Source organism: Lotus japonicus, chromosome 3 (genome assembly GCF_012489685.1).
Source record: "Lotus japonicus ecotype B-129 chromosome 3, LjGifu_v1.2".
In the NCBI taxonomy this organism is placed as follows: Eukaryota; Viridiplantae; Streptophyta; class Magnoliopsida; order Fabales; family Fabaceae; genus Lotus; species Lotus japonicus.
In genome coordinates, this window is record NC_080043.1 from 11,724,341 (window position 1) to 11,840,839 (window position 116,499).

The window sequence follows — 116,499 nt, forward strand, 5'->3', positions numbered from 1 at the left end:
ATGACGGCGTAGGTCGAAACACCTGTGAAGGTTGGTTTCCTTGTTGTAACACCGGCGGAGGTTGAGAACTTTCATTGGTGGGAAGTGTTTGATCGTCCAACAAATCATAGTATTGTTGATAATGTTGGTGATCCATTTTGAATTGATGTGTAAAATGATGAAGTGCACACTATATATAATGTATAAAAGCTGAAAATGGGAGAGAAACGGTCTGATAACCGGCCAAACCAGTCAGACAACCTAAAACGGTTAAAAAACCGGCTCCAGCCGGTCAAAACCGGTCTGAAACCGGTCCACAACGGGAGGGTGATCTGCTGGGCAGGTCACCCTATATATAAACCCATCAAGAGCCCCATTTGTGAACCCTAGCCGCCTCTCCCCCTCCCCCCCCCTCGAAACCCTCTTCTCCTCCCCTTTTCTCTTCTTCTTCTTCTCCTCCCCTCTTCTCTTCTCTTCTTCTTCTTCTCCCCTCTGAAACCCAACCCACCTCTGCAACCCCACCACCACCACTGAAACCCAACCCACCGAAAGCCTCTTCTTCTTCTTCTCCTCCCCTCTTCTCTTCTTCTCCCCTGCCTCCTCGAAACCCCCTTCCCTTCTTCTCCCCTCTTCTCTTCTTCTTCTTCTCCCCTCTGAAACCCAACCCACCTCTGCAACCCCACCACCACCACTGAAACCCAACCCACCGAAACCCAACCTCACCACTGAAACCCAAAACCCACCTCACCACCACTGAAACCCAAAACCCACCTCACCCCCACCGAAACCCAACCCACATCACCGCCTCAAACACCCACCACCACAGCCAAAATCCACCTCACCGCCCCCAAATCGACTTACCACCACCCAAATCGGAGCCACCAGATCAGATCAGGGGAAAGGAAGCCCCTTTTCGCACATTCAAGTCTCCCTTTCAACAAGATCGGACATGCAAGGCTCAGAATTTTTTTTTTTTCCTATGTAAATATCAGTTGCAGTGTAAAAGTTTGATTTTGGTTGTAAAGTTTGGATTTTTTTTTAAAAAAATTGATTTTGGTTTTGTTCTTGTGTTAGTTTATTTCAAATCTGTTCTTCTTCTTCTTCCCTTCTACCGTTTCTTCCCTCTGAAAGTAGTTGATGAGGAGCATGTGAGAGAAAATAATCGTTTTTTAATATAAGAGCTCATTAAGCAGGAGCTCTTGCAGAAGAGCCTATGGACTGTAGCTAAGAGCTTTAAGGCTCTCTCCAATGCAGGGAAAAAATAAGAGCCGGCTCTTAGCAACTCCAGCTGGCCTAAGAGCCCAGCGTTGGAGTTGCTCTAAGGACAACTGGACAAGAGATGAAGATTAGGTGAATGAGAGAGAGTAAAAGCAAAATTGTTATAGAGTTCCCCACCCCTTCCCTCTTTCAAATCTCTTATGTTTTACATCTGTTTCACAAACTTTTTGTTTTTCACAACTTGTTGATGGTCAAAGTTAATAATGAGCTCTCATATTTCTTATCAAAACACTATTGTAGTGTTGTTATTACTAAGAACTACACCGACTTTGGTGTTTTGAAGTTTGGGTTCATAATTATCACCCACCAATCCCTAAATTAGGGTGCGAGGATCTCTAAAAGATATATATGGGTTTGTTTAATTATTGTTTTGGTTCCTTTCAAAAAAAATGTAGTGTTTTGGTTTTGTGTATTAAAAAGTTATTTTTCAGAAATTTTTAAATTTTTTTTTCTCAAACAAAATTTGTTTGAAAAAAATATTTTATACTATAAAAAATTGTAATTTAGAAATAAAATAAAAATAGAAAATATCTTTAAGATGTTTTTGTATTATAGTTTTAAAAACTAAAAATAACGATTTTGAATAGATTATACCAAGATTTTTTTTAATTTTTTAAGTATATTTTATAAAAAAATTATAAAATATAAAACAATTTTTTCAAAAACCGTAAACAAACCGGCTCTAAGTGGGAAAAAGAGTGGAGCTAATATATTTTGGAAAAAATATAAATATTTTATTGGGTTTATTTGATAATTCTTTACTATTTAATTTTTGAACTACTAAATATTCTATAGTTCTTATTCATGGATAAAAAACTAACTAGAATTAGGTTTGTAATTAACGTGCAGACAAATCACTTGCACCGTAGAATATGTCACTTGCTCTTCCTGTAACTCCCAGACTTATTACACTTCCCAACTGCCACGCCAACCGAGAATTTCACTAAACCAAATAAGTTGTTTAAATCGTCCAAAATAAATATTATGTAAAATCATTATAGTCTTATATGCAATAATAATATTTTGAGATGGGTAAATAAAATTGTTGTTCATGACCATGCTTGAAGAACTGAGAGATGGATGAAAATGGTACTGAAATAGAAGTTGATTTTGCTGTATGTGACATACAATATAATTTAATATTTTTCAGAATAATTTCTCTCCTCACAAAAAATTATATCACTTCTTTCCGAAACATAAAAAACTACTTAGATTTCTTAACACATACTTAGATTCAACTCTTTAAGCAATTTGCTGAAAGTGTGCTTGAAAAGGCTGTCCCATGGATAAGCATTGCTTCCCCTTATAAGTGAAAAAAGTACTTGAGATTTAAGTACTCGAGTAAAAGCTACAGACATGGTAAAGGGACATTTCAGGCATATATCATATATGTTGTGGTTTATATTAATCATAGATAAGTTGAAGTTATTGTTTATATTAATCAGAAGGTCTGATTGTCAGGCATTGTTAATAGTTTGCATTAGGCTGATATTCAATATTCAATATTTCGATGAACATATTGCATAAGTTTGTGGTGTGCTACGTACCTTTTAAATGTACGTAAACATGTTTTTACAGAATATATTGTGCTCTGTTTCAAGGTGAAAAAAAAAAAAATTACAGCTGGGAACGAAGTTTATACTCTTCATTAAGAGGAGGGCTCCGTTTAAAAAAATTACAGAATATATTGTTTATTTATTTTGCATCCCAAGTTATTTTCATTGTTTAGACTATGAAGTCATTGGATTTAAAAGTGTATTTTGGTAATTAAATTGTGAATAAAATATTTAATTGTATCTCTATTTTAATTTTTTTAATTATAAATTGTTTCATGAGCTTAACTTTGAAAGCTGATAAATGAGCTTAACCTTATGTAGATTATCTTTCAAAAAAAAATCTTATGTAGATTAGAGTTTAATGGATCGGACATGCACTCTTGGTGTCAAATAGTTTTACACTGACGACCAATCACAACATGTCACGTAGGAGCAATAATAATTTTCATTTCAAATTATAATTAAAACAAAGATCTATTTTATGATATGATAGAATTCAATTAGATGACTGTGTAAAATTTATTTTCACTGACCGTACATATCCCTTTAATTCTTTGCTAATTATCTAGCAAAAGAATGTTGTGATAGGATTGGTCCTGTTTGAGTTTTTCTAAGACTCGGTGTAATTATTCCTTTTATGAAAGGGTTGTCCTCATATCTTTAATTTTCATGAAATAAAATTTCGTTTAAAAAAGTTATAATGCAACTCATCTATATATAATCATAACGAAATAGGAAAAAATTAGGGGGCCAAAATGTTAATTTGACATGAGTAAATAATTGAGGTGAGAGGATTATATTTTGGGTGCTTCATATTTATAGGGACTAATCTAGGGACAACCACCTAAAATAATGGTTCACTCATTAATCACTTGGTCAAAATTTTCAAAGATAAAATTATCTCCAATGGGTAAATAATTGAGGTGAGGGGATTATATTTTGGGTGCTTCATATTTATAGGGCCTAATCTAGGGACAACCACCTAAAATAATGGTTCACTCATTAATCACTTGTTCAAAATTTTCAAAGATAAAATTATCTCCAATAGATAAGATTATTTTTAAAGTTATCCTTAATCTCATTTTCTTTTCCCTCTGGGTTCCCAATTACGGTTAATTGCAAAGTCCAACCTTGTGGAGTATAAATAGCTTATTATTTAGTCTACACTATGTCGTTCTCAAGGTTAAAACAATATTAGTACCCACTACAACAACTTTTGTAATGGTTTTTAAGCGTTGACGCATGTAATGATTTTTTTTATATTTTGTGACAATTTAGAACAGCCACAAGTGAGTGTTGCAACTCCACGCATGGTTAGTAAATAATATTTTTTTTTACAAAGAATGTTAGAAGAGAGAAATAGAGTCAATAAATTTAACTTGCATTTCTAATATCTTACTTGCAATATTTTAAATAATTTAAATTTTACTCGTACAGCCAGTTATAAGACAATGTAATTTGTAATTTTCCTACATAGTGCAGCTTCATTTACTCATTTAACAGAGTTACAGTACAAATTGTCGAAATTTATTGTCATGTTCTGAAATCCAATATCCTAGACCCAAAGATTCCATTTTTCTATTTTTTCAAACACCTATGTTTTAACTTTTAACTAATGGTTCTCCATGTTTTCAACATCCTATGGATTTGAGTCCCTTTTGTCTCACTTTCTTCTGATGGGGTCACGGGCACCACCATCCTATGGGAATTGCCAAACTCATTCTGTGTTCTTCAGCAACAGTATGCTCTCTATGGTGACACCTGTTCTTCAGAATTTTCAGGTTGTTTTGAATTTTCAATTTTGTTCCTGTTGATGACAATTTTCAGGTTGTGAAACTTGTTTTCCTGGAAAGTGGAAGAAAAAGGGGTTGCTTTACATGTTCTTAGCTTTCACTTAGGATCAAAAAGGAAGGTGAATATTGCAAAGGAAACAAGAGGAGCCTTTTGAGAATGAGCATTAATTGCAATGGAGTTAAATTGATGAGCTCACAAGTTTGGGAGTGAAAAGGCCAAGAAAGAAAAAGGAGAAACATTCAGGGTAATATCAATGCCAACAGTGTGGTTCAATCTGAAGAGGTCTTTACATTGCAAATCAGAACCCTCTGAAGTTCATGACCCAAAATCAAGGAAGCAATTGAGCACAATCTTGACCAAAAAACCAGGAAGATCAGGGTGTTCAAGGTCCATAGCTAATCTCAAAGATGTCATCCATGGAAGCAAGAGGCATCTTGAAGACAAGCCACCAACTTGCAGCCCAAGATCCATAGGAAGCAGTGAGTTTCTCAACCCAATAACTCATGAAGTGATTTTGAGTAACTCAAGGTGTGAGCTCAAAATCACTGGATATGGAGGATTCCAAGAAGGGGTTGTTGGCAATAACAACAATGCTGGTGGCGGCGGCGGTGGTGGTGGTTCAACTTTTGTTGGAACTTTGAGGCCTGGGACTCCTGGCCCTGGAGGGAACCCTACAATGCATTACTTTAACCCTTCTTTTAGGACTTCATCCACTCCTCCAAGGAAATCTCCTTTCAGTTCATCAGACAAAGAAGGGTCTGGTCTTCATTCAAGCAATAGGTTTCACCCTGAGACAACAACAGACTCTAATGGCTCTTCTTCTGTGACTTGCCACAAATGTGGAGAGCAATTTAACAAATGGGAAGCTGCTGAAGCTCATCATCTGTCCAAACATGCAGGTAACACTTTTTCTTCTTAATCAATTCTGACACTACCACTCAGAAGCTACTTATGAAAGTTTCTTCAAAGAATTGATGTTGGGTTTAGAATCAATTCTAGAAACAGATACACATGGTTGGCTTCTATCTTCATAGCCTAGTTCTATAGGCTTTGCAACCTTCAGTTTAGCCTTGGCTGTTTGTTTTTCTTCCATTTGTTACCTAAACCTCATAGTAGGTTATTCAAACATCCTTAAAAGTTCTGACCACAAACTTTCTGGCCACAGTCTATATCAGATATACATAGATTTCTTTGTTGTGGTGAGGAATCTTATAAATTTACAAACTTTTTCAGTTTTGGATAGCCAAGCTGATTTTCCTTTTCACATTACCTTTTTAATTTAGGACCATGCTTAGGATTCTCCAACAACTTTCTATTCAAAAGTAGTATCTAGGAAAAACAGTAGCTTTCTATCTTTCTCCAACCTAAATTACCCTGAATTACTAAAAGTGATCAAATTTCAAATTGGAATGAACTTAAGGTTTAGTGACTCTTAGCATGTTTGGATCAACTTATTTTCCCTCAGAATTAATTCTGATACCCAGAGCTACTAAGAAAAGCTTCTCTTCACAAATGATTTTGGCTACAGAATAAAAAAACTAAAGGATTTCCAAACATGCTTTTCAACTTCATTGCTATTTTTATATGACATAGTTTCTTATATTTCAAATTTATGAGTAAGTTTCCCCTTGACAGTTACTGAGCTTGTGGAAGGAGATTCATCAAGGAAAATAGTGGAGATCATATGCAGGACAAGTTGGTTAAAGTCTGAAAACAACTGCGGTCGAATCGAGAGAGTTTTGAAAGTCCACAACATGCAAAGGACTTTGGCTAGATTTGAAGAGTACAGGGAGATGGTGAAAACCAAAGCCAGCAAACTCCAGAAGAAGCATCCTAGGTGTTTGGCTGATGGAAATGAGCTTTTGAGGTTCTATGGAACCACTCTTGCATGCTCTCTTGGTCTCAATGGTTGTTCTAGTCTCTGCCTATCAGATAAATGCTGTGTTTGCAGAATTATCAGGAATGGCTTTTCTGCAAAGAAGGAGCTCAAGGGTGGGGTTGGTGTTTTTACAACCTCCACAAGTGGAAGAGCTTTTGAAACCATTGAGAGTTTTGGTAATGAACCACCATCATTGAGAAAAGCCCTTATTGTGTGCAGAGTGATTGCTGGCAGGGTTCATAGGCCACTTGAGAACATTCAGGAGATTGCATCCCAGACAGGGTTTGACTCATTGGCTGGGAAAGTGGGCCTTTATTCAAATATTGAGGAGCTTTATTTGCTCAATCCTAGAGCTCTTCTTCCTTGCTTTGTGGTGATTTGTAAACCATGAACCAAAAGGATCAAATTCAAACAAATGCCTTACATGTTGTGTGGCTTTTTGGATTCCTTATCTTGGTCATTCTATGGAGATTCTTTGCCCTACTACATCTTTTGAAGAATTTCCATTCTTTTTCTGAAGTACCACTTGTGCTTCTTCATGATTATTGTATGAACCTCTTATTCATACATTTGTAATTTTATTTTTTAATAGGCACTGACATTTTTACATCTGCTCAAGGCAATATGAAGTGTCACAACCAGAAATAAATAATGAAGACAATGCATATTGTGTGTTATGATACTATTTGAGTCAGGGACGAGACCAGAAAAGGGTTAAAGGGGCGGGGCGAAAACAACATTTGAAGGCTATTCTATCTAGAAAATTTTATCTCTTGGAGGAAACTGCCCCATTTCTACCCTTCCGGTTTCTTCCGTGAGTTAAGTGTAACATGAATCTACTTTCATCTCATTTCATAGAAATAGTTCCAATCACCTTTTGTCTCTAAGTAAGCGCTAGTGTCAGTTTGCACTTATGCTCAGGACTCAGGAGTATTCAAACATAGCTTTGTCATATTTAATCATTGTTCCTCAATCATTTCTTCAAAAATGCTGCATTGCTTGCAAGTTATACACTTTGAAATGGGTAATAACATGCTAACCTGGTTAAATATCTCCTTGTCAAGTTGAAAGAAGGAAGAATCTTAATTAGCTGTCTGTTTTGATTAATTTAGTGTTAGAGACCAGGAAAGAGTGCTAGAGTTATGTGGTTTAATTTAATGCAATCCAAGATTAGATTCAGATCCATAAGTGCTTATTAAATGACTAAAGTCTAAATTGACTCAATACAAGTGGTCCATTTGTGATAATTGGTGGGCTATAATATAATCAGTTACTTAATTGGGTAGATTTAGTTGACTTCCTCAGCCTTATAAGCTAAATGTTAACCGGATATGTACCATTCTTCAAACTGTGACAACTCCTAACTAGGACATATTTAGCAAGATGTCACTCACATTTTGTATTTAATTTAATGTTGCAACCAAAACAGCTGCCATGTGACCCTTCTTTGATGGTTATGGTCCAAGCTGGTACAGCGGTGGTTTCAAACATGAGGAGGAATTGGGATTTACAAGTGAGATATTCACAGTTGAGGAGTATATATGCCTTGTTGACCCTTCTGTTATTCATAATTTTCAAATTCGGATTTGCTGCAGCAAGACATACATTCACTAAAAACTAAAGGCCGAGAACCGTGTGATCTTAATCGGACGACTCTGATTTGAAGAGGTTGATGGACACTTAAATCAACCACTTGTAACCAGAGGTGTCCGATTAAGATAAGTTCAGGGATCCAGGATCCATAATATCTCATTCAGTCGTGCATGCATAAATGAAATGAGTGTGAAAATGGTAAATTTTTTGGTCACTTTTGAGGGCCATAATAATAACTCCTAAGAGCGTGTACCTGTGTGGGGGGTTGGTAATGTCATTACTCTAACATATATCTGTACACTTATCAATTTCTCACGCCACATGTACTGCCTCATAAATGTGCACTATAACTGTCATTACACTTCACTGGGAATGGTCCTCACTGAATGAATGAAACTAACTCCATTGGATATTTCAAAAAAAAAATCAGTATACTTCAACCCTGCCAACATATGGTAGTTGGACATTTCAAAATTCTAAGGTCAAAAGTACTAGCTTATTAATTGGCACAAATTGAACTTGTATAAAGAGCTTGGTGCTACTGGCAAAGCTTTTAAGGCTAATCTTCTGAGTTTTAATAGGTTTATAGAAGATTTGGGGACTTCTCTCTTTAAAGTTTGATGCTGACTTCACTGGTTGCTGATAGCTATGCAATAAAGACAACGGAAAACACAGTAAAAGGTTAAGATGTTTAAGATACCAAGTAGCTAAACCTCCCCATATATGGCTTACAATTTAAACTTACTACCTTTTCCTTTCTCCATGTTTATACCCTTGCCTATAGCTAGTTCGTAACAAAACTTTCTCAGTTCTATCTTTAGGATCATATGTACATATGTACATAGCAAATTTTGTAATCATTACTAACTTCTCAGTCATCTCATAATTTTGACCGAGAAGTTTGCAATCATGACTCTAAATCCACTTCAATTATATGTCCTCCAAGTTGCAAATTCATGATGGTTTATCTTATTAGATTAATTCATGTATTTGAGTATTTCACCTAATAACTTAATTTTAAGGTAGTTGATTGATTTATGACATAGAGCACATTTGCTTTCATGTCTACTGTGCTTAGAATATCATAAATTTTAGAGGAGCAATTTCTAAGCCAAATGTGAAATTTTCAAACATACTAATAGGTTATAGGTTAGAGTCAAGTGAAGTGTGTGTTGGATACACGAGGGAAAATCACAGTGAACCAAAATAGCGGTGAACAGAAGCAACTTCTCTTAGCTTTTGGTTCGGGGCTGTCCATCATGATTGGAAATAATTTTCTGCTGCATAAAATATGGTTCCATTATAAAAATATACAGGGAGTTAGTTGATTAACTATGCATCATCAAAATAGGCTTAGATAAATTTTGAATTGATTTTTACATTTAGTTCTTGCATGACTTTAATTCCCCATTCTGAATTTGGATTTCCTACAATGCACTGCAGTCAGAACTCATAACTCAGATTAAGATCAAACAACTTAAATTTAATATGATTATACACCGAAAATCATATTTTTAAATTTGAACCGCTCGATTATGATTGGACGATTATGTAACCCTCCAGATAATTTAAAAAAATCCGACCGGAGTGAAGCTAGACCCCAATTATAGACTAAAAAGGTCTACTAGTGAAAGTACAATTAGATTACATTTACTCAGTAGGTTTGCTATTATTAGTCACTTGGTTAGTCTTCATTTTTTCTACACAAACTCAAAATAACAACAAACCAACAATGAAGTTTGTTGACTCAGATTAGACACAACTACAAATTCTTGAAGTTTTTCAACTTCTCAACACCTTATTGCAATAGCCATATATCACCCTTGAAATTCTTGGCATCAGAACTTTATTTCTATTGGAATTTAGTGCTGGCTATTAATTTTAGTAATCAAAGTACTAAGAGAAAACGACATGTACCAAAAATCTACAAGGTAGTTTGAAAGTTGAACCCATTTATTTGTTTGAAAATAAATAAATAAAAAAACACAAAAGCTCAACTACTCAGAATCATGTACAGTGATATTAAAAGAGTGCTAGCTAAACAGGAGGTAAGTAACCATAGTCTAGGCATGATAAAATTGTTTGATGAATTATATCATCAAGGCCATGCTTGTAGCTAAAACCCAAATCTTTCAGCTTCTTTGAGGAAACCTCGCAAGGAACATTATCTTTCTCACAATGCTTCTCAGACTTCCTGCAGATTTTTGCACAAATAACATAAGGAAAATGTACCTAAAAAATTTCACATGGAAATGAGTGTAAAAATCCATATGAAGAATATTAACCTTTGCTTATTTGAAGAAGAATACTCTTTGGAGAGAAGAGTTGCCAAGTTAGATAATGTGCAGCTTTGGCTGTTGCATATGTACCTTCCTTCTGCTTTAGCATGCTCCATTAGGAATATGTGGGCACTGCATATATCTTCAATGTGAACTAAAGAAATTGACCCCATTCTTGCATTTACAGCAGATAATATCTTGAAGTACTCAGTTTCACCTACATATATGATCAATTTTGTCATAAGTAGTAACTCAAATTCATTAATCAAGTTAAAATGCTGCATGATATGTACTTTAGGAAATCCTGTAGTGAATCCTGTTAAAAACTGCTCCACCCTTGAACCATGTTTATACTACTAATATTTAGCACATGTTATTAGCAATATGCTCTTTATGCTCTAAAATTATTTGCAGGAAAGCCGTTTTAACTTGCCAGCCAGATTTTTCTTGATACAAGGTAGACAAAGTCATATACTTTATATATGATGCACATTGAAGCATAGGGGTTGAGTTTTTTGAGAATTTAATGCTAGAAATTTGAGCATGTGTGATATATGTGTTTTGGTAAATAACCTAGTTCAAAAGTGGGATATAAGCACCAATTCATAAGTTTATCTAAGCAGCTTATGAAAAAAGGTTCAAAATAGATTATAGGTGGATCATAATTTTCATAAGCTAATTTAAACAGCTTATGAAAATAAGTTCAAAACAGCTTATAATTAGATCATAATTTTTATAAGCTCACTCAAACACTTGTATAAGGGCTTATGTCATAAGATAAATTCAAATAAACTCTTCCAAACGTAATAGCATGTAGATTAATAATAAAATCACCTGTTAATGGTGACAGTAGAACTTTAACACTTGATGGTATGTTAGCAGTGAAGAATGGGCCTGCAACAGTGCTTGTTATGACTGACACAAGATCAATGTTATTCTCTTTTGCAAATTTAAATGCTGCTTCTTCTGAGAGAAGCTTTGAAAGTGCATAAACCTACAATAATGAAACAAAAAATCCCTCAAGGAACAAAAATTTGTATATAGTACTAATGAGCTGGGAAAAGTATTAATTAATTAGTTACCCATCCACTTGCTTTTGTATTCCACACATTGTCTGTTTGGATTTGACAACATTCATCAACAAAAGGTTTCCACTTCCCATTGCTTTCTTTTGCAGTAATTGTACTTATGGAAGATGTGAAAATAACCCTTTTCACAGAATTGGATTTCAAACAGGACTTGAGTAGGTTTATGGTTCCTTTGATTGCAGGGTCAATTATATTTGTTTGAACAAATGCCTCTGCAATTTCAATACAGGCTCAGTTACCATTCCAAAATATCTAAAAATGCTTGTACTGTATAATCAGGTCTATAAAATTACCAGTGTTTTCTTTCTCGGTGACATTAAATTCCATCGAAGCCGCGGCGCAGAACACGCCGACACATCCTTTTACTGCCTCATCAAAGCTTCCCACTTCTTGCAAATCTGTTTGGAAGAGTCTCAATTGCTCACCTCCCTTCCACAATGAGAGGAGGTGCAGTGACTTTGCTGTTCCATTAGAACAAAAGAAAATGAAACAATTAGCACTATTATTAGTACATATTTCCATTAGACAAACTCAAGCATGTACCATATTGGCATATTCAATTTCAAATGAGAAACTAATTTGATTATTATGAATCCATCAGATATTCTAAGAGAATTATTGATTGTGAATGATTGATTCAGTTCCTGTTATTTCTATTGATGATATTATAATAACTCTTCAATGATGGAGTCATTTTGGTTGTGTTATTTTCCGGTAAAACCATGAAATTTATTGTCATATTATAACATCATGAGTACTCAGATGAAAACACATGATTTTGATATTTTCTTTTTGCCAAGGAAAATTACATCAAGGGTTAGCTATTAAATTAGATTAATTAACTAGCCCAAACATGTTGCTTCAATTCTACTTGATTAAATTAGGGCCTTAGCCCCAAACTCTGGCCCAAATAATTCCCTTAACTCTGGCCCAAATAAATTTTATCTTCTATTATTTTTGTTTTGGTTACAAGGTGAGGGAAGGGTGTAAAAGGTTCATAAGAGCAAAACATGTTTCTAGGAGACAGCATTTAAAAGATGTTTTTCGTTTAAGTTTTTATCTTTTAGATTATAATTTTTTTAATGATGGAAAACATCTAATTCAAACAATTTTTTTCCTTAACAAATTGCTTTGAAAAATAGTTTTTCAAAACTGCAATCAAACACGGCCATAAAAAAAACTAAGCTAACTTTATGTATAAAAACTTTATAAACAAACATTTCCTTTCGTTGTCGTTGCTTGATTGAGTTTATACCATCAATGAACAGTTGGAATTTTACTCACAGAAAAGCTTCTTTTTTTTTTTTTCCAACTCACAAAAAAAAATTGGAATTATTTTTCCAGAATCTCCAGTAGAGTGAATATGATAAGATTGGGGCATATCTTGTGGGTCATGCAGTTGATACGCTGTCAGATAATAAACCAGAAAGATGGAAAAGTGAGCTCAAATATACCATACTCTAGAAACTGGGACTTGTTTCGTTTATATAATATGAAAATTCTTTTCAAAAGTATTTTTTTTAAACCCTTTTCAAAAGTTAAAATTAAAATTGCGACTTTCTTAATCAAATCTAAAAAAGGCATAACAATTTTTTTTGTTTCCGACAAAAATATTTGAAACAGCCTACAAAAATTAATAAAACATGTCACCGTCTTATAGCATGTATTATTATATTTAATTTGGATCAATTTATTTTTCACTCATCAGAATCAATTCTCAGACACAAAAACTAGTAATCAGAAATGATTATATAAGACTTTAGATGTAAATACAAAACATATATATTTTCAAACATGTTATTCATTTGGACAATTGGTTCAAATTAATTACGGAAGAACTAGGCTGGGGTGTGGTAACAATCATATCTCATAAATTTCAATTTTAATTGATAATTTCTGTGATGTCCCTTTGGACTAATCTAAACAACAAAATTGCAAAAACGAGTGGAAGAGATAAATTAAAGGGTGTAGTACTAACCAGGATCTCTGACAGTGGCATGAACGCTGTAACCTCTCTGAAGAAGAGCCTCTACCAGCCAAGAACCAATATATCCAGTGGCTCCTGTAACACAGTATTTGACAGAAGGAGCAACTTGTCCTCTGTTTTTCTTCTTCACTGCTTCCTCCATTTCCTCCATCAATTTGCAACAAAATCCAGCAAATTAAATTAAACCAGCTTCATTGAATCCCCTTATATGAAGAGCCTAACCTTAGCCAAGTGTACATGTTGGAAACTGTTGATTATCTTCTGAATATAATATGATGTTTATATTATTATTATAGTGATAGGCAAGAATCAAGGATGCACGTAGCTTTGTGCTGTTAAAATATATACAGACTGGAATGACTATAAGATTTCGATTGAGTGCAATCACAAATGCGGTCTGTTTGATTAAGATCAGACGGCCTCACATGTATTTATATCTTATTGAATAGGTTAAATGTTAATATTTAATATTTATCAGATTTTAATCTAACGACTCATATTGGGTGACTGCATTGAATATGTTAAAAGATTACTGTAGTAAATCGGAATCCATAAATTACTGGACAAATTTGTTTTGCTGTTCCATGCATGGCTGCCAAATGTTGGAAATGATATGTATTACCTTCTCTCTAAGATTTTCTCACATCTTTATAATTTAATTGGTTGACAGTGTAAAAAAACTTTATACCGTCGTTGCATCATCATTTTTCTCTTTTAGAAAACTTTCTTTCTCTATAATAATAATAAATTACATAAATTATAATTTTCTTATAACAAATTACATAAATAATAATAATAATATGATTTCAAAAAAAAAAGAATAATAATAATAAAATAAAGTATACCAAAAAAAAGTAGCTAAGTAAAGATAGAGTCTTTAATTTGTACTAATGGGCTACCAAAAAGTTATACTGCAATATTTCCACATAATTTTATAACCTTAGTCACTCCATTTTTCTAAAAATATTGCGTAAAATATTTTAATTTATAACTTTTTTCGGTTTTTCTTATTTAATTAATTCACATTTCATGAATATATTAATCATAGTAAATATTTTCATTATTACTTAATTTTAATATATATTTTAGAAATAAATTTATTTTTATCTTAAAATTAATTGTAAAATTTTTAAGACTAATATTCACTACTGCAATATTAATTTCTATTAACCTGCGCCATAAGTTTTAATTGAGGCTAAGTTTGAATTGTTTCTATACGGCGGTTTTAACCACTGCTAAAATATAGCGGCAATTCTTCCCACAATTGCTAAAGAACGACGGTTGGTTGACTCATCGCCGCCGCTATTTTGAACTACTTTACTCTAGTAAATATATTCTATAGTATACTGTAGAAAAACAAAAAGTTTCATAAGATTTATGGTATAGCAGTAATATATTATTAAAGATTCTACCTCATTTGACATTTTACTTCATGCAACAGAGCCTTGTATGTTTTTTTATTTATAGACAAATGTTAATTGTTATTAAATTAGTTCATTATCAGAGTTTGAACACTAAACCATTCACCCTTCATCTCACCCAAACTTTATGTCCTCTAACTACTCTTACCACTTGAGTTATTGTACGTGACAGGTTGTGAGTTTAAAACTTGTTAGTTTCCTTGGGCAAGGTATATGTAAGTTTCTTGTTAGTATTCTTTGTGCCCATCAGCTTTCCCTACATTAGTCTGGAATAGGGGTGCGTGGTAAAATAACCTATTAGTCTATACTCATCTAATCCATCAATTACTAAATCCATCCATATTAAAAAATAAAACAAATGGATGGATTTTCCAGTTTTGAACCAATTTTAGCCTTTTTGGGATGATTTTAGAGGTTGTGGTCAATTTAGGGTTTAGGGACGGATTTTATTCGATTATTATGTTCTCTTTCATTTGATTTGATTTTATTCTTTTCTCCTCACCGATGTGATGAGAGTTATTACTTTTACTAATTAAATTAAATACTCCAACATAAAAGGACAACTAGCTTGCACAATGAAAGGAAAATTGAGATCGATTCGGTATCTCAAAATGTCAATTTCGGATGATGATATAAACTATTTTGTAACATTGGCAAGGTCAAGCCTGTTTGTATCTACCGGATTGTTGGTGGCCAGGAAACAGGGAAACAAAATTGAATTTTCTTAATTAATTTTGGTGTGACTGAATAGTCGAGACTAGACTAATTAGATATATATATATATATATATATATATTTAATTAACTTATATACTCAATAATTCAAACATGTATGGCAACTTTCAATTTGGGTTTGAAGAAACAGAGAATAATTTGTATTCTAGATGGAAAGCATTAAGATATAGCATAAGCATATCTACCTGGCGCACGCGCAGGATTTTTATAATTGATGTTGATAAGTTCATATTCATATATATATATAGAAAATAATGTAATACATACTGTAGAACATGGAGCTATGGAAGACATTAAGATATAGGATAAGCTTTAATTTATCTAGAGCATGCGTAGGATTTTTTAATACACAGTTGTTAAACGTTGATCAGTTCCTGGCAAATAATGAGTTCCCATATAGGAATATTTTATGATATTTATGATGTTAAAAAAGAGGGAATATTAATTTTACCAACTAATGGTTCATCATCCTTTTCTTTCATCTGAAAACTGGAACAGAAAATGTCCAAATCCATTGGCGACTCCTTATGATGCATAAGACCAAACACAATAATTTCATTAGCTTGAATATTGTAGCTGAATCAACTATTATGTAAAAATAAATTAAGTGAATGGCATTCCTAATAATTAGAATCTAGTTAAAATAATCAAGGGATTAGTTTAAAAAAAATCAAGGGGTTAACGTAATAGTTGAACACTTTTTTTTTATGTAAGTGGTTGCGATATATAATGGAATGTCAAGAAAAAAAATAGAATACATATATAATTTAATGGAGACAAGAACAAGTTTAGAAGAAAGGCAATTATTGCAGAAAGTCTAACAGCCACTAGTACAGATTAAATACTAACTAACATAGTGTAATAGTATTGGGTGGGAGTGGAAATATGCTAGCTAGGTTATGCTATTTGTATAAATAGTTTTGATCTAGTACTTAAAACAAGGATAATTTTGTCTTATCAATAAACAAGTAGAACTGACCACCACGGTTCACTTTTGAACTATTCATTGTGGACACAACCTTATAGGAGAGGAACATGTGAAATAACTCATCGTTGTCTAAAAAAAGATAAACCTTAGTAATATCTAGAGAAATCGCATATAAAAATGCAATATATCTTTCTTCCTATGAACTAAAATACTTAATACTAATAATTGGATACGGTTAGCACTATCTACGGTTTGGATGTAAGCTATTGAGCATTTTTTTTTAGCTTATTTAGTATTTTAGTTCATTTTTTACTGGATAGGTTAATTAATAAGCTTTAATTAATAAGCCCATATCCAAACAGACTCTAGACTCTGTCTCTTGGGCTTACTAGGGGCACAATTGATGTATTATATTTGTAGGGAAGAGTTCCAACTTCATTGAGTTTCTTGTTAAGTTTCCTTCAAGGTGAGAGTTCAAGATTTCCTCCTAACCAACTTTTCTTTCGGTATTCATTGCTGCCTAATCATCCATCAATAACATTCTTTAGACTAGAAAATGAAATGGTCTAATAGAATTTAGCCATCAACTATTTTAATTTTGACATGTTTTCTGTGTGAAACCAAAATATGAGAATTTCACTAGATAGTCATAAAATAGCTAACAGGTCTTTTTTTCCTCTTAAAATTAACTTGTTTTGATATGTGTTATATTTCCATCATCTGGAGTACCATTCTCTCTGTATTCTCCAATTTGGTCTTAAGATTTTCAAACTCTTGTCTTCGTACCAACTGAGATGATGAAGAACTTGAGCCAGAATAATTTCTATTCACAATAGTTGACTCCAATCCTATACCATATACTCTATTGAGAATTGAGAGAATTGATGAATTGTTATTCAGTAAAGTGAAAAATGAAATTGGTTATTTACATCAATTGCAATCTTGCTTTAAATACACACTCTATTAGTGTTAAAACTACTGCTAACAAACTAATAACTAACTGAACTACCTCTAACAAACTAGTAACAAACTAGTAACTAATCTAACTGCCTAACAAACTATTGTTAGTCTGTATTACCCCCCCACAAGCTGGAGCATGGAGATTATACAAGCCCAGCTTGGTTACAAAAGTGGGAAACAAAGATGGGGGCAAAGGTTTGGTAAAAATGTCAGCTAGCTGATGGTGAGTGGAAATAGGCAGGAGATGGATCAAGCCAGCTTGCAACTTGGCACGGACAACATGACAATCCAGTTCTATGTGTTTGGTCCTTTCGTGAAATGTCGGATTGTGAGCAATGTGAAGCGCAGACTGATTGTCACAAAAGAGAGGAACCGGTAATGGAACATTGAGCTTGAGGAACTGGAACAAATAGGAGAGCCACTGGACTTCACACACAGTAGCAGCAAGGGCCCTATACTCTGCCTCAGAGGATGAACGAGAAACAGTGGTTTGTTTCTTCGTGCGCCATGAAATTAGAGAGGTGCCAAGAAATATGGAATATCCAGTGACAGAACGTCGAGTATCGGGGCAACCAGCCCAGTCAGAATCACTATAGGCTTGGAGCTTCAGTGGAGAATCAGCTGAGAAAAAAAGACCTTGACCAGGTGCTCCTTTGACATAACGAAGAACACGAGTTGCAGCTTGCTGATGAACATCAGTTGGAGAAGCAAGAAATTGACTTAATTGCTGAACAGCATAGTTTAAGTCAGGTCTAGTCGTGGTGAGGTAAAGCAACCTTCCAACCAAACGACGATAGCTAGTGGGATCATCAAGAGGAGTACCACTATGCTGAGAAAGATGCAAGGTAGAATCCATTGGAGTGCGAACTGACTTGCAGCCAAGGAGACCTGCATCAGTGAGAAGTTCAAGAGCATACTTGCGTTGAGTAAGACAAATGCCTTTGGTAGATCTAGCCACCTCTAAGCCAAGGAAATATTTGAGGTTGCCTAGATCCTTGATTCGAAATTTACTGTGAAGAAAGGCTTTGACAAGCTGAATTTCTTCATAACAATTGCCAGTAAGTAAGACATCATCCACATATAAGAGCAAGGCAGTAACTGAAGTAGACGTGCGCTTAAGTAGCAAAGTGTGGTCATGTGGACACTGTTCATAGCCCAGAGATGTTAGAGTAGTCACCAATGTTTGGTACCATTGTCTGCTTGCCTGCTTCAACCCGTAAAGGGACTTCTGCAGAAGACAGACCTGATTGGGCTGAGGAGTATTAACACCAGGAGGGAGACGCATGTAGATCTCCTCATCTAAGGAGCCATGAAGAAATGCGTTGTCGACATCAAGCTGATGGAGAAACCAATTTTGAGATGCTGCAAGAGCTAGCAGTAGTCGAAGAGTAGTCATCTTCGCAACCGGTGAAAAAATATCCAGATAATCAAGGCCTGCAACTTGAGTATAGCCTTTGGCTACAAGACGCGCTTTGTAGCGATCAATAGACCCATCTGGCTTGTGTTTGACACGATAAACCCACTTGCAACCAATTGGTTTCTTGGTGGGAGGCAAATCAACAATTATCCAAGTGTTGTTGCGAGCCAAAGCTTCTAACTCCTTATCCATGGCATCACGCCATTCCTTGCACTGTGCAGCTTGTGTATAAGTCTTAGGCTCAACAACTGTAGAAATGTTAGTGGTAAAAGCATAATGGGTGGGAGACAAAGTGTGATAAGACACAACAGAGGATAATGGATGTTTGATACCTGAATAAACCTTTGAGGAAGAATGTGCAGCAGCTATAGAGGGAGGCACGGTTAACTGATAATCATGAAGGTGAGAAGGGACACGACGGGAACGAGTGGAATGTCGTGTAACAGGCTGGGGAGTAGGCAAAACTTCAGGGGTGGGGTGTACTGGATCAATGTTTGGTCCTGTGGGTAAAGAAGTGTAATCAAGGGCCTCAGCCCCTAGAAAACTAGGCAAGGAAGGACTAGTATGGGCACAAGCATCAAGATTATGATCCAAAGTTTGGAAAGGGAAGTCTGTTTCATGAAATATCACATGTCTAGAGAGTAAGACTTCTCGTGATTTCATGTCAAAAAGCAAATAACCTTTTGTACCTTGTCTATAGCCTATGAACACACACCTACGAGCTCTAGGATCTAACTTTGTCCTATTTCTGGAAAGTGTAGATGCATAGCACAATGAACCAAAAGTTTTGAGAAAGCTAAAATCAGGAAGTTTGTGATACAAAAGTTCATAAGGTGTTTTGTTACCTAATGAAGGAACAGGTAACCTATTAATGAGGAAAGTAGCATGAGCTACTGCATGAGACCAAAAAACTTTGGGTAAATTGGCTTGGAAAAGCAAGGATCGAGTAACATTCAATAAGTGTTGGTGCTTTCTCTCAACAACTGAGTTTTGTTGAGTTTCTACACACACCCGTTGATGTATAATTCCTTTTGAGGAGTAAAATTGTGTTAAGAAAAATTCAGGTCCATTGTCTGATCTAACTACCTTAACTTGACCCTGAAACTGAGTTTCAACCATGGCACAAAAGGAAGGAATTAATTCCTTGACCTCTGACTTAGCTTGTAACAGAAACAGCCAAGTAAATTTTGAATAATCATCAACAATAGTTAAGAAAAAACGATGACCATGCATTGAAGAAACAGAACAAGGACCCCAAATGTCAATATGAATCAAATCAAAAGCTTTATTAGATCTGCTTTCACTATCAGGAAAGGACAATTTCCTCTGTTTGGCTATATGACAAGTCTCACAAACAAGATCTTTATTGCAAACAATATATGGAAAATCTTTACCTAAGAGTCTAAGCCTATCTAGAGAAGGATGGCCTAGACGAAAATGCCACAAACTTGAGGATTGTACTGTTGTGGCAGCAGAAAAACAAGTTGACAATCGAGGTGATGAAGTCAAATGAGGCGTAGCCAGTGTTGGAGTAGCAAGATAGTAGAGTCCTTCAACCTCTTTAGCTGCACCAATCATCCTCCAGGCTTTGGTATCCTGTATCAAACACAATTTAGGAAGGAAAATTAGTCTGCAAGCTAGTGTGTTAACAAGCTTGGTCACTGAGATCAAATTGAAATGGAATTCTGGAAGATAAAGAACATCAACCAGGTAAAAACTATCTGTGAACATAACAGTGCCAGAAAAATGTGCAGTAAGTGATGAACCATTAGGAAGATTCACAAGAATAGGCTTTATGCGTTTATATGACACAAAAACTGATAAAGTGCAAGAAATGTGGTCTGTGGCTCCTGTATCAATGATCCATTGGAGAGGTTTGAGTTTACCATTCTTGGTAGGGACAGTCACAGTATTGTGTTGAGCAACAACAGAAGTCTTGGTAGTTGGAGCAAAATTGACTTTGGCAGTGCGTTGATGCTCCTGATCTTGTGAAGGTAAGAGAGAAATCAAACTGTTGTATTGAGCTTCAGTAAGGCTAAACCTGGTGTGATCTCCATGAGTGGAACCAGCATCATCATCCTCTGTGCTTGCTCCTGAATCAGCACCCATAGCCAGATTTGCATGCTTCTGATGCCCCTGAGAATTAGCAGTCTTGGATTTGAAGCTTTGGGGATAACCGTGCTTCTTGTAGCACACATCAACAGTGTGTCCAGTTTTGCCACAATAAGAACAAATCCTACGAGCTTGATTATGGTATCCATTGTTGGAGTTTCCATGAGAACCGCGATTGCCACCAGCACCAGAAGTGCTTCCAGAATGATAAGCACCAGAAGTGCTTCCAGAGTGAAAATTTGAGGATTTACCTCCACTGTGATGCGAGCGCTGAGAATCTGATGCTCCACTCGCATTCGCCATTAAAGCCTTTGGAACATGCTCAACTGCAAATTGCCGTTCTTGCTGAGCAGCCAATTGAAAAACACGATTTATGCTAGGAAGAGGATCCATAAGCATAATCTGTGACCTAACGCCTGAGAATTGCTCACTGAGACCTCGAAGAAAACGAATCACATGATCTGAATTTCGTTCTTCCTTGATCTTGACCAGAGCTTCACAGGTACAAGAAGGTAGTGGTTTGAGTACCTCCAATTCATCAATCAGGATCTTCATCGCCGTGAAATACTTTGTTACGGAAAGATCGCCTTGCTTCAAGCTGTAAATCTCTTCTTGAAGCTCAGAAATTCGGAAAAGATCCGCTTGTGAGAAGCGTTCCTTCAACTCTTTCCAAACATCGATCGCCTTTTCACGCCACAGGATCGATTGCGCGATTTCAACGTTCATGGAACGGATCATCCAGCCAAGAACCATCGTATTGCATCGTTGCCAGAAAGGATGAATCGCATGATCCTCTGCAGGTTCAGGCAGCGATCCATCCACCAAACCGAGTTTGTTCTTCGTCAACAAACTCATCCTCATCGATCTGGACCAACTGTGATAATTGCTCTCAGATAACGGAGGTGAAACGAGAATCATCGATGGATTCTCGTTGGGATGCACGTAGAGTGGACAAGAAGTGACCAAGACATCTTCAACTGTGTAAGGATAAGGAGTTGCCATGGCTGCCATAGCCAGATCTGGTTGCGAGAACGAAGAAGCTTCAAGAAACGCTCAGGGGAATCTCGAGGTTGAAGAAGCTTCGCGAACCAGAATAGGAAAAGGAAAAATCAGAGTGCACAACAGAGCTCTCTCTAAGAGAGCTCTGATACCATATTGAGAATTGAGAGAATTGATGAATTGTTATTCAGTAAAGTGAAAAATGAAATTGGTTATTTACATCAATTGCAATCTTGCTTTAAATACACACTCTATTAGTGTTAAAACTACTGCTAACAAACTAATAACTAACTGAACTACCTCTAACAAACTAGTAACAAACTAGTAACTAATCTAACTGCCTAACAAACTATTGTTAGTCTGTATTATACTCTACCCTTTTTCATGCCGAGTTGTTCCAACTAGGTTACTCTTATTAAACCCACCAAGCTTGAAGGACATGCCATTCCGATTCGAAAATTTTTGTTTCCATTGGTCTCCCATTATTAATAAAACAACGGTGGGATAGTATCTTATGTTTTCTTAAATTGTTTATCTTGTAATTAATGAAAATTGAAAACCACATGATGAGTATAATGGTTGAGTGTAAGTGTGTAACTTTAATCAATGTTATCAAATGTCAAACTCGTAGACTAGTACAAGTTTGCGGGTTAAGGTCTTAAAATCAAGCTAATTTAGTTGCAGAATCTTTTTTGCTCAATCACGAGCCTATCGACAAGTTTGCCACTTTGAGGGCAAATTAACTTTTCCCTAATTCCCAAATTAAACAGGTATTTTGGGCTATTTTCACACAATGTGTCTCATATTGTGTGAGTACCTGACCTATGTATAAAGGAGGAGAGAACCCTCCAACCCGAGCACGAGAAAGGGTACTACATCGCTTCCACAAAAGTGATAGAGGAAGGGAATTTATCAATAAAGATTTTGAGAACTTCTGTGACTACACCAAAGACCCCTAACTAAAATGGAGTTGTGGAGAGGAAGAACATGCCACTACAAGAAATAACAAGGATGATGCTAAACGAGACCTAGCTTCATTCTAAAATACTTATGGGCATAAGCTGTTTACACAGCTTGTTATATTCAAAATAGAATATTAATAAAACTCATTGTAAAGAAATCTCCCTATGAATTGCGGAAGGGAAGAAACCCCAACATATCTTACTTTCATCCCTTTAGATGCCCGTGCTCCAAATTCAACACAAAAGACAACTTGGGTAAGTTTAACTCAAAGTCGGACAAAAATATATTTCTAGGGTACTTCCGTTACTCAAAGAGTATTTGGAGTTTATAATTCTATAACTTTAGTCATAGAAGAATATGTTCATGTTAAATTGATGAATGAACTACTAACCATGAATTAGCACATCTAGAAGAGGATTTTACAGATATTGATATGAATAAACTAAATGAAGATGCAGTGTCTAACAAACACCCATCGTCCGATGCAACGTATGATGAACACTCTCCATCCGCTAAATCGTGACTCATCTGCTAACCAGCTGTCGTCCAACAGAGCATCGTCTGATCACATTATAAAATATTTTTTCTAAAAGATTGAGGATACAAGTATGATCGTCCACCTTAGCAAATAATTGGGAGTGTTACAAAACGTGTGAGGACAAGAACATCCTCTAAAGAATACAACAACTATGCGTTCATATATGAGATTGAGCACAAAGACATATCTCAAGCCTTGCAACATGAATGATGGATTTTAATTATGCAAGAGGTGCTTAATAAATTTGAAAAAAGTTAAGTTTTGACACTTGTACCCAGACCAAACGATAAGTCTATCATCGGTAGCAAGTAGGTTCAGAAACAAAGTAGATAAGAATGTAAAAGTAATGATAAACAGGTTAGTTTCATAAGACTATAATCAACAAGAGGGTATAGATTATACTGAAACTTTTTCTCCTGTAGCTAAAATTGAAGCAATAAGAATCATGCTTGCCTTTGCATATCAACATTCTAGTAAGCTATATCAAATGAATTTTAAAAAAATGAATTTTAAAAGTGATTTCCTAAATGTCTTTGTTTAAGAAGAATTTTATGTCAAACAACCATATGGTTTTGAAGACCCAAACCTGCCAACACATGTTTTCAAATTATGAAAATCTTTATATGGTTTAAAGAATAGTCCAAGAGCTTGGTATGACAGATTGAGTACCTTTCTTATGAATTTTTTTTTTTAGGGATCAAGTAGACCAATACTCTGTTTATATGATAATCTAACAATTACCATATATTAGTTCAATTATATGTTGATGACATTAAATTTGGTGCTACTAATAAAAAACTGTGGAATGAATTTTCTGATTTTATACAAAGTGATTTAAAATGAGTATGATAGAGGAGTTAAAATTATTTATTAGACTCCAAATTTGTCAAGAGAAGGGTAGAACATACAACAACCAAACCAAGTATATATATATATATAGGGGATGTATCTTATGAGAAAGGTAATCTTATGTGAGAAAATGAGAATAAATCACGACCGTTAGATCTAACAATCAACGGTTAAGATTAAAAGAATTTAATGGTCATGTGATTGTCACATGATCACTTAAAAAAGTCATATGACTTAATGTTTTAATCTTGACCGTTGATGGTTAGATCTAACGGTCGTGATTTATTCTCATTTTCTCACATAAGATTACCTTTCTCATAAGATACATCCTCATATATATATATATATGTATATATGAGGAATGCTAACTTACTCCCACTTGATTTTATGAAGGAGTAAGTTAGCAAGCAACACCTTTTTATTTGGACAAAAAACTCCAACCCACTCTTCTTTAAACCAAATTCAAATGAAGGTTAAATTTGTAATTTAATATTAAATATTTTAAATTAAAATCTTATTTCCTCTCTCATTATTTAATTTTGTCAATCCCTTTTCTTCTCCATCTAATTTTTCTCTGATTCCCAATTCATAATTTCTCCATGCTTTCCCATACGCATCTGAAGAAACAAAAATGGTGCATCAAATTAACCCCATCAAATCCATGTTATAGTTCTCCATGTTATATATTTGAACACAGCTTCTTTATGTAAATTTGAAAATCGCATCTTTAACCCAACATATTGATGGTTGGGGCGCTTTTTGTTTAAAACTGAGTGGTACAAGAAACACGACTTCTGGTGAAGGTCTTCTTCAATTCGAACAAACAAGACGCTTGAGGTGATTTCAATCCAACGAGAGGCTTAATGGAGAAGCTTTGAGAGGTAGAGGAGAAGATATTACCAGGAAGATGAAGAAGAAAGAGAAACAGAAAGAAGTGGTAAATGAGGAGAGAGAAAAATAGAATTTTTGAATTGAATGAAATAGAAAACTACATAAATACCCCTGATTAAAACTACTTTTAAGAGGAGAATGTTGGGGGTTTTTTATCCAAAAGAAAAGGTGTTGGTTGCTAACTTACTCCTTCTAAAAAACAAGTGGGAGTAAGTTAGCATTCCCATATATATATATATATATATATATATATATATATATATTACCTTCTCAAGAAATACAAAATGGATGAATGCAAGAACATGAGCACATCGATGCTCCTAGCTGAATCTTGTTGGACAAGAGCGATGGTAGTTCACCTATAGACTCAACAAGATATAGGTATTGTTAAGTTCAAATGCTAAATATATCGTTTATCATATTTCGAATAATAACAATTTTTAAGAGTATAAGTGAAGTGATTTAATATATCTTGTGAATTGTAATTCAGGAAATCACACTTATGCCCCTCATACGTCACCGTCTTATATTCAAAGCATAAGATCATGCAAGAAGACGATCAACTTAAGAGGAGAAAAGAATGATCAAGACACAAGATAGTCCACACAAGTCAAAGCATCATGGAAAGACGATACAAGCAAAGAAAGTCAAATGTGCTACATCGCCTGAGCTAGTGAAGAGAAGAATGATCAAGACACAAGACAGTCTACACATTTAGAGTCAAAGCATCAAGACCGTCTTAAGCAGAAGAAGTTAAAGCTTCAAGTAAATTCATGCAAGATCAATTAAAGCTATCAGATTGTCTGAGAAGACTGCACTCAACGTCTATATACATTGTTTATCTCAAGGACGAAACAAATGAAGCAATGTAAGAGAATGAGCACCAAGGAAATTTGAAATACATCTCTGACAAGCTAGATGAGAAGATCAAGCGCAAGGAATCGAGTGGTACATTATAAAGCACGTTGATTAAGGAAACAAGCACAACGACAACATATCAAGTTTTCCTCTTTCTCTCTCATACAAGAAATGGAGAAATGGAATTTAGATTATTGTCTTTGCCTATTATCATCTACTCATCTAGGAAACACAATTCAATACAATCCATCTACATAAAAGGAGCTTCAAGTGATAGGTCAAATCTTATCTCAAAACTCCTAGTGACCAACGTGAAAAATGAATGAAGCAAGAAAGATAGTCTAAAGAATAGAAGAACGATGAAGAAAGATCGTCTGAAGACAGGAAAAAAGATAGAATCATATAAAGCAGCAGATCGTCTGAGTGGAACAAGGTTTAACAAATGATAAAAACTGCAAAGTCTATAGAATGATCGTTGAAGACAAAAGAGCTCAGAATAACTTCAAGGAGAAGTTTTGCAAAGTCAAGATCACATGTTCTGACAAAAGACAATGCAAAGCAAGAAGTACAAATGTGTCACTATCACATTTTCATATTTATACATCAACGGATAGAAGCTCAGACCTATGCTACATTCAAGCTGATAGAATACATCTTTTCGGCAAAATGTCTCAAACAAACAGTACTATGTCAGCAACGCATTTGAACCAAGTACACAATGTACCGTTTGATCCAAAGGCTAGAAGCTCTGTGAAGAACACACTCCAACGACTATCGTTCTCTCACAGTAAATTCAAGAGTATAAAGTAAAGAACATAGACTTTCTGATTTAGCGCTTATGCTCACCTTGATTGAGCTTCTATGCTCAACACGATTAAGCGAAAAAAGAAATCTTAGAGATCATCACTCAGAAACGATCATAAACATCATTTGGTTTAACATGAAGATGAGTTTTACTTAAGAGTAAAATCTATAACTTACTCTTTCATGTAATAGAACATAAAGTATAGTCTTAGAGTCAAACCTCATTCAAAAATACTTTATGATTCATGAACTCAAATGTATCAACCATCACTCTTTCTATAAGAGACATTTGTAGATGAAATGATCTTGAAAAATATTGTTTGAGGAGAAGTATATATTTGTTGTAAAGGAGGAGTCCTGATAATACTTAGTGAGGATAAGTCCTACGAATACTTGTTTTTCCTGGAGAGGCAGTGGCCAAAGAATATTTGGGTTTGCCTGAAGGCAGTGTTCAAATAATACTTGTTTTTTCTGAAGAGACAGGGGACAAAGAATACTTGTATGGAGAAGTCCTTGATACTTGAGCTTAGTGAATTCTTGGTACAATCAAGGACTGAATGTAGCACTATCGTTCAGGGGATGAACCAGAATAAAATGATGACGTTCATTGACTCCTTCCCTACTTTCACAATTTCGATGCACCAAACGATCACAATGAAGATGATAATTATTTCAATCGTTTGGAAATCCAAATTTTTAGATATCACAATTCAAACTCCCCTTCATCTCACATCAAGTAGACCTGATGTCATGTTCAACGTTTGTTTATTTGCAAGGTTTCAAGTAAATCCACAAGAATCTCACCTCAAAGCTATACATAAAATTCTTAGATATCTTGGTGATACTAGTGACCTTGGTCTTATGTATGAGAAATGTGAAAACTCCAGGTTGAGAGGATACTAGGATGCTGACTATGTTGTTGATAGAGTTAGAGGAAAAGTATTAGTGAAGGGTGTCACTTTCTTGGAAAATGCTTAATATCTTGGTCAAGCAAGAGACAAAGCTCCATTTCTCTTTCCACTGATGAAGTAGAATATCTTGTTATTGACTCATGTTGTACTCAACTTTTGTGGTAAAATATCATCTAGCGGATTATAATATATTTGAGACCTCTACTTTGTGATAAGATGCCCACTAGGGTGCACAACTTATATTTTGGTCCACCGGTGGATCAGAGGGCAATTTTGACTTTCCCCTTCCCTTTACCCTCTTCCTCTTCCCTTTACCTTTCTCTTCTCCTTTTCCTCCCATCTCTTCCCAACCAGCCACCTCTTCCTCCCACTTCCTTCTGTAATCAGTTTATTTTAACTGCATGAAGGATGGATCTGAAATTATTTGAGAATAATAATGGGGTATTGGAGATCGCACAACATCAGAAAGAACCTATGATATTTGGTTTGTGTTGTAAACGTTGTTGGTAATCAAACAATGATGTCGGGTTCTACTGTAACAACTAGATGCTTTTCAACACTTTCAAAGAAACAACTTCGTCTTCTTCACTTGCTCTATGCACAGATTGATAAGATGTTCAAGGCTAGATATCTTTCAGCCACAAGTCAAATGCTACAAATTCTAATGATAAGAACATTATTTCCCCAAATGTGTATAATCTGATATTAGTGAATGCAAGTGAAAAGAATGACATTGACCTTTAAAAAAAAAAGAGAACGGGGATTTAAGGGGGCTTGGTTATGGAGGAGATCCTAAGCGAAAAGTGTAAGACCCTAACCTTAATTATGTATTGCTTAAGTGATTTATTGAATAAAAGTGAAGTTTTTGTGAAGTTTGATTTATTTGCTATTCTGTCCGTGCTCTTGTGTGAATTTTTCAGAGGTCTTAAAGACCTTATCTGGAAAAGCTTCCTTCATGAGAATTGTAGCTCTCTGAGTTAGCTAAATTATCTCGTTGGTTTCAGGTCATTCCGACCTTTGTAGCTCGAGATATTCATGTTTTAGTGGCGAAAGGTCTGGCTGTACAGTTCTTACGATTTTTACTAAAACTAAGGAATTGTATTTTGTTTTGATTCTTTTAATTAGCGATTAATTATTTAATTAATTACTGAACTAAAGTCAGAAGTGATGGGCTTCAGAAAGTATGAGGAAAACCTAATCGGGCTAGGATTTTATATGGGCTTGGGAGAAGGATGGAAATTAGGGTTTTGGAACCCTAATGATCCATGTGGCCGCCGGCCACTTAGCTTGATTGGGGGAGAAGTTGCTGACTTTTAATTTTATTAATGAGTAATTAAGGGTTTTAATTACTTGGTCTTGGGCTTGGGCTAGAATTAGGAGAGAAAAAAAGAGAACCCTAGCCCATTCCCTTGCTTGGCCGCCGGTTTCACTAGGGGTAAAGGGGGGGGGGGGGGGAAAACCTTATTTTCTTTTGGCAATCAGAATTAGAAGTGTCCCCATACTGTATTCACGTGAAACACAGCAAGAACAGAGAAGAGAAAAGAGAGAACCCTAGACTTGAACATACGTAAAGAAATTTTGAACAATCAGGTTGAATCAAAGTAGGAACCCTAGACTTGAACATACGTAAAGAAATTTTGAGGCCGAAGGGACGCTGCCAGTTTTCTGTGCTGGACAGCGAACTTCGAGGTCCAATACCACTCAGTTCTGGCGTTCAAATGAAAATTCAGTGCACTAATAAGTTGTAGCATTTTTAATCAGCTTTCCAGGCGTATAAAGAACGTAATTTTTGGTTTAGTAATGAGTCATGGAGAACGTTTTTAGTAACTCATGTACCTGCTGTTTTTCTTGCGCTGGACAGCAAACTTCGTGGTCCAATATCACCTAGTTTTGATTTTCAAACGAAAAAGTGGTAAACTAGAAAGTTGTAGAATTTTAAATTCGCTTTCCAGATATGAGTAGAATGTAACTATTGGTTGTGTAATGAGTTCTGTAGAACATTTTTAGTGACTGTGGCTTCTGCTGTTTTTTTTAGAAAACGACCGTGATATTTAATTTCAGAAAAACTTGTGTTCATCTGCTATGTAGTTAGTTGTCCTTTGAAATTCTGAACATTTTGCTCAATGGAACTGTTTAACGTAAGTGCCTGACTGAGATTTATTTAAGAAGGTCGTTCATCCAGCTGTAATCCTTTCTGTTGTTGATTATATTTCTTGTTGGTTATGTTTTATCCGACGTTGAATAGCTAAGACTCTAGGATTAACTTTAGAGCCTTAAACAAGAGAAATGTTATTAATCGCTTGCAAGTTAACGATAAATAATTGAACATAGGCCTAGGTGATACTATGTACCATGAGAACGGTGGTGCCGTTAGAGACAAACGGTAGCTTGCACGCAAGGGAGATTTTGTGGATCATAGCGGCTCCACGTGATTTGGTTGACTGCGGTCACCGTGAGACTTGTGTGTGTGGATCATTGCGAATCCACGTGATTGTACATCTGCGGATGTACGTGATTGGCCAAGGAGTTTTGGTGGGTTGTGTGATGTGAGGATGCGCTAGTCTAACTGACTAACTATCATAAAACTTAATTCCATAAGCGAATGATTAATGTGCTTCATGATATGGTTTATGATTTTATTGTTTGCGACCTGACCCTTGCGCTACTTGTTTATTTGTTATTTGTGGGGGGTAAATGGTCGTGAAGATAACGGCGACGACCCATTCTTGGGAGCTGATACTCCGTGACGAGCCACTACCAGATGACGACTACACTTCTGATGAAGAGGAAGAGGTAAAGAGGAAGAGGTCAAGGAATAGGGTTGGGTTGAGAGACATCCATTTTCTCTTTGGGTTGAGAGTGCTGAGTTCGGGAAGCATTGAACAATTATTTTGTTTTCATTTGGATAAATAAAGTTGATGTAATTTACTTCGGTTTTAGACGTATGTGTCATGCCTATTTTATTTAATTCAAAAGTTTTGGGATGATGTTTACTTCCGCGAGATTTATAAAGGTTAATCTTTCAAGAGTTTCGCTATTAATGAACCTTTGTGGTTAATTAAAGATTAATAATTGAATCGACGAAAATTCTTTACAAAAATTGGATTAATTGGTTACTGTGTGACACTCGAGAAATCGGGGCGTTACAAAAAGAATGGGTTTCGCTGGGAAGGGAGATGGAGGGAGAGATGGGTTCGACACTTTACAATTTTACCCTTTTAGTTTTAAGTAAATCCTAGTCATTGATTCAAAGAATATTCTAAGATTCCCTAATCTAATGGTGTTTAGAGATGGTACACCAGTGGACCAAAATATAAATGATCCACTCTAGTAGGCACCTTATGATAATACTAGTGTTGCAAATATTTTAAAATCCTATTCAACATTCAAGAACTAAGCATATTGAAATCTAGCATCATTTTGTTAGAGATAATGTTTTTAAGAGATAAATTGATATGTCACATGTAAAATATGAATTTCTAATTGAAATCAGATTTAGTTTGCTTAGAGAAAACATTTTGGCATGCATGTTGCACCATAAAATTGTAGCTTGCATCGTACACACTTACCTAACCCAGGAATGCCTAGCTCATCATATGAAATCATAAAACCATCTTCAATGCTAGTTTTTAGTGGTGAGTTCTTAAACTAAGAACTAAGAAGCAAGTTCTTAAGCATTGGAGATTGTTGACGTGAAGTTCTTAATTCTTAAAAACAAGAACTAAGAATTAGTTCTTATATAAAGAACTTTGTTTTATGAGTTATTAGCATATTAAAATATTTTTTTCTCTCATCCAAATTGCTTTATTACTTTATGAGTTTTATTTTATTGTTTTATGAAAATAAAAAGTATAAATAATATGGTGTGGTAGGACCAAATAAATAATGTTAAGAACTCAAAGTTAAGAACATGTGGTAAGAGCGAAATATGCAAAAGTTTCTTTACAGTTACTTAAGCATATATGACAGTATGGGTCCACATGTGTTCCGTACTAAAGTCTACTTAGGGAATAAGAGAGTGTTCTTAGTAAAACCTAGCAGAGCATAAATAGAAAGATGATGTAAAATAAGGAAATATTCTCATTAATGATAAGAAAATGTGCCTAATACAAGGTGAGGACTCCATTTTATAGTGGGTGTGGTCCTTATCTAGAATATTCTTACATTTGGGCCTCACAAACGAGGCTCAAATCTCTATGCAAATAAGACAAAAGGGAAAGAATCTAACAACTGACCTAAGACCACGTATCAGACGAATATCTCTACATTGCCCTGATGGCCGCCAGGTATTTAGGCGCGATCAATCCTGCCGTGTTATTTGAGTGTTCTGGGCGTGCATTTAGTTGAAGCAGACCCGCCCAGTCCACAAGCCCACAAGACACGAAACTCAATGCCAATGAGTTGAAGTGTCTTTCAATGTCTTCAAATTTCTTCGAAGTAGGATGTAAGTGGCGCTCGCCAGCCACAAGCCCACAAGACACGAAACTCGATGCCAATGAGTTGAAGTGTCTTTCAATATCTTCAAGTTCTTCGTGGTAGGATGTAAGTGGCGCTCGCCAGCCCAATAAATTATAAATATTTATAAAAGTTAAAACTATAAAATTTGAGTTAGTATATCTCATGAGTTACATTAATAGAGATGCTAGCTAACCACAAGGGGTGACACAAGTGATGAATGTGCATTTTCTTAAGGGATTTCACATAGGCTTCTGGCCCTGCTTCGATCCCCTCCGAGGTCAAAAATAAAAACTTTTGTGACCAGAGACATCACACCGTATCCCGAGCCAGATTAGTCACGTGGAACCCCTTTCCCCCGTGGAGACGGGTGGCCAAAGGAGGGAAAAAAAAGGAATAGAGATGCTAGCTATTGATTAAAAATCAGGTGGCTTATATTAGTTTAAAGTTAAAAAACTAAGAATACAAGTTCAAATTTTGTGCTATAGAATAGAGAAAGTCAGCAAACCCGAGTAAGTACAAAATTGTTGAACAAAGGCCAAATATGAACGTGTGGTTTGGTCGGCGTTTTTTCAATAGAACCATTCTTCCGTCAAACTTAGAATCCCTTTTTCTGTATTGTATAGATACTTTGAGTCACCTTTTTGAATTCTCACTTTGCGGTTTTTCAAACAACCATTTCCCACGTTCGATAGCTTCATTTTCATAGCAAAACAACCCCACAATATCTAACATCAATGAAAAGGAAACTAAGCATGTTCTAGTTCTTCACCACGGTTCCTGCTATAACCAGAGAATCAAAGTCTTTTTCAACCGGTCAGTGTTGAATTCGGTTCATTTCTGAGGTGATTCTAAAACCCATTTCTCCTATTACTTTCCTAGTCATGTTACTTTAATGAAATATGGATACCCATGACATGTGTTCTGCTCTGTCTATTTTATCTCTTCTCTGTTTTTCTATCCCCTGTTTTCTTTTTCATTTATGTAGAATTAATTGCCAATCTTTTTAGCTTTTGGATCAATATTTATGGTTTTCCTTGACTAATTAGTTAAGGCTCTTGCTGTATAAATGAAGAAATAAACTTTGGTATGTTACAGTAATTTTTTTATTGATTAATGTTAAGTAACATTATATTCTGCTTCTCTAATTTGCAAAATCAGGGTTAGAACTTAGAATTAGTTTTTTTTGTTCAATGTATATTTTTTACTTGATAACTGGTTCGGGTAGGGTTGATTAATGAACTTTGAATAAGGAGTTACAAAGGAGATTCATGGGTTTTGAGCAAAATTTCTGCTTTGGTTGATGGGAAATAGTCTGCATGCTGTTTCCACCATGAGGTAACAGAGTGGGGTTTACTGCAAAATAATATCAACAAGGGAAACATAAATGTGATAGGTATATACTTTTTGGGATTTGGTTCATTCATTTCAAAATAAAGATTTGAGCCTGCAATGAGGACGAATAACTTACTTGGTATTATGGTTGTTGTTGTTGTTGTTGTTATTTGCTTCCTCCCTTTTCCTACTTGCAAATATGTGATGTATGTAGGGTCTGTTTTTCTCCTATTGCATATTACTATATGCATGTTTGAAAATCTTTCTATAGTTGATTTTAAAGTTAATTTTGGAGAGAAGCTTCTGTATGTTTGGGTGCCAGAATTGATTATGAAGAAAGAAAAAAATGATCCAAACATGCTATATATCAGTTTTGTTAGGCAAGGAAACTCATGTCTTGTTTTTTAGGATACTATTACATGAGAAGATTCTCTCTGTGAGGGAAAGTAATGATAAAATGTTTTTCAAACTGCAAGCACGGGCTGTTTGGAATTGCTTCCCTTTGAATAAATTCTAATGGTGTTCAATTTCCATCACTTTCTGTGCTCTCTATGTTTTTGCTTGTCTGATTGACTCTAGATACGCATGTGCCTGTGTTATCTTTTATTGCTGATAATCTGAATGGTGAGGGTGCACGCACTATTACTCTCTATCACAATAATCATTCTAACCATTTTCAAAAATGGTTTTCAAAAAATTGGTGATCAAAAGACCAAATTCACCCAATTTCATCTATTTCTTGTGTTATGTCCCTCAATTATGTTTGTGTGTGTTCTGGTTCTTCCATATTTAAATGTTTCTCTGCTGTCCAGGCTAGATCATAGTTGTTTGTGAGGATGTAATTGTGGTGACATGAAAATATTCACAAAGTGCTTCTTTGTTTTTCAAAGGTTTATCTTCTGTTATTGGAAGTGTTGGGTTAAAAGTTCCTAGCAGAAGAATATTCAGCAGAAGATATCCAAGGAGGCTGCTTTTACCTGATGCCATCATCATAGTATGGACTCAAAGCAGTTTCTTAATTTCGATGTGACTAGCTCAGGAGGAATACCTCGTACATCATCTTATCCTACTGTTTCACCAATACCAAACCGGCTACTTGGATCCTTGAAAATCGACACAGGAAACTCGCCTATATCATCCCTTTCTACTCAATTTGATTCTGATACTCTTTCTGCATTAAGTGACAGCCAGGAAACCCTTTCCGGTGCCAGCCCTTCTTGTGATTCCTTGCAAGAAAGTAATCATCATTTCCATAGGAGCTTCCTTCCACAGAATGCATGTTGGGACCAGGAAACCAGACATAGGCTGTTGGAACTAGAAACTCGTTTGATGGAACATGATGGTGATGATGAAGTTACCACATCAAAGACTCCTTTTGGTGAAAGCAGTAGACCAACAACATCTGGCCAAAGAAATAGGCCCTGGAGCCAAGAGGGTCAGGGATCAGAATATACCCAAAGTGAAGTTAAACGAGTCGAGAAACGTCACAAGTCAATGGAGGTGGAAACATCAGCACAAGGCTTCCCAACAAGCAATTTGAAACAATTGCTGATTGTATCTGCCAAAGCCCTTTCAGAAAACAAAATGAAAGATTTTGATCATCTGATAGGAAAGGCCAGAAGTTGTGTATCCATAAGCGGGGAGCCGATACAGCGGCTTGGTGCTTATTTGGTTGAAGGGCTTGTTGCAAGGAAAGAAGCATCAGGGAATAACATCTACCATGCCCTCAGGTGCAGAGAGCCTGAGGGCAAAGACTTACTCTCTTACATGCAGTTACTCTATGATATGTGCCCATACTTAAAATTTGGTTACATGGCTGCAAATGGGGCTATTGCTGAAGCTTGCAGAAATGAGGACCAAATCCACATCATAGACTTTCAGATTTGTCAGGGAACTCAATGGACGACTCTCCTTCAAGCTCTTGGAGCCAGACCAGGCGGGGCACCGCACGTGCGGATCACGGGGATTGATGATCCTGTTTCGAGATATGCTCGAGGCGATGGACTAGAGGTGGTTGCGAAAAGGCTAGCCTTAATCTCAGAGAAATTCAGTATCCCAGTTGAGTTCCATGGTGTGCCTGTTTTCAGTCCGGATGTGACGAGAGACATGCTAGATGTTAGGCCTGGAGAGGCTTTGGCTGTGAACTTTCCTCTTCAACTGCATCACACTGCTGATGAGAGTGTTGATGTGAGTAATCCAAGGGATGGACTTTTGAGAATGGTGAAATCACTTTCTCCCAAGGTAGTCACATTGGTAGAGCAGGAATCAAACACCAACACCACTCCTTTCTTCAACAGGTTTGTGGAAACCTTGGATTACTACTTGGCAATGTTTGAGTCCCTTGATGTGTCTCTCCCAAGAAACAGCAAGGAGAGGATCAATGTGGAGCAGCATTGTCTTGCGCGCGACATTGTCAACATCGTCGCTTGTGAAGGGAAGGAGAGGGTGGAGCGGCACGAACTCTTCGGCAAGTGGAAGTCTAGGTTCACAATGGCTGGCTTCCATCAATACCCTTTGAGTTCTTATGTGAATTCCGTTATAAGAAGCCTGCTTAGGTGCTATTCAGAACACTATAGTCTTGTGGAGAAGGATGGGGCCATGTTGCTGGGATGGAAAAACAGAAATTTGATTTCAGCTTCAGCCTGGCATTGATAATGTTGTACTTGTATTGTACGTGAGCGCATATTGTGGCCAGCCGTTTACCGCTTAGTGCGAGCACCCACGGCGAGGGGATTAGTCATTGCTGTCAGCGGTGATACCCTAACATGCCCAAAAAAGATTAGTGTCGGATGTAATAGCTAATAAGTATAAGTATATGATACAGAACCAAAGAATATAGGATGTGATATATTGAAATTTAGGATTATACACATGCATAGAATAAAATTCATCAAACATGACAAAATATGTAATTGAGATTTAAAAGAATTTGTACTTAGAGTATAGTTGTCAGACTTTATAAAACAAGTAACTGGTTCCAGTTCGATGACTTTGAAACGAGCACTAATTTTTTTCATCATATTGAATTTTTTTTTTTCTTGTTTGTATTTGTCTAACAGAACATTTTGTCTAAATTGATATTGTCTTCAAAATAAATTAGCAAGAGAATAAGTGTTCCTTATTTCCTCTGTTGATCTGTTGCTTTCTTAGTTGTACTTCAAAGAAGAAACCCTCCACTGCCTGATATCAATTCCAGTAGGCTTCAGTTGCCTCTTTCTTTTTAAAGAAGCAAGCCTCCTGTCTTCCACAAGTTGTTTTGAAAATATATTTGAGGAATTTTATTTTATTATACTATATATTGTCATCAACTTTTGCCAAAAGGTGTCTATATCGCATTCGTAGTATTAACTAATCAAAGACTCTTTGAAAAATTAATATGACTTTTCAAAACAAAGGCAAACAAGTCTCTCATACTGGTCATGGACTCAAGAAAAGAGCTTCAATGTCCTTCTTTGTTGATTTTCCAGAGGGAAGCCATCTCCATTTTCATAAAGAAGATCAATTACTAGAGAGACAGGTTGAGAGGTATCACAAGGAGAGGATTTGGCACCTCGGTTATAAGTTCAAGAAGTTCCTGATTGATATCTTCCAAGCATTTGCCACTTGCCTTACAAATTCATTAATGGCTTCTTGTTTTGTGACACCGTGTTGCTTCATGTAGCAATCAAGAGAAATGCAACATGTCCTCTCTAGCTCTCAAACTGATCAAAACAAATGTGAATAAATCACTTTGATTATGAATTATATCTCTTATAAAATATTCTTTCCACATCTCTTACATACACCTACACCTAGAGACGAATACAAGTGTTGAGGTATGAGGGTAAGTGCCCTCACTTGATTTGGGAAAAAATTATTAGACAAAAATTAAGTAGTAAAAGTATGTAGCTTTTTATGGCCCATTTGGTAAAAAATGTCTTCACTTGTGTCTCACATTGCTATATGCCCTCACTTAACTAGTAAAAGTTTGGCTTATAAAAAAAAAGTAGTAAAATTATGTGATTTTTTATGGACTATTTGTTAAAAGTCCTCTCACTTGTGTCCCTTTGGTAAAAAATATCATCACTTCTAATAGTATTTGTTAATTTTTTTATTACAAATTTATATGTATATATTGCCCTCACGATATTAAATTTCTGGATCCGTCCTTGCCTACACCTACACCCAAGCATACACCCACACCCAAACATGCGTACCCACACCCACATGCATCCATACACCTATACCCATGCCTACACCAAGACTCACATGCATATATATAAGAAACCTTAAGGTTTTCATGATATGATGAATAGTTGATGCACCACAAGTACTCACGTTGTTGCTCATAGTAAGAAATAGAAATTTGTGAAGGTTCCTTGGCTGCAAATTTCAAACGGCCATAAAACGGCCATAACTTTTGCTCTGAAACTCAGAATTTGACATATTTTATATGCTTTTAGTAGAAAAAGCTACTTTATTCACTAAAAGAAGCAGAAGCTAGTTAGAGCGATCATACAGAATATCTTACCCAGCTAACCGGCGACATCATGATGGGCTTCCAATGACAAAGCGTAGTATATGACGTGTTCAAATCGAAAGATGAAATTTCACAAAGAAACACTTCATAACCAAACAGGTGCAACGATAGCAGAGATGATGGCACTGCGTTGGGCAATGGACACAGACTTACAACTCAAAATCAACAGCTTTGGTTTTGGAGATAGATGTAAATAGAGGGGGTAATAATGTTGCACATGTTTTATGCTCTTTAGCATATGATTTTCCTGATACCTGCTGCTGGAATAATTTCCTTACATAGGTTAACTCTGCTCTATTAGTGAATGTATTTGCGGTTTCAATTAATTGAAAGTCGTATTTCCCTTTTAAAAAATAAAGCTCTTTATTTTCTTACATTTTGATGAATATTTACTTAGATTATAATAAGTTTTTGTAAATAAAAAAGATTACAATAACATACAAAATATTATATATAACTATTTGGTTTACTATTTTCGGATTTTATCTGTAAGATTTGTCCCCTTTCTAACATACCTCCTCCCAGTTTGGTTATGAAGTGTTTCTTTGTAAAATTTCATCTTTTGATTTGAACGCGTCATATACTACACTTTCTCATTAGAAACCCACCGTGCTGTCGCCGGTAATCTAGGTAAGATATACCGTCAACGACCATTTTTCTATTCTCCATTATCGGAGGGTGAAGGGCATCAATATCATCCCTCTAGCTAGCTTCTACTCCTTTAGTGAAAAAAATATAGATTTTTTTTTGTTGGTTCAGCCTGGGCAAAAAACATTGATTTTTGTTTTTTAATTCAGCCTGGCCCATCCATCCCTTGAACCAAAAACAAAAAAAAACTTGGCCCATCCTCTCTTCTCTCTCACGATTCCATTCTCATTCTCATATTCTCATATTCTCATATTCTGAACCAAAAAAACACATTCAGGTATTCATTCATTCTAGGGCGGCGCTTATCATCTCATCTGAAGTCAGTCAGTCAGTCAGTCAGTCAGTCCTACTCGATGGTGAGGCTCACTGCAGACTTGATCTGGAAAAGCCCTCATTTCTTCAATGCCATTAAAGAGCGCGAGTTGGATCTTCGTGGCAACAAGATTGCTGTAATTGAAAACTTAGGCGCCACAGAGGTATAATCTACTCCTTTTTCATATCGTTCTTGGTTACTTATTACACTTTGCTTCAATTGAAAAAACTTCGTTATGGCTTTCTTGCAGGACCAATTTGATACCCTAGATTTGTCTGATAATGAGATTGTCAAACTGGAAAACATACCATATCTTAATCGATTGGGTACACTACTCATAAATAACAATAGAGTTACCAGAATTAATCCCAACATTGGAGAGTTTTTACCGAATTTACACACGCTTGTTCTCACAAACAACAGAATTGTAAACCTAGTTGAAATAGATCCTTTAGCTTCCCTTCCAAAGCTTCAGTTTCTTAGTCTGCTAGACAACAATATTACAAAGAAACCTAATTACAGGCTTTATGTTATTAGCAAGCTCGACTCGCTCCGTGTTTTGGATTTCAAGAAAGTCAAAAATAAGGTAATCAATCTTTTATTTCTCACTACTTTACTAGAGACGACGATTCGATCGATTTCTTATTACGAATTACACATACGTCGCAACTAATGTGCTTCTTCTGATGGTTATTTAAATTTAATAGGAACGGTTGGAGGCCAAAAACTTGTTTGGTTCAGAGGAAGCTATAGAAAATGCTCAAAAGACACCAGTGAAAACGATTTCACCTGCTGAAACTCCTGATGTTTCAGAAGCTACGGAGGAACAACAGACACCCAAAGTGGTTGCTCCCACACCGGAGCAAATTATTGCTATTAAGGTATTTGATATGTGAAGTTATCGATTAATGTAAGGTTGTCATTATAGGGGTGGGTGACCATGTGACTTGCACATTGTTCATCTCGGATATTTAATTAATGCATTTGATGCATGTATCTGGCTAAAGTAGAGGGTTATACCCAGTGATAAAAATTTAGTAATTCATTAAACATTAAAGGAACAACATTGATCCAGTCAGTCCTGCTGTGCTGAGTTTCTTGCATATTAAGCTACGTGTATCCATGAAAGGTTTCTGTTAAACTAAATTAACCGTCTCAACTCTAAAATGCATAGCAGGTGTTTTGTGATTATCTGCTTTTGAGATTGCCTTATTTCAGGTGACTCAATCCTGTAAGTTAGAATTATGCTGTAAGATGAATATGCTTGTTGTTCCTTCAGCGCATGTGGTAGTTCTTTATTGGATAACCATTTTCAAATAAATTACCTTGCATGCGTGTGTGACCGTCATCTTCTGCTAAGAAATCGTCTCTATTTGGGGTTATAGGGAAGGACCATCTTCATATATTAGAGAATGGTGCATCAAGCAGCTAATTGTGATTACTATGGTTTCATATTTTTACTCAATGCAGGCTGCTATCGTGAATTCACAGACCCTTGAAGAGGTTGCTAGACTTGAAAAGGTGATTGCTTTTTAGTTTAGATAATTACTTTTTGGATTTTAAATTGTGGTATTGTCATATACATTCATAACATAATATTGAAATTAGTTGACTTAGGACATTTTATTTATAACTAATAACCTGCTTTTAGAGAGGGAATCTGATGTTTCAAGTGGAGGCTCTCCCATGAAATGTCTTGTTTGTTATTGGAGCTCATAAACATTCTCAGTTTTTGTGTCAGCATTTGCTGACTCAGAGTATGCAAATTGAATTCTTTGCCATGTGAGGAGGGTGGGATTTGGTTTGTCATTAGTCGCGGAGCTCATCTTGTTTACCTCCGGTGGTTTGGGAGCTTTGTTATAATATTTTCTCTTGCTATATCCTTTTTATCATGAAACCATATTACCTGCTTAAAGCGCTCATCTCTTTCTACATTAATTTTTTTTTGTCTATTTTGAAAAGGCTGATGACTGTAATCTAATCGGGTATATGATCACAGGCACTGAAGTCTGGTCTACTCCCTGAAGATTTAAAAAGCTTGAATGGCAATGTAACGTTGGATAATGTTAATGAAAAAGGTGAAGATGTGGTTCATGATGAATCTAATGATACACGAGAGCAGAAAAATACTGATTCTGCTGCAATGGAACAGGTATCAATTTCCTGTTATGTGTATGTCAAACTTTTCTTCTGAATCTCTGGCACCTCAACATTCTTCTGAATCTTTGTTTTTTTTGTCCCCTCTCTAACACCTCTCCTAAAAAAAATCCCTTTTATGATATTTTACACTTCCATGTGTTTTTCCATTTTAACATTCCGCTTCCCACTATGCTAGCTCTGTTCTCACTTTCCTTCCACGGCCCAATGGCTGTTTTGCTCTTTCACCTATTCCTTTTTTTTGTTTCCTTTTGTTTTTGTCTTGCTTTCTATCTTTTATTGTTTCTTGAACTTGATGGTGTTACTTTCTATTGAACTGAAGCTATGAAACTTATGGTGCTCTATTTATGATACCTGTTCAGATTATTGTTTTGACATAGATTGCCAGTTTTTCCCTATTTTATTATCTGGCGCAGTTTTTTGAGTGTATATATATTTATTTATATGGCCACACGTTTGCCGTAATCTATAACGCCTTCCACTATATTTCTCTATTGGATTTTTTGCTTCCCACCATAAACCCCAAGGGGCTATTTCATGGCATACCCCTATTTGAGTTCCCTTTTCTCACTGTCTCTGCCTGGACTTGCGGTGGCGGGAAAAATAACACCATTGAACTAACAATGCAGAAAGATGAGTGTACCAGCGGAAGATGAAAACATACTGAATAACAGGAGAAAAAATAGGAAGAACACAAGAAGTAGATGCTAAATGCTATCTTCGTTCCTGAAGTCCATGGCTTATCCCCATTATTCTAGATTTCTAACTATCCTTCAAGGTCATGCGCCTTCCCTATTTGAAAGCACCTCAATTCTCTACATTGCTCTTGGGCCCCATTAAATTTACACTTAGCTTTACTGCTTCTCTCCCTAATGCTTCTCCACGTGTCCCTTTTTCCCACTTCTGCAATATACCATATCTTGGGGCCATGGCTCTACTGCACAGCCACTACTGGGCCCTCAGTTCACTGTGTTGGGCTCAAGGGTCTCAACAGCATGTCTTGTTTTGCATTCTATTTTGCTGCTATTTGTTGCTTTTGATTAAATGTGGCTTTTCTATGTGAAGATTTAATCACAACATCATGTTTTCTGTTTCTTTTTTTTGTTGAGAATTTGAGGAAGAATTTGAGATTTTTATTCAATTCCATCCCATTCTGCTCCGTTCCATTACATTCTGTTTTGTTCCATTATCTTTTCCCTATGGAGGACTTAAACCTATGGCTTAATTGGACTTTTTGTCCTTGGTCTATCGTGATTGTGCGATTTGGGTCCTCAATTCTCAAAACGATCGATTTGGGTCCCACATGCAATTTTGGTCATGCCGTCAGTGTTCTGTCCAAATGCTAATGGAAGCGGGTGATGTGGACCTCATTTAATGATCTGACACCCAACAAAGCATCCACATAGATAATTAATTTACAAATAATAAAATATATGTACCTGTTGAAATATTCAATATTCAAACTGTAAGAGGAAGGAAATGTTAATTTTGTACACCATATCTTTTCATGTTTTCCCATGCTAGTAATATTGTATGTAATGCTTCAATTTTCATTACATTTTTTTGCAGGATTAAGTGAAGATATTGGCTGTCCCGGCACTCTTCACTCCACTTCAATGTTGATTTCTGGAGTCAAAATCTTTGTAACTTTCCATGAAATGTACTGGAGGTTTCAATTTCCCTCATGGTGATTGCCTGCTTTAGCGCTTAATGTGTTGAATTTGATTGCCTTTACATTTCATGTATCATTGGGGCATTTTTGCCCCTAGCCATGTGAATTTCTGGTTTAAGACAAGTAATTTTTTTTGTAATCTTTTGAGTAGATGACGATGTGAGCTGAAAGCCTGAAACATCATTTTAATTAGATTTAAATCATGTACCATATTGTTATTTATTTGGGGGGACAGTTCCTTGCAAAAAGGAGAAAGATAACAACGGCATAGTTGTCACCAGTAACCTATTGAAGGAGCTAAGTAGCTTAAGTTCAAAATGGTCTCCCTAGTTATGATGAAATCAACTGGGATGATTTTTATCAACACAAGACCCTTAACAAAAAAACCATACACGTCCATATGGATAAACAGTGCTATTGCTGGCTTTATTCCGTGGTGGTTGCTTATGTTCATTGGCGTTCAGGGTTTACATAGGGTTTGGCCTCTATGCAGGTTATAAGATGTTCACGCAGTGCCCTGGAATCTAGAGGGTAGCTGCATGGGTCCGCATGCTGGTGTTGTTGCAATTGTTCCTCAATTTGCTAAATAGTGAACTTTGGTATTTGATACTTCTGAAACATCCAAGTAGAGGGTGGGGGTCCTTTGTCATATATTGAAGGGTGGAATCTTAGGAGGTTGCCTCTGTTTCTAGATAAAGTAGTAGTTTGGAGGACCTTGTTATTTATCAATTCGTGTCTTTTGCTTGTGGCTGCGTTTGAGACTTGGCCTTGTAATAGGCCCTTTTTCTTGTCTTAGAATGTCTATTACCTTAAACTTTATTTTGCACTTGGGTTTAAAGCATGTTTTGCTTCAATTCAATTTGGCTTACCAAAAATAAAACAGAGTCAAACCCAATTGACATTTGCATCAAGAGTACACTCAATTAATATCCTCCTAAAGCAGTGACCCCTCTGATATAGCCTTCATACACATCCATCTTATAATTAGGGATAGGAGAAGTAATTAATATTCTCTAGTCTCTGCTAACCATGGCATTATTGTGAGGGGCTAAATTTAACACAAGCAGAAGCTATGATCATTGGCCGATTACAAAGTTCGAAAATAAGTACTGAAAAGGAAACTTAAATCATCTGTGAACTTATTTGCATGAAGGCAATACACATGTATCACGATTTAACACCAAAACAGGACCCAATTAGGGTGTTTACCCATATCTATTGAGATTGACGAGAAATGGGAATTAAGTAGAGATCTTCTAATTTTCTTAGAGCAAGTCCAAATAACTCAGTCATGTCAAGTTCTTCACTTTTCATTCCATTGGGAAGCTCCCAATCAAAGTGGTAAAGTAACTGGGCAAGTATCAACTCAACGTTGCATAAGCCAAATGCACTACCCGGGCACATCCTCCTCCCCGCACCAAATGGAAGATAGTCAAAGTTTGTTCCAGTAAAATTAATTTGGCTATTAAGAAATCTATCCGGATTAAAAGTCTCAGCTTCATCCCAATACTTGAGATCTCTTCCAATTGCCCAAATATTGATAATAATTTTGCTCTTAGCTGGTATTTCATATCCATTGATTTGGCATTTCTCCGTACTTTGTCTTGGTATCAAAGGTATAGATGGATGCAACCTTAGAACTTCTTTAATGACAGACTTCAAGTATACCAACTGGTGCAAGTCTTCCTCATCCACATTCCCCTTGTTATCAAACACCCTTCTTACCTCTGCTTGTGCTTTTTTCATCACCTTTGGGTTCTTTACCATTTCTGACATCCCCCACAACACAACCCCCGAAACTGTTTCTCCACCAGCGACGAACAAGTCCTGTAATATAGTAATACTCTCCATTATCTAAACCGTAGTCATGCATTTTTCTTTCATATGACAACCAATTTTGATGTATGTTCACTCTAAAAAGATAGCTAGCTAGAAACTTAACACTTTGTTTCCAGTATTGTATAGCAATACATCTCTTATTTCTATCGATTATTATTAGTAGAGTCACCATTGATGATTGATGAACAATTATACACTAGTTTTGATGGACAAATCTAACACTTGTAATTTATAGCGATTTTTTATCAACACAAATCTTGGAGTTTTAAAAAATAAGAATAAATCATGTTTAATATTTTTTTTAATTTTTAATATTTTTTATAGGCAAATGTTAGTTGTTAAAAATGTTAGTAAATTAATCCTTTTTCCGGGTTCGAACCCGGGACCCTTCACCCTTCATCCCACCCAACCCTTATGTCCCTAGCTCTTACCACTTGAGCTATCCTTCCGGGATAATTGCCATCATAAACACCCACAAATTGCAGGTGTCACTTGGTGTGTGCAAAAGTGGTGTCGTTATATATGATTTTCGTTGAAAAATACTTGTGCAAGTAGGTTATGATGATCATCTGTATGAGCATGTGGGCATATGAAAATTTATAGATTAGCCAAAACTGTGAAAGTAGCTGCAAGTTAACATGAATTTATTTTGTTATATACTAACCAGGATAACAGCTTTAATGTTGTCATCAGTCAAGGCATATTGTGAGTTCTTTTCCTGTTCTTGTTGAAGCTTGAGAAGAACATCAACTATATCTTCACTCCCAGAAGTTTCCTGGTTCCTGGTTTTTTCATTTTTGTGAAAGTCCATGATATCTTGCACTATCTTATCAGACTCTCTGTGCAGTTTTTCCATTTTGGACTTATTCATCCATTGAAGCACTCCAATAGAAGGAAATAGATCAGCAACACAAAACCCTCCTAACATCTTCAATGCTTCCTCCATATTTGATTTGAACTCCTGTTGGTGTCTGTTTTTCTTCCCGAAAGCTGCACGTGCTGTTATCCCATATATCAGTGAGGAAATCTTGTGAGTGAGATTAACAAACGATCCTTCACTGGCAGCTATGACTTTAACAGTCTCTGACACCTCCTCTTCTCTTCTGTGAAATTCTGGTTCTCGCACAGGACAGATGTCGAACGCGATGTTGGGACAATCGGTTCGATAATTGCACAACTGTACAGAAATTAAGCCACAACGTTTAATACAGTAGAAACAACACAGTAGCAACAATAAATCACTAAAAACAATAAAGAACACATAGAATTGTTAACCCAGTTCGGTGCAACATCACCTACATCTGAAGGATACCAATCCAGGAGTCAATTCACTATCAAATAATAGCTCTCAGGTCACATGAAAGTCCCTCATATACCTAAGTACTCCCCCTTAGTATAGAGCCTCTTTTATGTCTACCACTATTACATAAGTGAATCTAGCTTAGCCCTTCTCCTCTAAGCTATGAGAACTTTCTCTAACTCCTAATGATCACTGCCACAGTGACTGATCCCTTACAACTCACAACAAGAGCAAAGATGATCTCAAGATCAAACACATATTTGAAGAGATTACAACTCAACTAAACAAACCAACTCTAAGCCATATGATTATCAATGGAGGCAGTAGAGAGGTGTACAAAATAACAGAAACAAGGACTCACAAAACAAAACCCTAAAAACTCAATCCTTGGGTGCCCAACGCACACTTTGCAACTAGGGTTGAGCCTCCTTAAATAGTCATTCTTCAGGTCTTGATCTTCAATGGGATTGCACGAAAATAGAGTCCACAAAACAGATCTGGAACAAATATTTTAAACCAGTAACAAATCTTATCAAATAAGATTTGAACAAAAGATAACAACTTTCACAATTTAAACCAAATCAAATCCTCTTCAAAAGATTTGATTCCACTATATTATATTCCAGATAGCACAGAGAAGCTTCTTCAATAACCCTAACTTGATTATCACGAAATCCATCCAAAGCTTCTAGAAAAATCAGCCAAACACACAGCAGATCCGCAGGGACAAATGTCATAGCACGATGTTACAACATCTGCTTCGACATCAGGTTGTTTTTGAAAAAAATGCAAACAACCAAAAGTAACAACAATCTCCCCCTTTGTCAAATTTTGTCTAAAACAACTTGAGATTCAGAGAAGATAAACATAACTCCCCCTCAGCAGCGGAACTCCCCCTCAAACGGTGCACATCATTGGGTTGCATATCAGAGACACAACATAAACAGCAGCAGATACATGAGATCACAAGATCATATCTATTTATTGATCCCTCTTCCTTGGCGTTGCCTATGAAACCAGAATATATTCCCTGGAGCTCACCCAAAAAGAATAGGGTGCCTGCTCTGATACCAATTGAAATTCTGGTTCTCGCACAGGACAGGTATCGAACGCGATGTTGGGACAATCGGTTCGACAATTGCACAACAGTACAGAAATTAAGCCACAACGTTTAATACAGTAGAAACAGCACAGTAGCAACAATAAATCACTAAAAACAATAAAGAACACATAGAATTGTTAACCCAGTTCGGTGCAACATCACCTACATCTGAAGGATACCAATCCAGGAGTCAATTCACTATCAAATAATAGCTCTCAGGTCACATGAAAGTCCCTCCTATACCTAAGTACTCCCCCTTAGTATAGAGCCTCTTTAATGTCTACCACTATTACATAAGTGAATCTAGCTTAGCCCTTCTCCTCTAAGCTATGAGAAAACTTTCTCTAACTCATAATGATCACTGTCACAGTGACCGATCCCTTACAACTCACAACAAGAGCAAAGATGATCTCAAGATCAAACACATATTTGAAGAGATTACAACTCAACTAAACAAACCAACTCTAAGCCATATGATTATTGTTCTGTACTAGGGAGATCTGACGTAGAAGACTGACAGAAAGTAAACCCTAGCAGAGTACTAAAAATATCATAAAAGGAATATTCTCATTAAATGTTCAAAAGGTACTTTTTACAAGGTGTTGACCTCTCCTTTTATAGAGGGGATGGTCATGATGTGGACTTTTGTTGTACTTGGGCCTGACAACCGGGGCCCAAGCCTTTATACATATAAGACAAATCTAAAGGAATCTTCCAGCTGGCGTGTGGGCCTATCTAACGGGCGGGCGGGATTCAGTGTTGTTCTGTGAATCCCGCCAAGACTGACTTTCGTTCCTGGTTGCTCATTTTGGGCGGGCATAAGCATGACTGACTTATGTCCCGCCCAGTCCACATGCCCCCAAGACATGAGGCTCAAGTTCCTTGAATTGAAATGTCTTTAATGTGTCTGCTTTATAACCCTTTGATGTGCATACCGTCGTTCGGCGTGTTGCCGTATTCATGCTTGTGCCTTCATCGCCATTTTGTTGTTTCATCAATATGGCGCCATTCTCGATGTTCTGTGGTATTTCGCCAAATTATTTTTGTTTATACATCGCCTTCATCATAACCGTAATGTCCACGTCTTTTCAACTGACGCACGTATCCTTATTTTCCGAGATTTTGTTATCATTTGCCATAAATGCAGTTGTGCGTCTCGAGGAGTTATGTCTTTTCGTTTCCTACCTTTTCAAATTTCAAATCCCACGATCCCACGACCTTTCCCACTCGTTCTCTCTCTTCCTTTTTCTTCTATAAATACCCTTTTTACCTTTCACTTTTCACTTTTCTGGAAACTTTTGTTCTGAAAACTTTTCATCGCAGCTTTCACTCTCTTCTTTGTTCTCCGGTGATCCTTTCTTACTCCGGCCTGTAAGATCAAGTGTTAATCTAGTAGTACAACTCTATGTTTTGATGATTAGGGTTGAGCGTTGCATGGAAAATGCTACCGTTGGAGGGCAGTTCTGGAAAATCCAGCTTCTGCTGTGTCTGAGACTGTTAGGTAGGTCGTCAGGAAGGTACAGTTGCTTTTGTACTTGGATAGCGACTTGACCTTTAAACCTAGGAGACTTCTGATCAGGGGAATGCTTCATATTGGAACTTGTGAAGCCGGTTGATCAGAGTCAGAGGGAAAGCCCAGATCCTCTGACCATTGTTTCTTCTGATTCTGAACTCAGAGGGAAGAACATGGTCTTCAGAGTATCTTGCTTCTGGACATCAGAGTTTCACTAATCAGCTTCTGGATCTTCAGAGTCTTCTACACCATCAGAATATCTGAGCCTTCAGTGTTTCTTGGTTATCAGACTTTCTGGATCTTCAGAGCTTCTAGTGACTGAGTCCACATCAGAGTTTGTATAACTTCAGAACTTCTGAAGCTTTTCCACTGTTCATACTGAACATGGTGAATGCGAAAGCGTTGCTTGGGTCGCTCTTTATACACAGTGCTTCTGATTTGTGTGAGATTGAGTTGAGGTCAGAGCCTGTAAATAGCACACTCAGAAAAACACGTTAGAGTACCACAATTGTTCATATCAAAAGGTTAACTTGTAATCATCAAAACATAGAGTTGTACTACTAGATCAACACTTGATCTTACAATCTCCCCCTTTTTGATGATGACAAAACTAAGATTTTTGATGAACAATTCTTAAACATTAAACTGAATTCACTCAGAGTTTAGAGATATAGAATAAGACTTATCCTGATGTGAATGGTTTATCTTGCTCATTCTGAATTCAAGTCACTGCTTGATTCTGAGCTTAGCTCCCCCTGAATCTAATACTTGATGAAAACGTTAGTAAAGTCTAGATTCTGAGCTAAATGATATAAGAGTTCAGACTGAAAAACTTATGACATAGATGAAAATCGAGTAATCAGAGCGCATAAGTAATCAGAGTCACGGACAAGGTATCAGAGTCTTGGGTATCAGAGTCAACTTGGAATCACTTCAGAAGAAGTGAAATGTATTCCTTGTATTTTCCCAGTGACACATCTATGGTCATGAAGGTGGAACTCTTAAATTCTCCAAAAGAGAAAAAATAAATCACACTAACACATCTTACACATCAAAAACTGGGTTTACTCCCCCTTTTTGTCATAAGCAAAAAGCTTGGGGTGTGAAAAACTTAGCTTGAAGTACAAGGTACTCCCCCTTAGAGAAGGTCTAAGTTTAAAGAAAAATGAAAACGATGCAAGAATCAGAGTTAGGCGAAATGAATAGAAGAGTTAATGCAAGAGAAGAACGTTTACCACCGGTCAAGGGAGTAAAGAGAAGGGTCAGTTACCAAGAATTTAATCTCGAGAAACTGTAGGAGCATTAACTTTCAGAGAGAAAGTGAAGCCTATATAAAGAGTGGGAGAGAGAGGTAAGCTTCACAACTCGAACAATTTTCAGTAAGGAGAAAAATGGCATCATACATCGTAGCACTAGAAGAGCTGAGGAAGAAGGCCTTCGAGGAGGACTTGGTCCTGAACATCAGGCATCCAGAGGGTACAACGACCATCTCGGAGCTGACACGGACACTGCTGGAGGAGGACCTGCGTCCAGAGTTGAAGAGAGACTTGAGGGAATTTCTTGCCTTCGTGGAGGAGGTGCAAGAACTCAGCCGGCTTGAACTCAAGCTGCTGGAAGAAAAAGAGATCTTGGAAGAGAAGCTCAAGACTGCAGAAGAGATTCTGGAGAGGGATGAGCTAAAAGACAGGCTCAACAACATCCAGCATGTACTGGAGCGTCTGGAGAAGGATAGGTCAGAGCAGCGCCAGGAGTGCAGAAGAATGAGGAGGGATCCTCCATTCTAGACTTAGGGAAAGAATGTATGACGTAAACATAAAGAGATTATGAATAAAAGGATTTTTGCAAACATATGTGACAAAAAATATGTATAGATATGCATAGATAATCACAAACGAACAAAGTAGAATAATTAAATAAAAAGAAACAGAAGTTAACAAAAATAAAACAACGTTAAAGAAAAAGAAAAGCGAAGAGATCCTAAAACTAGGGTTTATCAGTTCGACGCAGAAGTTCCATCATCATGTGCTTCATTTCAATTAGCATGGATTCATGAGTGTCAAGACGCTGTTCCATGATGTCGAGTCTGGACGAGCTTGACTGAGTAGAACCGGAAGGAACATTCTGAGCAGATTGAGGAGCTGGAATGGAAGCAGAAGCAGCAGAAGTAAACACTACTGGTGCAAGTGCTTGGCATCTAAGGGCTTCAGCCTCAGCTTCAAGTCGTTCTGCCTCTAATCTGGCTTGTTCAGCTTGAGCTGCTGCTTGACGTGCAGCTTCTTCTGCTTGAGCTTTCTTTCTCTTAGCTTCTTCAATAGCTTCAAGAAGCTTATGTCTCTGTTCTTGTTCATGAAGAGCCACCCTTCGAGCAAACCTTTGCTTTGCAGCCTCGATCCTCTGACTTCCTTCTGCATGCAGGAGCTGCATCATAATTGGAACTTGAGCCACTAGCCAAGTGCCCAGATTGTTCCACTCATCAGCCACATGTTCAGCATTCTCACTTAGGTCAGTCTGACCGTGCAGATTGCGTAGCATCAAAGAGGCTTCATGATAGAAAATATTGATGCACTCAGAGAGAGATGTGGGTCGGAGGTGAGTGTAAGGAATTATGGAGAGGTTGGTTTCAGGAGAGGCTGGGTGATTGCTGCTGTGAGCTTCAGAGGCACCTTGTGGAGAGCCAATGTTAAACATTTGAGCATTGGGTTCAGAGGTTCCAAGGTGAGGTTCTGAAGTTTCAACCAGAGGATGGGGTGATCTAACCGAGGATTGGTTAGACACAGATTGTTCTGGTTCAGGTTCTGGTTGAATAGGCTCTTGTTGGTCTGGGGCAGGGTGAGCTTGTTGAGCCAAAGGGTCTGCCTCATGTAAAGGATTGGCCAAGATAGGTTCATCTGGGTCAACTAGACGTTCAGGTCTAGGGCCAGGATATCTCCTAGGGCTTGGACAAGTGAGATAATACTCTTCTAAGGTAGACACTTTTTCTTTTCTGACCTTCATGAATTTTCTAATGGATTCAGAGTTATTGGAGGGAGAAGAGTCAGCAACATTGGTTGGGAAGGATACAGGTGTAAAGGCTGTGGAAGAGTCTGTATCCGTGGGTCTGAGAGCCAGTCGTTCTGATGCTCTTGGGACAGAGTGATCAGAGGTTCTGGGTCCAGGTTCTGTTTGGGTAGGCTCTGGTTGTTCATGAATGATGGGTTCAGATGTTAATGGGTTGTACGGGATGGTAATGGGAGAGGTTGGTTCTTCTGACCTAGAGGGTTGGTTCTGGAGCAAATTCCAGAGAGGTGCTTCAGTAGGGGAAGGTTGAAAGAACGAAGACCTTGGGGAATGTGGTGGAGAGGTGGTTTGTGCAGCTGGTTGGGATTCAGGAATAGGAGTGAGGGGATTTGAAGAGTGTTTGAGCATGGCAGATATGGGGAGTGCATCAAATAAATTCAAATCATCATCAGAAGCAATTGCAGACTTACTTGAATGTGCTGATGATCTTGTCACTCTGGCAGGAGTTTCAATCCTTCTGACCACTTCAGCAGCTGGTTCCACCCGAGTGGGCTTCACCACGATTCTGACCTGCTTCTTCTTCTTCTTGGGAGGACCATCCTCATTATCACCATCATCACCATCATCACCATCATCGGGCTTGCTGGTTTCATCTTGCTTTCTCTTGGATTGACCAGCCTTCTTCTTTTTGATCAGAGGGACATCTGATTCCTCAGAAGATTCTTCTAGGATCATCTTCCTCTGAACTTTCTTCTTGGGAGGAGAAGGAAACTCTGGAGCTGGCGGCAGTCTGCTGAAGAAATCATCGAGATCAATTTCGAATCCTTGAGCCCTTAGGTCTTCAACATAGCACCTAATGGCGTCAGGATTGTCTGCCTGTGTCCACAGAGGGTAGTCATTCAGAGGCATCCTTCTACTTCTGATCTCAGAAGATGTGTCTTCATGGGAAGGAGCAATCTTCTTCTTGATTAGGCCCATCTTCTTTAGAGAATTAGCCGTGAAGACATCACTGACAATGGTGGTCAGATCCTCTGTGCATCCAGCATTTATCAGATCTTGAATGAGGCCACTCTCAATGAAGAGATCAGACAAAAGTCTCCCGAAGGGAATATACTTGATCGCTGACTTGATGGAGGCAGTGGTACGAGACTTCCGGATACATTCCTTCAAGTAGGAGAACAGGAAGTAGGGAAGGCAGATCTTCTTCTGGTCTTGGATGAAGAACAACATCACCTTCTGGTTGAAGTTGATGTAGTCTGGGGAACTGCCCTTTGGTCTCTGGTTTATGCAGTGGAGCAAAATTTTGTGCCAGATCCTGAGCTTGGGATGAAGGTCCATCACCTTGTAATTCGTCTTGCCCGGTTTGTAATTGGTGTACAGGGCCTTGTTGATCTCATCCTTCGTCTTGGGTTTCAGCTTCGATTCCGTGAATTGGAAACGATACCCAAAAGCAGTGTCTGCACCCAGCAAATTCACGAAAGACTTCTCTGTGATGGTGATCTTTCTTCCAAGAATGTGAGATACCACCTGAGTATCATCGCAGTCGGCGTGCTTCCAGAATTCCTTGATCAGTTTACCATACACCGGTCCTCGAAGTCTGTTGAAGTAATTTCCCCAACCTTGAACTTGGACTTCAGGACGAAGATCATACCCATTTGTAGCCAGGTTGTCGAGGTCGAATCTCCATTCTGCCAGGACTTGAAGTTCCTCAGGAGCATAAACGCAATGAACGGCACAGCCCCGTTCTGCAATTGGAATAATCTGCTCTTGAGCTTGACCTTGATCTTGTGTCGGATTCTCAGGGCCCCTTTGACCCGTTGCTAGACCAACTACCATGTGAGGGAACTGGGTTGCATCTGCAGTAGCTCTTCTGGTTTGACTCACCATTTTTGAAGCGGTTGAAGGTTTGAGGTAGAAGATGAAGGTTGAAAGATGAAGAGAGATCGAGAGAGAAAACGAGGATAAGCGGTTTTGAAATAGCAGAGAGAGAGTAAAAACCGGAAGTGAAAGAGATCGTGTGTGTATAGTGGGTTTTGACAAATAACCGTTGTTGATTCAAAAAGCAATTTAAGATCGACGGTTGAAAATTAAAGATAGATAGTAACAGTAAATACACAAATCACACACAGGAGAGAAGCACATCTACACGCAATCATAACAGGCTGTCACACGGGCACAGGGAACTATGCATCAGAAATACTGATACACGTGTTGCTGTCTCAGCTTCAGAGTCAGTACCAGTGGGTACACACACTCTGATTGAGTTACCTTCTGGACTAGACATCTTCTGATCAAGAAGTATCATAGTCAGAGGTTCTGATCCATCTTCACTCTGGACAAAAGTCCATGTTCAGATTTTTCAGAATAAAATTAAATCTATCCTCTGCTAAGGGCTTTGTAAAGATATCTGCCCACTGATGGTCAGTATCAACAAACTTCAGAAGAAGTACGCCCTTCTGTACATAATCTCTAATAAAGTGATACTTTACCTCAATGTGCTTTGCCCTTGAATGCAAGATAGGATTCTTACTCAATGAGATTGCAGCAGTGTTATCACAATAGATTGGGATATTGCTCTCAAGGATCTGATAATCCTCCAGCTGATGTTTCATCCAGAGCATCTGAGTGCTGCATATTGCTGCTGAGATATATTCTGCCTCTGCAGTTGATAGTGCAATGGTTGATTGCCTCTTGCTTGCCCATGAGACTAGATTGCTTCCCAGAAATTGACAATTTCCAGAAGTACTTTTTCTCTCTGTTCTATCTCCAGCATAATCAGCATCACAGTAACCTGAAAGCTTATACTCTGATGTTTTCTTATACATCAAGCCAAGGTTAGTGGTGCCTTTCAGATACCTTAGGATCCTCTTAACAGCAGTTAAGTGGGTTTCCCTTGGATCTGATTGGAAACGAGCACATAAATGAACACTAAATAGTATGTCTGGCTAGATGCAGTTAAGTATAGAAGTGAACCTATCATGCCACGATAGAGCTTCTGACATACTTTACCACTTTTATCTTCTTTCTCCAGAATGCATGTAGGATGCATTGGAGTCTTGGCCACTGTAGATTCCAGCATATTGAACTTCTTCAGAAGTTCTTTAGTGTACTTGCTCTGATGGATATATGTTCCTTCTGGTGTCTGATCAACTTGTATTCCCAGAAAGTACTTTAATTCTCCCATCATACTCATCTCAAATTCAGCCTGCATCATCTCAGAAAATTCTTTGCATAGAGATTGATTAGCAGAACCAAATATAATATCATCAACATAAATTTGCACAATTAAGATATCATCTTTATAAGTCTTGCAAAAAAGAGTTGTATCTACTTTACCCCTTACAAACTCATTCTCCAGAAGGAATGAGCTGAGTCTCTCATACCATGCTCTGGGAGCTTGCTTCAGACCGTAGAGTGATTTCTTCAATTTGAACACATGGTCCGGTTTCTTCTCATCTTCAAAACCTGGGGGTTGATGAACATAGACTTCCTCTGAAATATAACCATTTAGGAAGGCACTCTTCACGTCCATCTGATGTAGAACTATGTTGTGATTTACTGAGAAAGAGATCAACAGTCTGATTGCCTCCAGTCTTGCTACTGGAGCAAAAGTTTCAGTGTAGTCTATTCCTTCCTGCTGGCTGTAGCCTTGAGCAACTAGCCTTGCCTTGTTTCTGACTACATCTCCTTTCTCATTCAGCTTGTTTCTGAATACCCATTTCGTTCCAATAACATGGACACTTTCAGGCTTCTTCACTAAGCTCCAAACATCGTTCTTGGAGAATTGATTCAATTCTTCTTCCATGGCCAGAATCCAATCCTTGTCCTGAAGAGCTTCATCTATGGACTTGGGTTCAATTAAGGACACCAATCCTTTCAGACTGAGCAAGGTCTCTTCAGAGGGTCTGAAGGCAGATCTGGTTCTGACTGGTTCGTCTTTGTTGCCCAAAATCAATTCCTTAGGGTGAGCTGCAGTGATTCTGCTCTTCTTCAGAGTTTGTGAGTTGGAGGGACCAGCTTCTTCCTCTGGTTCATCTTCCTCTGGCTCAACTTCCTCTGGAGCTTTGCCTTTGTCAGAAACATTAATGCTTAAATCTGCAAACTTTTCAACTAGCTTTGACTGGTCAGAGTCAAGCTTATCGTCAAATCTAACATGAATAGATTCTTCAATAGTCTTAGCATCAGCATTATAAAATCTAAAACCTTTAGATCTCTCAGAGTAACCGAGTAATAGACACTTAGAAGACTTAGCATCAAATTTATGCAATCTATCCTTAGTATTGAGAACATAACAAACACAGCCAAAAGGATGAAAATAAGAAATGTTGGGTTTTATGTTCTTCCACAATTCATAAGGAGTCTTATTCAGAATTGGTCTCACAGAGATTCTGTTCTGAATGTAACATGCTGTATTTACTGCCTCTGCCCAAAAGTGCTTAGCCATGCCAGTTTCTTGGAGCATGGTTCTAGCCATCTCCTGAAGAGTTCTGTTCTTCCTCTCAACAACACCATTTTGTTGAGGAGTTCTGGGACAAGAGAAATCATGTGCAATTCCATAGGAATCAAACAGACTCTCAAATTTTTCATTCTCAAACTCTCCACCATGGTCACTTCTGACACGCACAATCCTACAAGCCTTCTCGTTTTGCACTTGAGCAATGAAGGTAGAGAACACAGCATGAGACTCATCCTTGCGGGTTAGAAACTTTACCCATGTCCAGCGGCTATAGTCATCAACGATAACCATCCCATATCTCTTGCCACCTATAGACTCAGTTTTCACTGGTCCAAAAAGGTCGATATGCAGAAGTTCCAACGGCCTTGAGGTTGAGACAACATTCTTTGCCTTGAAAGGGACTTTTGTGAATTTGCCTTTCTGACATGCTTCACAAAGAGCGTCTGAAGCGAACTTCAGATTGGGTAAGCCCCTGACAAGGTTTAGCTTGCTCAGCTGAGAAATCTTTCTCATACTGGCATGCCCTAACCGTCTATGCCATACCCACTGCTCTTCAATAACAGACAGAAGGCACTTCACATTCTGAGCCTCCAACTCAGATAATCTGATCTTGTAAATGTTGTTCTTCCTCTTGCTGTTAAACAGAACAGAGCCATCGATTTGACTTACAGCCCGGCAGGACTTTTGATTGAATATAACATCATAACCCTTGTCAGCTAATTGACTTATAGACAATAAGTTATGTGTTAAGCCGTCTACCAATAACACATTATCAATGCATGGACTACTATCTACACAAATAGTACCAGTACCAACAATTTTACCCTTTTCATTTCCTCCAAAGCCAACTTCGCCTCCAGGCTTAAGTTTCAGCTCTCGGAACATACGCCTTTCTCCCGTCATGTGACGCGAGCATCCACTGTCCAGATACCATGATTGGTGTTTCAGTGGAGCTATCAAGGATATCTCATTTTCATCGTCTGAGTTAGGATTTCCTTCTGATTCTGAGTCAGAGTCAACAGCTCCCTTTGACTCTGCTTCCTTGTCTTTGACAATAGCCATGAGTCCTTGGACTTCACCATCAGAGTCAACATCCTCTGACTCTGATTCATCAAATGTCACCATCAGACTCTTCTTTGTCTTGAAGTGCTTCTTTGGCTTCTTGTCCTTCTTCAACTTTGGACAGTCACTTTTGTAGTGCCCTGATTCTTTGCACTCAAAGCATGTGACTTCCTTAAGTGAGGACTTCTTCTGACCTGAGGATTCAGACTTTCCTTTTGCCTTTCCAGAGCCTTTGTATTTGCTCTGCCTGTGCTTCCAGATGCGATTGAGTCTCTTGGAGATCAGAGTCAGCTCATCTTCATCAGAATCTTCTGATGCTTCTTCAGATTCCTCTTCTTCAGCTTGAAGAGCTTTTGACTTCTCAACCTTAGCCTTTTCAGATTTAGATTTCAAGGCTATGGACTTTTTCCTCAGATCTTGCATCTCTGAGCGCTTCAGCTCATGGCATTTCAAAATGCTGATGAGTTCTTCTAAACTCATATTCTCAACGTCTCTCGTGAGCTCTATTGAAGTCACTAAAGGCATCCAACTTTCAGGAAGACACCTGATGACCCTTATGACATGATCTTTTGTTGTGTAGCTCTTGTTGAGAGGTCGTATGCCAGCTACAAGCAACTGAAATCTGGAGAACATTTCTTCAATGGACTCATTTGGCTCCATGATGAAGGATTCATACTTTTGGATCAAAGACAATGCCTTTGATTCTTTGACTTTCTTGTTTCCTTCATGAGACATCTTCAGAGATTCGAAAATGCCTTTCGCAAACTCACGATCTGTAATCTTCTGGTACTCTTCATAGGAAATAGCACTTAGAAGAATTGCTCTTGCTTTGTGATGTTGTGAGTACAGCTTCTTTTGATCTGCAGTCATTTCTGACCTTGGGATCTTCTTGCCATCTGCATCAACTGGACGCTCGTAGCCATCCACAATAATATCCCAGAGATCTGCATCGAAACCCAGAAAGAAACTTTCCAGTCTATCTTTCCAATATTCGAACCTTTGACCGTCGAACATAGGAGGCTTTGCATTGTAACCATCTCTTTGAGTTTCACTGGTGGTGGCAGCCATTGTTTTTCACACCGGCCCGGATCACTGAACACTGTTAGGTGTGGTAATCAGAACTTGCGCTCTGATACCAATTGAAGGTATGAAAAACGGTAGAAAGGGGGGGGTTTGAATAACGTTTTCAGTATAAAACTTCCACCTTAAAGATTTTGACAAATCTTTCGAGAACTTATGTGCTAAAGATAAGAGATAGAAAAGCACACAAGGATTTTATCCTGGTTCACTTGATAAATCACTCAAGCTACTCCAGTCCACCCGTTAAGGTGATTTCTTCCTTCTTAGAATGAAGGCAATCCACTAATCAGGTAAGAGTTACAACTGCACTTGAAACCTACAAGTGACTAACAATTACACTGATTAGTGGATTGCCTTCATTCTAAGAAGGAAGAAATCACCTTAACGGGTGGACTGGAGTAGCTTGAGTGATTTATCAAGTGAACCAGGATAAAATCCTTGTGTGCTTTTCTATCTCTTATTTTTAGCACATAAGTTCTCAAAGATTTGTCAAAATCTTTAAGGTGGAAGTTTTATACTGAAAACATTATTCAAACCCCCCCTTTCTACCGTTTTTCATACCTTCACGGCCGTCGTCATTGCGCGGTGCTCCCCCATTGCCGACGTCCTCTTTACTCAATCCTCCACTTCTTCCTCCAGTGAGTCCTTCCTCTTTCTCTTTTCTTGACACTGTTCATCTTCTTTCTTTTTTGTTTTGGACCTGTTCATCTTCTTTTTTATTTTTATGAAATTATCCAGTATGTCGATGCAAAACTTTAGCATTTCTTCTTTAGAACTCACTTCACCTTCTACGGAGGGGGAAGTTTCTGCCCCCACCGTTATCGAAATTCATTCCTCGCCCTCCACTCACGAGGATTCCGGTCCCGCCGGTTTCGTTGATTCTATTCTCTCCTCTAATGGAGATTTGTCCTCGCCCGAATGGCGTTCCAACGCGCATTTAGTTGAAGATAAGTGTCTTTGGCGCTCCATCTGGGGTAGCATTGGAAGCATCAGCTCTCTTCGAATATCTTCTCAAGGGTTTACAAAGATAAATCCCGCCACCTCTAATAACGAAGACCACCTGCTAAATGTTCTTCCATGTGGCGAGGATGACTGTGTTCTTTTGCGCAAAGAACCAGCCGATGAATCGCCTGATTTCTTTTTTGTTTATGGTTATTTCTTCTTGGACTTGAATATCAAGCTTCCCTTCTCGCCTTTTATATGTCACGTTCTTTCTTTTCTGAATGTGGCGCCTTGTCAACTGCAGCCCAACGCCTGGGGTTTTATTCGCTGCTTTGAAATTCTCTGTGAACATTTGAGTTGCACTCCCACCTATCCCTTGTTTTTCCTTTTCTATAAGACAGTCACCACAAAACCTACATCTGTCAAGTGGGTTCCCCTTTTGGCCCGCAAGAACATGAGCCGATTCACCGCCCTTAAAAGCCATTATAAAGTGTGGCAAAAAAAATACTTCAAAGTTATGGAGTCACCTGAAATGAATAACTTATTTCGAGATTCCAATAATAACCCTCTCTTCCCCTTTTACTGGACAAAAAACCCTCGCCGAAAAATATCCGTTTCATACGACGCCTTGGATGAATCCGAGCAGGCCATCGCCGATTACCTCCGCACATTACCAGTAATCTCTGGTCATGACTTGATTGAAGCGTCGAAATCCGGCACTTTAAATCAATTTTTTAGTAAGTTTATAATTTTTGCACAACTTGTTTTTCTTTTTGTTCATGTACCTCGCCTAATTGATGCTTTCCATGCAGCCACGATGGGAAAAAGCAAGGTTGATGCAAACCCCATCAAGATGAAGGAATACTTCGCCCAGTCTACTGCGGCGGCGAAGAAGAGGATCGCCGAGGCTGAGCAAAAGAAGAAAAATGACGGCGCTTCGGGCTCTGACAACATCAGGGACCCAAAGCGCCAAAAGACTTCAAGCGCTGCTGGCAGCAGACCTCTTCATCAATCCACACTTGATCCAGCCGGTTTAGCTTCTAAAAGTAATCCGGTGGAAAAAAAGAAAGGGAACGACAACGTCCCGCCACCTCACCAAGACTCAAGCATTATCAACCGCCCGCCAACTCCGTTTGGCCAAGCTGGCCCTAGCTCAGCTATTGGTGGCGAGGCTTCTCCCCCTTTGCTGAACTTATCTGATCCTCACTTCAACGGGTTGGACTTTATGACCCGTACTTTTGACAATCGGATCCATAAGGATGTTTCTGGTCAGGGCCCCCCCAACATTGCTTCTGTGGCGATCCATCACGCCCTTTCTGCCGCCAGCACTGTGGCGGGGATGGCTCAGTGTGTGAAGGAGTTGATTTCAACCAAGAATCGCTTTGAAAAGAAGGCAGCCGATTACAAGGCCGCATATGAGCGAGCTAAGGCTGACGCTGAGGCTGCCAACAAAAAGCTGAAATCTGCTGAAGAGAAGTGTGCTAAGTTAACTGACGACTTGGCGGCTTCGGACCTGCTCCTTCAAAAGACCAAGTCTCTGAAAGAAACCATCAACGACAAACATACTGCTGTTCAGGCCAAGTATCAAAAGCTGGAAAAGAAGTATGATCGTCTGAATGCTTCTATTTTGGGGCGCGCCTCACTCCAGTTTGCTCAAGGTTTCTTGGCGGCCAAAGAGCAGATAAGTGTGGTTGAGCCAGGCTTTGATCTCTCCCGCATTGGCTATTTGAAGGACATTAAAGATGGCCAAGTGGTCGGCGATGATGACGTTAGCCTCGACCTCCTTCCTCAATTCGATGATGAAAGTGAGCCTGAAGAAGATGCCGAGGATGGGAATGAGCAGCACAAGAATGATGATCAAGAGAAGGAGGACCCTCAAGTTGGGACAAGCCAGGGCAACGACGCCAAAAATGAGAACCTGGCTTGAATTTCTGTTTTTATTTTATGAAGTTAAAATTTTGCTTTGGGCATTGCCCTGTTGTTTATTATAATTCCAAATCATGTATGGGCGTCGCCCCCCTTTTCTCTCCTTTAAAGAAGATCGTTTTAAGTTCATTCGTTGTTACCTTGAGTTGTTACCAACTTTTGTTGTTACTACTTTTGTTGTTACTTAGGTTTACATACCTTAGCCGATTTTTCGACGAGGCTTGGTTTCTAGTGGCCACTAGAATTGCCAAGGCTTGTAATATTTGATGGCGATACTTTCTTATTCCGAAAGGTTTATTCGCGGTATTATATACCTTGATACGATTTGCATTGCATGAACTCGTAATATAAAAAATATAGGCGATTCTGTTGAAATGATCTTTTCATTAACTTTCTTTCATACATGGGAACAATTGTCCCTTCATTACATCTGTCGCCTCATTAAAAACCTTTTCAAAGAAAGGGAAAAAGAGTGCGACTTCATTCACCTTTGTTGTTTTTTGTCTTTTTAACTAAAATATTGCTTCAGATGTGAGGCGTTCCATGTCCGTGGGACCCTCTGACCATTAAGCTGTTCCAACTTATAAGCTCCTCCTCCAACATCGCCAATAATCATGTAAGGCCCGCCCCAATTGGGTGAAAGTTTGTTGTGTTTGTCGGGTATTGTATTTTTTCGGAGCACTAAGTCTCCTACCCTCATCTTTCTTGGCACTACTTTCGTTGTGAATTTTCTTGCAATCTTCACTTTTCCCGCCTCATTTCTTATGTGCGCCTCCCGTTGTTCCTCTGGCAACATAATTAGATTTGCTATCAGATTTTCCCCGTTGTCATTCTCATTAAACCGAGCCACTCGCCAACTTTGGTTTTCTATTTCCACTGGGAGCATGGCGTCAGTCCCATAAGTTAAACGATACGGGGTTTCCTTTGTGCTTGACTGTTCAGTGGTGTTGTATGCCCAAAGAACGCCTGGTAGCTCCTCCGCCCAAAGCCCTTTTGCTTCATCCAGTTTCTTCTTTAGACCTTTCAGGATAACCTTGTTAGCCGACTCAGCCTGCCCATTGGTTTGTGGATGTTCCACAGAGGCAAATCGCATCTCGATTCCCATTTATGCACAAAATTCCCGGGTAACACTACTTGTGAATTGGGTTCCGTTATCCATTACGAATGCCATGGGGACCCCAAATCTACAAACAATCCTTCGCCACAGGAAGTTCCTGACCTTGGCGGCTGTGATAGTCGCCACTGCTTCGGCCTCTATCCACTTTGTGAAGTAATCAACCGCCACGATGATATACTTCATTTGTGCCTTCGCTACCGGGAATGGTCCCAAAATGTCAGTCCCCCACATAGCAAATGGCCAAGGCGCCATCATGGTTGTTAATTCCTCCGGCGGAGCCTTGTGTAAGTCAGAGAAGACTTGACATTTTTCACATTTCTTAACATACTCCAGACAATCCTTCTTCATTGTCGGCCAATAAAATCCTGCTCTCAAAACTTTTACCGCCAAGGATCTCCCGCCGATATGGCTGGAACACACGCCTTCATGGACTTCCGCCATTATTCCATGGGCGTCCTTGATGTCAACACATTTAAGCATAGGAGACATGATCCCCCGTCGATACAACTCCCCATCCACCAGTGTGTAGAAACTGACCTCTCTACGTTTTGCCCTTGAGTTCAAATCATCATCCTGTGGGGGGTTCTGTAGAAAAATTTTGATTGATTCCATCCACGAAGGCTCGCCTTCACTTATTGATCTCACTGCTTTGAACTTCACCTCCACTAAATCAATACTTGGGCGAGGCAGGGTTTCTTGAATGACCGTTTGGTAATTGCCCAATCGCCCTGTACTTGCTAATTTTGCTAACACATCAGCCCTCTCATTTTGTCCCCTCGGGACATGTTCTATTTTAACATCTTTGACCTCCATCATCAATCTGCGCACCACTTCCAAGTATTTGGAAAGTTGTGGATCCTTCACCTGATACTCGCCTTTCACCTGCTTGACTACTAACTGCGAATCTCCTTTGATAAACAACTTCTGGACCCCCAACTCAATGGCTAGCCTTAAGCCAGCGATCAGAGCCTCATATTCAGATTGATTGTTGCTCGCCTTGAACTCGAATTTTAGAGACTGTTCAATGATCATTTTATCTGGACTTTCAATTGTTATCCCAGCCCCACTTCCAGTATTATTAGAGGATCCATCCACAGATAGGACCCATTCTCCTTGAGTCTTCTCGCCTTCCGTGGGTGTTAATTCTGCCACGAAGTCGATCAAACTTTGGATTGTGACTTGGCCCCTTGGCTCATATTGTATATCATATTCTGATAATTCAACTGACCAGTTAACCAATCGTCCTGATAAATCAGGCTTCTGAAGTACTTGCCTTAAGGGAACATCAGTTTTAACTTTAACTTGGAAACTTTGGAAATAAGGCCTGAGGCGCCTCGCAGTTTTCAGAATCGCCAATGCAGCCTTTTCAATTTTTTGGTACCGCAACTCTGCCCCCTGTAAAGTATGGCTCACGAAATATATAACTTTCTGCTTTTTTTCCCTCTTCCTGGAGCAACAGCGTACTCACCGCCTTGTCAGTAACTGCTAAATAGAGCACTAATGGAACGCCTGGTGTTGGCTTGGAGAGTACTGGTAATGTGGCCAATGATTCTTTTAATTTGGTAAAAGCTTGTTCGCATTCCTCTGTCCACTGAAACTTTGAATTCTTTTTTAAGCATGTGAAGAATGGGGCCGCTTTGTCACCCGCCATTGGCAAGAAACGTGACAAGGCGGCCATTCGTCCTGTCAAACGTTGAACCTCCTTTACACTTGTTGGGCTTTTCATCTCCAAGATCGCCCTTCCCTTATCAGGATTCACTTCTATTCCTCTTGATGTCAACATAAATCCCAAGAACTTTCCTCCCTGGATCCCAAAAGAACACTTCTCAGGATTCAACTTCATTTGATATGTTCTTAATTGAGTAAACGCTTCCTTGAGATCGCCGCCATGATCACTAGCCCTGGCGGACTTTACAATCATGTCGTCCACATATACCTCCATATTCCTGCCCACTTGTTTTGAAAAATTTTTATCCATGAGCCGTTGGTACGTGGCTCCTGCATTCTTCAAACCAAAAGGCATTGTTTTGTAACAATAATTCGCCTGATTGGTCATAAATATTGTACTTTCCTCGTCCGAGGGATGCATCATGATTTGATTGTAGCCCGAGTAAGCATCCATGAGACTTAAAAGTTCATTCCCGGAAGCTCCATCCACAAGCTTATCAACATTGGGAAGTGGATACGAATCTTTGGGGCACACTTTGTTCAAGCTTGTGTAATCCGTGCACATCCGCCATTTCCCATTGGATTTTTTGACCATCACAACATTGGCGAGCCATGTTGGGTACTGCACCTCACGGATGAAACTAGCCTTGATCAGTTTCTCAGTTTCTAATTGTACAGCCTTGTTCTTTTCTTCACTCATTCTTCGCCTTGGTTGGATGATTGGGGTCGCCCCTGGTCGTATGGCCAGTTTGTGAGTGATCACATTGGGGTCAATCCCTGGTACATCATTGATGGTCCATGCAAAGAGATCCAAATTATCACCCAGCAGGGTGATCAATCTTTCCTCTTGCTCCTTTGTTAGTCTGCTGCCAATTTTTAAAAATTTATCCTTAATTTGTACTTGCTTGGTTTCCTCCAGAGGTTGTGGTCGAAAATCATCAGCATCGTCTCTTGGATCCAAACTAAATCCCTCTTGTGGAAAGATTTCCGTGATTCTGTGACTGTCTTTGGCGGCCTTACGCCCATAGACCGCCACACTTCTTAAATAACATTCTCTTGCTGCATTTTGGTCCACATGTAATACCCCAACCTTTCCATTGCAGGCTGGATATTTAACAGTCAAATGAGCAGTTGAAATGACCGCACATAGCTTGTTGAGGGTGTCTCGCCCCAAGAGTACATTGTAATTGGCTCTGCACGCCAAGACTAAGTACTTCACTTGAAATTTCTTTACAAACTCTCCTTCGCCAAAGGCAGTTGGTATTTTCACATATCCCCGAACAGTGACACGGTCCCCTGTAAATCCTACCAAGGTTCCTTTATACGGCCTCAAGTCTGATTCTTTTAGCCCCAGGCGATCAAAGGCATCTCCATAAATGATATCCGCCGAAGACCCCTGATCTAAAAACACTTTCTTCGTCACATAGTTGTTAACCCTGATTGTTACCACAATTGGATCGTTGTCATGGGGAATCACATGCGCAAAGTCCTGAGGGGTAAATATGATAGGGGAGTGATTCACCCAACACTCGCTTTCGCTTGCCTCATGTACTGAGTGTACTGCCGCCACATAGCGTTTTCTAGCCTTACTTGAAATTGCACCCCCGCCAAATCCTCCTGCAATAGACGAACATTCCCCAACAGGATCGCCCAACTCTTCAACTATCTCCTTGCCTTTGCCTTTGTCCCCTTGGGTGATTCTAGCGACCTCTGGCGTTGCTGTGTCTTTAACGAAGTTTGCCAAATGACCAACCTTAATCAAACGATCAATTTCCCGCCTTAAGTTCCAACAATTATCTGTCGTATGTCCCAACGCTTTATGGTATTCGCACCACCTATTGGTATCCACATTAGCTGGCGGCCGCCGTGGTGGTGGCGGATACTGCACAACGTTTGTCTGCCCAACTGCCCTTAAAATGGTACTTAAGGGTGCATTCAACTTAGTGAGTGGCGCTGGAGTTGGCGGAGCACCATGCTGACCAGTTGTGGCTGCAGTGGGACCTTGAGAATTTCTGTGCCATGTATTCTGAAATCCGGGTTTGGAGTTTTGATATGGTCCCGGTCTTGGTACACGAGGGGTTTGCGCTACCCTTGTCTCCTTCCCCGCCTTGGGTTTCTCCTGTGAAACACCGCCAGATTGAGACTGCTTGCGTCCTTCCTCTCTTTCTTGTTTCTTCTGATCATCTTGTTCAATCAATATGAATTCCTGAACACGAGCACGAAGATCCATCATATCCTTCGCCGGTCGCCTTGTTAGGTCTCGATTCAGATCTCCTGCCCGAAGGCCATTTTTGAACGATACCAAGCATACATCCGGGTTATCCTCCTCCAACTGTACCGCCATCTTACTGAAGCGTGCCATGTAGGTTTTTAATTTCTCGCCTGGTTGCTGATGTATGCTGATAAGATCAAACATTGTTGCTTTTGTGGTTTTATTGGCAGAGAATTGAGTTAAAAATTTCGTGGACAAATCAGTAAAATTGTCAATGGAGAAGGGCGGTTGGCGGATGAACCATTGCATCGCCATCCCCTTGAACGTTGATGGTAACAACCTACACTTCACCTCATCTGTTGCTCCTCCAATAACCATTTTTGTGTTAAAGTAACGCAATTGTTCCATGGGGTCAGAGTCGCCTGAAAAGGCGTCCAACGCCATCGTTTGCAGATGCTTTGGTATGCCCACCCTTGTGATGGCGGGAACAAAAGGCTGGAATTCCACAACGTCCTCGGCCTCGAGCCGTTGTTCTTGCTTATAGTCTTGTCGCTGAGTTAAATACTGCACCTGGGCTTGCAACTGCTCGTTCTGGCTTTGTACTTTTTGCAAAGTGTCCAACATTTGTTGCAGGGCCGCCGGAGTGATTCCTGTCACCACCTCTGGTGCTTTTCTCGGAACGCTGGTTTTGAGGTCATCCAGATTTACATATTCAGGCGGCGCTGATCGTCGCCTGACTCCTGGATCTGGTCTAGCTATCAGATCTGAAGGTCTCCCCGGAGCTGCATTCACCAACGACACCGGTGACTGCGCCACTGAGCGAACCCCCTCCGAAGAAGCCTCCTGCTCCGGCTCTGGAGGTACTTCTCGGTTGTTATATCGTCCACCGCCGCGGCCGCCGTGACGACCACCACCTCTCCGGCGATGATCGCGGCGGCCCACGCCACACGAACGAGTTTCCATGGATCTTAAATCTCACCTTCTATGTCAAGTAATAGATCGAGGTAAGACCCACAGACGGCGCCAATGTTCTGTACTAGGGAGATCTGACGTAGAAGACTGACAGAAAGTAAACCCTAGCAGAGTACTAAAAATATCATAAAAGAAATATTCTCATTAAATGTTCAAAAGGTACTTTTTACAAGGTGTTGACCTCTCCTTTTATAGAGGGGATGGTCATGATGTGGACTTTTGTTGTACTTGGGCCTGACAACCGGGGCCCAAGCCTTTATACATATAAGACAAATCTAAAGGAATCTTCCAGCTGGCGTGTGGGCCTATCTAACGGGCGGGCGGGATTCAGTGTTGTTCTGTGAATCCCGCCAAGACTGACTTTCGTTCCTGGTTGCTCATTTTGGGCGGGCATAAGCATGACTGACTTATGTCCCGCCCAGTCCAATTATCAATGGAAGCAGTAGAGAGGTGTACAAAATAACAGAAACAAGGACTCACAAAACAAAACCCTAAAAACCCAATCCTTGGGTGCCCAACGCACACTTTGCAACTAGGGTTGAGCCTCCTTAAATAGTCATTCTTCAGGTCTTGATCTTCAATGGGCTTGCACGAAAATAGAATCCACAAAACAGATCTGGAACAAATCTTTTAAACCAGTAACAAATCTTATCAAATAAGATTTGAACAAAAGATAACAACTTTCACAATTTAAACCAAATCAAATCCTCTTCAAAAGATTTGATTCCACTATATTATATTCCATATAGCACAGAGATGCTTCTTCAATAACCCTAACTTGATTATCACGAAATCCATCCAAAGCTTCTAGAAAAATCAGCCAAACACACAGCAGATCCGCAGGGACAAATGTCATAGCACGATGTTACAACATCTGCTTCGACATCAGGTTGTTTTTGAAAAAAATGCAGACAACCAAAAGTAACAACATTATGGACCTAAACGATTGTACGCGCTTCGCGCTCAACAGCTCTAGGTTGGCTAGCTTTTTCAGTTGCCTCAAGTATTCTCCATATGGAGCGAAAGCAATGTCTGTAGCATTGTAAGAAAATATTGAGGACAAAAGAAGGTCTGGCCTATCAGAAAAGTTAAGGTCATGTATTTTCATAACCTCTTTTGCAATTTCTGGTGAAGTGACTATGATTTGGGATACCTCTCCTAGTTTTAAGTGCATTAAGGGTCCATACTTGTTTGCCAAATTTCTGAGGCGGTGATGGGGCATTGAGCTTACAATCTGGTGTATGTTTCCTATCAAAGGTAGTGTCCATGGTCCTGGGGGTAAGTTGTAAGAACTTGATCTTTTTAGTGATTTGAATAGGAGGATGAGAAAGAGAAGGAAGGTGATCAATTAAATAATAGAGAATGGGTAGCTAAGCTCCATAGTGGGTATGGGACATATAATCAAGTTAAGGATGGATCGGATAGATTGAGTTATATAGAAAGACGTTTCCAGTCATAACATAACATCAACAACAACAAGAACAACAAATTTAAAGTCTTATTCCGGTGACGAATTGGATTGTAATACTTTATTGAGCTCGATTAAAAATTAGACTTTGATGAGTATTATTGATAATTATGTCATTTTTTTTGACATTATCTTACAATATTCAGGTCTTTGAAAATCCAACACAACTAACATATTTTCATCGCATATATATTTATGTATAAATTCGTAAAATTTAGACAAAAATGTTTCTTTAACACCTCTCCACCTCACTCGAGTGGAGCGAGAAAGGAAAAGATGAGAGAGAATTGAACAATATAATAAATGATGCGATAGTAAAAGAAGAGAGAGATAAGAAAAGAAAAATAAGTGAAAATGAGATGTGAGAAAAAGTGAAGTGTGAACATATCATAATTCTAGTTAACTTATAACATTATTGGTCTATTAACATATATGTGTATGGAGTTATATATACAACTTCCGATCAAATGAGATATTTACTTTGCTCTTTTTTATAAGATTTAGTTTTGAGTTTGTGGTGAATTAAATACTTTTTTTTTTTACAAGAACATCCTTATTAATTGCGAACAAATTTAGTACACTTAACTATTTTATTTCGTAAACTATGTAAATTAGTTTTTTAATTCTTATAAATAGAACTGGAGATAATAGTATTTTTGCATGAACCAAACTATATTCCATGTTATGTATTTTTTTTTTCGATAAGCCAAAGATTACATTAGAAAAGAGTAGAAAAGGTTCTTAGCCCTTAATACAATATAATAAGAACAGAAAAAGAAAATTACACATAACAAGAGGAAAAAAAATGCAAGGCTACTGAAAGAAGTTAGGAAGCATGGGAAAGAATCAATTGTGCACTGTCATAATCCGCAGCACTACACCCACGTTCAAAAGCAGTAATACGTTCCCATTCTTCTCCAACCCAGCCTAAACCTTTGTCCATAATTCCTTGTCATGACAGCAAACAAGAACCAAAAGCTTGTATATTATAATAGTTATTCGTGAAAGATATCAGTTTGTTGGCACAGTCTTTATCAACTACAATTTTTCAAGCTTCCACAAAATAATACTTTTAAAGTTGTTCTTTTTCAAAATTAATAGCTGCTCTTGATCGTGTGTGAAAATGAACTGCAACAGTTCCTTTGATAATTTAGCTTTGTCATCTTTTTGCTAGCTTGCATTTGATGTCTGTTGTTCTTTATCTAATTGCAAAAACTTTATTCTGTCTCTTGGAATGATTATTTTATTTGATAAGCCCTTATATATTGTTCATCCTATCGATTTTTAAGTAAGCTATGTCGTAATCACACGGTTAAAGCATGTAACGAAATATATTAAGTCGTCTTTGATACTTGATAATCGTTTATTGGTTCATATTCAACTGATGCTCCAGCATTTTTAATGATTCATATCATAGTCACCGATATATCTTAGAACAATCAATTTAAATGCATAAAATAAGCAGTAGTGATATGTATATACACTTGAAGGATAAAAATCCAGATAAATGATAAGATAAACAGGTTCCGTGCATCGCACGGGTAAAATCCTAGTAATTAAAAACAATGAAAGATGGACACTTGAACTTAATTACTCCATCTGTTCCATAAAGTTTGTTGTTTTGCACCATTTTTCAATATCCCAAAATGTTTGTTGTTTTAGAAAACCGATGCATTTTTTGTTAATTTTTTCCACCTATACCCTCATTTAATACATTTTCTCTCACTTATCACCTTTCATATTAACCAACCACAACTCTTCTCTATTAATTACGTTATTCTCTATCTAAGTATAATTTAATATTTGCACATCATACTAGTAAAATTAAATAAGGACAATATAGTCAAATTGTACTATCAATAATTGTTTTCTTACTCTTTGTGCCACAATCTTAAACTACAAACTTTCTGGAACGGAGGGAGTGCCATCCTTTAATACATGTGACATTATTATGACGAATGTGATACAAATTAGTCCTAGTATTACTGATAAAAAATTCATATTACATCCGTTCCTATTTAACTTGTTAGAAAGAGAAGAAACAAATATATTAAAGAGTCTAATTAATTTCATTAATTTTCATGAAAGTATTATTTATCTTCCTATTTCACCCTTTAAAATGTATTTTTATTTTTCCTCATTTATTGTTTTTGTAAGGGCATTACTTGGAAAACATCATTTAATGTTCTCTTGAAACTTTAAGTGGATAAATATAATACTTATGAGCTCCCCAAATTTTAAAAATAAATTAAGATGACTTTCTCATCGTATAAATAAAAACATAAATATGTGAGGCCTATTATGGATCCACAATATTAATTTAATCAAATTAATTGGAAATAAAAACATAAATATGTGAGGCCCATTATGGATCCAATAAAAAATATAAAAAAAACTATTATGAGAGTAAAAACTAGAAAAGTTGCTTAGCTTAAATTTAAGATGGCATTTTGGATCCACAAAAATATAAGAAAACAACTTTCATTGTGTATATTATGCTCTTATAATACTCTATCCGTCCTCTATTATAAGTCATTTTTTAGAGTTTTTTTTCCTGAAATATGTGTCATTATACAATATCAATGCAACTTTAATTTTTATCACCATGTTTACCCTTATAGAATTAAAATAATTTTCCTACTTTTCAATATTTTTCTTCACTATCATTTATATCTCCTCCAAAAAACTTTCAAAATTTACTTGGGCGGAATGAGGTTTTAGATATGAATTTTCTTTTTAAAACCATCTTAGAGCTTGTTTGCTTGTTGTTTGTGCTGATAGCATGGTTATGAAAACCGGACCGGACCGGCCGGTTCGACCGGTCTGACCGGGAACCGGACTTCTCACCGGTCCGGTACGCTGCTAAAACCGGATTACTAGAAAACCGGTCAAAACCCGTTAAACCGGTCAAAAACCGGTCAGAACCGGTAAAACCGGTGACTGTGCGGTTTAACCGGGTAGTAGTATTTTGTCTTTTTGTAATCAGTGCTTGTCACTTTCTGCCTAATATGTACAGTACTTGTTCTGGGAATGGACATTCAAGAGAGGTATAGTACCTAGAGGTAGAGGGATTGTGCTAAGAGAGAATCAGAATGAGAGAGAGTGTGCTGAATTTCGAGTGTTATTTCATCTAATGAGCCAAAAGTCCCCTACACTTGATAACTACCTCCTATTTATAGAGCTTGGGTACTACCTATTGGGCCAATTGGGCCTCCGAGGTCAAGGCCCATCTGAAGGCCAAGGCCCCGCCTCAGGGCGGGATACACGCTGGGCGTTGCCCCTCTAAGGGCTCGCCCAGTCCACTAGTCCACAAGACACCGAGCTCGAGGTACGAGAGCTAAGGGTGTCTTTTAAATGCTTTTACATATGTCTTACAGTACACCAGAATCTGCACTGCCAACATGGCTTGAGAAAAGAGAAGTAAACTATATCGCCAACATGGCGTGAGCAAAAGGAAACATGCATTTCCAGTTACCCAGTCCACTGACTTGACGAGCAACCCGAGCTGGCAAGTCCACTAGTCCACAAGCGGCGAGAACGATTACTTCGTATTGGCGATAAGTTGGAGCAGGTGTATGATTGTTCGCCGGCGGAAAAGGTGGCAGGCATGGGTCATGTGCTGATCATTCAATCACCGACTGGCGGTAACCCCGGCGAGCGACTGAACTTTGTTGTTGGTGTCACCTGCCAGGCGATGGTGTTTGATCTTTATAATGGCGAGGCTTTTCGCGCTTTCCCACAAACAATAACAATTGGGTTTGACAGCCAAAAGATGAAGGGCGAGCGCCCTTGGTCCGCAAGTCCACAAGCTCGAAGCATGAGAGCGAAGTGTGTCTCCAAACTGTGACCGTCAATCTCTGTCCCCTTGTGATTCCCCTAGCAAGTCGCCCGTTGCCACTTTCCACTTGGTACGGCGTTCCTCGGCTGGCGGTTTCGACCAACGCGCAGGAACTATTCCCAAGTTTCTAGTTGCAATAGCTTCCCCGCCTAGAAGATCACCTAGCCACGCTACTTGGCGGGATCAACAAAGGATGTATAAAGCGTGTAGGTCGCCGACATGGCGCAAATGAAACACAAACCGCCAATAGCGCAAGGAAATACGCAAATACATGAATCTCCGATTGACGCGGGACCTAGAAAGATGGTGTACAAACGCCTAAAAGATTAAGGAGTCGTGGTGGCCCGCCTTATATGACGTGACTCGCTGAATAGAAGCTGGCTCGCCTGATGACATGGTCTCCCGCCAATCTCCCCCGCATCCGCCCCTCGTAGCATCTTCATGGATCAAGTTGCTTCCTGGGCGAGCCCCCTAATATGGCGAAGGGACTCAACCAGTCCACAAGACACCGAGCTCGAAGCATGAGAGCACAATGTGTCTTCAAGCTGAAGTCGCCGCCGCATCGTCCCTAGGAGAAGATCCGCCCAGCACGCATGCTCCTTCACTCGCCATAGTCTACAAGTCCACCAGACTCTGTGTCCAAGTCATGAGGAGTAGGAGTGTCCTCACTTGCCGCATCGCCATCACCATCTTGCTTTAGCCTTATAAGAAATTAGTTTGACTTGCTCGCCACTCTCAGCGTAAGGCCGCCACCATTTTGCGGTAGGTCCACCATTTTGCGGTAGGTCGCTACCCTCATATTTGGCGGTAGGTCGCAACCCTCTTGCGGTAGGTCGCGACCCTCTTGCGGTAGGTCGCCACCATTTTGCGGTAGGTCGCTACCCTCATTTTTGGTGGTAGGTCGCGACCCTTTAGCGGTAGGTCGCCATCCTCTTGCGGTAGGTCGCGACCCTCTTGCGGTAGGTCGCCACCCTTAGCGTGAGGTCGCCACCCTTTTGGCGACTTTTGTGTGTCTAAAAACTGAGTCTTACAGGTCGCCACCCATAGCGTTTGGTCGCCACCCTTTGGCATGAGGTCACCACCCTAGCGGTAGGTCGCCACCCTTGGTGTGATCGTCCCATTTCGGGACTCAAAGTGCTTTGGGTTCCAATGGCCAGTTGGATTACCAAAGCGGTGCTCAGTAGAATGGGCAATTTGTACCCCACACATCGCCAATGAATCCGGTGGTTACGTGGGCTTTTCCGGGGCTAATTTAGTTCATCGTGAAACTTGTTTCACTTTGTAACTAAATCGCGCCATCAGGAGCTTGTCCCACCCAATAACAAACCGCTTATGGAAGAGTCTTCCAAGTTTCATAAAACTTTAATGGTGTGCCTCAATTCACCCACTCCTTCTCTTTGATCCGATTTGCTCCTCTCTGCCTGAATCAAAACCAGCGAAGACAATATAACTTCTAATATCAACTTCAAAATAAGAAAATTAGGAAATACAACAACTGAGAAGGGAATCAAATGAAAGATGGAGGAAAAGTTTGAAGGAATTGGAAAATTTGTTGCCAGCATTCTTAACCATAGCAACGCTTTACTCGCCAAACTTCCACGGCCAAAACAAAACGTGCCCTCCAGAATTCCGCCGCCGGAGTATAACGTGCTTGCCAGATTCCAACGCCAGCACGCTACGCTAACAACACTTGCTCACCGCCTAATCCTCAAAACGTGCTCGCCAAAGCCAACGCGTGCTCGCCAAAGCAAATGTGCTCGCCAAAGCAAACGTGATCGCCAGAATTCCAACGCCTCAAAAAAAAAAAAAAAAACGTCTCGGGATTGGCTCTGCTCTTCATGTATTGTGCTCTGGACAGATTCCTCGCCTTCGTTCTTTCCTTCGTCATTACCAATCTGCTCTCCCTCGCCTACATGCTTCCTCGATCTGAAGCTTCACCTCTGTTGACGCTCTTCATTGTCGGACTGAACCGTGTTGCTCCGATCTGCCATCGCTGGATGCGCCTTGAAGAATCTCGATCTGTCATTCTCTCGTGAACGCACCTTGTTCTTTCCCCTCCGCCTTGCCACCGATCTGAAACTCCTCCTTTTATCGCTGCTCGGGCGACGTGTCGCCATTTTCCAACTTCGCGCGCTTTCTTTTGAAAGCGTCGTCCTCCTCATCAAGAATATAAGTGCTGGCGCGAGCACGCATCTCCTCCATCGAACGCGCCGGCTTACGTGTCAATTTGCTGTTCAACCCTCCCGGTAGCAAACCGTTTTTAAATGCTAAAGCACAAGCTCGAGGCTCCTCGTCCTCAACCTTGACCGACGCTGCGCTGTACCTTGCCATGTACTCTTTCAGTGATTCTCCTTCTTGCTGGCGAATACTATATAGGTCGTTGATCGTCACCGGCTGATTCTTATTCGCCGAGAATTGCACTAGAAACTTGGATGAGAAGTCTCTGAAATTTGAAATCGATCCGCGCGGCAAAGTTGTGAACCACGCCATCGCCGTCGATTTGAACGTCGATGGAAACATCCTGCACTTCACCGCATCTGACGCCGCAATTATCACCATCTTCGTATTAAAATACAGAAGATGATCCTTCGGATCGGAATCTCCGCTGTAAGAATCCAGAACTAACGTTTTCATGTTATCCAGAATCGCCACACTCTCGACATCTTCCGAGAACGGACGGAACTCAGCCACGGAATCTGCTTCTCTGCTTCCATCACCTCGCTGCTCGCGGCGGTAGAAATCTAACTGAGCCTGTAGATGCTCATTCCGCTGCTGGATGTTGCCAATGCTGCGCATCAAATGGCGCCATTGCTCCTGCGTCACCGCCGGTTGTTGTTCCGGAGCAGGTGAATTCTCTGGTGAGCGCTCCAGAGATCCCACCTGTGAAGGCGATGGAGGAGGTGGTGGTACAGGAGGTGATGGAGGAGGAGAAGGCGATTGCACTCCTGTCGTTCGTACCGGAGAATCCAGGTCCACACGATGAGGCCGCCGAGGCGGCGAAATCCGCTGTCGCATTGGTGAATGATGTTGCCTCCTGCGTCGAGTCTCCATCCAAACCAGAAACGATGCAAACTCGATCGGAAAACCAATCACTAGTCACAGAATCAAAATCAGAAAACCAGAGAATTGCCTAATCACAATCAGAGGTAACTTCATGCACAATCAATCCACGTGAATGGGAGTAGAGAGTTTACAGGTCCCCACAGACGGCGCCAAATGTTCTGGGAATGGACATTCAAGAGAGGTATAGTACCTAGAGGTAGAGGGATTGTGCTAAGAGAGAATCAGAATGAGAGAGAGTGTGCTGAATTTCGAGTGTTATTTCATCCAATGAGCCAAAAGTCCCCTACACTTGATAACTACCTCCTATTTATAGAGCTTGGGTACTACCTATTGGGCCAATTGGGCCTCCGAGGTCAAGGCCCATCTGAAGGCCAGGGCCCCGCCTCAGGGCGGGATACACGCTGGGCGTTGCCCCTCTAGGGGCTCGCCCAGTCCAGTACTTGTTCCTCGGTTTCCGCACACTGAGTAAAAAAATAGAGTAAAATACACTCACCCCCTTCAAGGTTTGTAAGAATGACACTCCACTCCATTCTTTTTTTAAATCTACACTCCACCCCATTTTTTATAAAGGCAAAATTTAGTGACGAAAACAAATTCGTCACTAATAAAAAATAATTACTAATTAGTTAAAATTTAAATAAGTTTAATGCATATACACTATCATACATTAATTTATGAAAATAATTTTACTGAATTAAATTTAAAAAAAAATCCACTCTGTCTGTTAAGTCCACGTTCCATCTGTCTCCAAATCATATTTCTCACCACAAACGGTCACCACCAAGCCTTTGCTCCCTTTAACACGACGGCCACTGTCCCAGAATGTGAAACCCCATGGCACCACCATGCATCAAAGTTTTGTTGCGACCTGAACCACAGAACGTGAATCGCACATTCCCAAAGCTACCTGTTCAACTACTTCTTGTGAACTTCACCCCCTTTAAGTTGCGAGCGAACGCTCTGTTGGTTTAAGATGTCGTTGGATTTTGTTAAAAGCGGTGCTCCACCGCATCGTTGGGTTCTAATAACCTCCGATCCACTTCATATTTCTTAATTTTGTTTCTCTATTTTCTTCACCCATTTGTCTTGCTTTTTGGGTCTACAATCCAATTTTCAAAATTTGAGGTATAAAGAGATTATTTTGATTAAAATTGAATTATTACCAAATATGAAAACACAAGCATGTTTCCCTATGTTCAAGATATGGTTTGTAAACCGGTCGGGTGTGCTATTGCAGAATTTGCATTGTGAATTTATGGAGGAAGACCGCGATTGAGAGAATGAGAAGGACTGTGATGTTTTCATTTTTAAATTTATTGGATTATATTGAAAATATTTTTTGAAATTATTGATTAACAATTTAAATAATAACTAATTATTAATGAAGAATATTTTTCGTCACTAAATTTGCATCTATATAAAATGGGGTGGGGTGTAGATTTTAGACAAGAATGGGGTGGAGTGTAATTCTAGCAAACCTTGAGAGGGGTGAGTGTATTTTACTCAAAAAAAATATTAAAAACAGCATCTATTACTTATTCATTAATGACCAAAAAAAGTAAGAAAATCAAAAGGAATATAACTGTACAACTAGCCATGTCAGATTTCAAGAAAAAATTCAATGAAATATTTTGAACATTGTAATGGAATTATTAGCTATTGATAAAAACTAGGTAGCTCCCTTCATTTACGAGAAGCTCTATTTTTTCAAAAACAAATATAGCTTCATTATTTGAATTCTCATATTTAATACTAGTATATTACAAAATCTGTTATTTGCTACTTTATTCTCTTTGAAATTTTGAATAATGTATATTGTTAATGTTATCTATTGTTACTTTAAACCTACTATTTTAGTGTGTACTAATTTTAATTTTGACAAGTAATTTTCATTTGAAATATGAAGTTGTGGATATTTTTTTATTCAATATTACCTTATATATTACCTATTTATTTAAAAATAATATTGTTAAATTCATAGCGGTAAAACCGGTTGGACCACGGTTGAATTACGGTTGAACCAGTGAACCTTGAACCGGTACCCTCACCGGTTTCATCACCGGTCCGGTTCTGATAACCTTGGCTGATAGCGCAAGAGTTGCCCACTTGCCCTTAGATTTTTTTCAGAATAAAATTAATTATTTTCAACTTTAGAAAAAGAAACGTGCAAAATATGAAAAGAAATACTATGAAAGATAAAAGTCCCATGAATCCCAAAAATGTATTGTGTAGTACGAGTTGATGGACCTTGTACGCGTAGACCTACCCATGTTTTTTTTATAGGTAAATGTTAGTAAATTAATCTCTCCTCCGGATTCGAACCCGGGACCCTTCATCATTCATCTCACCCAACCCTTATGTCCCTAACTCTTACCACTTGAGCTATCCTTCCCATATGATGGGATTTTCAGAATACACACACCACCCCTAAGACAAGGTCCTGTTACTTAGCTACGCGAAAGAGAGAAAAAGGACAAAAAATAGAAAGAAAAAACGTGTTATATCATATATGTGATGGATTCTTTCTTCCATGGTGGGGAAGGGTTCGATTGTGTGGAGGTCTGTTGGTAAAGCTTTGAGTTGCCTGCGTGAAGGGTTTGAATTCAGGCTTGGTAATGGGGAATCATCCTTCTGGTATGACACTTGGCTTGGGGGTGATAAGCTTTGCGATAGGGTTGCGGCAGTGGACATTCATGATGTGGAACTCCGGGTGCGGGATGTTACAGGGGAGAATGGCCTTTGGAGATTGGAGCAACTTTACACGATGATCCCTGAGGGGGTACGGGACGAAATCCATGGGATACCGGCTTGGGTTCATGGCGAGGTCCCGGACTGTCATGTGTGGAAAGGGGATATGTCTGGGATATATTCAGCTGGCTTTGGGTATAAGTGGTTGATTGAAACGAATGAGGACACGAGTAATGGTTTGGGTAGTGATCATGATGAAGAGGGTAACCGTTGGGGTTGGATTTGGAAGCTGCGCGCTCCATTCAAAGTGTGCTTTTTGATCTGGTTGATAGCCCGCGATGCGCTTCCAACAAATTCCCTCCGCTACCGGCGTAGGATGGCTGAATCTCCGACGTGTAGCCGGTGTCGGTTGTACCCGGAGTCTGAGTTGCACTGCCTTCGGGACTGCTACTACGCTAGGAGGGTCTGGAATCACTTGGGCATGCTTGCTCCTGGGCATGGTGGTGGCCAGACGGAGCCGGGCTTATGGGTGCGGCGCTTATTGGAGGCTCACGGTAGCGTTGCTTTGGCTGCTATTTGGGTTATCTGGGTCTCGCGTAACAAAGCTGTTTTGGGTGGGCAGGTCATTCCCGTTGATGCCTTGCATAGGTGGGTCGATAGTCTCCAAGACGAGTTTCAGCGAGCCTGGCCGAGGAGTCCAGTCCAGCGAACGGTGAGGTTGGTATCTTGGAAAGCTCCTAGTGACGATGAGATTGCAGTGAATTGTGATGGCAGTAAGGGGAGCAATCCAAATAGTAGTGGTTTCGGGGGGTGTCTTCGTAATAGCTGCGGTGATTGGATTCGAGGGTTCTATGGGTTTGGTGGTAGCAAGTCAGTGCTGACCATGGAGCTTCTAGCTATATTCCATGGGTTGAAGATGGCTTGGAGCGAGGGATTCCGGAGGGTCCTATGCCTCTCTGACTCCCTGCTTGCGGTGTCGCTGATTATGGACCGTCCTTCCCGTTTTCATGAATGTGCAGTGCTCATAGCCAGTATCAAGGAGTTTCTCTGGCGGGAGTGGGTGGTTCGTTTGGAGCATACTCTTAGAGAGGGAAACGCCTGTGCGGATTACTTGGCTAAGGCAGGAGCTGCGCAGGAGCAAGCCTTGCATGTGGTGGTGGATCCTCCACCGGAGTTATCTCTGTTACTGCTTGCCGATAAGAGTGGCACTGTGTTTGTTAGGTAGTTGTTAGTTTCTTTTGTTTTCCCCTTTAAGTTGCTTGTATCAAAAAAAAATATATGTGATGGATTCTCTTTCTAATGAAATTGAAATTCAACAAATTTCCAACCACAAAATAAAAAATACGCAACCGGGTGGTTTTGGTTTATATTTTTTTTTATTTTAATTTTATTCATTTTTAAATTATAAAAATTAACTTTATATTCAATAAAAAAATTATTTTTTATTTTTTAAAATGAGAAGACAATTAATACTATTTATTTATTGTTTGCTCTATTTTTTAACTTTTAAAATCTCATAAGCGGCAACTTAACCCCTAGCTAGGTCGAGGGGTTGATCTTTAGGAACCGCACTCTTGTGAAGACCTAATCTTCACTACAGCCGGGTCAAAATTGTGAAAACAATTTAACATATAAAAAAAAAGTGACAATTTTATAAATTGTAACTAAAAAAAATAAAAAGAAACTAAATAGGCCATAGTTGCCTATCAAAAAAAAAATAGGCCATAGTTTCTATTTTATTTTTTAAGTCATGTTATTTAGAGCCACATATCGGCCATAGTTGCTAATTTATTTTCTAAGTCATATTTTTTAGAGCCACATATCAATTTTTTCTATTTTTTGTTCATCACATGATCATTGATCACAAATTAATTTCTCCTCCATCTATTTCTAACACTCGAAAAGTACATATTCTTTTTGAGGTTGGAATCTCCTATAAATGCACACATCAAGTTCTTCACCACTCACAGAACCTGAATGCAATTATTAGATTGAGGAATCTTAGAGCATTTCTTGAAAACAAAGTTGATTCAAAATTTTAACCAGAGCAAAGAACTATGTCTGTTTCAGCAGCAACATCACTTGTTACTTCCACTCTTAATGCATCTTCTGATTTCTCTCGGCGTTCAGTAAATTATCATCCCAACATTTGGGGTGATCGTTTTATTCAATATATTGAGGAGCCTATGGTAATGTCATTTTATTCTTTTTAAGCTTTGCATATAAAATACGTGTATACTTTTGGTTGTCAACATTTAATTTGGTTGTTAACCTTTAGAGTTTTGTTATATACACACATTCACTTATTTTTCACCTTCACTTTCTATTTATTTCTCTCTCCGGCCTTTATCAATTAAATCACATACTAGTGCTTTTTTACCCGCGCGTTGCACGGGGAATATGTCTATTGTATTTGATACATCGATTCATATTTTAAATTATAAATATTTAAGATGTTAAGAATATAAGAATAATCATAATAAAGATGTAGATATTTAAAGAGCACAAATTTTAAAAAACACAGAAGTTAATAAACCAAAAACTTTAATTTTTGCATATGTGAGGTATAACTGAATTTTGTTTGTGAAGATGTATACTCGTGTTGCATAAAGGGTAATGTTTTTGTGTTTTAGATATATAACAATACATAAATATATAATTATTTTTTAAATTATTAAAAATACACTTAAGTTATAGAAAATGAATTTTTTTTTTAACTCGTACAAATTTTCATTTTCATGTAAAATGTTTCTCCCCGTGAGATCTCGTAACTCTAATTTGTTAGTACTAATAAATTCAGGTCATAATTTTATAGTCCATATGTATTAATATTTTGTATTCCTCGTACTTTTCTTACTATCAAATTATTATAGTTATATACTTATATAAATATACACTCTTTAAATTTTGAAAATAATACTAAAGTTAATTATATTAAATTTATTCTATTAAAATAATATCAATTAATTAGTTTAGAATATAATGATTGTATAAAAAAAGTATAATGATACTTTTTATATAAAACAAAATCTCACGTAGATAGCATTATAGTACTTTAAAATTAAAGCATACAATTGAAAATTATACGCAAATACAAACAACAACCGCTTTTAGGTTTCAGAGCAGACTTAGATGCAAATCATCTTACTCAATGGATTCTCATTTATCAGAGAAACAAAATCTTATAAATTTCATAAATCAATATAGATTTAAAATTTTCAAATTAGTCAAGATAGATTTGTTTTGGAAATGAATTTTAGGTACAGAAATTTCTCCTCGTCATTTATACTCCCTCCGTCCCCTATTATAAGTCACTTTTTGTGAGTTTTTTTTTGTCCCAAAATATAAGTCACTTTACAATATCTATGCAACATTAAATTTTTCTCTCCATGTTTACCCTTGTAGCATTTAAAGAATTTTCCTACTTTCCAATATTTTTCTTTATTATCGAGGTCACTTTAATTTATATCTACTCAAAAAACTTCCAAAACTTATTTTTTATTGGTGGAAGGGGGTTTTCAAGATAGTGGAACATTAATATGGAGAGAGAGGTAGATGAGATTCATTGAATTGATATACTTTTAAATGTGGTCAGTTTAGGAAAAAAGATACAAATTTATTGTAACTAACTAATTCTAACCACTTTTCTTAATCCTAGAGAATTAGGTAAAAGTGACTTATAATAGAGGACGGAGGGAGTAACTGAATGCATTCGGTTGGTATCTCATTTGATTTTATTTGAAATTTGACATAATATCAATCAATTAGTTTAGAATATAATGATTGTTTAAAAAAAATATAATGATACCTTTTATATAAAACAAAATCTCACGTAGGTAACATTATTGTAATTTAAAATTAAAACATATAAATTGAAAATTAAACCCAAATACAAACAGCAATAGCTTTTAGATTTCAGAGTAGCTTTAGATGCAAATCATCTTACTAAATGGATACTCATTTATCAGAGAAATAAAGAAGTTAACTGTATAGAGAAATCCTTGGGATTTTACAAAATCTCACGTTACATATACATAAAGAAATCTCTAAAGTTAAAAAGAAGATTTTACAATGATAGTTTTTATATAAAACAAAATCTCACGTTACATATACATAAAAAAATCTCTATAATTAAAAATAAGATTTTAAAATTAATAATGATTGCATTCACATTAATAATGGTTGATTTGCCGGAGTAATATCCTTTCACCCTCCATAAATGTACATCAAACCTTATATGCAGTAACCTATGAGCTCTAGTCCGCAGTTAATGAGAAACTCTGCCAAATTCACCTAGCAACCATCAAATTTCTACGTGTCCATGGTAGCTCTGTGGTCCCTCAGCACTAGATCAGCTCCATTTTCCTGGAATTCACAATAAATAAAAATATGACAAATTAAGAAAAAATCAAGAATTAAAGTACCTAAATCCTAATCAAATCTAAAATTTAAAAAGGTACTAATTAAAGATATATAAAAACTCTCAAAATCTAGCAAATTACAATAAAAACTTATAAAATCATAAATTAAATAAAGACCTAAAGTTCAATAAAAACACCATAAAAATTAATTAATACTCTCAAAATAAAATAAAAGATTCAAGCTAAAATCAAGAAATAAACAACTTAAATCTTAATCAAATCTAAAATTTAAAACGGTACTAATTAAAGATAGATAAAAACTACCAAAGTCTAGCAAATCACAATAAAAACTCATAAAACCCTGAATTAAATAAAAATCCGAAAATTCAATAAAAATACGATAAAAATTAATTAACACTCTTAAGGGAATATGTAACTATATGGTTTAGAACTTATGAAAGGTGCTGGTAGACTGGCGGTATGTTTTTCACGGGAATTGAAAACCTTTTACCATGTACATTATGAGAGGGAAGGTAACGTTTGGCACAAAGAAAACTTATATAAGAACAGAGAGGGAAATATTGTTTTCTATGCACAATATTTTTTTTATTGATCTCAAGTTAATTATATTCTCATAAAAAATACCTTTTTAAATTTTAGATTTGATTAGGATTTAGATTGTTTATTTCTTGATTTTATCTTAATTTATTTTTGATTTATTTCTAGAGTATTAATTAAATTTTATGGTATTTTTAGTGAATTTTTCTGATTTTTATTTTATATGCACAATATTTTTTTTATTGATCTCACCTTGCTTATGTTAGTCACTAAGACTATGTTTGTATAAATGTTCACATACAATCAAATGCACATATATCTCAATCTTTGTTAGTAGTACATAGGTGCTGGTAGACTGGCGGTATGTTTTTCACGGGAATTGAAAACCTTTTACCATGTACATTATGAGAGGGAAGGTAATGTTTGACACAAAGAAAACTTATATAAGAACAGAGAGGGAAATATTGAATGGTAACATATTAACCATGTAATCAATATTTTAATTGTAAACATAAACGGGATGCCAATCATAAATAGATAAATATTTTTAATTTAAATTCACTTTAAATCTTTTGAAATATTAATAAAATATACAACAAAAAGTTCATATGTAAACAAATAAATGTTCTCAAGATTTAGCTTAAGCAAATAAGGGACCATAAAATTCTAAAGAAAATTCACCATTCCAGAAAAAAAAAAATGCAACCTAGCAATAGGATTTGGCAATTCCAAATTAACACTAACCTATAGGTATTCAGTTGTAGAAGAATCCCACCAAAACTATGAAAAAATCTAAATTGCAAGGTGAAATGAATCACACTACATAAAAACAAACAACCTAAATCCTAATCAAATCTAAAATTTAAAAAGGTACTAAATAAATATAGATAAAAACTATCAAAATCTAGCAAATCACAATAAAAACTCATAAAATTCTGAATTAATTAAAAATCCGAAAATTTAATAAAAATACCATAAAAATTAATTAATGCTCTAAAAATAAATTAAAAATAAATTAAGATTAAATCAAGAAATAAACAACCTAAATCCTAATCAAATCTAAAATTTAATGTGGCAAATAGGGCCAAGGTGGAAAAGCTGATGTGTAAATTATTAAATGAGAATTAATAGGTGGAAAAGCTGACGTGTAAATAATTAAGTGAGAATTAATCTCGGAGCGACACGTCACTAACTTGGCCTGTGAGAGCGACACGTCATGCTAGAAGTTCTTCTTTTCTAATATATATAGATAGATTACATCTTTATTTTCTCTCTCCTTTCTTCATATATATTTCTCTCTTCTTCCACCTCTCCACGCTTAAAAAAAGTATAATTATTCTAACTTTTGCATGAAACTGTGAATATTTTGTTTAGAACACTCATATTTAATAGATTTATATAGAACACAAAACATTAAAAATGGTCACATGACCATAATAGTATATAATATTTAATCTTAATCAATATTAATAATTAGATTCAACGGTTATGATTTATTTCTACTATTATTGGAATTTTAACATCAGGAAGAGAATGAAATTATAACAAGGAAGATTCAAGTACTAAAAGAAGAAGTGAGAAAGATGCTAGTCCTTGTGGATGCAAAGACCACAGTACCAATAAGAGAAGCTAACTTGATTGATTCAATCCAACACCTGGGATTATACCATCATTTTGAGCACGAGATAGGCGAAGTATTACAACATATTCACAATGATTATGTTGAAAATGGTAAAATAACTCTCAATGAAGACCTCCATGCTCTCGCCCTTGTCTTCAGGTTGTTAAGGCAACAAGGATATCGCATTTCACCGGGTAGGCCCCACTTACATAAATTAGTATATTTTAAAGAAGCCTTTAAAGAATATACAACCTGATTTTAACATGTTTCAAGGTAGAATTGACCAATAAATTGTATATCTTGTGGTTGGTAAAAAATCTCAGATGTGTTTAAGAAGTTCAAGAATGAGCAAGGGAACTTCAGTGAAACACTTGTTGGTGATGTTGAGGGAATGCTGAGCTTGTACGAAGCTTCACATCTCAGGATTCATGGTTGTTCTAGGAATGAACATTGAAGAGAGGCATAGTACCTAGAGGTAGAGGGATTGTGCCAAGAGAGAGTGAGAATGAGAGAGAGTGCTGAATTTCAAGTGTTATTTCATCCAATGAGCCAAAAAGTCCCTTGCAACTGATAACTACCTCCTATTTATAGAGCTTGGGTACTACCTATTGGGCCAATTGGGCCTCCGAGATCAGGGCCCATCTGAAGGCCAGGGCCCCGCCTCAGGGCGGGATACACGCTGGGCGTTGCCCCTCTAGGGGCTCGCCCAGTCCACTAGTCCACAAGACACCGAGCTCGAGGTACGAGAGCTAAGGGTGTCTTTTAAATGCTGTCACATGTCTTTTTGTACAATTGTACACCGGAATCTACACTGCCAACATGGCTTGAAAAAAGAGAAGTTAACTATATCGCCAACATGGCGTGAGCAAAAGGAAACTAGCATTTTCAGTTACCCAGTCCACTGACTTGACGAGTAAACCAAGCTGGCAAGTCCACAAGTCCGCAAGCGGTGAGGGCGACTACTTTGTATTGGTGACAAGTTGAAGCAGGTGTATGATCGCTCGCCGGCGGGAAAGGTGGTAGGCGTGGGTCATGTGCCGATCATTCAGTCATTGACTGGCGGTGACCCCGGCGAGCGACTGAACTTCGTTGTTGGTGTCAATCGTCAGGCGATGGCGTTTGATCCTTATAGTGGCGAGGCTTTTCGCGCTTTCCCTTACTTTAAAACCCTTTCAAATTTCTATCTGCCTCACGTGGCTGCCCCACGTGATGTGTTGGTTACATCAATTTCCCTCTTTCTCCGGAACCGTCACTTCACCTTTCATAACCGTCCCATCGTGCGCAGTAACTCCCCTTTGCACGCGACCCACCTCCCCAAAACCATCATGACTTCCAACCTCCCACACGCGTCCAACACGCGTCACCCTTCCAGCTTCTCCCCTTCTCCTATAAAAACCCTTCTTCCCCACTGTCATCCCTTTCCGAGACCCCTCTTCACTTCCCTAATCGCTTACCAAACTCCTTCTGCCCACTTCCGCTCCGGAGCCGTCGCTTATCACCCCTTCCGCTACCCACTCTTCACATCCTACTCCGGTGAGTCCCTCTGTCCTTACCTTTACATCGCACACATACTGATCTTTTTCTTTTCTCTCACCTTACTGTCTTCTAAAAATGGCTTCAAACCCTACCTCCCCCAATCACTCTTCTTCCTCCTCCGAAAGCGACCCTGACTCCACCGCCGCCGGCGGCCTCCGCTTAGAGGTTCCGGAGATCCCAGCTCACCGACTACAAACCTACGCCACTCTGCCCCTTCCAGTCCAAGTAGCCCCCAAACACGAGGCTATAGATCAACCCTCCATCTTCCAAGATAGCGATCCCATTGTGCAATTCGTGAACTCCCTGGGTGGCTTGTCCAATGACGATGAGTTTAACGCCAAACTCAGGATCTGGGTTTGCAGTCCCGGGGATCGCCCCTGGCTTCACAAGCCAGACGGCGACGTAAAGAGATCCCATTTTTTCTTTGCGTACGAATACATGTTTAGCGAGCTTGGAATCAGGCTTCCTTTCTCGCCCTTTGTCCAAACCGTCCTCCGCGACATCAACGCGGCTCCCTGTCAACTCCACCCTAACGCCTGGGCCTTCATTCGATGTTTTGAAATCCTAAGCGCCGCTGTCGGCATCGCCCCATCCCCCACCAGTTTCTTCTACCTTTACGACGTCGACCCCAAGTCCATCAAAAACAAAGGATGGATTTCCTTGAAGGCCCGAGCCGGCCGGAAGTGTTTGCATCCCCACAAAAGTAACGCGAAGTCCTCCTTCGCACGAAAGTACTTCCGTGTGGCGGTTCATCCCGCCTACCCAGAGGCATTCACCCTCAGAGACGGGACCGCCCTCTTTCCTCTTTACTGGACAGAGAAGCCCAACGGGATCACCGATCCTTCAGAGGATTCCTTGTCCGCCAACGATAAAGGCTTTCTTAATCTCCTTGCCCCACTTCCCATCCTTGACTGCACAACAGTCCTTGAGGGCGCTGACCTCTCAAGAACTCCCAAATACTTAGGTTGCCCATAGCTCACTTTTATTATTGACATTTCCTTTCTCGACTCCTATGTTATCACTGATCGTTGTTTTTTTTTATTGTTACAGAAGATATGAATTTCACGAACGCCGAGCTCCTGAAGGCCCGCGAGAGGAGAATGGCTCGCTTCTCCCCAAAATTCAACACTGAGGGCGACGCGAAAAAACGGGGCGGTGCTGAAAACCAAGCCGAGAGCACCAAAGCTCCCAAGAGGAGAAGATTGACCAAAGCCTCCTCCGACGCCGGCACATCCAAACTTGGCGCTCAGCCCACCACTGCTGCTGCTGCGCCCATAGGCAAAAATGTCGCTGAAGCCTCTGCCGCCGCAGCTACCGAGCCAACCGCCGTACCAGCTTCTTCTCCCGCTTCCGCCGGTGCGACCGCTGCTTTTGCCGCTGAGTCCCCTATTGGCGCCACAGCCGCCTCCGCCGGCGTTAACGCCACAAAAGCTGCTGCGTCTTCCGACACTCCTATTGGAGAACAGGAAAAAGAAAATGAAACCCCAAAGTCTCCCCCTCGCCAAGATGCGCCTCCTAGCCCGCCCTCAACACATGATGCGGGCCCCATGCCTTCCCCGTCTCATCAAGGGGAAAAATCCTGTCGCGCCGCTGCCACTACCTCTGACGCAGCTCAAATTGAACAAGCCCCTGCTCCTGAGGTCGGTTCTTCAAGCTATTATAATATGCTCCCCAACGCCATTGAACCCTCAGAATTCTTACTTGCTGGTCTCAACCGTGACGTTATAGAAAAAGAAGTTTTGAGTCAGGGCCTGAATGCCACCAAGGAGGAGACTCTTGCTTGCCTCCTACGCGCTGGGTGCATCTTTGCTCACACGTTTGAGAAGTTCAATGCCGCCAACGTTGAAGCTGAGCGGTTGAAGGCCGAAAGTGCTAAGCATCAAGAAGCCGCCGCTGCTTGGGAAAAGCGTTTCGACAAACTGGCGACGCAGGCAGGAAAAGACAAAGTCTACGCCGACAAGATGATTGGCACGGCGGGGATTAAAATCGGCGAGCTGGAGGATCAGCTGGCGCTGATGAAGGAAGAAGCCGATGAGCTTGATGCAAGCCTTCAAGCTTGCAAGAAGGAAAAAGAGCAAGCTGAGAAGGACTTGATCGCCCGAGGCGAGGCGCTGATTGCTAAGGAGTCAGAGCTTGCCATACTGTGCGCTGAGCTGGAGTTAGTGAAAAAGGCGTTGGCGGAGCAAGAGAAAAAGTCTGCGGAGTCCTTGGCCTTGGCGAAATCTGACATGGAGGCGGTGATGCAGGCTACGTCCGAGGAGATCAAAAAAGCGACCGAAACTCATGCCGAGGCCCTCGCCACGAAAGATGCCGAGATTGCTTCCCAACTAGCAAAGATCAAAAGTCTAGAGGACGAGCTGGCGACGGAGAAGGCCAAAGCCATTGAGGCGAGGGAACAAGCCGCTGACATCGCCCTAGACAACCGCGAGCGCGGTTTCTACCTCGCCAAAGATCAGGCCCAACATTTGTACCCGAACTTTGACTTTAGCGCCATGGGAGTAATGAAAGAGATAACCGCCGCAGGACTGGTTGGTCCCGACGATCCTCCCCTGATTGACCAAAACCTCTGGACAGCAACTGAAGAAGAAGAGGAAGAAGAAGAACAGGAGAAAGAAAATAATGAATAATGTAATTTTTAACATTACTTTTATCTTTTACTGTCACCTTGTAGTGCATTTTTCCGCCATTCGTCTATGTTTAAGCACCCTTCGCCATAGCTTTTTTTTATCGCCGTTGGACACATTTTGTAAGTCATATTGGAATGCTTTCGCCGTACACTACTCGCCTTCCCTCCTATTCATTCGCCGACCTTATATCTTGCGCTATTTTTCACGCGTCATATGATTGAATTACGCCTAACGATTTCGTGCGTTAATTTTAACTAGGACTTGTTGCTTGGTATTCCACCACCAAGACTTTAGACGTTTTTTTTCCTAATAGGAAGAAACGGCCTCCATTCTCGAGGACTTCGCCCGGGGCTTTGCCCGCTCGGGGCTTACAATGCTTGGATCCCAATGGCCATTTGGGGGTCCCAAGACTTTTGCCTAGTTAACGGCGCTCGTCGTATTCTGGCGAGACTTACCCAGCACATCGTTTACGGGACCGGCGATCACGTCAGACTTTCCGGAGGGTGATTCCCAGGCATCAAAGGCCATTTGTGGAATCGCCACAACCTTCAGGGTTCCAGCAAGCCCCTTTGGGGATCAAGCTTGTCCCACTTAGTGATCGCCGTAATTCTTTATGTCGATCGGCAATTCCGATCGTCAGGGAATCCCTGGAATTTTTTGGACACGAATTTCGTGAATTTTCGTCTTATTTTATTGATTTGTCGTTGCAGTACATTGGACAATTTGAGAACACTTCAGAAAATATTAAAGATATCTGGTTCCGGCGATTCCGACTTGTTCACTTTCTCGCCTGCAATCAACTATAAAAGTAGCGCAAGCTCAAACCATTGAACGATCGAGGTAACCGCCTCCCATCAAGCTCTTCTAGGTGATAGGCCCCATTACCAAGAACTTTAACAATGCGGTAGGGACCTTCCCAGTTGGGAGTAAGCTTGTTCCCCGGGGCTCCCGATCGCCACTTGAGGACCAGGTCGCCAACCTGCATATCTCGGACGCGAACCCTGCTGTTGAACTTTGCCGCCACGCGCTGCTTCATCGCTGTTTCCCGAATGTGCGCCTCGTCGCGCGTTTCCGACAAAAGGTCCAGCTCCACCGCCATGTTGGCCTGATTTTCCTCTTCAAAACCTGGTCGAGTCCGCCATGTAAAGTTGTCAATCTCCACCGGCAACATGGCATCTACCCCGTAGGTCATTCTAAAGGGGGTTTCCCTTGTAGTAGATTGCTCGGTGGTGTTGTACGACCACAGCACCGCCGGAAGTTCATCCAACCAAGCTCCCTTAGCCTCCGCGAGCCGTCGTCTTAGTCCTCGTAGGATTACCCTGTTTGCAGATTCCACCTGCCCGTTCGTCTGCGGATGCTCAACAGAGGCGAACCTCATCTGTATGCCCATTTCCTTGCAGAACTCCCTTGTTTGACTGCTTGAAAACTGGGTCCCATTGTCAGATACGATCGCCCTTGGGATCCCGAACCTGCAAACAATACGCTTCCAGTAGAAATTGACTATCTTTGCAGAAGTAATCTTGGCCAAGGGTTCAGCCTCAATCCACTTAGTGAAGTAGTCCACCGCCACCAATATAAACTTCATTTGTGCCCTGGCGGTCGGGAAAGGTCCAACTAGGTCCACACCCCACATGGCGAAAGGCCACGGGGCGCTCATCGTTACCACGTGGTCGTGGGTTCGATTCCCACAGACGGCGCCAAATGTTCTAGGAATGAACATTGAAGAGAGGCATAGTACCTAGAGGTAGAGGGATTGTGCCAAGAGAGAGTGAGAATGAGAGAGAGTGCTGAATTTCAAGTGTTATTTCATCCAATGAGCCAAAAAGTCCCTTACAACTGATAACTACCTCCTATTTATAGAGCTTGGGTACTACCTATTGGGCCAATTGGGCCTCCGAGATCAGGGCCCATCTGAAGGCCAGGGCCCCGCCTCAGGGCGGGATACACGCTGGGCGTTGCCCCTCTAGGGGCTCGCCCAGTCCAATGGTGAAGAGATATTAGATGATGCGCTTGCTTTCACTGCCTCAAACCTTGAGTTCATCACCACCAAATTGAGTCCTTCTCTTGCCACAAAAGTGAATCATAGCTTAAAGCGTCCATTTCACAAGAACTTACCTAGGCTAGTGGCGGCGCACTACATTGCGACCTATGAGGAAGACCCTTCCCATGATGAAACTCTGCTATTATTGGCCAAATTGGATTTTAATATGCTCCAGAAACTATATCAGAGGGAAGCTGGGGTTGCTTCAATGTAAGTTTTTTCAGAACCACACCTTTACATTGCAAGTATATATTATTTATTTGTTGAAAAAAAAAAAAAAACACATTAACTTCTTCAAATTAAATGAGTTATTGAGCCTTGTTCTATTCAACAAATTAGGTGGTGGAAGGATTTAAATTTTGCCACAGAGCTACCCTTTGCACGTGATAGGATAATAGAAGTGTACTTTTGGACATTGGGAGTGTATTATGAGCCCCAATACTCTCTTGGTAGAAGGCTATTGACAAAAGTGATATATATGGCATCAGTTATTGATGATGTATATGATGTTTATGGTACATTTGAAGAGCTACAACTTTTCACCGAAGCAATAGATAGGTTTGGCTTTTAAACTACCATTAACTACTATGGCATTTTCACCTTCATTACCTTAAATTTGATTATATAATATGATATCCTTTTAGGTGGGATATTAGCTGCATCGATTTCCTTCCAGAATACATGAAAATTTGCTACAAAGCGCTCTTGGATGTTTATAAAGAAATTGAGCAAGAGATGGTTAAGGAAGGCAGAGCATTCTCTGTAGACTATGCTATAAATGAAGTCTATAGGTTAATAATTTTATGGTGAAACATGTTAAAAACTGGTTCACACAAAGATTTTACTACTGACATTTAGTATATATGTTATTAACAATATGTTTTTTTATGTAATGTAATTAATTTGTGAAGAAACCTTTAAATTTGCCAGATGAAAAGATTGGTCCAAGCATACTTTGCAGAGACTAAGTGGTACAATAGCAGTTACACACCAACATTGGAAGAATACATGAGTGTTGCGCAGATATCTTCTGGTTACCGTATGGTCACAGCCACAGCCTTTGTTGGGATGGGAAGTGTAGCTAAAGAAAAGGCCTTTCAATGGTTAACCAATGACCCAAAAATCATGAATGCTTTAACTAAAATTACTAGACTCATGGATGACATTGTGTCCAACGAGGTACTATTAATAATTTAATTAGGTGAACAAATTATCTAATGTCTTACCTTATTGATTAAAATTATAAATTGACTACATGTTTGTCTGTTTGTTTCATCTCTGTATTGTAATTAGCTTGAGCAAGAGAGAGGGCATGTTGCCTCTGCTATTGAGTGCTACATGAGACAACACCATGTCACAAAACAAGAAGCAACTGAGGAATTATGTAGACAAGTGGCGAGTGCTTGGAAGGATATCAATCAGGAATGTCTTGACTCAACTGAAATACCAAAGCCTCTCATAACTGTAATTGTCAATCTGACCCGTGTGATGGAGGTTCTTTATAAAGATGGAGATGGCTACACTCACTCTCAAGGATCAACAAAGAACGACATTGCATCTCTCCTTTTGAACCCATGGCCATTACAAGAATCAGCTTTTCACCTTTGACACACTTTATCATGCTTAATATGGTATTTGCATAGAGAAATAAGAGGCATGGTTTGATTTGGTATAAGTGCTCTCTAATAGAAATGAGTGTTGATTAAGCATGAGTGGTTTGAAATACTTAGGATATTGTATGTGGGGGTTGTCTAAATGACCCATGATAAAGTTTGGGTTAAATAACAATCATCCAATCACATTGGAGATAAGTGAGTTGGAAATAAATTAGTAAATAAAATATAGAAATTCCAACTCACTTATCTCAAATGTGATTGGATGATGGGTTATTTAACCCAAACTTTATCATGGGTCATTTAGACAACCCCTTGTATGTGATCATAGTTTGATCTTAGATTTGTCTTTCATCTGTTTTCAATTTCTATAATTGTTTAATCATAAATTGTGTTGAAGAGTGTGTTTAAAAGAGTGTGTCACTTGCATTTAATTTGTTGAAACGTAAGTGTTATTATTAGTCCTTGAATGTTTTTTAGTTTTTATTCTTTTCTTTTTTGGTCTTAACCAAGGTATCCCAAAATCCTTGTATTATATACTGTTAAAGAATCAAATGAGTGTAAGAATGAATTGATTTTACACATTATTATGGTTAGGGCATACGGGTTTGCAGTATGGTTAGGTCTTCAAACTTTTCTAAATCTCAGTGGGTATGATTTTATTCTTTCCTTGGGCGAAGGTGGACTTTTCAGTCTAACTTGTTCTTGTCTTTTGTTTTTGGTCATAAAGTAAGTTCATTCATAGATACAAACAATACATTATGGCCCAAGGTATATCTTGCACTCTTTTTCCAATCTGTATGTTACTATATGATCTTAGCCATTGCCCTTGAATTTTTTATGTGATGGACCAAAAAGTACAGAATTATCAATTGAGGACCGGTCCACTAGAGGGAGTTGAGTTTAACACCCCACCAAATCCAAATTTTTTTTTTTTTTGAAGTCATAACTCATAAATATACTAATCTTACTAAAAGAAAGTGTGGTTCTCTGCTAGGGCACACCTCCTTGAGCAGCGCCGCCCACCCCCCTTTGGGGATCTCCTTCCCCATTGGGGGGTTCCTCCTCCTCTCGGGAGATCCCCTTCCTCCTTGGTAGAAGTTGTCCTCCCACATTAGGTGGGTTTTTTCCACATTAGGTGGATTTCTACCCAAATAAGTGGTTTTTTTTCTTGTTTAGTCTAGGTTACTCCTCTCCTTGGCCTCTACCGCCGTCTTTCTCCACCCACCACCCTTGCCTCCATCTTGGCCACTCACGCCACCTCCACCTTCCACTGAAAGCTCAGCTTCAGATCCGGCCTTTTTTACTATATCCTGAGGAAGCTAAGTCTCCAGTGAAGATTCCACTTTCCAGCAGCACGATCCAGGTCCCATAAGCTTGACCCAGTCGATTCTCCGCCCCTTGCCTGAGGCCAATCACTCCTGCACAGCACCTCTTGCTGTCGGCGCGCGTTCTTGGTTTGGAAGGGGTTTCTGTGGCGTTCCTCCAAGAGTCCAACTCCTCTCACCTGGTTCCTTTGTTTTACTGTATACGTGTCTGGAGCTTTGCCTTTGAGCCGCCATTGTGCTTCCTCCGCCGCTGCTCCGCCGCCTCTCCCTTGTGTTTGATTGGGTTTTCAGGCTAGGGCTTGGCTGCACTTTCTTCTCTTGGACTCACTGCTTTTTGGGCCTTCTCTTCTTAGGTCCATGCAACTGAAGTTTTTAGCTTCCTTAGCCTAAGTTTAGGTGTTATACGGATTCACAAGCTTATTTGAACTTTATTTGTAAAAACAGCTTAGACAGAGTGACAGAACACCCCTTTAATGTCTGCTGTATTGGTCTCACTGTGTATTGTTCTCACTGTTTGCTTTTCTTTCGTGACATCTCCTTCAGTTAGCAGGCCCATAATTTGTATTGTCTATTTGTTTGGGCTCTGTAGAAAAGACTGATTGTATTGTGGCTTTGTCCACTCCTTTTGGGCTTTGGCTCACTATCAATGAACTTTGTTTGTTTGACCAAAAAAAAAACTCCAAATTATTATTATTTTTTTGGAAAAGGGAGGGCAAAATCCCAAAGGAAATAAGACTACACTAGTCTAGGGAAAGAAATTGCACCAACCCCAAACTTCACCTCACTTTAAAGTATAATTTTCAATAATGCCCCCAATTTTTTTTGTTTGTTTACCGGGATCTAAATACATGGTGTTAGCACCAAAATTTACAGGTTTGGAAATTAGCCGTTGAAATATGGTGTACGTGGATGCATGGCATGTTTCAGTGTAATTTATACTTTACTGCCAAATTAGTAGAAGTTGCTGGGGTTGAAATTGTGTGGTTATATTGGACCAGTATGTCGACTAGATAAAAGAAGCACTTCTTCGACCCAAGTGTTGATAGTATATATAAATCAATGGCAAAGGCTATTAGACAGAGTGAGAAAACATGGCAACATGTTAATGCCAAGGTGTACTTTAGTCGAAATATATATATGACATATATTGGCAGAGTTACTCGATGTTATATGTTGGAGGCTAATGGATTTGGCTACTATTATATATTATGCCAAGGTCAATATCTTTTAGATTTTAGATTGAGATTGTGGCAATACCAATCATGACATTACTGGAACATGATTTGGATGCTATATATGTATGCATATTAAGAATTGATAAAGCTCGACATAGTGATGTTTTCGACTAAACCATGAACAGCATTTGAAGCCACTTTTTCGATGAATATATGGAGACCCTCGAAGGAAAGAAGCCGAACAAAGGATGAAGAGTCAGCAGCAGAAGTTATGAGGTGGAAAGTTACTGGAAGAGGTTGTCAAAGGAAGCAGTTACTAGCACTTACTTAGTGGCTTAAGTGGAGGTTATTAGTGGCTTAGGCAGTTTATTTTAAATAAACACATGTCCTTTAGTGGGCAAGAGTAGTTATCAGAAACTTAGTCTATAAATACTAGTTCTGATTGTAATGTAAGTAGACTCACACAATTACTCAAAACTCTCCATGGATGCCTCCAAGTCTCATGTGACATATGGCTACAAAGAGACTAAGAGTGTGCTGTGATTCTCACCTTTAATTTTCAATGCAATTTCATTTCCTTTGCCATTTTGATTTCCTTTTACTTTTTGTTCCTCTTTTTCCTTTCAATCCTCTACTTTTTTTCCCTTTTGTTCATACCGTTCTTCACAAAAACCCAACCTTGACATTTAAAACGTCTTCACTAAAGAACCCAGAAAGGACTCCGAATCCGGTCCTTAAATTGCTTTTGGATTCTGTTTATTTACCAAAATTCAGTGTAAACAAATTGGCACGCCCAGTGGGACCATTTTAGTGAAAACTAAGTTTTTCAGTGTCATTTATGGTCCAGTTCTGAATTTCAGTTATTGACGTTATCTCGTTGATTTGATATATTGGTCTAAATTGACCATTTGATTTCAAGAATTGGTTTTTTAGAATTTAAAAAACCAATATCAAGAAGGCCAACGTATTGTGCTACTGTGCAACGAATTGAATTCTATTTGAGTTCAAATTGGAACTTGGCCACCAATTAGTATATTGATATTTTTCATTTCAGGTAGTACTCAGAATTTTGTGAAAATGTTTAATGGCAGAATGACAAATGATGTCATTTCTGAAAATTCTGGGCAAGGAGCAAATCAAAATGGTCAAGAACATACACAGTTCAACACATTGGGAATGACCATGCCTTCCAGCTAACAAATCTAAAGGAATCTTCCAGCTGGCGTGTGGGCCTATCTAACGGGCGGGCGGGATTCAGTGTTGTTCTGTGAATCCCGCCAAGACTGACTTTCGTTCCTGGTTGCTCATTTTGGGCGGGCATAAGCATGACTGACTTATGTCCCGCCCAGTCCAATTATCAATGGAGGCAGTAGAGAGGTGTACAAAATAAAAGAAACAAGGACTCACAAAACAAAACCCTAAAAACCCAATCCTTGGGTGCCCAACGCACACTTTGCAACTAGGGTTGAGCCTCCTTAAATAGTCATTCTTCAGGTCTTGATCTTCAATGGGCTTGCACGAAAATAGAATCCACAAAACAGATCTGGAACAAATCTTTTAAACCAGTAACAAATCTTATCAAATAAGATTTGAACAAAAGATAACAACTTTCACAATTTAAACCAAATCAAATCCTCTTCAAAAGATTTGATTCCACTATATTATATTCCATATAGCACAGAGATGCTTCTTCAATAACCTTAACTTGATTATCACGAAATCCATCCAAAGCTTCTAGAAAAATCAGCCAAACACACAGCAGATCCGCAGGGACAAATGTCATAGCACGATGTTACAACATCTGCTTCGACATCAGGTTGTTTTTGAAAAAAATGCAGACAACCAAAAGTAACAACATTATGGACCTAAACGATTGTACGCGCTTCGCGCTCAACAGCTCTAGGTTGGCTAGCTTTTTCAGTTGCCTCAAGTATTCTCCATATGGAGCGAAAGCAATGTCTGTAGCATTGTAAGAAAATATTGAGGACAAAAGAAGGTCTGGCCTATCAGAAAAGTTAAGGTCATGTATTTTCATAACCTCTTTTGCAATTTCTGGTGAAGTGACTATGATTTGGGATACCTCTCCTAGTTTTAAGTGCATTAAGGGTCCATACTTGTTTGCCAAATTTCTGAGGCGGTGATGGGGCATTGAGCTTACAATCTGGTGTATGTTTCCTATCAAAGGTAGTGTCCATGGTCCTGGGGGTAAGTTGTAAGAACTTGATCTTTTTAGTGATTTGAATAGGAGGATGAGAAAGAGAAGGAAGGTGATCAATTAAATAATAGAGAATGGGTAGCTAAGCTCCATAGTGGGTATGGGACATATAATCAAGTTAAGGATGGATCGGATAGATTGAGTTATATAGAAAGACGTTTTCAGTCATAACATAACATCAACAACAACAAGAACAACAAATTTAAAGTCTTATTCCGGTGACGAATTGGATTGTAATACTTTATTGAGCTCGATTAAAAATTAGACTTTGATGAGTATTATTGATAATTATGTCATTTTTTTTGACATTATCTTACAATATTCAGGTCTTTGAAAATCCAACACAACTAACATATTTTCATCGCATATATATTTATGTATAAATTCGTATATTTTAGACAAAAATGTTTCTTTAACACCTCTCCACCTCACTCGAGTGGAGCGAGAAAGGAAAAGATGAGAGAGAATTGAACAATATAATAAATGATGCGATAGTAAAAGAAGAGAGAGATAAGAAAAGAAAAATAAGTGAAAATGAGATGTGAGAAAAAGTGAAGTGTGAACATATCATAATTCTAGTTAACTTATAACATTATTGGTCTATTAACATATATGTGTATGGAGTTATATATACAACTTCCGATCAAATGAGATATTTACTTTGCTCTTTTTTATAAGATTTAGTTTTGAGTTTGTGGTGAATTAAATACTTTTTTTTTTGACAAGAACATCCTTATTAATTGCGAACAAATTTAGTACACTTAACTATTTTATTTCGTAAACTATGTAAATTAGTTTTTTAATTCTTATAAATAGAACTGGAGATAATAGTATTTTTGCATGAACCAAACTATATTCCATGTTATGTATTTTTTTTTCCGATAAGCCAAAGATTACATTAGAAAAGAGTAGAAAAGGTTCTTAGCCCTTAATACAATATAATAAGAACAGAAAAAGAAAATTACACATAACAAGAGGAAAAAAAATGCAAGGCTACTGAAAGAAGTTAGGAAGCATGGGAAAGAATCAATTGTGCACTGTCATAATCCGCAGCACTACACCCACGTTCAAAAGCAGTAATACGTTCCCATTCTTCTCCAACCCAGCCTAACCCTTTGTCCATAATTCCTTGTCATGACAGCAAACAAGAACCAAAAGCTTGTATATTATAATAGTTATTCGTGAATGATATCAGTTTGTTGGCACAGTCTTTATCAACTACAATTTTTCAAGCTTCCACAAAATAATACTTTTAAAGTTGTTCTTTTTCAAAATTAATAGCTGCTCTTGATCGTGTGTGAAAATGAACTGCAACAGTTCCTTTGATAATTTAGCTTTGTCATCTTTTTGCTAGCTTGCATTTGATGTCTGTTGTTCTTTATCTAATTGCAAAAACTTTATTCTGTCTCTTGGAATGATTATTTTATTTGATAAGCCCTTATATATTGTTCATCCTATCGATTTTTAAGTAAGCTATGTCGTAATCACACGGTTAAAGCATGTAACGAAATATATTAAGTCGTCTTTGATACTTGATAATCGTTTATTGGTTCATATTCAACTGATGCTCCAGCATTTTTAATGATTCATATCATAGTCACCGATATATCTTAGAACAATCAATTTAAATGCATAAAATAAGCAGTAGTGATATGTATATACACTTGAAGGATAAAAATCCAGATAAATGATAAGATAAACAGGTTCCGTGCATCGCACGGGTAAAATCCTAGTAATTAAAAACAATGAAAGATGGACACTTGAACTTAATTACTCCATCTGTTCCATAAAGTTTGTTGTTTTGCACCATTTTTCAATATCCCAAAATGTTTGTTGTTTTAGAAAACCGATGCATTTTTTTGTTAATTTTTTCCACCTATACCCTCATTTAATACATTTTCTCTCACTTATCACCTTTCATATTAACCAACCACAACTCTTCTCTATTAATTACGTTCTTCTCTATCTAAGTATAATTTAATATTTGCACATCATACTAGTAAAATTAAATAAGGACAATATAGTCAAATTGTACTATCAATAATTGTTTTCTTACTCTTTGTGCCACAATCTTAAACTACAAACTTTCTGGAACGGAGGGAGTGCCATCCTTTAATACATGTGACATTATTATGACGAATGTGATACAAATTAGTCCTAGTATTACTGATAAAAAATTCATATTACATCCGTTCCTATTTAACTTGTTAGAAAGAGAAGAAACAAATATATTAAAGAGTCTAATTAATTTCATTAATTTTCATGAAAGTATTATTTATCTTCCTATTTCACCCTTTAAAATGTATTTTTATTTTTCCTCATTTATTGTTTTTGTAAGGGCATTACTTGGAAAACATCATTTAATGTTCTCTTGAAACTTTAAGTGGATAAATATAATACTTATGAGCTCCCCAAATTTTAAAAATAAATTAAGATGACTTTCTCATCGTATAAATAAAACATAAATATGTGAGGCCTATTATGGATCCACAATATTAATTTAATCAAATTAATTGGAAATAAAAACATAAATATGTGAGGCCCATTATGGATCCAATAAAAAATATAAAAAAAACTATTATGAGAGTAAAAACTAGAAAAGTTGCTTAGCTTAAATTTAAGATGGCATTTTGGATCCACAAAAATATAAGAAAACAACTTTCATTGTGTATATTATGCTCTTATAATACTCTATCCGTCCTCTATTATAAGTCATTTTTTAGAGTTTTTTTTCCTGAAATATGTGTCATTATACAATATCAATGCAACTTTAATTTTTATCACCATGTTTACCCTTATAGAATTAAAATCATTTTCCTACTTTTCAATATTTTTCTTCACTATCATTTATATCTCCTCCAAAAAACTTTCAAAATTTACTTGGGCGGAATGAGGTTTTAGATATGAATTTTCTTTTTAAAACCATCTTAGAGCTTGTTTGCTTGTTGTTTGTGCTGATAGCATGGTTATGAAAACCGGACCGGACCGGCCGGTTCGACCGGTCTGACCGGGAACCGGACTTCTCACCGGTCCGGTACGCTGCTAAAACCGGAATTCTAGAAAACCGGTCAAAACCCGTTAAACCGGTCAAAAACCGGTCAGAACCGGTAAAACCGGTGACTGTGCGGTTTAACCGGGTAGTAGTATTTTGTCTTTTTGTAATCAGTGCTTGTCACTTTCTGCCTAATATGTACAGTACTTGTTCCTCGGTTTCCGCACACTGAGTAAAAAAATAGAGTAAAATACACTCACCCCCTTCAAGGTTTGCAAGAATGACACTCCACTCCATTCTTTTTTTAAATCTACACTCCACCCCATTTTTTATAAAGGCAAAATTTAGTGACGAAAACAAATTCGTCACTAATAAAAAATAATTACTAATTAGTTAAAATTTAAATAAGTTTAATGCATATACACTATCATACATTAATTTATGAAAATAATTTTACTGAATTAAATTTAAAAAAAAATCCACTCTGTCTGTTAAGTCCACGTTCCATCTGTCTCCAAATCATATTTCTCACCACAAACGGTCACCACCAAGCCTTTGCTCCCTTTAACACGACGACCACTGTCCCAGAATGTGAAACCCCATGGCACCACCATGCATCAAAGTTTTGTTGCGACCTGAACCACAGAACGTGAATCGCACATTCCCAAAGCTACCTGTTCAACTACTTCTTGTGAACTTCACCCCCTTTAAGTTGCGAGCGAACGCTCTGTTGGTTTAAGATGTCGTTGGATTTTGTTAAAAGCGGTGCTCCACCGCATCGTTGGGTTCTAATAACCTCCGATCCACTTCATATTTCTTAATTTTGTTTCTCTATTTTCTTCACCCATTTGTCTTGCTTTTTGGGTCTACAATCCAATTTTCAAAATTTGAGGTATAAAGAGATTATTTTGATTAAAATTGAATTATTACCAAATATGAAAACACAAGCATGTTTCCCTATGTTCAAGATATGGTTTGTAAACCGGTCGGGTGTGCTATTGCAGAATTTGCATTGTGAATTTATGGAGGAAGACCGCGATTGAGAGAATGAGAAGGACTGTGATGTTTTCATTTTTAAATTTATTGGATTATATTGAAAATATTTTTTGAAATTATTGATTAACAATTTAAATAATAACTAATTATTAATGAAGAATATTTTTCGTCACTAAATTTGCATCTATATAAAATGGGGTGGGGTGTAGATTTTAGACAAGAATGGGGTGGAGTGTAATTCTAGCAAACCTTGAGAGGGGTGAGTGTATTTTACTCAAAAAAATATTAAAAACAGCATCTATTACTTATTCATTAATGACCAAAAAAAGTAAGAAAATCAAAAGGAATATAACTGTACAACTAGCCATGTCAGATTTCAAGAAAAAATTCAATGAAATATTTTGAACATTGTAATGGAATTATTAGCTATTGATAAAAACTAGGTAGCTCCCTTCATTTACGAGAAGCTCTATTTTTTCAAAAACAAATATAGCTTCATATTTGAATTCTCATATTTAATACTAGTATATTACAAAATCTGTTATTTGCTACTTTATTCTCTTTGAAATTTTGAATAATGTATATTGTTAATGTTATCTATTGTTACTTTAAACCTACTATTTTAGTGTGTACTAATTTTAATTTTGACAAGTAATTTTCATTTGAAATATGAAGCTGTGGATATTTTTTTATTCAATATTACCTTATATATTACCTATTTATTTAAAAATAATATTGTTAAATTCATAGCGGTAAAACCGGTTGGACCACGGTTGAATTACGGTTGAACCAGTGAACCTTGAACCGGTACCCTCACCGGTTTCATCACCGGTCCGGTTCTGATAACCTTGGCTGATAGCGCAAGAGTTGCCCACTTGCCCTTAGATTTTTTTCAGAATAAAATTAATTATTTTCAACTTTAGAAAAAGAAACGTGCAAAATATGAAAAGAAATACTATGAAAGATAAAAGTCCCATGAATCCCAAAAATGTATTGTGTAGTACGAGTTGATGGACCTTGTACGCGTAGACCTACCCATGTTTTTTTTATAGGTAAATGTTAGTAAATTAATCTCTCCTCCGGATTCGAACCCGGGACCCTTCATCATTCATCTCACCCAACCCTTATGTCCCTAACTCTTACCACTTGAGCTATCCTTCCCATATGATGGGATTTTCAGAATACACACACCACCCCTAAGACAAGGTCCTGTTACTTAGCTACGCGAAAGAGAGAAAAAGGACAAAAAATAGAAAGAAAAAACGTGTTATATCATATATGTGATGGATTCTTTCTTCCATGGTGGGGAAGGGTTCGATTGTGTGGAGGTCTGTTGGTAAAGCTTTGAGTTGCCTGCGTGAAGGGTTTGAATTCAGGCTTGGTAATGGGGAATCATCCTTCTGGTATGACACTTGGCTTGGGGGTGATAAGCTTTGCGATAGGGTTGCGGCAGTGGACATTCATGATGTGGAACTCCGGGTGCGGGATGTTACAGGGGAGAATGGCCTTTGGAGATTGGAGCAACTTTACACGATGCTCCCTGAGGGGGTACGGGACGAAATCCATGGGATACCGGCTTGGGTTCATGGCGAGGTCCCGGACTGTCATGTGTGGAAAGGGGATATGTCTGGGATATATTCAGCTGGCTCTGGGTATAAGTGGTTGATTGAAACGAATGAGGACACGAGTAATGGTTTGGGTAGTGATCATGATGAAGAGGGTAACCGTTGGGGTTGGATTTGGAAGCTGCGCGCTCCATTCAAAGTGTGCTTTTTGATCTGGTTGATAGCCCGCGATGCGCTTCCAACAAATTCCCTCCGCTACCGGCGTAGGATGGCTGAATCTCCGACGTGTAGCCGGTGTCGGTTGTACCCGGAGTCTGAGTTGCACTGCCTTCGGGACTGCTACTACGCTAGGAGGGTCTGGAATCACTTGGGCATGCTTGCTCCTGGGCATGGTGGTGGCCAGACGGAGCCGGGCTTATGGGTGCGGCGCTTATTGGAGGCTCACGGTAGCGTTGCTTTGGCTGCTATTTGGGTTATCTGGGTCTCGCGTAACAAAGCTGTTTTGGGTGGGCAGGTCATTCCCGTTGATGCCTTGCATAGGTGGGTCGATAGTCTCCAAGACGAGTTTCAGCGAGCCTGGCCGAGGAGTCCAGTCCAGCGAACGGTGAGGTTGGTATCTTGGAAAGCTCCTAGTGACGATGAGATTGCAGTGAATTGTGATGGCAGTAAGGGGAGCAATCCAAATAGTAGTGGTTTCGGGGGGTGTCTTCGTAATAGCTGCGGTGATTGGATTCGAGGGTTCTATGGGTTTGGTGGTAGCAAGTCAGTGCTGACCATGGAGCTTCTAGCTATATTCCATGGGTTGAAGATGGCTTGGAGCGAGGGATTCCGGAGGGTCCTATGCCTCTCTGACTCCCTGCTTGCGGTGTCGCTGATTATGGACCGTCCTTCCCGTTTTCATGAATGTGCAGTGCTCATAGCCAGTATCAAGGAGTTTCTCCGGCGGGAGTGGGTGGTTCGTTTGGAGCATACTCTTAGAGAGGGAAACGCCTGTGCGGATTACTTGGCTAAGGCAAGAGCTGCGCAGGAGCAAGCCTTGCATGTGGTGGTGGATCCTCCACCGGAGTTATCTCTGTTACTGCTTGCCGATAAGAGTGGCACTGTGTTTGTTAGGTAGTTGTTAGTTTCTTTTGTTTTCCCCTTTAAGTTGCTTGTATCAAAAAAAAAATATATGTGATGGATTCTCTTTCTAATGAAATTGAAATTCAACAAATTTCCAACCACAAAATAAAAAATACGCAACCGGGTGGTTTTGGTTTATATATTTTTTTATTTTAATTTTATTCATTTTTAAATTATAAAAATTAACTTTATATTCAATAAAAAAATTATTTTTTATTTTTTAAAATGAGAAGACAATTAATACTATTTATTTATTGTTTGCTCTATTTTTTAACTTTTAAAATCTCATAAGCGGCAACTTAACCCCTAGCTAGGTCGAGGGGTTGATCTTTAGGAACCGCACTCTTGTGAAGACCTAATCTTCACTACAGCCGGGTCAAAATTGTGAAAACAATTTAACATATAAAAAAAAAGTGACAATTTTATAAATTGTAACTAAAAAAAATAAAAAGAAACTAAATAGGCCATAGTTGCCTATCAAAAAAAAAATAGGCCATAGTTTCTATTTTATTTTTTAAGTCATGTTATTTAGAGCCACATATCGGCCATAGTTGCTAATTTATTTTCTAAGTCATATTTTTTAGAGCCACATATCAATTTTTTCTATTTTTTGTTCATCACATGATCATTGATCACAAATTAATTTCTCCTCCATCTATTTCTAACACTCGAAAAGTACATATTCTTTTTGAGGTTGGAATCTCCTATAAATGCACACATCAAGTTCTTCACCACTCACAGAACCTGAATGCAATTATTAGATTGAGGAATCTTAGAGCATTTCTTGAAAACAAAGTTGATTCAAAATTTTAACCAGAGCAAAGAACTATGTCTGTTTCAGCAGCAACATCACTTGTTACTTCCACTCTTAATGCATCTTCTGATTTCTCTCGGCGTTCAGTAAATTATCATCCCAACATTTGGGGTGATCGTTTTATTCAATATATTGAGGAGCCTATGGTAATGTCATTTTATTCTTTTTAAGCTTTGCATATAAAATACGTGTATACTTTTGGTTGTCAACATTTAATTTGGTTGTTAACCTTTAGAGTTTTGTTATATACACACATTCACTTATTTTTCACCTTCACTTTCTATTTATTTCTCTCTCCGGCCTTTATCAATTAAATCACATACTAGTGCTTTTTTACCCGCGCGTTGCACGGGGAATATGTCTATTGTATTTGATACATCGATTCATATTTTAAATTATAAATATTTAAGATGTTAAGAATATAAGAATAATCATAATAAAGATGTAGATATTTAAAGAGCACAAATTTTAAAAAACACAGAAGTTAATAAACCAAAAACTTTAATTTTTGCATATGTGAGGTATAACTGAATTTTGTTTGTGAAGATGTATACTCGTGTTGCATAAAGGGTAATGTTTTTGTGTTTTAGATATATAACAATACATAAATATATAATTATTTTTTAAATTATTAAAAATACACTTAAGTTATAGAAAATGAATTTTTTTTTTAACTCGTACAAATTTTCATTTTCATGTAAAATGTTTCTCCCCGTGAGATCTCGTAACTCTAATTTGTTAGTACTAATAAATTCAGGTCATAATTTTATAGTCCATATGTATTAATATTTTGTATTCCTCGTACTTTTCTTACTATCAAATTATTATAGTTATATACTTATATAAATATACACTCTTTAAATTTTGAAAATAATACTAAAGTTAATTATATTAAATTTATTCTATTAAAATAATATCAATTAATTAGTTTAGAATATAATGATTGTATAAAAAAAGTATAATGATACTTTTTATATAAAACAAAATCTCACGTAGATAGCATTATAGTACTTTAAAATTAAAACATACAATTGAAAATTATACGCAAATACAAACAACAACCGCTTTTAGGTTTCAGAGCAGACTTAGATGCAAATCATCTTACTCAATGGATTCTCATTTATCAGAGAAACAAAATCTTATAAATTTCATAAATCAATATAGATTTAAAATTTTCAAATTAGTCAAGATAGATTTGTTTTGGAAATGAATTTTAGGTACAGAAATTTCTCCTCGTCATTTATACTCCCTCCGTCCCCTATTATAAGTCACTTTTTGTGAGTTTTTTTTTGTCCCAAAATATAAGTCACTTTACAATATCTATGCAACATTAAATTTTTCTCTCCATGTTTACCCTTGTAGCATTTAAAGAATTTTCCTACTTTCCAATATTTTTCTTTATTATCGAGGTCACTTTAATTTATATCTACTCAAAAAACTTCCAAAACTTATTTTTTATTGGTGGAAGGGGGTTTTCAAGATAGTGGAACATTAATATGGAGAGAGAGGTAGATGAGATTCATTGAATTGATATACTTTTAAATGTGGTCAGTTTAGGAAAAAAGATACAAATTTATTGTAACTAACTAATTCTAACCACTTTTCTTAATCCTAGAGAATTAGGTAAAAGTGACTTATAATAGAGGACGGAGGGAGTAACTGAATGCATTCGGTTGGTATCTCATTTGATTTTATTTGAAATTTGACATAATATCAATCAATTAGTTTAGAATATAATGATTGTTTAAAAAAAATATAATGATACCTTTTATATAAAACAAAATCTCACGTAGGTAACATTATTGTAATTTAAAATTAAAACATATAAATTGAAAATTAAACCCAAATACAAACAGCAATAGCTTTTAGATTTCAGAGTAGCTTTAGATGCAAATCATCTTACTAAATGGATACTCATTTATCAGAGAAATAAAGAAGTTAACTGTATAGAGAAATCCTTGGGGTTTTACAAAATCTCACGTTACATATACATAAAGAAATCTCTAAAGTTAAAAAGAAGATTTTACAATGATAGTTTTTATATAAAACAAAATCTCACGTTACATATACATAAAAAAATCTCTATAATTAAAAATAAGATTTTAAAATTAATAATGATTGCATTCACATTAATAATGGTTGATTTGCCGGAGTAATATCCTTTCACCCTCCATAAATGTACATCAAACCTTATATGCAGTAACCTATGAGCTCTAGTCCGCAGTTAATGAGAAACTCTGCCAAATTCACCTAGCAACCATCAAATTTCTACGTGTCCATGGTAGCTCTGTGGTCCCTCAGCACTAGATCAGCTCCATTTTCCTGGAATTCACAATAAATTAAAATATGACAAATTAAGAAAAAATCAAGAATTAAAGTACCTAAATCCTAATCAAATCTAAAATTTAAAAAGGTACTAATTAAAGATATATAAAAACTCTCAAAATCTAGCAAATTACAATAAAAACTTATAAAATCATAAATTAAATAAAGACCTAAAGTTCAATAAAAACACCATAAAAATTAATTAATACTCTCAAAATAAAATAAAAGATTCAAGCTAAAATCAAGAAATAAACAACTTAAATCTTAATCAAATCTAAAATTTAAAACGGTACTAATTAAAGATAGATAAAAACTACCAAAGTCTAGCAAATCACAATAAAAACTCATAAAACCCTGAATTAAATAAAAATCCGAAAATTCAATAAAAATACGATAAAAATTAATTAACACTCTTAAGGGAATATGTAACTATATGGTTTAGAACTTATGAAAGGTGCTGGTAGACTGGCGGTATGTTTTTCACGGGAATTGAAAACCTTTTACCATGTACATTATGAGAGGGAAGGTAACGTTTGGCACAAAGAAAACTTATATAAGAACAGAGAGGGAAATATTGAATGGTAACATATTAACTATGTAATCAATATTTTAATTGTAAACATAAACGGGATGCCAATCATAAATAGATAAATATTTTTAATTTAAATTCACTTTAAATCTTTTGAAATATTAATAAAATATACAACAAAAAGTTCATATGCAAACAAATAAATGTTCTCAAGATTTAGCTTAAGCAAATAAGGGACCATAAAATTCTAAAGAAAATTCACCATTCCAAAAAAAAAAATGCAACCTAGCAATAGGATTTGGCAATTCCAAATTAACACTAACCTATAGGTATTCAGTAGTAGAAGAATCCCACCAAAACTATGAAAAAATCTAAATTGCAAGGTGAAATGAATCACACTACTTTTTCACATACCTCGATTAATTAAAAAATATATATTTTCTATTGTTTTATATGCACAATATTTTTTTATTGATCTCAAGTTAATTATATTCTCATAAAAAATACCTTTTTAAATTTTAGATTTGATTAGGATTTAGATTGTTTATTTCTTGATTTTATCTTAATTTATTTTTGATTTATTTCTAGAGTATTAATTAAATTTTATGGTATTTTTAGTGAATTTTTCTGATTTTTATTTTATATGCACAATATTTTTTTTATTGATCTCACCTTGCTTATGTTAGTCACTAAGACTATGTTTGTAAAAATGTTCACATACATTCAAATGCACATATATCTCAATCTTTGTTAGTAGTACATAGGTGCTGGTAGACTGGCGGTATGTTTTTCACGGGAATTGAAAACCTTTTACCATGTACATTATGAGAGGGAAGGTAATGTTTGACACAAAGAAAACTTATATAAGAACAGAGAGGGAAATATTGAATGGTAACATATTAACCATGTAATCAATATTTTAATTGTAAACATAAACGGGATGCCAATCATAAATAGATAAATATTTTTAATTTAAATTCACTTTAAATCTTTTGAAATATTAATAAAATATACAACAAAAAGTTCATATGTAAACAAATAAATGTTCTCAAGATTTAGCTTAAGCAAATAAGGGACCATAAAATTCTAAAGAAAATTCACCATTCCAGAAAAAAAAAATGCAACCTAGCAATAGGATTTGGCAATTCCAAATTAACACTAACCTATAGGTATTCAGTTGTAGAAGAATCCCACCAAAACTATGAAAAAATCTAAATTGCAAGGTGAAATGAATCACACTACATAAAAACAAACAACCTAAATCCTAATCAAATCTAAAATTTAAAAAGGTACTAAATAAATATAGATAAAAACTATCAAAATCTAGCAAATCACAATAAAAACTCATAAAATTCTGAATTAATTAAAAATCCGAAAATTTAATAAAAATACCATAAAAATTAATTAATGCTCTAAAAATAAATTAAGATTAAATCAAGAAATAAACAACCTAAATCCTAATCAAATCTAAAATTTAATGTGGCAAATAGGGCCAAGGTGGAAAAGCTGATGTGTAAATTATTAAATGAGAATTAATAGGTGGAAAAGCTGACGTGTAAATAATTAAGTGAGAATTAATCTCGGAGCGACACGTCACTAACTTGGCCTGTGAGAGCGACACGTCATGCTAGAAGTTCTTCTTTTCTAATATATATAGATAGATTACATCTTTATTTTCTCTCTCCTTTCTTCATATATATTTCTCTCTTCTTCCACCTCTCCACGCTTAAAAAAAGTATAATTATTCTAACTTTTGCATGAAACTGTGAATATTTTGTTTAGAACACTCATATTTAATAGATTTATATAGAACACAAAACATTAAAAATGGTCACATGACCATAATAGTATATAATATTTAATCTTAATCAATATTAATAATTAGATTCAACGGTTATGATTTATTTCTACTATTATTGGAATTTTAACATCAGGAAGAGAATGAAATTATAACAAGGAAGATTCAAGTACTAAAAGAAGAAGTGAGAAAGATGCTAGTCCTTGTGGATGCAAAGACCACAGTACCAATAAGAGAAGCTAACTTGATTGATTCAATCCAACACCTGGGATTATACCATCATTTTGAGCACGAGATAGGCGAAGTATTACAACATATTCACAATGATTATGTTGAAAATGGTAAAATAACTCTCAATGAAGACCTCCATGCTCTCGCCCTTGTCTTCAGGTTGTTAAGGCAACAAGGATATCGCATTTCACCGGGTAGGCCCCACTTACATAAATTAGTATATTTTAAAGAAGCCTTTAAAGAATATACAACCTGATTTTAACATGTTTCAAGGTAGAATTGACCAATAAATTGTATATCTTGTGGTTGGTAAAAAATCTCAGATGTGTTTAAGAAGTTCAAGAATGAGCAAGGGAACTTCAGTGAAACACTTGTTGGTGATGTTGAGGGAATGCTGAGCTTGTACGAAGCTTCACATCTCAGGATTCATGGTGAAGAGATATTAGATGATGCGCTTGCTTTCACTGCCTCAAACCTTGAGTTCATCACCACCAAATTGAGTCCTTCTCTTGCCACAAAAGTGAATCATAGCTTAAAGCGTCCATTTCACAAGAACTTACCTAGGCTAGTGGCGGCGCACTACATTGCGACCTATGAGGAAGACCCTTCCCATGATGAAACTCTGCTATTATTGGCCAAATTGGATTTTAATTTGCTCCAGAAACTATATCAGAGGGAAGCTGGGGTTGCTTCAATGTAAGTTTTTTCAGAACCACACCTTTACATTGCAAGTATATATTATTTATTTGTTGAAAAAAAAAAAAAAACACATTAACTTCTTCAAATTAAATGAGTTATTGAGCCTTGTTCTATTCAACAAATTAGGTGGTGGAAGGATTTAAATTTTGCCACAGAGCTACCCTTTGCACGTGATAGGATAATAGAAGTGTACTTTTGGACATTGGGAGTGTATTATGAGCCCCAATACTCTCTTGGTAGAAGGCTATTGACAAAAGTGATATATATGGCATCAGTTATTGATGATGTATATGATGTTTATGGTACATTTGAAGAGCTACAACTTTTCACCGAAGCAATAGATAGGTTTGGCTTTTAAACTACCATTAACTACTATGGCATTTTCACCTTCATTACCTTAAATTTGATTATATAATATGATATCCTTTTAGGTGGGATATTAGCTGCATCGATTTCCTTCCAGAATACATGAAAATTTGCTACAAAGCGCTCTTGGATGTTTATAAAGAAATTGAGCAAGAGATGGTTAAGGAAGGCAGAGCATTCTCTGTAGACTATGCTATAAATGAAGTAAGTCTATAGGTTAATAATTTTATGGTGAAACATGTTAAAAACTGGTTCACACAAAGATTTTACTACTGACATTTAGTATATATGTTATTAACAATATGTTTTTTTATGTAATGTAATTAATTTGTGAAGAAACCTTTAAATTTGCCAGATGAAAAGATTGGTCCAAGCATACTTTGCAGAGGCTAAGTGGTACAATAGCAGTTACACACCAACATTGGAAGAATACATGAGTGTTGCGCAGATATCTTCTGGTTACCGTATGGTCACAGCCACAGCCTTTGTTGGGATGGGAAGTGTAGCTAAAGAAAAGGCCTTTCAATGGTTAACCAATGACCCAAAAATCATGAATGCTTTAACTAAAATTACTAGACTCATGGATGACATTGTGTCCAACGAGGTACTATTAATAATTTAATTAGGTGAACAAATTATCTAATGTCTTACCTTATTGATTAAAATTATAAATTGACTACATGTTTGTCTGTTTGTTTCATCTCTGTATTGTAATTAGCTTGAGCAAGAGAGAGGGCATGTTGCCTCTGCTATTGAGTGCTACATGAGACAACACCATGTCACAAAACAAGAAGCAACTGAGGAATTATGTAGACAAGTGGCGAGTGCTTGGAAGGATATCAATCAGGAATGTCTTGACTCAACTGAAATACCAAAGCCTCTCATAACTGTAATTGTCAATCTGACCCGTGTGATGGAGGTTCTTTATAAAGATGGAGATGGCTACACTCACTCTCAAGGATCAACAAAGAACGACATTGCATCTCTCCTTTTGAACCCATGGCCATTACAAGAATCAGCTTTTCACCTTTGACACACTTTATCATGCTTAATATGGTATTTGCATAGAGAAATAAGAGGCATGGTTTGATTTGGTATAAGTGCTCTCTAATAGAAATGAGTGTTGATTAAGCATGAGTGGTTTGAAATACTTAGGATATTGTATGTGGGGGTTGTCTAAATGACCCATGATAAAGTTTGGGTTAAATAACAATCATCCAATCACATTGGAGATAAGTGAGTTGGAAATAAATTAGTAAATAAAATATAGAAATTCCAACTCACTTATCTCAAATGTGATTGGATGATGGGTTATTTAACCCAAACTTTATCATGGGTCATTTAGACAACCCCTTGTATGTGATCATAGTTTGATCTTAGATTTGTCTTTCATCTGTTTTCAATTTCTATAATTGTTTAATCATAAATTGTGTTGAAGAGTGTGTTTAAAAGAGTGTGTCACTTGCATTTAATTTGTTGAAACGTAAGTGTTATTATTAGTCCTTGAATGTTTTTTAGTTTTTATTCTTTTCTTTTTTGGTCTTAACCAAGGTATCCCAAAATCCTTGTATTATATACTGTTAAAGAATCAAATGAGTGTAAGAATGAATTGATTTTACACATTATTATGGTTAGGGCATACGGGTTTGCAGTATGGTTAGGTCTTCAAACTTTTCTAAATCTCAGTGGGTATGATTTTATTCTTTCCTTGGGCGAAGGTGGACTTTTCAGTCTAACTTGTTCTTGTCTTTTGTTTTTGGTCATAAAGTAAGTTCATTCATAGAGACAAACAATACAGTATGGCCCAAGGTATATCTTGCACTCTTTTTCCAATCTGTATGTTACTATATGATCTTAGCCATTGCCCTTGAATTTTTTATGTGATGGACCAAAAAGTACAGAATTATCAATTGAGGACCGGTCCACTAGAGGGAGTTGAGTTTAACACCCCACCAAGTCCAAATTTTTTTTTTTTTTTTTGAAGTCATAACTCATAAATATACTAATCTTACTAAAAGAAAGTGTGGTTCTCTGCTAGGGCACACCTCCTTGAGCAGCGCCGCCCACCCCCCTTTGGGGATCTCCTTCCCCATTGGGGGGTTCCTCCTCCTCTAGGGAGATCCCCTTCCTCCTTGGTAGAAGTTGTCCTCCCACATTAGGTGGGTTTTTTCCACATTAGGTGGATTTCTACCCAAATAAGTGGTTTTTTTTCTTGTTTAGTCTAGGTTACTCCTCTCCTTGGCCTCTACCGCCGTCTTTCTCCACCCACCACCCTTGCCTCCATCTTGGCCACTCACGCCACCTCCACCTTCCACTGAAAGCTCAGCTTCAGATCCGGCCTTTTTTACTATATCCTGAGGAAGCTAAGTCTCCAGTGAAGATTCCACTTTCCAGCAGCACGATCCAGGTCCCATAAGCTTGACCCAGTCGATTCTCCGCCCCTTGCCTGAGGCTAATCACTCCTGCACAGCACCTCTTGCTGTCGGCGCGCGTTCTTGGTTTGGAAGGGGTTTCTGTGGCGTTCCTCCAAGAGTCCAACTCCTCTCACCTGGTTCCTTTGTTTTACTGTATACGTGTCTGGAGCTTTGCCTTTGAGCCGCCATTGTGCTTCCTCCGCCGCTGCTCCGCCGCCTCTCCCTTGTGTTTGATTGGGTTTTCAGGCTAGGGCTTGGCAGCACTTTCTTCTCTTGGACTCACTGCTTTTTGGGCCTTCTCTTCTTAGGTCCATGCAACTGAAGTTTTTAGCTTCCTTAGCCTAAGTTTAGGTGTTATACGGATTCACAAGCTTATTTGAACTTTATTTGTAAAAACAGCTTAGACAGAGTGACAGAACACCCCTTTAATGTCTGCTGTATTGGTCTCACTGTGTATTGTTCTCACTGTTTGCTTTTCTTTCGTGACATCTCCTTCAGTTAGCAGGCCCATAATTTGTATTGTCTATTTGTTTGGGCTCTGTAGAAAAGACTGATTGTATTGTGGCTTTGTCCACTCCTTTTGGGCTTTGGCTCACTATCAATGAACCTTGTTTGTTTGACCAAAAAAAAAACTCCAAATTATTATTATTTTTTTGTAAAAGGGAGGGCAAAATCCCAAAGGAAATAAGACTACACTAGTCTAGGGAAAGAAATTGCACCAACCCCAAACTTCACCTCACTTTAAAGTATAATTTTCAATAATGCCCCCAATTTTTTTTGTTTGTTTACCGGGATCTAAATACATGGTGTTAGCACCAAAATTTACAGGTTTGGAAATTAGCCGTTGAAATATGGTGTACGTGGATGCATGGCATGTTTCAGTGTAATTTATACTTTACTGCCAAATTAGTAGAAGTTGCTGGGGTTGAAATTGTATGGTTATATTGGACCAGTATGTCGACTAGATAAAAGAAGCACTTCTTCGACCCAAGTGTTGATAGTATATATAAATCAATGGCAAAGGCTATTAGACAGAGTGAGAAAACATGGCAACCTGTTAATGCCAAGGTGTACTTTAGTCGAAATATATATATGACATATATTGGCAGAGTTACTCGATGTTATATGTTGGAGGCTAATGGATTTGGCTACTATTATATATTATGCCAAGGTCAATATCTTTTAGATTTTAGATTGAGATTGTGACAATACCAATCATGACATTACTGGAACATGATTTGGATGTTATATATGTATGCATATTAAGAATTGATAAAGCTCGACATAGTGATGTTTTCGACTAAACCATGAACAGCATTTGAAGCCACTTTTTCGATGAATATATGGAGACCCTCGAAGGAAAGAAGCCGAACAAAGGATGAAGAGTCAGCAGCAGAAGTTATGAGGTGGAAAGTTACTGGAAGAGGTTGTCAAAGGAAGCAGTTACTAGCACTTACTTAGTGGCTTAAGTGGAGGTTATTAGTGGCTTAGGCAGTTTATTTTAAATAAACACATGTCCTTTAGTGGGCAAGAGTAGTTATCAGAAACTTAGTCTATAAATACTAGTTCTGATTGTAATGTAAGTAGACTCACACAATTACTCAAAACTCTCCATGGATGCCTCCAAGTCTCATGTGACATATGGCTACAAAGAGACTAAGAGTGTGCTGTGATTCTCACCTTTAATTTTCAATGCAATTTCATTTCCTTTGCCATTTTGATTTCCTTTTACTTTTTGTTCCTCTTTTTCCTTTCAATCCTCTACTTTTTTTCCCTTTTGTTCATACTGTTCTTCACAAAAACCCAACCTTGACATTTAAAACGTCTTCACTAAAGAACCCAGAAAGGACTCCGAATCCGGTCCTTAAATTGCTTTTGGATTATGTTTATTTACCAAAATTCAGTGTAAACAAATTGGCACGCCCAGTGGGACCATTTTAGTGAAAACTAAGTTTTTCAGTGTCATTTATGGTCCAGTTCTGAATTTCAGTTATTGACGTTATCTCGTTGATTTGATATATTGGTCTAAATTGACCATTTGATTTCAAGAATTGGTTTTTTAGAATTTAAAAAACCAATATCAAGAAGGCCAACGTATTGTGCTACTGTGCAACGAATTGAATTCTATTTGAGTTCAAATTGGAACTTGGCCACCAATTAGTATATTGATATTTTTCATTTCAGGTAGTACTCAGAATTTTGTGAAAATGTTTAATGGCAGAATGACAAATGATGTCATTTCTGAAAATTCTGGGCAAGGAGCAAATCAAAATGGTCAAGAACATACACAGTTCAACACATTGGGAATGACCATGCCTTTGATTCAAAGTGGTTCATTGAATTTATTTCCATCAAATTCAACCACTGATATTGATTTACAACCAATTAGGCAACAAATTGATGAAAGTAGGTACAATATGGTGAACATGTTGACACAACAAATGTCAACTATGTTTAATCCTCTCATTCAAAATACTCAACACTTGACTCGACAATTGTGTCGAATTGCTGATGTTCTTGGAGCACCGCCTTTGAACCAAACGTTCCAGCAAGTTCCTGATTATGGCCAAAGTGTGCCTCTAAATTTTACTCAACGTGAAGTTCAGAATTTTAGTCAAAATGAGCCTCAAAATTTGCCTCAAGATCAGAATTTTGGTCCAAATGAAGTTCTAAATGGACAAGAAAATTCAGTCCAAAATCAGCCACAGAATTTTGATCAGAATTTAGACAACAATGTCTTAGTTAATCGAAATCAAAATGACTATGGGGGGCCACAAAATGTGGCCAATGCTGTCGAAGAAGTTCTAAATCATCATGGTTTCAATGTTGGATATGCCAATCGTCCAAATTTCACGTCTCCGTTTTCTGAAGTAGTTCTTCAAGCAGAACTTCCAAGGGGAGGAAAGGTTCCAAAAGTTACTAAATTTTCAGGAGACACAGGTGAATCCATTGTTGAACATATTGCAAGGTACCGGCTTGAAATTGGTGATCTTGCTAACAATGAACAGTTAAAAATGAAATATTTTCCAAGTTCCTTGACGAAGAATGCTTTCACATGGTTTACTACTCTACCTCCTAATTCGATCTATAATTGGAATGAATTGGAGATGGCTTTTCATGAGCAATTCTTTAGAGGAGAAACCAAAGTGTCATTGCTGGATTTGGCTAATGTTGAGAGGCAACCGAATGAGCCAATAGATGACTACTTAATTCGATTTAGGCATATGGAAACTAGATGTTCTACTCATGTGCCTGAATTCGAATTAGTAAAAATGGCTATTGGGGGCCTAGACTATTCGATTAAAAAGAATTTGGTTAATGATAAGTTCATAGATATGACTCAATTGGCTCATAAGGTTAAAAGAGTAGAGAAACTAAGGCTTGAGAAATACAAGCCTGAAGAAGTTTTTCAA

The 116,499-nt window shown here is 37.9% G+C and overlaps 6 protein-coding genes and 1 pseudogene across 7 annotated transcripts; 5 read left to right on the forward strand and 2 right to left on the reverse strand.

The window, feature by feature from the left end:
• The first annotated feature begins 4,397 nt into the window (after positions 1–4,397).
• On the forward strand, positions 4,398–7,163 carry LOC130748618 (uncharacterized). Of its 2 annotated transcripts, XM_057601851.1 has the most exons (3): positions 4,400–4,553; positions 4,641–5,506; positions 6,243–7,163. In XM_057601851.1, the coding sequence occupies exons 2-3, from the start codon at positions 4,861–4,863 to the stop codon at positions 6,875–6,877; spliced, it is 1,281 nt and encodes a 426-aa protein (XP_057457834.1). In that variant the 5' UTR covers positions 4,400–4,553; positions 4,641–4,860; the 3' UTR covers positions 6,878–7,163. The 2 variants fall into 2 exon arrangements, with proteins under 2 accessions (XP_057457833.1, XP_057457834.1); XM_057601850.1 differs by having other exon boundaries at positions 4,398–5,506.
• Positions 7,164–10,011: 2,848 nt separating this feature from the next.
• On the reverse strand, positions 10,012–13,775 carry LOC130749285 (putative anthocyanidin reductase). Its single transcript, XM_057602621.1, has 6 exons — positions 13,425–13,775; positions 11,740–11,907; positions 11,441–11,658; positions 11,193–11,352; positions 10,365–10,575; positions 10,012–10,273 (listed from the first exon to the last, which is right to left on the reverse strand). The coding sequence occupies exons 1-6, from the start codon at positions 13,582–13,584 to the stop codon at positions 10,117–10,119; spliced, it is 1,074 nt and encodes a 357-aa protein (XP_057458604.1). The 5' UTR covers positions 13,585–13,775; the 3' UTR covers positions 10,012–10,116.
• Positions 13,776–32,819: 19,044 nt separating this feature from the next.
• On the forward strand, positions 32,820–36,611 carry LOC130749322 (scarecrow-like protein 21). The gene is made up of 2 exons (XM_057602660.1): positions 32,820–33,118; positions 34,499–36,611. The coding sequence occupies exon 2, from the start codon at positions 34,605–34,607 to the stop codon at positions 36,258–36,260; it is 1,656 nt and encodes a 551-aa protein (XP_057458643.1). The 5' UTR covers positions 32,820–33,118; positions 34,499–34,604; the 3' UTR covers positions 36,261–36,611.
• A 2,411-nt stretch (positions 36,612–39,022) lies between these two features.
• Positions 39,023–43,139, forward strand: LOC130709490 (U2 small nuclear ribonucleoprotein A'-like). The gene is made up of 6 exons (XM_057558858.1): positions 39,023–39,251; positions 39,339–39,674; positions 39,796–39,969; positions 40,559–40,609; positions 41,088–41,240; positions 42,815–43,139. Exons 1-6 carry the CDS (start codon positions 39,129–39,131, stop codon positions 42,818–42,820), a joined length of 843 nt encoding a protein of 280 aa, XP_057414841.1. The 5' UTR covers positions 39,023–39,128; the 3' UTR covers positions 42,821–43,139.
• Positions 43,140–44,004: 865 nt separating this feature from the next.
• On the reverse strand, positions 44,005–68,484 carry LOC130709489 (cytochrome P450 71D10-like; annotated as a pseudogene).
• Positions 68,485–80,104: 11,620 nt separating this feature from the next.
• Positions 80,105–93,193, forward strand: LOC130709491 ((-)-germacrene D synthase-like). Its single transcript, XM_057558859.1, has 8 exons — positions 80,105–80,349; positions 84,606–84,894; positions 85,024–85,128; positions 90,847–91,114; positions 91,244–91,462; positions 91,549–91,687; positions 91,835–92,083; positions 92,198–93,193. The coding sequence occupies exons 1-8, from the start codon at positions 80,218–80,220 to the stop codon at positions 92,510–92,512; spliced, it is 1,716 nt and encodes a 571-aa protein (XP_057414842.1). The 5' UTR covers positions 80,105–80,217; the 3' UTR covers positions 92,513–93,193.
• Positions 93,194–104,629: 11,436 nt separating this feature from the next.
• On the forward strand, positions 104,630–111,863 carry LOC130709494 ((-)-germacrene D synthase-like). The gene is made up of 7 exons (XM_057558861.1): positions 104,630–104,870; positions 109,513–109,801; positions 109,931–110,303; positions 110,433–110,651; positions 110,738–110,876; positions 111,028–111,276; positions 111,391–111,863. Exons 1-7 carry the CDS (start codon positions 104,739–104,741, stop codon positions 111,703–111,705), a joined length of 1,716 nt encoding a protein of 571 aa, XP_057414844.1. The 5' UTR covers positions 104,630–104,738; the 3' UTR covers positions 111,706–111,863.
• Positions 111,864–116,499: the final 4,636 nt, after the last annotated feature.

Bases quoted from the DNA above. Each gene is read 5' to 3' on its own strand.
- LOC130709494 (XM_057558861.1), top strand. From the start codon at position 104,739: ATGTCTGTTTCAGCAGCAACATCACTTGTTACTTCCACTCTTAATGCA. The intron at 109,802-109,930 runs GTAGGCCCCACT...AAAAAATCTCAG, and splicing joins AGGATATCGCATTTCACCGG to ATGTGTTTAAGAAGTTCAAG. The intron at 111,277-111,390 runs GTACTATTAATA...TATTGTAATTAG, and splicing joins ATGACATTGTGTCCAACGAG to CTTGAGCAAGAGAGAGGGCA.
- LOC130709490 (XM_057558858.1), top strand. From the start codon at position 39,129: ATGGTGAGGCTCACTGCAGACTTGATCTGGAAAAGCCCTCATTTCTTC. The intron at 39,252-39,338 runs GTATAATCTACT...GCTTTCTTGCAG, and splicing joins AAAACTTAGGCGCCACAGAG to GACCAATTTGATACCCTAGA. The intron at 39,970-40,558 runs GTATTTGATATG...TACTCAATGCAG, and splicing joins AGCAAATTATTGCTATTAAG to GCTGCTATCGTGAATTCACA.
- LOC130709491 (XM_057558859.1), top strand. From the start codon at position 80,218: ATGTCTGTTTCAGCAGCAACATCACTTGTTACTTCCACTCTTAATGCA. The intron at 84,895-85,023 runs GTAGGCCCCACT...AAAAAATCTCAG, and splicing joins AGGATATCGCATTTCACCGG to ATGTGTTTAAGAAGTTCAAG. The intron at 85,129-90,846 runs ATGGTTGTTCTA...TCGCCCAGTCCA, and splicing joins AGCTTCACATCTCAGGATTC to ATGGTGAAGAGATATTAGAT.
- LOC130748618 (XM_057601850.1), top strand. From the start codon at position 4,861: ATGCCAACAGTGTGGTTCAATCTGAAGAGGTCTTTACATTGCAAATCA. The intron at 5,507-6,242 runs GTAACACTTTTT...TCCCCTTGACAG, and splicing joins TCATCTGTCCAAACATGCAG to TTACTGAGCTTGTGGAAGGA.
- LOC130749285 (XM_057602621.1), bottom strand. From the start codon at position 13,584: ATGGAGGAAATGGAGGAAGCAGTGAAGAAGAAAAACAGAGGACAAGTT. The intron at 11,353-11,440 runs GTAACTAATTAA...TCATTATTGTAG, and splicing joins ATACAAAAGCAAGTGGATGG to GTTTATGCACTTTCAAAGCT. The intron at 10,274-10,364 runs GTTAATATTCTT...AAAAATCTGCAG, and splicing joins TCTTCTTCAAATAAGCAAAG to GAAGTCTGAGAAGCATTGTG.
- LOC130749322 (XM_057602660.1), top strand. From the start codon at position 34,605: ATGGACTCAAAGCAGTTTCTTAATTTCGATGTGACTAGCTCAGGAGGA.